The 134,310-nt window shown below is 41.1% G+C and overlaps 1 protein-coding gene across 2 annotated transcripts; it reads left to right on the top strand.

Annotated features, from left to right (window-relative positions):
* Nucleotides 1-35,922: 35,922 nt before the first annotated feature.
* Nucleotides 35,923-94,954, top strand: TAB3 (TGF-beta activated kinase 1/MAP3K7 binding protein 3). Of its 2 annotated transcripts, none has more exons than XM_004689931.2 (9): nt 35,923-36,012; nt 52,153-52,257; nt 66,876-67,066; nt 71,769-73,224; nt 74,296-74,456; nt 79,771-79,864; nt 82,735-82,818; nt 87,858-87,959; nt 91,001-94,954. In XM_004689931.2, exons 3-9 carry the CDS (start codon nt 66,965-66,967, stop codon nt 91,147-91,149), a joined length of 2,148 nt encoding a protein of 715 aa, XP_004689988.1. In that variant the 5' UTR covers nt 35,923-36,012; nt 52,153-52,257; nt 66,876-66,964; the 3' UTR covers nt 91,150-94,954. The 2 variants fall into 2 exon arrangements, with proteins under 2 accessions (XP_004689988.1, XP_012585821.1); XM_012730367.1 differs by lacking the exon at nt 35,923-36,012 and adding an exon at nt 36,231-36,287.
* Nucleotides 94,955-134,310: the final 39,356 nt, after the last annotated feature.

The raw sequence follows: 134,310 nt of genomic DNA, 5'->3' as shown, positions 1-134,310 counted from the left end.
TCTGGCTTGTACCCAGTTTTGTATGCATAAAAAGAATAAAAATATATCTTTAAAAAATAAATAAATAATAAAAATGCCTCATTGATTGGGAGGCAGTTTCCCTCTGCAGCACCTATTGCCAGGACAGCTCAAAACCCAGTCTCCAATCTCTCAGTATTAAGAGGAAAACTTTGAGATCATCAGCAGCTTCACTGACCTGATTTTAACAGGTCTTAAAGTCACTTTCAGTTGTCAAAACTTTTTTAATTACAAAAAGCTACATTTTTCCAATAAATGAAATGTCAAACGTTGTGAGATTGCCTGAGGCAGACTTTTTAAAGTGTTGTGGGTTTTTTTAACTTTCCATTCGTGACTGATTCAGGGACATTAAAGTCCTTGTGTATATTGTCATCACCCCTCATCTTTTTCAACAATTTTGTCCTAGATTCAGCCCATAGAAGACAAGTTGTACTGTCACTCTTTAAGAATGTCACTAAGAAGTCATTCTACTTTTCTGAGATAGCTAAACTCCATGATTAATAGATCTTATAAAAAACTCTCCAGTGCAGGCTTTTGACTGAATGTCACGCATTTCTAAGGATGTTAAGAGAACAAGAGCAAATTAAGAATGTATTCAGATTTCCCAGCATTCTTTTCTATTTCAAAAATATATTCCAGTGGATCAGGACTCAACAGCCATTAGGGGTTTGCGCTGTTTGTTGGATTTTTTTTTCCTTCTCTTTTCTTTTTTCCCATCCCCAGTAGTTATTACTGCAAGGTTGTACCTCTTATACTGACCTAATATTGGGGTGAGGCCAGAGGTGCAGAGAGGAAAGATTCACCAAGAAAAAAGTGGAGAGCAGAAAAGGTTGGTTTATTGAAGTACCCTGTAAGGGAGAAGGGGGCAGGCCTTCACCACAGAAACATGTGCTGTCTCTGTTGCTACATCCCAGGATCTAGGCTGCTTTTTCTGCTCATGGTGGTCGGTCTGATAGCCTGGTTCCCATGACTATAAGCAACTTGTTTCATCAAAGCAGGTAAAATCACTTTTTATCCAGTCCTCTGAGACAGAGCTATATGGCATAATCATCAAGGGACTGACTATCTCTTCACATTTGTATTTATTTTTAAAGATTTATTTATTTGTGCATACAGAACTGGGGTAAGGGCCATATGTACAGGGGTAGTGAGAGGGTTCACCAGAGACAGAGTGGGGAGCAGAACAGGCAGATGGAGGAAGAGCTGCTGAGGGGAGCAGGGGGCAGGTTAGGAGAGGTCTGCCGCGCCATGTGGGTCACCTCCGGGGCTGGGGGTTGAACTCATGCTGAAGTGGCTTTAGCTTCTTAGTGCTGTGCTTTAACCTGCTGCACCACCAGGAAGGGCCCTCACATTTGTATTTTTCTGTTGACTAAGAGCAAGTCACAGTCTCTACCCACACTCAGAGAGTAGGGATTATTCAAGGGTGTGACTCATTGGAGGGTCACCGTAGGGTGTGTCTGCCATAGTTAGGATGTAGATGCTGGCTCCAGCATCACCCACCACTGGTACTGGACTTAGAACCACTGTGCCTACTAATAGTTTCTAAATTTCCCTGAATATTGCCATCACCCCTTCAAGATTCAGAGTGTAGCAGCCATTGCCTGGACCCTTGTCACATGATCCCTCATTCCCTTCCTAATAGAAGGGAGCATTTCCTTCTTTTATATTCCTGAGTGTTTCCACCAATGCTACATGAAATAGAGAGTCTCTCCCATTTGGTGATGGGAAACCCATGGGGAATACAATTGAGATGGCAAAAAAAAAAATGTACAAAATGATGTAAAAATAAACTGTTATAAAATAAAAAAAGTGTCCTCTTAGTTGCCCAATTGTTCTATATCTCTCCATTTATTTTTATCTTTTTTAACCTTAGAACATAAGGTTAAGTGTTGCCATTTATTCATATATGACTTGCATGTTTTGATTTTTTCATTAATCAAAAACCTCACTAGCAAATGATAGAAACCAGAACAGATGAGCTAAAAGAAAAAATAAAGTATATTGTTTCAGATACCAAGAATACCAGGAATGGAGCTCATTTAGGGACCCCAGAAACTCTTAGAAAAAAAAGAAGGGAAGGGGAAACAAAAGGTAAAAATAGATATAGAAATAGAAATGGAGATGGAAATAAGTAGCTGTTTCCTGCCTATCATCCCACCTGTAGCAGAACGTTTTCCATGAAATAAGGCAATTTGAGACCTATCTGCACAAAGGTACAATCCCAAACTCTGAGTGCATAAAAATGTAATTTTAAACCTGCTATGCAAATATTTACCTGGAAATTAGATAACTCGTTAATTATGAGACTATTTTACACTGTAGAATAATCACCATAGAAACCCTTTAAATGATTAATGTGTTTAAATATATCTTATTTAAAATAATTGAACTTTCAAAGAACCTAAAAAAAATCTAACATCTTCTTGATTCTATTTAATTCCTTTGAATAACTTAGTATTCACTCCCTCCCTCTTTTCTCCCCCAAAATAAGCTAAGGGTTTTTCTGGATGACTTATTACCAGTCAGGCTTCATTATGAAGAGGGTTTCTACTTACAGAGGTCCTGTCTTCTACTAGAAACAATAAGAATTTAAATCTGCTCATCTGGTCTTTGTCACTGAATTCTGGCCTTCGTCGCTGGAGTCCCTAACCCCATCATGGCTTTTGGCCACCAGGACACAATTGTGACTCTTCCCCATGGGACTGCAGGTAATCTCAGGCCTCTCAAAGGTGTGAGAACACTCTATTGCTTTTCCCATACCAGGCACATGCACATAGACCTCACCTAATGTGAAACTGACATCTGGTTCAGCTGCTCAGGGACCTATAGCAATGCTAATATACTCTGTTCCGGCGACTTGCTAAGGAAGAGGTTTCTTTAACCTTGGCGCATCCCAGATGCGTGACTCTTCCTTCCACCCTCTGATCCCTCAAAAGTCATCTGAGGCTTGTAGGAGCTCCTCCCACTTCAGACCATCCTGGAGAGAGGAAACCAGCAGCACTCCCTGATGGCTAACTCTCATTTTCCTCTCCAGATTCCACCGCTTCCTCCCCCTAATGGAAGCTTTATCTGATCTAGCATGGTATTACTCTCATATCATCAAGCGTTCTTACTCATTTTGGTGTTTACGGATAATCTTCATGTTCTATCAGTACTTTATTAGGAGATCATAAAGGAAGCTAAATGGGGAAATGCTTTTAGAAAACATGAAAGCTCTTTAAATAATATAGCTATATTGTTATAAACCAATGTTATTTCCATGAGAAAATTTAAATCCGTCCTATAAACAGTGAAAACAAGATATATATGGCGACATTTCAACTAATGTGTTTATAACGTATATTATCTTCTTAGTTTGCATTCAGTATTTCCTCAAACTTTTGAGAGGAAAAAGAAAAAACAAAGCTAACAATTGATGATCCTGAAATCTGAATTTATAAGTTGTTTGGACATGATATTCTTCAACCAAACACCTTATTTCTCTAAGGCATGATTCCCTTTTGCAGCAATTTGCATTAGCTATAACAAAAGCTGATTTTTCTTCTAGGCATCAAAACTAGTTTTAGGCATCGTTTTTCTTCTTTTGTCACATGAAATTAATTACAAGACAACTTCCTCAAACAGCATTGACCACATGATTAACATATTCAGGTCACAATCTGCCCAAACAGTCCATGATCAGGAATTAAAATGAAGAGGAAAATATATGGCATTCAACTTCAAATCAGAACTGAGGTGCTGAAGAAGCATCAGAGGAGTTCTCTAAGTTGAGAGATGTTTTTTTTTTTTTTTTCATTTTTCTTCACACTGGATCTGGTAGCAAAGTATCCAAGGGCAGTTGGACCTACAATACTTGATAGTTTATCTTAATTTCTTCTACTTTGAACAATTTTACCCTAATAGAATCTGATTTCTAAAAATCAGATGCGGTCTTCTTTTTTTAAGATTTATTTTATTTATGCATACAGAACTGGGGTACAGGCCAGAGAAGCAGCAGTAGTGAGAGGCTTCACCAGAGACAGAGAGGGGAGCAGAACCGGCAGATTGATGAAGTACACTGCTGAGGGGAGCAGCGGGCGGGTCAGGAGAGGTCTGCTGTGCCATGTGGGTCAGCTCCCAGGCTGGGGATAGAACTTGCACTGAAGCGGCTTCAGCTAGCTTTCAGTGCTGTACTCCAACCTGCTGCGCCACCAGGGAGGGCCTCAGATACAGTCTTAAAGAAAAAATATTGCCTTAAAAAGTAAATAGGGGCCCTCCCTGGTGGTGCAGCGGGTTAAAGCACTGCACTGAGAAGCTTAAGCCACTTCCGCATGAGTTCAATTCCTGCCTGCCCTGAGGAGATCCACATGGCACAGCAGACCTCTCCTGACCCGCCCGCTGCCCCCCTCAGCAGTGTACTTCGTCGACTTACCTGTTCTGCTCCCCGCTCTGTCTCTGGTGAATCCTCTCACACTCTGCATCTCTGGCCTGTACCCCAGTTCTGTATAAATAAATAAATAAATCTTTAAAAAAAAAAAGTAAATAGGTAATAGGGTCCTCCCTGGTGGCACAATGGCTTAGAGCACAGCACTATGACGCTCGACACAGCCACTTCACAAGTTCAATACCCAGCCAGGGGAGTGACCCACATGGCATGGCAGACCTCTCCTGACCCGCCCGTTGCTCCCCTCAGCAGTATATTTCATTGATCTGCCTGTTCTGCACCCCACTCTGTCTCTGTACCTCTGGCCTGTACACCAGTTCTGTATGCATAAATAAATCTTAAAAAAAAAAACTAAATAGGATATAGAAGGGTTAATTGCATCTTCCTGATTTACTGCCTACTATTGCTCCAGTAATAATAGTAACTAATAATTATTAAGGACTTACTTTGGTCAGGGCACCGTGCCAAATCTTGTACCTATATTATCTGATTTCACCATTACAGTAGCTCCATGAGTTAGATATTTTCATTATGTCCATTTTATAAAAGAGAAAAATAAGGCCCATGATCAGTCACATAGATGAAATATTGAGATCATGAGAACATTTAACTCCGAAGTTCGCTGAAGAAAACAATGAAATATTCCACAGCGCTGTATGTCAACTATAGGTCAATAAAACTGGGGGAAAACTAAAACATGTACACATAGGCTTTAATGAAAATGTGAAAAAATAATTCAATAAGGAATTTTTAAAACTTCCAGGACATGACTCTAATAGGATATTTGTACAAACTTTTGTTTTCATCAACTCAATTATAATAAAAGAAAAAAAGCATTTCAGATAAATAATGTAACCAGAACATAGTATAAGTTTAATAAACATTAACTAGCCTTTAGGATGTGAAAGAGAAAAAGAAGAAACTTGATTGTAATAAGAAAAAACACATTTTAAAAAAGGAAAATATCTAGTAAAGGCACTAAAAGAAGCATATACAAGACTGAGAGAGAACAAAAAGAAATATTGGCAATCACACCCAAATATTCCTGAGGGCCAGGCTCTTTGTGTCAATGAATGCTCCTTTCTGATTAATTCACTGCTATGATCTGAATGTGTTCCTCCAAATTCATATGTTGAAGCCCAACCCTCAAAGGTGATGGCATTAGAAGGTGGGAGGCGACTGGAGCCCACTTAAATGGAATTAATGCTCCAGAGAGATCCTTTGCCCTTTCCAGCATGTGAGGACACAGAAAACAGTGCCTTCACCAGTCACCATAACAATTCAGCTGACACCGGATGTTAGACTTCCTAGCCTCCAGAATGGTGAGAAATACATATTTCAGTTTCTGATAAGCCATATGCAGTCTGTGGCGTTTTGTTACAGCAGCCTCAACTCAGACAGCTGCTTTGAGTAGGATTCTGAAATTTGTAACCAAAGAATGGCCTACCTTCCTCTTCTTGCTCGTCTACCTGAATGTAACTCCAGTTCTATCGACCACAGTGATGATTGCTCATTTCCAATTTTAGACAGAAGAGACTTCTGAAAGAAAAACATGGCTCTGAACTCACAAGTTTAATTTTGGCATTGATTTTGGGAGTTATAGACAAGAACATAGTCTTTGGAGGGGGGCCCACCTTGGTAAGAGTCTATACCATCATAGGAGAGTTACATGTCTTAACTTAAGTAGGTTTTCCTAAAGGCAGATCCTACAGAAGGAGTTTGATGACAGTGTATTTGGAAGATGGTTCCAGAGGGCACCTGAGAGGAACTAGGGAAGGGAAAAGAGCCCACAAAGGCTCCATTCTGCTGAGGGCCCTCTAAAGTAGGGTACAGACCCTCAAAACGGGCCTATTGGAGGCTGAGGGCTTGGGAATTTACCCAGCAGTGCTTATCCCTCCTGCCTTGGTATTGAGTTGTTCCCAGAACCACAGCACCGTTTGTATCTCTATGAAACTGAGCATGTTTGGTAGTGTCAAAGAAAGCCTTGGCCAAAGTACAGTTACTGGGATTATTTGCACTGGGATGCTACCAGCTCACTGGGAATGTACGTGGTTTCATGTGACTCAGGCAGACCAAGAGGATCTGGGCAGAATATCAATGGCATGTATTAAATTTGATGCCCTCTCTCCCCTAATGACTCCTGGAACCGCTGAAGCCTCCAAGCAAATCTCTCATCTTTTTCAAATTCAATTTCCCCAAACTTATCTTTCTCAATAACTCCAAAAAGCCACAGTTAACGTCTGCTTCCATGATTTTCTCCAGGTAGACCTTATACCTGAATTACCAGAGAAGGGTTTTTTCTTTACATCCAGGCTCTTTAGGAGAAACATGGTTTTTTAAAACTCAGGCTGAGATTTCCACTTTCAGCCATAAGTATAAGTAGAATAAGTGGAACTCAACATACCCAGCTGCCACCATTTACAGCTATAAAGCAGGTCAACATATATTTTATATTTTTGGTCAATGGACAAATAGAATATAGAATAACATGGACTAAGGAAAACAAACAAATGAGGTGAGTCACGAAGTCACCTCAGTTTCCAGCCTAAGGCATTTTCCAGACTGCAGCACAGAATCCCAAGCTGAGCTGGGACATGTTGCTGAGTTGAAGAGACAGCATTCAGAAAGCTGTAGATGGCTGGAATTTATGTGACAGAGTATCAGGGAAGAGAGAGGTGCAGAGAAATAGTTCTAAAAATAGGCATGGGGTTCTGTTAAATCTGTCACTGTATACTAAGCCACACAGGTATAGGACGAAAATATTGATGTTAGGCAAAAGGGAAATTAGATCTGTCGTCTAAACAATACCCAGAGACCACACAGAACTGTGAGATGTCTGAGTTCTAACTAGCTAGAGAAAGTTTGTATTGAACATTTAGGTTTTCAGTGGCGAGCTTAAAAGATCACATAGAGAGGTTAACAAAGTCCGTGAGTAAAGCCTATTCTAAATCCACCAGAGTGAAGCTAAAAACAAGACTTAAAAGGATCAAGTTGATGTGTAAGCAATTTAAAGGCTTTCCAGTACAATGTCCAATGCTTTTTAAAGAAAGACAAAGACTTCGCACTCCACAATGTAAAATCACAAAGTTCAACATCCAATCAAACATGATTAGACATTCAAAGAAACAGGAACATGTGATCCATACCCGGGGGGACAATTCAGTCACCTAAAACAGAATCAGAAATGACAGAGATGACAGATTTAGTGCAGAAGGACACTAAAAGAATTGGAACTACGTTCAATAGATGAGAGCGATGCCATTTGGATGTTCTACCCAGATCTGTGTCTCTGAATTGAAATTCAGTCAAATCCTAAAAACATTTTGCTAAGTGAAGTAAGTCAGACACAAAATGACAAACATTGTATGATTCCAATTGCATGAGGTGTCTACTGTAGGCTGAGGCACAGAAACAGGAAGTGGAATAGAGGTTAGTAGGGCCCCTGGCAGGGAGTCATGGGGAGTAATGACTTACTGGGTACAGAGTTTCCCTTTGGGACAATGAAAAAATTTTGGAAATGAGTCCTCCCACTGTACCTGGCCTCCAAAGAAGAAAGAAGTTTCCAGTAACCAACATCCAGAGAAAAGCTAAGAGCTTTGCAGTGACCAGACAGTTCTTAAATGTCTGCTGCACCTTGCCTCCAGGGCATCTGCTGCCACACCCTGAGAGCAACACCTGAGGAGGCTCCGGGCCTGGGTCTTAAAGGCTGTTTTTTGTTTTTGTTTTAAAGATTTGTTTATTTATGCATACAGAACTGGGGTACAGGCCAGAGGCTCAGGGGCGGTGAGAGGCCTCACCAGAGACAGAGTGGGGAGCAGAACAGGCAATGGACGAAGTACACTGCTGAGGGGAGCAGCGGGCAGGTCAGGAGAGGTCTGCCACGCCCTGTGGGTCACCTCCAGGGCAGGCGGGGATCCAACTCCTGCGAAAGTGGCTTTAGCTCCTTAGTGCTGTGCTTTAACCCGCTGCACCACCAGGGAGGGCCCTCAAAGAGCTGTTTAACTGATTGCCCAGCACCACCCCCTATGCTGCTGGCTCTCTTGCTGTCTGCTCCAGCATCTGGTGTGGTCCATCCCGACTTTCAGACTGTTGCTGCGTGTTGCATGTGGTGTCTCTCAGTGCCCCTGCCCGCGAGGCACTGTCCTTGGGTGGCTGTAACACCCCTATTCCCTGTCTCACTTTGAAAACACTCCATTTCCTTCACTTGGTGGAATACACCTTGGGACTGCCCCTTGCTTGGGGACCCAGACTGTGATCTCGGTTCTAGAATGAGCACTTCCCTCAATTAAATGACAAAGAGATTGTTTCTCAGTCCATTCTTCTCACATCAATTTGGCTAAAGCAAGTCATAGACCAAATCTCCCCTCAAATGGACAAGGACCTCTAAGACTCTTCCAGAAAGAGGGAGTAAATATTTTGAATAGCTACATAACCTGCCACAGATATGATAACTCATTATTACAAAGACAGCAATTCCTCCAAAATGAAATGATTACTTGGATGGCATTCCTCAAAATTCCCGGCATGCTTTTTGTTATTGTGGGCTTGAGGTGAATAGAAATTGACTGATTGATCCAGCTTTTGTTTTCTCACATCTGTTTTATTGTTTTGCAGAACTTGCAATGCTGATTTTAAGATTCTTATGAGAGCATATAGTACCAAGGCTTGCTGAAGCCATTTTAAGCAGATAATCAAGAAGGGGAGATCTCATTTATGAAATATCACTTTTTATCATAAAGCTATATAAACAACAAGACTGTGACATTGGGACAGTATAAACTCAGCAACTCCACTTCTAGGAATATAGTGTAAAGTTATTATTACACGGATGGTTACAGAGATGCTGAAATATTTCTATCTGTGAGTTGAATTGCCCTGTTTGTAATAGCATAAAATTGGAATAACCCTATGTGCATCACTAGCTGAATGAATAATCTGTAATACATCAAAAAGCTGGATACTGTGCTAACTGTTTAAATGACCCAAAGCTTCATCTATCACCACATATAAATCTTAAAAATACAATATTAATAGAAAAAGGGAGTTGTAAGACCTGTGTTTTATAATAATATGTATAAAGTTTGAACAATGTGAATGAAAAAAGGATATATTCCATACATATATAATACTTACATTATATATTAATATGTTTTGTAAATTATATATTATTTTAAATATTATATATATTAATATATATTATTTATATTTACATATAGAGAATTATAATTCTATTTATTAAAGACTTAAGTCTGGCAAATATAACATTTGACAGATCCACGATGGGGTGAGCTGAAGGGGGAAGACAAGGTTGGAGAGACCAATGCAGAAGGCTTCATCTAGCTCTGTAAAGTTTCATTATTTACAATATAACTGAAATATGTCGAGCTTGTGTTTGTCTCTGATTTAGTCTTCACCAGTCTTAATATTTATCTATGAATCTTTGGTTCCCTAAAAGCAGGAGTGTTTCTTCATAAGCCTGCAGTCCTAAGAGAACTGTATTTGCTTACATGGAAAATTTCTCAACAAAATACCTACACGTATAAATCACATTTTGCAAAGTCCTAGGAAATATGGTGAATCCTGAGAAAATATTGCCTAGACCACCGAGGCCAGTGTGTAATTTATCATCTGTTTTTTAAGCTCTGGTGACTTCACTTTTCTCCATGGATGGACAGATTGAAAGATTGAGAAAAGTGCTCCAGAGGAAGAGAATTTTAATTTCATTGGCAATTTTCTACTGTTTTTTGAAATCACCCTGAGTGCCAGAAGAGGATGCTTCCTTCCCCTTTCATGTCTGACAATCATGAGCTACAATCATGTCACAGGTTTTGGTGTATATGAGCCTCACCCTTCCCATTTCTGGTTTGACAACTACCGCTGGGATGCAAGAAACCAAACAAAATCTTCATCAGGTGCAGGTGGTGTCACACGGAATGAGATACAGAGGAGGTGGCCACGGAGGATCTTATTAAAGTTGACCTCTATTCATAGGACTTTGTCCTGGGAAGCTTGGGGGAGGATGAGTGAAACATGGGCACCTATGAAGGAGTAAAAAATGAAACCCTAAAGTTATATGGACATGTAAATGACTAACGAATTAATTTTAAAATGTTTACCCTTATTACAAGCTGCTTATGATCTAAGAAGCCATTTAAGTCAAGGAATACATTTTAAAATGTTTTAAGGGGCCTTCCTCGTGGTGCAGGGGTTAAAGACAGTGCTATCAAACTATCACAAGCTACTGCAGCATGATTTTGACCCCCAGCCCGGCCAGGGAGCTGATCCACATGGCACAGCAGACCTCTCCTGTCTCACCCGCTGCTTCCCTCAGCAGTGTATTTCAGTAGGTCCACCTGTTCTGCTCCCCACTCTGTCTTTGGAGACTCCTGTCATTCCCCACACCTCTGACCTGCACCCCAATTCTTGTATGCATAAATAAATAAAAATCTTTTAAAAATAAAAAAAATGTTTTACATGAAGTAAATCTGTATTAATAAAAAAATAATAGAAGCAAAATGTATCCTTGTTATGTGACTGCTCTAGGTTAGGCCTCTGTAATGAACAAAGTGTAGAGAATGTAACGAATCCATATTTTCAGTCTGATGAAAAGAAGATTGAAGAAGCATGCTAGATTTCAGTTGACACCCAGAGAGTCTCCTTAACTCAGCTTTTATAAACCTAGGATAACTGCCTATAATTTTTTAAAGCCCTCTTAAAATTGTGTTCCTGGTAAGACTTCCTCATAGAAAGGCAAATTATTTTTATGGACAAGCCTCTAATTCACCCTAAACTATAGACCTATTGACTGTTCACTCCATTTAAATTCAAAATCTATTCCTACTTGACAAACTTTATATATGAGCTTGTTCAGACAATATTTTATGTGGGCATGTATGGTTACTAATATACTGATTAAACTTTTCTAGTGATATCTGTTAAGAATATCAAGTCATTTGAAAATTTAATTTAATTGACTGTGATCTCGATGTGGAACCCTGATGGCACATACTTGTGTGGAGTGCCTCAGCACTCAGTGAAGGTTAAGATCTGTCCAGATGGCATGATAGACAAGTCAATAATTTTAAGTGGTATATAGAGCTACCTTTGACAGTGCCTTCTCTCAATTTGTGTCTTCACTATTTGCAAATGTCTTCCAGCTAACCCCCCTGTTTAAAAGAGGAATCATACCCTCTTTTTAACTCCCATTGTAGAATAGATAGATAGATCACTATGCTTTATTGACATGTGCTTACAGCAATATTGATAAATTAGTTTTTATCTGTTATAACAGAGATACTTTTTAAAATCAGTTACCCTAAAACACAATTATTTGGGACAAATGATCCTGCATCACAATAAAGATTTTTTTGTGACAGCAACTCAAAAAATATTAGCTTAAACCAGATTGAAGATTATTTTTCTCTCAGATAAGTGAAATCCTAAGCAACCTTGAGCTAGTGGGGAGGCTCCACAATGATCAGGAACCTAGGTTCTGCCTAACCTTGTTGACCGTCCTGAAAACATGGCTGCCAATTCTTGATCCAAGATTGCTGTTTGAGCTTCAGTCTTCACGTCCACATTGCAGCCACCAGAAATAAAGATATTTACTCTGCCTTGAGTAATGATCCTTACACTTGTAGCCATTAACCAGAACATTTCTCCTAACTACAAGAGACTCAGATGTGCATGTACCCTACTAATATTTGTAGCTTCTTTTGGTAAAGAAGAAGGGGAGGTAGAATGGATAGAAACTTACAATCTACACACACACACACACACACACACACACACACCTTCCTAAGAAAAATAAACCCAAAATCCTACTGAGTTGGTGTATCCATACTATAGGCATCCCCCAGGGGTAGCCAGCCCTGCCCTGAGGCAGCCACAGTACAGAAGACCAAGCCTAGAGATGTTGGTCTTACTGCCTCAGGCAATTAAAACTAAAAGAACAAGTCACCCACATCCATGTACTTAAAACATCATGACTACTTCTAGGAAAGCATTGGAAAAATGTTTTCTTGAGGGAGGGAGTTGCCAGGTTCTCAAAACTCCTTCCTTCTGATGAAAAGACATAGACTCATTGACTGTATCAAGCTTTAAACAATCACACGGTTTTCTAGTCCAAGCTAGAGGTTTCTTTGCAATTCAATTACCTTAAAAAATGTACTAATGTTTTGATTTTGTTTGGTTGTGGTCTGGTCCAATCTAATCCAAGCCAAATCACAACCAGGACACTGGACTTACTTGGATTTACTCTGACACTAAGATGTTTGACTTGAGTGTAGCAAGCCTTTCCTATTTAGATGACCTTTCAGGATGTCCATGCCATTATACACAGGAGCAAGGAAAGAGCTGCAATGCCCTGAAGTCGATCTTCTTCAACAGGAGGGTAAGTAGCTTTTGCTTTTTATCTCTCCCAGCAACAAGAGTAAGCCCCCTCTTGGACCATGTGTTTGAGAAGAACTTTCCTTTCATGGAGTTTTCTGAGGAAAGAAAGAGCTCAGGTATATTGGCCTTGAGATCTGCATAAAAAATTCTTTCTGAGACTTTTGAACCCTGAAACAGAGCCTAAATGCTTGAAGTGGAGGCTTGAATTCCTCTTGGAGAGCTCTTTTGCTTTGGGAAGCTTTGTGGCTACATTAAATTTTAGCCAAGATCCTTACCTAGGATGGATTGTGAAGAACTAATCCACTCTGTAGAATGCAAAGGAAAAAAAGTCTTCATTGTGGACAGGATGACGTGTGAGAGTTTATGCAGCTGTGCAGCTGGGTAACTACTGTTATCTGGCAAGAGGCCGGAGCCCTTTACACCCAACACAGAAATGCTAGACAAGTTGTGAAAATACATTTCTGTAACATAGTTGAGCTCAAAAGCAAATCCCCAGGCATCGAACAAAGGATGTAAGATTCAAGTAGTAGGAAGAATTGAAGTCAGGCAGCTTTGGGAGTAGTTGGCCTGGAGACACAATGCAGGGAGCTAGGCTATTGTCACAAGAAGAGAGCTGGAATCCAAGCTAAAGGATCAAGTCAAATTAGAAAATCACTCCTAGGCCTCTAAATACAGGTGAGCTCAGGAATGAGGTCCCCTTGTTCTCAGAGAAAGCAGTGAAATGGACATAAACACAGCACCCATCTTGGGCCACAGGGGAAAAAAAAAACTTACCTGCAAGATACTGAACCCCACAAGTGGTCACTGACAGGGGTGGGTACAAGTTTGCACTACCTTAGAAAATGAGTGTCCTCTGCTGAGAAACTTACATGGAAGTGATCTTTAATCTGTGAATTTTGCAAAACCCAGAGCAGAGGCAAATGTTAAGCCATCCAACGGAGAGACAGTCCTCGACTCAAAGCACATAGCGAACTCTCAGGAAAAACAATTTCCCCTGAAAATGAGCTCACAGCAAAAAAAAAAAAGAGAGAGAGAAGAAAAAAGAATTCCAAAGCACATGAGGAAGAGCACTCTCTGGTCCATGTGTTTGCCTGAAGTGATGTTATTAACCTGAGAATCTACTGCAAGGAACCACAGAGAAGTATGCATATAGAACTGGGGTACAGGCCAGAGGTGCAGGGGCAGTGAGAGGATTCACCAGACACAGAGTGGGGAGCAGAACAAGCTGACTGACGAAGTACACTGCTGAGGGGAGCAGCGGGTGGGTCAGGAGAGGTCTGCTGTGCCATGTGGGTCACCTCCGGGGTGGGGGTCGAACTCATGGTGAAGTGGCTTTAGCTTCTTAGTGCTGTGCTTTAACCTGCTGTGACCAGGGAGGGCCTTTTCCCTTATTCTTAATAAGCCCATGTTTTAAAAGGAACATTTGCCTCTTAGCTATGGAAAGACTTGTACCTTGGTTTGGGCACCTCTAGACGCTAACTCTGAGACAGATTCAAAGGCACGTTGTTTACTGTGGTTCAACACAAGTCACTTGGTAGGGAAGGTGTAGAGGAATGCGAAGGCCAGAAGGTCAGTAAAACTGTTGTTAAAACTGTTGCCCAAAGATAAGTTTCGACCCCCCCCTGGAGTAAATGTTCCAGGAACTAACTGTTATCTGCACTAGGCATCTGGCAAACCCCTCCCACAATGCCTTTATAAACCCATGACTTTAAGAAGTTGGGGTCCTTCCCTCTCACTGAATCAGATTGCTCTGGGTCGGACCCTAGCTCGAGCTAGCTAATAAAGGTTCACTTTGCTTTTACATCAGACTTGGGTCTCAATTGTTACTGGACTCGGCACTTTCATACTTAAGGCGGAGAAGATGAGCTGCATTATTAAAGCAAATGCTTTGCTGGGCAACTGGAACAGATACACAGACCTCAGAATTACCCCACCCAAGGGGGAAAGAGCTCGAGTATTACTAATGAGATATAAATTATGAAGAGGGATATAATTATAACGAAAGTTGTGGTTGAGGGTTGTTCTCAGTTGATGCCCTGGTACTGCTGCACAGAGAAGTTCTGGGGTTAAAAGAAAAAGGAACTTAACCTCCCTGGTGGAGCAAGAGGTTAAGACTCAGCACTATGAAGCTATCGGCAGCCACTGTAGCACAAGTCTGATCCCCAGCCAGGGAGCTGACCCACACGGTGCAGCAGATCTCTCTTGTCCTGCCTGCTGCCCGCCTCAACAGTGTATTTCAGTCCATCTGCCTGTTTTGCTCTCCACTCTGTTTCTACTGGATTCTCTCACCCCACCCCCATCCCCACACACACTTCTGGCCTGTACCTCAGTTCTTGTATGCATAAATAAATCAAATAAATCTTAAAAAGAGAACAAAACCTTAAAACACAAAGCTAACACATTGCTTTGTTTTCTATAAATCATCTTAAATTCTGTTTTGAGTAGCCATTGACAGAAGATAGAGAGTGCAATCCTTTTTGGGACAATCCCCTTCTCATTGTTCCACCTGAATCCAGGGGTCTTACAGCATAAAGGGGAAAAGACCTTGTGTAGTAAGGAATTGGCCTGCCAGGATTAAGCTGGCCTTTGTCCTGGCGATTGGTGGTGCCTTTAAACCCCTGGAAATTCTTCTGCCACAGGAGTGTCTTTGTTTTTCATCACGAGCTCTTTGAACCATACCTGAGAGTTTGCACTGAAATGATGTAAGTTGGGACCCGTTTGTCAAACAACGTTTCTGGTGTAGACTAACCATGTGATGGGGCCGGAGTGGGGGTGTCGGGAAGGTGGAGGCTGAAGGTTGAATCCCATCACAATTTAATCAATCATACCTGCATAATGAAGCTTCAATAAAGACTGAACACCAAAATTTGCTTGAGCTTCCCAGATTGCCAACATGCATGGAATGTTGTTGACAATACTCTCTGTGCATTGTTACACATTGTTATCAGGAGAATAATGTGCCCCAAGAACAATGCAAGCTTTGAGTTTGGAACCCTCCAGACTGCCCTATGCATCTTTGGCTTTTAATGTAGCCTTTTCCCAGAATAAATGTAACTGTGGAGGTTTCGGTTGAGTTCTGCAAATCTTTGCAGGGAATTATCTAAACCAAAGGCAGAGCCCTATTTCATCTTCACAAATTGTTCTATTGTCAAACATTGAGTTTATCTGGAGGTACAACAATCCTCTACCTTTGTATCTTATATGGACCACAGAATTTGCACAGGGGAGGACCCCCATGACTAGGGGCTATGTTCACCTTGCATCATTGTTCAGTATTGCTGCCAACGATCTGAAGTCCTGCAAAATCCTTGGCTCCCCTCTCTCCTTACGATTAAAATAGTCACAGCTCTCTGTTCATGATAGTACCAAAGTGGGAACCATCCAAGAGTCCATCAAAAGTAGAATGGATCATGGCGTGGCCTACCATGGATATGACACAGCAATATGACACAGCTAAACTAAGAACTAAAGAACTAAATGATACCCAACATGGATGAATCTCACAAGCTTAATGTTTAATGAAGAAAACTAGAAATGATAGTAGACTTTACAATTGCATTTATTCATTTTAAAGCCCTGTAAACCTCCTCTAAAGTGTTTTATATAAAGATAATGGAGGAAGAGGATAAGAACAGGCCACCTCAAAATATGCCTCTTTCGCATGAGGATGATTTCAAAGTGGCATATTTCTAAGAAAACCAGATCTGATAGAAGCGCTAAAACACTTTGTGAAGGAAATATACATTTATAAGATTAATCTCCATTTAGAAGGGCGTCTTCCTCTTGGCACTAAGAAGAGGAGGATCACTTTAAATCACAAGAAAGTCTTAACAGTGAAGCAGGTGCCAGCTTAAATCTGCATAACAAACTTACTGTGTTTTGTTTGATCATAACACATAACCAGCCTCCCCATGCCAAACATGTTTCTTTTGTCTTTAACTGAAGATGGCAATTAAGGTGGTCCCTAGGGCCATTTCAAAAAGTTTTACTCCATTTTCCTGGGTTTCTCCTATCTACACATGAGGTTGTCAACCTCAAACAATAATAATCAGTTATTCCCACAGCAAAACAGATTTATTCCAAAACAAACAGAAAAGGGCAGATTGAAATGTGTGCTCTCATGGTAAGAGGCACACATGCATGTCTCTGAACCACAGGGCCCACACACCCTGGTAGAACTTCTCTAAGACCTTTTCCTTCCTTCCATGGGTGGAGAAACAATATCACTTCCCCTCAGAGATGCAAGGCATGGTGGGCATTGTAGTTTGCTGATTGAGCAGGTGTGAGCCCTCTTCTTTCCAGTCTTCTGACCTCATTCAAATCAGGATTTTGTTTATCTTATTTCATAAGGCATACATGTTAATAAATTTGGTTTTTATTCTTCCCGTTAATCTGTTGTTTATTACAGTAAGTCTCAGCCAAGAACTTGGAAGGATCGAGGGAATTTTATTTTTCTTCCCTTAAATGGTTATTCAAGGGGGAAGTGACTAACAGGCTGGAGAAGGGAAGTTCTGAGATTCTGGAAATATTCTCTCTCTTGACCTGGATATCAGTTACGTGTACGTGTTCATTAGGTGACAGACAGATAGATAGATAGACAGACAGACAGACAGATAGTTGGTGAGAGAATGAAATTTGTATTTTAATTGAAAGTTTACATAAATATGATATCCCTCTCTCCTTTTGCTCTTAGAGACCTTTCTCTTCAGTGAATTCAGGGTTTAGGAAAAATTCCAGATTTTTAAAATTGTCTTTTATGTGGATTCTGCCTGGATGACCAACTTGTCCCAGTGTGCCTGGGACATGTTTTAGTACTGAACATTCCACATTCCATGAACTATCTCTCTCCAAGTCCTGAGTAAAGTGGGACAATTGGTCACCTGATTTCTGCCTACAGATATAAAAATTTGGGGAGGAACACAAAAAGAATTGGCTGAATTTCTGGAATGGGGAGGAAGAACATTCATTAAAGTCTCAATAAATTATCCTGTCACAATAATTAGTGTTTACTCATCACCACAATCAACTAAAGTTCTCACTGGGAAGCCAAAGGCACACTGTATCACTTTGAAAAGTCAAACTCTACATTAACCTAAAAGCTCAAGCCAGGTACACATTCTCATGTGGGCACACACACGCGCGCGCACACACACATACACACACAGAGTCATCTGAACCTAGATCCAGAGGGAGATGTTCTGCTGGAAAGTTTACTTTTAAAAAGGTCAAGTTATTCTCCCTGAAGTTCCTGTAGACAAGTGATTTTAGAGATAGAGGCCCCTTGAGATCTAAAGGAAATGCTATTATAATACAAATAAACCTTCATGCAACCCAGCTGTGACATTTGATACCAGGGAGAATATGACTGAAAATACACAGCACCACTCTGGCTTTTCTCAAATGAAAAAGAAATTGTCAGCGGCAACGATAGCTTACAAGGACACAAATCAAAACATGTGGATTTCCATTTATAGTTCAAAGGATAAAGATTCTGGGAGCTGGTGGTTAAGGGTGGGCGGCAGATTAGCTACCAGATAGTCATATTGAGTTTGATCTTGCAAAAAAAAAAAAAAAACTGAAAATGGAAAGCCGGAGACAAGGAGGAGAGAGAAGACCCAGTTTCAATGAACTTACCAATTTGCTTTAACAATATACTTGTCTACTCAAGTAAAGTATTTGAATAGCATGTTTTGTAAGCATTAACGTTTATAAATGAACATCTCCGTCAATGAGTGCCTTAAACAAGTGTCATTCCTTTCACACCTTCTATTGCACAGTGATTAAATGTATTCCCACACAGTTCTGATTAAAAACACTTTGTGGCACCCATTCCTCCAATTATAGTTCTATAGCATGTAATGTTTCCTCCAAAATTGCTTTGGGGAGAGCAATCTCATGTCAGGGAAATGAATTCAAAAGTGTTTCCCTACAAGGGCTGAGGGAAATTCACACCTTCAATCCACAACTTGGAAAATATCAGGCTTCAGATTGCTTTTAGAAGCTCACAAACTAACGTGAAGACTCTTGATGCTTCGAGATAATGTTTAGACAGTCTAGACACACATTTTGTCTTTAACATTATCATTTGAAAAGTAGGTGCTTACCTATTTGCTTTAACAATATACTTGTCTACTCAAGTAAAGTATTTGAATAGCATGTTTTGTAAGCATTAACGTTTATAAAATATCTCCTTTTCAGGAAAAAATGGTTTCACTCATAGAAGGAGTATAAAGAACTGTATACCAGAGACATTTTACAGGCGTGGAGTGGGGAATAGGATCAAAAAATGGGGGTGGGGCGGGAAGTGCATTGGAATATGGTGATGGCACAGAGGTGATATGGTGATAGGAAGCCCACGGGAATGACAACCGAGATGGAAAAAGGCACAAAATGATGTAAAAAGAAACTATTATATTATTAAAAAATATGTATCTCCTTTTCAGAGGGAATACCACAAACTTTTGTCTTCAATGCCTTCAGACACACCCTGTATTTAAGCCCTGCCTGTGCACAACTTAGTCTTCAGCCATAGCCATAGACACAACAGACCCTTATGCAGGTTTCCAGATCTTTCCTGTCTAGTCTCCTCCCATCGAACCCTTCTCCCTGTATACACATCTCCCTCCACAGGAAAATCTTTCTGAATTCTTGAGCAGTGGTGTGTATCAGAAGAGTTTGTTTAACCCCTCAGCACTGTTTTCACATGTGACTCTGTAATTACTTTCTCCAACTGGATCCTCGAGCAAATTGTAATCAATCAAAGCTGATTACAATTCCAGGGAGCATCATTCACATAAATTATTCCTGGGTGCCACTCAGTTGAGTTATGTGTCCAGTACCTTTCTCACCCTCCATTTCTACTTTTGTTCAGCTGAAGTAAGGATTGGTTGCTTGTTTACATTATCCCTAAAGTCATGATCTTCATGCTTACCCCTTCAGGAAAAAGATTTTTGATTACACTGTCCAGCTGTCCAATATAAATATATGTGTATGCACATAACTTTGTCTATAATATCTATATATACATATGTTGTCACACACACACAACAATAAAGAACTTTTACAAGTTTGAGATACCAACTAAATATGGAACTAACAGTCTTTGAGTTCAGATTCGATGAAATAGTGAAATCCAAATGTGTTCCATATCAGAAATCCACTTTGAATTTAAAGATGCAAATAGGTTAAATGTAAAAGCATGGGAAATATATAATACCATGATAACACCAGTCAAAATGTGTTTATATTAGTATTATATATGTATACATGGTTATGCTAATGTCAAAGTAAATTTCAGAGCAAAAAATACCAAGGATAAAGAGGGTCATTTTATAATAATAAAGGAATCAATTCATCCAGAGTATATAACACTCATAAATGTGTATTAGCTTAGTACAGAGTTTCAAAATACTTGAAAAAAGCTGACAGAACTGAAAGGTGAAGTAGGCAATGACAGTCAGAGATTTAAATGTTTCTCTCAATAGTTAACACATTAGGTAAACAGAAAATCAGGGCATATATACAACATTCATCTAACACTATGAACAAAAGTGGCCATAAATGTTAACATTTACAAAATAGTCTCTCCACTAAAAGGAGAATACATGTCTGTTTCAAATACACAATTCATATTTACCAAGATATCAATAGATTATACTATGGGCCATAAGGCTTGTCTTGATATATTTAAAAACATTCAAATTTTATGCAAAGTGTGTTACATAACAACAGTGAGGTGAAATTAGAAATAAGTAACAGAAAGATCTTTGGAAAATGCCCCCAAAATACAACTCTAAATAATGTATGGGAGGGAAAAAGTTAAAAAAGAAACCAAAATAAAAATTAGAAAAATATTTTGAACTTTATCATTGTGATATATGACTTTGTGGGCTGCACCAAAGCAGTGTTCTAAGGCAAAGTTATAGCATTAACCACTTATATTACAAAGGAAGAAAGGTCTGAGGTCAGTAACCTCAGCTTCCATGATTACCTACAAGTTAAATGACTGTACAAGCTGTTGGGATTCTACTTCTGTGGATTCTCTTTCGAGATTCTTACTCTTATCCTCTTTTGGTGACTGGTATTGACAAATGGGCTATGTTTCCTTCTCTCACTGCCTCTCACCCCATCTATGAATAAGTTCTCCGCCCCCACTTGACTCCCCTTAGATGCTTCAACAGAATCCAGGTTCAGGCTTGGGAGAAAGGATATATGTAGAGGTCATTGCAGTCAGTTTACACTGACCGCCATAACAAAATCCACAGACTGGGAGACAACAGAATTTTATTTCTTACAGTTCTTGTGTCTGGGATGTCCAAGATCAAGGTACCAGCCAATTCAGTTCCTGTTGAGAACCCTCTACTTGAATGGGAGACCATAGACACTAATGGCCTCGCACAACCTTTCTTCAGTCATATGAGCAAATAAGAGATTGCTCTCTCTCTTCCTCATTTTATAAGACCACTAATCTCATCACGAGGTCCCACCCTCATGACCTCATCTAACCCTAACCACCTTCTAAAGGCCCCATCACGAAAGAAATTGGAGTTTAAGGCTCCAACATATGAATTTGGAGGAGTACAAACAGTCCGTAACACAAAGCTTCAACAAAATAGCTCTTTCAGGAATCTGTAAGCATAGAACTCTGGCTCATCATCACTATTTCCTTTTCGAAGTCCCAGCAATATTTTACATCATTTTGGACAACAGAAGAGAAAAGAAGCACTTTGTTTATATTTTAAAAGATTTTATTTATTTATGCATACAGAACTGGTGTGCAGGCCAGAGGTGCAGGGGCTGTGAGAGGACTCACCAGAGACAGAGTGGGGAGCAGAACAAACAGATCTACTGAGATACACTGCTGAGGGGAGCAGCAGGCAGGTCAGGAGAAGTCTACCATGTCAGGTGGGTCACCTCCGAGGCCGGGGATTGAACACGCACTGAAGTGGCTGAGGCTCTTGTGCAGTGCTGTGATTTAACCCATTGTGCCACCAGGGAGGGCCAAGAACCACTTTACTAACTCCGGGCATATAAGTACATTATACCACTAGTAGAATATCCTTAACAAGAAAAGGAGACTGGGCCCTCCCTGGTGGTGCAGCGGGTTAAAGCACAGCACTAAGAAGCTAAAGCCACTGCAGCATGAGTTTGATCCCCGCCCCAGAGGTGACCCACATGGCACGGCAGACCTGTCCTGTCTGCCTGCTGCTCCCCTCAGCAGTGTAGCTCGTCAGTCGGCCTGTTCTGCTCCCCGCTCTGTCTCTGGTGAATCCTCTCACCGCCCCTGCACCTCTGCCTGTACCCCAGTTCTGTATGCATAAATAAATACATCTTTAAAGAAAAAAGAAAAGCAGACGGGCTCCAGAAGGGGATGAGAGGCAGCAAGAACCTCAGAGTAGATGAAGGCCAATGGCACAGAGGCAAGACTCCTTAAAAAACAAACAAGCAGATAAAGAACAAAAGAAACAGCTTGACTTCTTAACCAAACTGACCTTTGTCCCAAACCTTCAGCTCTTGGCTCTATGAATAATCAGCTGTGGGACTTAGAAAGTCACCCAGCCCTCCACAGCTCAATTTTTACATTTGCAAAATGAAAAGAGTAATAGAAACCACTTCTCAAATTTGTTGCAAGAGTTAAGAGATTATATGAAGAACACTTGAAAATGTTTGTTTCAATATTAATGTTACCGATCATTTAAATCAGCGCCTTCTCAACCTTTATCTCCCACCAGAGACACGCTTCTGAGACACCGTATCATACAACTGTGCTCCCACACTTTCTGTCCCTCCCCCTCTCTCCTGCTATGAATATTCAGAGATGTTAAACTCAGGTTAACTGCTATTCCCCCTGTCTGAAGAGTTTCATGAATTTTAATAGTCTGAATTATATAACTCCACCTTGCCTTCTCCTCGTTAGAATTGAAAAGACTCAACTCTTGGCTAAATATTTCCTAGTGTATTTTAGGATTACTTCAAAGAAAAACCCATTAATTCACTAACCCAATAAATACTTCTCGAGTGTCCACCAACTACTATTCTACTTACTAAGTATATGGCAGTGAACAAAACAAAATAGGCCAAAGTCCCTCATATTTCAGCTCAGTAAAAACAACTATAATAATATAAATTTTTACGTTTGTTGACTTTCAAGAACTTCTGTTTAGAACAGTCTCCATATGGAAATAAAATTGCTATTTCATTTCTATTTTGACAGTGTAAACAAATGAAGGTATTTTACTGCTAGAGATGATGGAATCTGGAGATTTCTCAGATAAAATGAACATCAAGAGAGTGACATCTAAGAAAGAAAATGAACATGTTGAGAAGAGCAAGAAAAATCTCTGTGACAATCATTAGTGTCTCATGCTTCAGAGGTTTATTTTATAATATAAACCTAAGGTGTTTGAAATATGTTATAAACTCCAAATCTACATTACATATAACCAAAAGAGAATAAAAAATTTTGAAGTAACTTCAGAAAACTGACAACTACATTGAACAGGTAAAACAGCTCATGGTTTGGGGCCTCCCTGGTGGCCTAGGGATTCATCCCAGCACTATCACAATGGCCTGAGTTCCATCCGGGGCAGGGAGCTGACCCACATGGCCCAGCTGCTGCTGTCTCACCCACCGCTCCCTCAGCAGTGTATTTCAGTCCATCTGCCTATTCTACTCGTCTGTCTGTCTCTGGTGAATCCTCTCAATGACCTCACACCCCTGGCCTATACTCCAGCTCTTCCACACAAAAAATAAATTAAAAAAAAAAACACAGCACAGGCGTTTTCTTTAGAGTTTTTAAAGTTAACTGTGTACGTGCTTTACTGAACTTTCACAATCAAGTATTTGCAGAAAGTCAGTTTCATTGGCAATTATGAAATAATTTGTAAGCATTTATACCAATCATATCAAAACTAGCAAAAAAATTAGCTGTACTATTTTTTTGATGGTGGGAGGGAAGTTGTCTGTGTTTCTTCTTTCACAGCGAGTCCTTTGATACTGCATGATATGGCAATCAGAGGGTGCCAGTTTTTTTATTTAAAGATGTATTTATTTGTGCATACAGAACTGGGGTACAGGCCAGAGGTGCAGGAGCAGTGAGAGGCTTCACCAGACACAGAGTGGGGAGCAGAACAGGCAGACTGACGAAGTACACTGTTGAGGGGAGCAGCGGGCGGTTCAGGAGAGGTCTGCTGCGCCATGTGGGTCACCTCCGGGGTGGAGGATCAAACTCATGGTGAAGGGGCTTTAGCTTCTTCTGTGCTTCACCTTGCTGCGCCATCAGGGCGGGCCGGGTGTCAGTGTTTTTATTTTGCTGGCCCTGTGCCTTCTACAAATTGCTGACTCATTATAAGGAGTAGAATTAAGAACCTGTCCAAATCAATAGGCATTTGTGGCAGACAGAGCTAGAGCTCCCCCCAGCATCCTTTTCTCTTTCTTCTAAGAAAATAGAGATCTTAGCTAGGCACAGCATCACAGAGGCCAGCAAGATGTTGCAAAGCAGCTCACAGGCATCCCAAGCAATAGCAATGGGGTAAATGAAAAAGATTTATAACACTAAGCAGTGTCTGCTGCTTTGTGCTACTTTTAGCAACATCCTGCAGAGGGACGGACCCCAGTTAGAGCTAGCCAGACAGCAACCAAAAATGGAAGAGAACATAGCTCCACAAAAGTCACGCTTTGCCGTGGCCTGAGATTTCAGAGTCCCGCACTACTCAAAAGTGCCAACTGCTTTGTGTAACTTCATAGTGGGGCGATTTAAAGGAGCGGCAAAAACGAAGACGTGGTAAGAGATCAAACTGTGGCTCCTCTCACTCCTTCCTTCTTGGCCAGTAAAAGAGAACCAGATCAGCGGTGAAGAGCACAGAAAGGATGTCAGCTTTCCACCCAAACCTATTAAGAAAACTTGAAGGAAGCGGCCATCAATTTGAATGAGAGGAAGATGAGTCAGAGTAAGAGCATGAATGAGCAGAAGAAATCTTGGGTGGTGGATACTTTGGTATGTCCCTGACACACAGCAAATAGAACAGAAACCTGTTAAGTGTTAGAAGGGATCCAAAAGCTTGAAGAAACCGAAAGCCCTTGCAAATGACCATGACCCTTAGAACCTTCAAGTTGTGTTAAACCCCCCTCTCCCAAACAGCTCAGCAAGGAACAGGCTATGAACACTTAACAAACCCAGGACCTCCCTGGTGGCGCAATAGGTTAAAGTGCAGGACTGCAAGTTAGCTGCAGCCATTGCAGTTTGAGTTTGATCCCCCAGCCCTGGAGATGATTCACATGGCGCAGCAGACCTCTCCTCAGAAGTATACTTCCTCAATCTGCCTGTTCTGCTCCCCACTCTGTCTCTGATGAATCCTCGCACCACCCCTGCACCTCTGGCCTGTACCCCAGTTCTGTATGCATAAATAAATCTTAAAAAAAAAAAACTGAACAAGCCCTTAGAAAGATCCACTCCAGATGTGGTCACACTAATTAATGGACATGAACTTTCCAGAAGGCAGAGACTAGAGCCAGAGAGAATAATGAATAAGAGATTCCTTTAAGAGAGGAGAGCTAAGCAGTCGAGGTATTTAAATCCAGAGCTAGCTGGACAAGGAGCTTTGGCATTCCCAAACCAGAGGGCTAAATAAATTGCTCCAAAGTGATGACTGCTGAGTGTTGTCCACTTGTCCCTTTTCAGCACCAGTGTGTCTGTTCTGGTCACTTTGCTCCTACTCCACCACGGTTTTTACAGATTGCAGGATCATGAGGAGACATGTTTGAACCTGACATAGGGGATCACACATCTCTCAGAGATCCTGGACTTTGAGCTGCAGGCAGTTAAGGGTATTCGACTTGAGAGTTTTCTCCTTTGGGGATAGGTATGGCCCAGGTGTGGGAAGAAGGGCAAATTTGGAGGTTTTTGTGGTTTTCTCTTGGAAGAGAAAAAGAAAAAGCATAAAAAGAAACGGTGAGTTCATAATCCAAATTCTTTATGGATGTAAAATGTCCCATTTGCTATAAGATCACAGAAGTTTTCAGCCACACTCACACAGTGGTTTTTTGTGCAGGCAGTTCAATGTTGTGCCAGCTGAAAAGCCAGGGGAAAAGCCAGACTCACAGAAGGTGTTCCTTCAGAAGAAAGCAGCACTAGAGATCTACACAGTTTTCTGAATTTGTATTACAGCATGGAAAGCTTTATCCACTCAGGGATTCTAGTTAATCTACCAACATATGTGATTATGTTGAATTATATAAGGAACACAACAGTTATCTCCTACTTTACTGTCAGTTTTTCAATAAAGCTTTGATTATGGGCAAAGCCAAAAAAAAAAAAATAATAATAGCAGAATGGCAGAAGCCTGCAGTCTCCCCCACGTGTTTGCCTCTTCTTCAGTCACAATGGACTTTGAACTGAGTATATGGTTACCTAAGATAAAACTTCATTTCCCAGTGTCCCTTATAATTAGATGTGGTCATGGGACTCAGACCTGGCCAAGAGTATTAAGAGGCTGAGCAGTAGGTGACTTCCAGTTTGCACTGTTAATGGGAAGGCACACATCTCTCCCTGTTCCCCTTCTTGGCAGCTGCAGTGTGGAGGCGGCAGAGAACATTCTGGGATCAGGTAAGTCATTCTACATCGTAATCTTATTCTAGAAACCTAGAAGAAAATGGAGGGTTTTTCCAGTTTGGTGTAAGAATGACAATTTCATTAGCTTCAAGCAATATGAAACGTGATAAAGGATTAATAGCTAGACCATATTAACGAGTCATTCAAATGTGTATGAAAGACACACACACAAAAAAAATTAAAGGAAGGAACAGACAATTGACTCTTGAGGAAATACATGAGGTGATGTATTGGAAGATGTTTATCTTATATGGACACTGAAGGAGTGATAATGAAACTAATCTAGAGATTTCATGTTATGCCTGATAATTATATTAAAACTGTGACCTATTTCATGCGAGGCGTTATGCTAAGTGTTTCATAGTTTTTACTCTTCACGTTTTATATATGAAAAAAATGAGACTTGTAGAGGTTCAGAGACTTGCTCAACATGACATAACTGGGAAGTGCTCAGAGGAGGATTCCAAACCTAGAAGCTTCTGACTTCAGCATCACAGGGAGCCCTCTGAACTACTAAATTATGTCAGCTCCCATGCCAAAGAACACTTGTGACAAGAAGATCCTTTGCTAGAAAAACTAGTAAAGTGACACCCTCATTCACTACTGTCTAGTTTGCACTCAGACACCTCGCTGCCTCTCTCTCTTGCCTGTTCCTATCATAGGTAACTAGCACCCAGGCTCTTTGTTCTACAGCTTCTGAGTGGGTTGCCCAATAGATAGCACTTGCAGAAGATCAGAGAGCAGCAAGACACAAAAGTCCAAAGTTCTATTCTCGCACTCTCTGCTGCTTATAGCGTCCCTTCCGTAGATCCAGTTTTTACCAAACCAAATATCACTTAGTAGTCACAGCTACTACTAAACAGCACTGATGGACAGACCCTTTCGTGTCTCTAGTTTTCTTCAGATGCCCCCGGTTTCAGGGCTCTGGCAATTCTATGGGATCCAAGTGTCCCTTCACCCATAGGGGTTAACGCATCTCCCCGTTGTCGTCATTCTCTGGTTTATTTTACCGTTGATTTCTCTAGTACTTGTGAAGTTAGTATTCCATGTCATTTCCCCTCTGTTGAAAGTTCCAATGAGAGATGATCCCTAACTCTCAGTGACTGTCACAGGTTTAGTTCTCACTCAGGTACCTATTCTTTGTAGTTTAGCTGAAGTTCTGTTCCTTCCCAGGATCCAGTAGGAAAGACTGATATACCATAAAAGAGCAAGGATAAAATAATACAATAGCTTTGAAACGAAGATATGAGATGTCCATTCTGGCCAAGTGTCACTGACCAATACAAGTCACGCGGCCAAATGTCATATCAAAGGGAGGCCCACCAGCACTGGCTCTGTAGCTACAGGTCCAGAGGAAGAGGCAGAAAATCTTTTCAATAATAATAAAATCTATTATAATGATGAAGACTATGAACAAACGTGTAAAATAGTTTGTACAATGATAAAGAATTCACAAAAAATTTTTATAGACACTGTTGTGGCATCTGCTAGCTGTCCACTCTCTACCTGCTTCCTGGGCATGTAAAGTTAGATGTAGTATACGACTAATAAAAGCTAACAATCGGGAAGCTTTCGGAATCCTGTCTTTGAGATTTTGCACACAGTTCATCAAGTAGGCACACATAATTAAATCGCCATTGATATTAATCCAACCACCATCATTTTCCCCTCTCCAGGTATTTGGGGAGGGTTGAAAATGCCAGAATTCTAATCACAGGGTTGGTTTCCTTGGTGACCAGATCCCAACTTTAAGGTTTTCCAAAAGTCACCTTATTAACACAAACAGGTATCCTTGTAAGGGGGTTGTAGTGAATAACAGGGTAGTTTTATAGCTCTTATCCCTGGAAATTCCAGAGGTTTTAGGGGCTCCATAGCAAGAAATGGGCAAAGATGAAATACGTTTTTTCTTACGATAAATCAAACTATCCCATGGACCCACATCTCATATACCTGCCTTACGATCTCCCAGTTATGTCTTGTACATTCTAGGCTCATGAAAATGGATCAGAAGATTATAAAATTAGAAGTAGAAAGAGTTCTTGTGATGTCAGCAGTCCGGGAACATGAAATTGAGAGGAGTAAAAAAAATGATCTTTTTTTGGTACCTGAAGGAGGAGTTTTTCCATCCTGTACACAATTTCTTCTTGGTAAAATTGCAATGATGACACTAAACTTTAATTTTGAATATTTATGATTTCATTTATAACAGCTAAACATAGATTTACTCCTTTTCATTATGAGTTTACACATGACCCTTGGGACTAACTCCTCAGACAATTGTCTCCTTCCCAACCCCGTTCTCCCAAACGCTCCCTCCAGACCCATTATGGATATAACTTAACAGTGTGACTTCATTTACTATATCCCATTATGCATATTTGTTTATGTGACAGTTCTCTACAATAGACTGGAAATATCTTGAAGCCAGGAACTTTGTCTCCTTCATCTTCATATCCTCAGAACCTGGTTCAATAAATGTATGTCGAACAATGAAAGAATTTCGAAGGTACCGGCCAGATTCCCATCTTGGCTGGACCAGTTAACTATTACCTTGGGCAATTATCTTAACTTTATGCCCTGTTCTGCTCATCTAGTGAATGTCTCTGTACTATCCCACATTTGCAATGAAAAGGAAGCTCTAGGCTTGAAAAGAACTCAAGATGATATGGGAGAGAAGGTGGCTGAAACAGAAGTCATTTATTCTTTTAGGGTTGGCTATGGTCTTTTCAAGAGCAAAGACTCTTAGTTACAATAATTCATAAGTAATAATTCATATATCAATAAATTGTGAAGAGGGCTTTAAATCCTTCCTTTGTTGAAACTCATACCTCACGTTTTCCAGGTCTGTTTCCTTTTAAAATTACAATTGATGGCCCTCCCTGGTGGTGCAGTGGATTAAAGCACATCTTAGGTAGAGCTCTGAAGCTACAATGGGCCTTCAAAGTTTTCCCAAATTAATACAAGTCCCCAGATACTTTGTATTGCCACATCAGTCAGCTATGGGCTGTGGGTCACTGGCTAAGAGAGTCTATATCTTTGTGAGGCAGACTCCTGAAGCAAAGACAATTACCAGTGAAGGCCATAGATGCAGGCTGTCTGGAACCTACAGACCCAGTGACTCTGGGATAGGTTCATTGCCATAACAGGGGGATCTCTGTGAAACAGCAGGGTATCTGTCTCAAATGCTCTCTCCCAGTGTAATAATTTTTGTGATCACACTCCATATGAATTCTTTGTAATATACCTACCCACTCATTCTCTTCTACCTACCTACCCAAAAATGGTGTTTTCCTCTCTTATCTTCTCCTACCACCATTATCCACCCACTGATTCTGTAGCAAACTCATCTTGTGGGCTCGTTAGTGATTGTTTAAAAAAAAAAAAGAAATCTATTTGTGATTCTTTCAACTTGAGAGTTGAGGAAATAGGCAACTGTCAGCTTGTATATAAGAGTTCTATCAGAGCATCCTTGAGCTCATCTAGCACTAAGGAAAGGTAAATTAAGAGTCCTGGTGAATTTATTTAGAAATAGAGGTTGAGCATGCTATCTGAAATGTACATTTTGGAAAAAGTAATTCGAGATTACTTTGTTCTGGTGAAGATAACTGTTCCCTTAAATGCTTTTACTCCTTCTTTTTTTTTCAGATTTATTTATTTATGCATACAAGAACTGGGGTACAGGCCAGAGATGCAGGGGCAGTGAGAGGATTCACCAGAGACAGAGTAGGGAGCAGAGCAGGCACATCTACTTTAATACACTGTTGAGGGGAGCAGCAGGCGAGATGGAGAGGTTTGCTGTGCCTTGTGGGTCACTCCCCTGGCTGAGGATAGAACTCATGCTGCAGTGGCTGTGGACAGCTTCATAGTGCTGAGGCTTAACCCCTTGAACCACTAAAAAAGCTCTTTTATTCTTAGTTTTAATTAAATTTTGACTTGAAGCAAGATAAACTTTTTGGACCAGTTTTAATTAAATTCTCTCTTCTGAGAGATAGGTTACTCCTATCTCACTCCTAAGATGACAGCCTTGGTAGAGATGAGCAAGTGCAGAGCTGACCACTGGTTAGGGGTACAGGTGTTTAGGACTGGGGACTAGCATGGAAGAGAAAGTAGATGAGAGTGTTGATCCTTTTCACCAGCTGGACTTGTTGAGATGGGTGGACTATATCTAGCAAGTTCAGGTGATGCCACAATTTTATTGGGGTGACTTGTTCCAAATGAGCCCTGGGGAGTGTAGGTGGGTCATGTTGCAGGCAGAACGTTAGCCCATTATCCATCACAGGTGCACAATTCCCAAGTTGGACAACACTGAGCTAGGAGGTCCTAAGCATGTCTTCATATGGGATCCAGAGGAAAAAGTGGGGTTCCTGGGTCACTGGTGTCTCTTCCTTTCTCTTGCACTTAATTAATTACTTTATTTTCCCTCTTTAGTGCCACGGTATAAGAGAACTCAGTTCAGTTCTTCCTTGTGGTTACATAAGGAAAATTAGAATAAGCTGCCTTTAATTCTTCCAGCAAGCTCAGAAAGCATTCTGACATATTCATTATTTAGGGTACAGACCAGTCCACAGGCAAGACCTAAATGAATTTTAGCTGGGGAACAAAGTAAGGGGTAGAATATAGGGGAACATGTAGATTATGAGGCACCTCTTTCGCATTGAGAATCACCAAATCATAAGGTAAAAGTCAAGGGGTCTGCATAAAAAGGGAAAATTAGTGCAATTTAGAGTATTTAACACAAAGCTCAAGTGTTTGGAAGTGATCCATCCTGAGAACTCATGTGGAGTTGTAAGCAAAAAGCAAATGGGGGGGGGGGGTTCCTGGTGGCCCAGGGATTAAGTCTCAGTGCGACCACCATGAAGCCATGAAAGCCTTATGGTGGCATAGCGGCCTGGGTTTGCTCCCTGGCCAGAGGGCAGACCCACATGTCCCGGCAGACCTCTCCTTTCTTGCCCACTGCTCCCCTCAGCTGTGTATTTCAGTAGATCTGTCTGTTCTGCTCCCCACTCTGTCTGATGGATCCTCACACTACCCCTGTACTTCTGACCTATACCCCAGTTCTTCAGCACAAAAAAATAAATTAAAATTAAAACCTTGCAATAAACTTATAATTCTTAAAAAAAAAAAAAAAAGCAAACAGGAAATAGGGCTGTGCTCTTCTCCTGAGGGAGGTCACACCAAATTCAACTCCTCACTGGACCTCCTCCCACCAGCCTTGTTGGCAGGTAATGCCCATAAATAGCTGGCATGCCAAATACAAATTTCCTGGCAACAATCAACAATGTTCCTGGGGAGAGTGAGGGATCCTGTCTGTGGGAACCAACTTCTCCTTAGGGCTCACATGGGCGCCCTCTCACCAAGGCTTAACTAACTACCACCTGCCCAGCAACTGCACAGATCCACATTGAGCTACAGTGTGGCACCTTTTCTCGAGGAGACCAGGTCTGCCACTTGGGCAAATTGATTACTTTCAATTCCCTCCACATGGGGTGTGTGACTGTTTTAGCAATTCTTTCCAGAACTGATTCATACTCTTGTTAAGAATTTGCCTTTCCTGTCCTCAGCTTCCCTGCCAGCACCACTATTCAAGAGCTCAAAAATGCTATTTATTGATTGGTATCCCATAGAGTTTTGCCTCTAGCCAACAGACCCATCTTACTGGATGTGACCGTGCAAAACTCCTGGTCTCATCATATACTTCATCTCTCAGAAGCAGACAGCTAGCTTACAGATCATGAAATGACCAATGGCCCTCTCCAGCTAGCGTTTAGATCATACCTTCTGGAACTGGGGTGACATGGTAAGAGGGAGCCCTATCAACAGCTTCTATCCATGTCACCATGAGTAATCAAGGGTGATACCAGAAGAAGAGCTGCTCAGCTGAGCCAGACCCAAATTGCTGACCTATTGCATAATGGTCAATAAAAGGGTTATTATTTTAGACTCTTGTGTTTTGTAGTGGTTTGCTATATGGCAATGGTTACTGACACAACAGATGAGATATCTGGGGGCTCCCAGGTGGCGCAGGGGTTAAAGTCTTAGTGCTATCAAGCTATCACCAGCCACTGCGGCCTGAGTTTGATCCCTGGCCAGGGAGCTGACCCACATGGCACAGCAGACCTCTCCTATCTCTTGCCGGCTGCTCCCTTCAGCAGTGTATTACAGTCGAGCTGCCCATTCTGCTCCCCACTCTGTCTCTGGTGAATCCTCTCACCCTTCCCCTCTGGCCTACACCCCAGTTCTTATATGCATAAATAAAAATAAATAAATCTTTACAAAAAACAGGTGAGATATGCGAAGTGGTACATAAGATATGTCTGATACAACTGAAGCGAACACATGCTACGTTTTACCACTTTCTAAAGAGAGCTACCAGGCCCATCCCTACAGCCTCACCAGAGGCAGTAAAACAGGTTCTACGACTATCATTCCAACACTTCCTGCAGCTGAAATAAGACAAGATTAGAAGGGAGATTTTTATTAGTTTCTACCTTCCTGGGAGTGCTACAGGAAGGCAAAGTCAAGGGACGGCACCCGGGAGACCTGAGTGAGGAGTGTCTGTCTTCAAGCTGTGTGGCTGCCAGCCACTGGGCGAGTGACCTGCAGCTCTCCATAGTGCCAACTAGAGAGAGAATTTTAGGGACGGCTGGCCATGGAGCCTTCGAGTTTGGAGAGTGAGACCAGTGTACAAACATTGCTGCCTCCCTCTTGCCAGAAGAACTCTGAAGGCAGGAAGCTCACTGGAGCAGCAACAGGGCAGTATGTCTGTTGTTTGACAGGGTAAGGATACACGAGTTTCTCACAGAGCAAGTGACTAACACAGAAAGCTTGTGCCTGACCCTAAGCAGTTGTGGTATTCCACAAGAGGCAGGGGCTGAAAAGTTAGAACAAGTTGGATCAGTATCAAAGAACTGTGGAGTGAGGAGTGTACTAAAGCGTACACATTCCCCATGAATGAGCCAGCATTTGGATGCCAGTCGCTCAGAGAAGGCATGGACAATCAAGGGAGGACTTACAGTAGCAAAGAAAAGAGGAGGCCAGGGGCTGAGTAGAGGCCAGACAGCGAAAAGGACAAACCTTCCCAGTGGGTGCCTAAGAAGGACCCCCAACAGATACCAAGAGAGAAACAGCTGATTTTTGCCATCTGCATCTGTCATGTCCACAGAGGACGTGGCCTTGTATGACGGTACTTGTAAAGCAATAATTTGCCTATCTCCATTTCCACCCTCTGCATCCCTGGAGAGAAATGGTGGTTAGCCAAACGGGTGCCTAGGGAACAGAAAGCTCGTCTCCAGTGGCAAGACCCAACTAGAAGAGAGGAAAAGATAGACATTTTAATTCAGTTCTGAGTTTTGATTATTTTATAGGACTGCTGATTGACCTCTACCCACACTGCCTACCCACCACAGCCCTTTTTTCCTAGAGTCATAGATGTTTTAGCTAAGTACAAGACTCCTTTGAATAAGACACTTCCCAGTCTAACAGGTGCAGTAATGTGATTAAATTATGACCAATGACTTGTGAACACAAGTGATCCTGACAATTTGTATGTTAAGATCATCTCCTTCCTGAAGAGTGAGGTAGAAAGTGAAGTGGTACTGAGCCATTCTGGATCATTCTAGGACAGCGCGCTAGTGATGATGGAGCAAGAAGATAGAAGGAGACTAACTCCTGCTCACTTTATGGGACAGAGCTGCTGTTATTAGTCCTCTTGAGCCATGTAATAAACCAAAGTCTCAGTGCCCTACTACTAAACACATTAATTTCTCACTCATGAATTTGAGTTGCTTCCAGGCAGCTGTATTTCCTATAAAACCCTGAACTTGAAGTAGGTTTTCGAGGAATGTGGAAAACCTAACATGGTGGTTCCCACTACATGGGGTGTGGAACAGGAGTGAACAACAATCCCCTTTCTGATTACATCCAGCTGTGAAATGAGCAGTTCTCTGCCTTTGGAGCTGTTCTGCTTCAGGCTGCGGGTTAAGTTCAGCTCTACTATGTCTCATTTTCACCCCTAGGCTGGAGGGTGATGGGAAGTTCTCAAGACAGTGGCAGCTCCTTCTGCAACAGCGGGGTCCAGTGTGGTCTCTCCACACTTGCAGACAATATTGAGTCCCTCTCAGAGACACCAGAACCAGCAGATGGTACTGGCTTCTCCAGGTCCGAGTTTCAGCTCAACAAACCTCTCCTCTAAGGTCTAAATTGTAGACCTTACTTCTCCTGACCCCCCCCCCCATGCATAGTAGCTGCTTCCCCCTTACTACTTAGTGATGTATTAAGAATTTGCTTCATGCTTTTCCAAGTATCTAAATTACCAATTCTTATGTGAAAATCTCTGTTAAAATAATCGGGGAGGTTTCCTCACACCACTCTGACTGATTCAATGAACTAAATTCGATGCTTCTGAGTCTGCTCAAAAATTTTCTCTTGATATGTTTAATGACATTCTACCCCCAATATCTGTCGCTCCTCTCTACTCATTTCTATCATAGGATTTACTGTGCTGAACTGTCGTCATTGTTTTTCACTCATCTGTCTCCATCCCTGGCCAACAGTTCCCTCAGGTCAGAACACACTGGTGGTTTGTCAGTCCCTGGCACATAGGAAACGCAGCACGCATTTGAATGAATGACTAAATGAATGAGCGAGGAAAAAAGAAAACAATTGGAAAGGCTCTCGTAGCGTCAAAATGAAAGAGAAAGTTAGATAGTGACGTGAGAAAGCTGGCTGTGGCTGCCAGCTGAGAGACCAGCTCAGAGCTCACGGCCATTCTCATTAAAAAGCGCGAATCCACAACAGGATGAAGAGGCAGCCGAGGCTTTGCAAATACTCAGTGACAGGGAGGGCGGGGAAAAGAAAAGGGTTGGTGGACTCCCGGGGACGCCCAAGCCGGTCGGCCATTCGGGATCTTGAGGGATGATCCAGCTACAGGAGGCACCTCCCACCTCGCCGCTCTGCCCAGCCCAGCCTTTTTCCCGAGGTTCATTCCCGCCCCTCCTCCCCGTTCTTTCCCAGCTCCGCGCCCTTAGTGGAAACAGGTAAAACACGAAGTGGATACCCCTGCAAGGGTTGTTCTGGGCATGCGTCAGCGCTGCCCGCGCGCAGCCGCAGTAACTTGATCTGGAACACGGCTGCCCAGTTCCGGTATAAAGGGCGCGTTAGTTCCGAAGTTACCGCTCAGGCTACCCTCATTGACCACCTTTCTCGGCCCCCCCGATCCCGTCGCTCTAGGGAAGCATCGCGAGATCGCTGTCGCCAGTGCCCAGCCACGCCATCTTTGTGCCTGGCGAGCGACGGCGCCCGACGGGAGCCCTGAAGCGGGCGCTTCGCTTGCCAAGCTCTAGCCCAGACCGGATCCAGGAAATACAAGGCGGGCCAGGGTGGGAGGGACGCCCTGAGGGAGGAGGGAGGAAAGGGGGCGGCGGCGGCTCACACCGGATCCCGGCCCTGCAAGGCGCACACCCGAGGGGGGGTCGGGCGGGGAAGCGGCACCGGCCCGGACCCCCCGCGGGCGCAGGTTGCGGGCGCGAGGGCGAGACGGCGACTGCGGAGGACCGCGAGCAGCCGCTGCCGGGTGAGTGTCCGAGCCGAGGCCCGGCACCTGCCCTGGGTGTGAGGGGCGGCCCCGGGGTCGTCCGGGTGACTTGGTGCCGGGGGCGGTGGGCGTGTGCGCGACCGCGGGTGTTCTGACGGCTCTCTCCTCACGGAGCTGTGGCGGACCCCGGGAACTGTGGCGCTACGGGAGGCTTGCGCAGGGCCTGGCGCGTCTGCACCCTGGCGCCCCGGGAGGCCGAGCAGAGAGGGAGTGGCCGGGGGCCTGGATTGCTCTTCGCCCCCCCTGACGGAGAGGTGGCTGTCCTTGCCGGACCCTGGACAGTGCCGGGAGGGATCGGTGGGCGGGCTTCACGCCTCAGCAAGGCACGGGGGGGTTGGGGGGGAGACGGGTCGCACCAAGGTTGGGGCTTGTTGAGGGTGTTGAGTGACGTGGAGATCAGTAGTAATAGTAAGACTTGCTCCTGAGGAGGTTTGTTCGTAAACGATTATTGGCAGGTGTGCAGTAGGGTGAACACCTCGTTGACGTTCGTTACGGATCACGCAGGAATCCTCTGAGGTCCAACAGCAGATTATAGTTATTTCCAGCTGGAGTTCTACAGTTAAGTGCTGTGTGCCAGCTCATTAAAGTGCATAAAAGCAGGATTTGGGGGGATGGGATGGGGAACAAGGTGTAAAGGAAGCCGCATATAAAGTCAAAAGTTCATATTGTTGATGTGTTAAAATAGAAAGCATTTCTGTCCTTACTGAAATGTCATTTATTTAAATTGCTTCAGAAAACTTGTCACCTTTGGTCCAGACGGGGCTTGTTAACTCCATGTGTTCTTCGTTGACGTTTGTTAATCAGACGATCGTTTTGGCGTGTGATGTATTTACTGCTGGTTTGTAAAAGAACAGGAATGAATAGGAAAGAGCAACTTGACAAACTTAGCTTCCTTTGCACACTTTTTCGTTTTGCAAGATAAGGGGGGTTACTTTTTTCCTTTGCTTGGCAAATGTTTTTGCAGTGATATACAAGAACATGTGTAAGAAGGAAACGTTACCAGCAAGGAAAGACTTTGGAGAGGAGAGTTTAATTTCTCATAGCTTTACATTATAAAGGATGTAGCCCATGGCAAGTTTTATGATGGTGTCTTTTGGGGCAAATACAAGCCTATACACATAAGTAATTTTAATCAGTGTGTGATACGAAGTTTTTCAGCGTTAGGCACTACCTGCTTTTTGCCTCCAAGTGGCTCAAAAAAGAGAAAGTTAGACTTAAATGAAGGTGAATATTAAATGTGTAATTTTCATCTTTACAGTTGATAGACCATACTAACCAGCGTTCTGTCACCCTGAATTTTCTAACACATGTTTACTTGGCATAGTTTTCTTAGTAATAGATATTAAACCACGCGCTTTGCGTTCGCTGGAAGGGAACTAACAGTTGGTGTATTTTCAGGCGCTGGCTTTGGTGGGTTGTGTACGCCTGTATTTAATCTTTCTTGCTATCCTTTGCTGAAGATAATATTATCCCTGTTGTGAAGATAATGACACTAAACCTCCAGTATTCTTCAGTGTGACTTTACTGAGGAGGTCACCACAGCTGGCAAATTGGGGAGCAAGAACTCAAAAGTCACGTGTGTCTGATTCTGGAATATGTGCTGTTATACTCTGCTTAAGTGTATGTGTGGACTGATAAATTTTATGAAAATGGAAATTTTCATGCCAGAAAACTTAATTCTGCTGGTAATCTTGAAAGTTGGGAATTTTTCTTTTGTTTTCATTTCAGATATGTCCATAAACTGGCTAGAGGTAATATTTTAGCAGAAGTCTCTGCTGATATTAAGGTTTCTGGTAGTGACCTATCAGCTTTTTTCAGTAACTTTGCTTCCAATATCAGCATGTCCAGAATACTTCAAAGATCAAATACTTAGGTTATTTGGGTCTTGGATAGTTTTTCAAATTATATTAACTAAAATAAAGCCAACTATTTATAGGGGGGTTTGATTTTGCTTTATCATAGCTTGGAGGTATACACACACCCACCTACCAACTCCTCTGGAGTACTTGATGACTGATGCTATTTTTCTTCTCTTTAATTTAGTACAGAGGTTTTAGATCCAGTTCGTGGTTTGCAGAAAATAAGGCAGCTATTAGGGGCTAGGAACTGAAAGAGTTTGAGTTCTCAGACATTTTCTGAGCAGTAAAATGGCAGGAACATCTTGCCCCAGTGCATGGTCCTTGTCACTTTTGTTGTTCTTCAGTCTCTGCTCTTGTGTCTTTGATGTGCTTCTCGCTTGCCACCCTCGCTTGCCAGCAGCATTATCTCCACTGAAGAGAGTCCCACTGGAAGAGTAGTAGCTGCTAAGATTTTTTAGAAAGGGCCAGACGTCTGGCATTCGTCCTTCAGTGTATCATTTGGTTAGGTTTACCTGTTGAACTAATTATCTCTGGCAGGAAGTCTTAGAAATCTTATAGGATAAGGGATTTGCTACTCTTTTAAGAAGTAAATTGTTGGAGGCCTTCAGTTAAGTAGCATGCCTCATGGAAGCATGGGCATTAGAGCCCAGGACAGAAAAGCCCTTGCTTCTTAGGATGCAACAGGTATACATTTGTTGCATGGAGTTTGGCACTTTGCTTTAATGATACTTTGGGTTCTTCATGGGCAATCCTTGATTCAAATGAGAGAAAAAAAATTCATTTTTGGTATACTCCCAAGAAAGAGTTAAATATACACACACACACACACACACACACACTCACATATTTATGAAGGTTATTATTCATATTGGGCTGTTAGGACTAAAAAAAAATGACAAATCATAATGTAAATGAGTGCTCACCAAGTAAAAATCTTTCTGAGATGAGTTATGTTGCCACTCTGTAAAGACACCAGAAAATTGTCTTGTGTATGTGGAAGTTCATTTTCATGCCTTCTGCATAATAAACCTCAAGTTATTGCCCTGGCCACAAATATTCATTTGTCTAGGGTGAAATTAACTTAATGAAATCTTAGAACTGTCAAAGTGAATTAATCCTAAATATTTTAGCACATTTATTATAGCTCAGTTTATTGGCAGTTCTGTTACTTGGTTGACTCTCCAACATCCCACTTCTCTCCTGCTTCAAATTTATCTTCTTAATTTCCTTCCTTTCTGACGTTCTGGCCATTATCTGGAACTTTCCCTGGCTTCTAAGTTGACTGAAATCTTTGGGTGGAGGCTGGCTAGGAGAGTAAGGAAACTCCTTTAAGTTGGAATTCCTGTGCTCTAGGAGGTCTAGAGGGACCCCCTAAGCCCCTTAACTGGCCCCAACATTCTTTCTTAAAAAGGAGAGTGAGAATAGTCAGAATGAGAGGCAGTGTCAAGACCTTGCCATAGTTTCTTTTTCTTTTCCTTCCCTCAGAAGTGTTTGTAAAAGCTCATCTGCTGCAGGAGCGGTCCCTCGTGGTTTTCAGCTGCCCACCTCCGGCCCCACACACTTGTTCTTCTCTCCTTTGAGCTGCCACCTCACTCTTCATTCTTCTCTTCTGAGTAGGTCTTGTCTTATCTTGGAATCACCTCCCAACCCAGCTCTGCCTTTCTGTCCTTCTACCTCAAGCCTAATGCATGGCTTTCTGTCCTTGTTCCTGCCTATCCTGCTGTGCTTAATGATGGAAACCTAAGCCTGTGGCTCTAGGGAAGCTCAGACTCCCAACTAGAGGCCAGGAGAATTCCTTTTCCTACTTCCAGGTCAGAAAGGGAAGGGGTAATGCTAGACAGGTTTTCACATAGAAACACTGCCTGTGCAGGTTTGGTGTTTTATCATACTTATGCAGCCTCGTGGGTGCCGCTCTGTGGACTGCTTTGGAAACTTGGCGGAGACCTTTGTTTCCTGAGAAGGCAAGTTTTGATGTTCAAATAGACATCTTAAAAAATCAGCTAGTGCTCCTGAAGTTGTTGGGAGTTGTGTACTTTTGCTACTCAGTGAGATAGTAGGGCCATCCAAAATTAGATTTGATATATGGATCAGATAGCGCTTCTGAGAGTGAAACTTAGAGCTTTTTTATATTGTCATTATAGGCACATGTTTTGAAATTGAATTGAAGTTAAGTCCATCCATTCCCAGCTTAATGTTCATTGTTAAAACAGCTATTACAGTGTTATGGAAAGAACAGAGTTTTGCTTTGACTTAAAGGGAATATATGGTTTCTACTACTTGCAGTTTTAGAACTTTTCAAGGATATTGGCACTCCTGGAGTTAGTTTACCTTAGCTTATTTATGATAAACACTGTTTGAAATGTGTGTTGAAGATTTTGAAAAAGTTTTATTAGTTTGTTATGAAAGGTACATACTGTTACCACTATTATTCAGTTAGTGGGGGATTACAAAATGATAAAACCAAAGCAGCATAAAATTTAAATTTGTTCATCATGGGTTCAGTCTTAGCTTGGTTGAAGGACATATACCTAACTAAAGGTAAGGTGAGTAGGTTTTTTTTGCAAATCACCAAAATGCTTTTGCTTTATAAACAAATTTGAATAAGCATCCTTTGTTCATTTTAAGAGTTTTCCAAATTATTTAATTACACAGTACAGTGGTTAAAAACGTAATTTCTAGGGGAAAGATGTTCAAGTGTTTAAATCTTTAGACACTAACTAACTCTGTAATCTTGAACAAGTTGCTTAATTTCTGACCTGTTTCCTCATTTTTGAAATTAGGACATCATGATACTATTTCACAGGGGTTTTTTGGTGAGGATTAGATGAACCAGAGGCTGTATAGTAGTTAGAATGTGCCTACCAGTGGTAAATGCTCAAAGAGAGTTTTTGTTATTATTACATTGTCATTGTCATTTTTACTGGTATTACTATTTTAGTAACCTGAGATGACATTTCATCTGTTTTGGAATATGTGTGTAAGGAAGATATATTTATTCAGTAGTAATTTTTTAATACAAAACATGGGGGAGCCAATCAAAAGCAGTGTGTTAACTGCTAGATGTATCCAGAATTGGCCATAATGCAGGAAATTTGTAAAAGTATTGAGCTGATTTATTTTCAGTAACACCCTTCCTTTTATGTTAAGTATAAGGAACTGTTCCACTTTGATGTGTGAACAAAAGTGGATTATTTGAGTAACTACAATGTCTTTACTAAGACTTGTTTAGTTATTTTGGCATTTATAAATAAAGCTAGCATTTGTTTGGAGGGAGCCTCAATTTCTAAAAAGCCATTTATAAAATGTTCTGTTTAGAAATCACCATTTTCCCTCAGAAATAATGCCACACAATCCCGATTCCCTGGGCAACCCACCATACCTGAATTTACAGACTGGTGGTGCTGTAAGGACTATGCTGACAACACTGGCTCGAAGCACATGCCCTGAGTGGATCTCCGACTGAGAGATTGTGTTCCTGATATTGAAGATGGGGTGGCTGGAGTCAGGCTCCTTCAAGATCTTTGCCAGGGGGCTTTCCTCCAGGATGGAGGCCGAGGACCGCCGGAGAGTGGGGCCTAGTCTCGAAGGCACATCTCCTCACAGGGCTATGTAACGTGGTGGTGGTTTTCAAATCTTTTCACTTACAGAACTTACTATCTGTAAAACGTAGATATAAATGCAGCCTGTCTTCTGGGGCTCTTCGGTTAGATGTATTACAGGTATAAAAGCACTTAACACAGCACCTGGCCAGTAGGCGATGGCATACTTTTTTTTGTCCTTTTATTAAGTTTTACCTTGTTTAGGATCTCTAAAACATCCCTATTTGGCTGCACATAGTTATTATACTCCTCCTTTTCCACAGGAATAAATTCATAACTTTTATTTTCATGTCTGTCTAAAGTAAGTTTTTTTTTTTTGAGACTTGTCTGGTGCTTATTTTAATTAGGAATGTTGGAGGAGTAGATAGCATTTAAAGAGCTCTTTCTGCGAACCCATGCCCATCCTATCCAGGTTTTGTGAGGAGAGATACTTCACTTGAACGTACTGACTGGACTGTTGATTGGGTCAGAATTGAGGTGCAGACTTCTCTATTTTGGGTATTTCTAACTAAATCATTGCTTCTTAGACAAACTTTTTATTTTAAAATAAGTTTAGGTTTACAAACTGTTGAAAAAATAGTTTAGCTTTGCTCTATACCCTTCATTCAAGTATAGATAGCCACAGTTATTTTGTTCAAACGAAGACATTAACATTAGGAAAAAAGAAAAGAAAGTTTGGAAAATACCAAAAAAGAAAAGAAGACATTGACAGTATTACACTGTTAGCTAAACTTCAGATTTTAATCATTTTACCAGTTTTTCCACTAATGTCTCTTTTTTGTTCAGGATCCAATCTGGGTTATTAAGTCATTTCTAATTGTTTATATCATTGCGACCTTTAGTTCTTTGGTGCCTAATTTTCTGTGGGCATAGTGTCATTTTTCTTTTAAGTTTTCTTCAGGTCCTCATAGAGGCTAGGTGTCTCCCCTGGGGATGACAGGTGCAGGGATTCATCTGGGCACTGCACTTCTATAGTTTGACATAAAAGGCGAGAGTCCTACAATAGAGGAAAGAACACTGTGGGGTTGGGGTGGAGACTAAAGCATGTTTATAACCTAAAAACATGTTTTTGTAGAACTAAATGGGTTGTTTTAGCTATTCACTTTTGATAGATTTGTTTCAAAGTGACACATCATTCTAACTTAAAAAGGTTACGGTTAAAAACACTTCATGTTGGATGTAGAAGGTAACAGGAATGAATTGGAGAAAAAATTGGTACTTGAAATAACAATTGATTTAGTAAAACATTAATATTAAGTTAGTGTAATAATCAGTGGTTGAGCACATTTGCTCAAATGTACTGGTTTTGCCTTGGAATCGTGATTGATTTTCAGGGATACTGTTTACTGTTGTTGCCATTGTTACTGTGAACTAGCACACATAACCTTAATTTTGATGTGTAAGTTGTAAACAAATTTATCTGTTAGGTTGCACATCATGAACTTTACTCTTAGAAAGTCTTATCTTTTCTGCCCCAGTAATAGCTTTTGGCTATTAGTTATGGGTGGCAAAGAAATTAATTTTGAGCTCATAACATTTGGATGAAAATCTTCAATTAAATATATTAGGTATTAAGGAAAATTGCCAGTAAACTAACTTTCTTGGTTGGTGGAAATCCCCTGGAACTTAAAAAAAAAAATTGGGAGGGGCTGAACTTTAATGAAATAACTTCTGTTGTTTATTTGAGAGTTGATTATGACGTTGGATAAATCACCCAACTTCAAAGTACCTTTATGTCTCCGTTGGTAAAATTAGGGGATTTGTATAGATATGTAAAATTGTTAGCTCATTTCTGAGATTTGAAAAACTCTTATTTAATAAAAACCTGTAAGAGCAAGTTGTTCGTCTTAGATCCTTATAAATCAACACTAGTCACTCAGTGTATATATAAATTAGTTAATCATTTTGTGTTCTAATATTTTCAAGCCAGTGTTACTTTAAGTTTGAGAGTCACTGGTTGGTTGGTTTGACAACTCGTAATTTTTGGTGATTAGCATATTGTCTAATAATACCTGCTTTAAAAGTTGCTGCTTGATTTCTGTGTTTTAAGCTGAAGCAACACACATCAAACTTGTCTACTGTCATATTCCCTAACCAGTTTTGAAAAATAGGTACTCCTTTACATTAAAAAATTATCAAAGTTTAAATGCAGCATGTATACATCAATAGTGAACAATCCTAAATTTTCACCGTCCAAGCACATATGTACCAGCATACCAGCACCCGCGTGAAGAAAGTGACTGTCACACTTAGAAGCACCTATGTGTGCTTTTCTTGTTGCTTACTGCCCTATCTCTTAGCCACATTCTGTTAATTTTAACAACATAGGTAAGTTTTGCCTATTTTGTACTTTACATAAGTGGAATCGCTCTGTATTCTTTTGTGCAGCCTTATAAATGTGAGATTTAGCTTTAGTATGTTTGTAGACTTTTTTCACTTTATTGTATGCTCCATCATCTAAATAATATCACTATATATCATTCTGTTCATGGATATGTAGACTTCTAAAGGTTGTCTTTGTGCATATGCCAAGATTTCTTGAACAGGATTTTTTTCAATGCAAGTATTGTTTTCTTTCTCTCTCTCTCTTTCTTTCTTCTTCTTTTTTTTTTGGCTATAATTGACATTCCATTAGTCTTGGAAGTATAACATAATGATACGATATTTGCATAGCACCACCATACATAATTTAAAAACACATTTTTTCTTGTGATAAAAACTTCTGATTTAATCTGTTAGCAGCTTTCATATACAGTATTTTTTGAAAGATTTGTTCATGCATATAAGAGCTGGGGTACAGGCCAGAGGTGTGGGGGGGGCGCTGAGAGGATTCATGAGAGGCAGAATGGGGAGCAGAACAGACAGCTTAACTGAAATACACTGTTGAGGGGAGCAGCAGGCAGGACAGGAGAGGTCTGTTGGCCCATGTGTGTCAGACCCCTGGCAGGGGATTGAACTCAGGCTTCAGTGGCTTCAAATAGCTTCATAGTGCTGCGCTTTAACCCCTGCATCAACAGAGAGGTCCCCCACATATACAATAGTATTACCTCTAGTCTCCATGCTGTACGTTCTAAACCCATGATTTATTTGTTATAACTGGGAGTTTGTATGTTTTAACACCATTCATGCATCTGCCAAGCCTCTTTTAGTAATCACCAGTCTGTCTCCTGTATTCCCAGTTGTTTTTGGATTCTACATATAAGGAAGATCATGTTTGCTTTTCTCTCATTTCACCTAGTATAATACCTTCAAGGTCCATCAGTGTGGCTGGAAATGGCAAGATTTCATTCTTTTTTATGGCTGAATAATACTGGTGTGTGTGTGTGTACATACCACATTTTCTTGACCCATTCATTCTTCATTGTAGACTTAGGCTGCTTCCATATCTTAGCTATTGTAAATAATGCTATAGTGAACATAGAGGTGCATATATTTTTGAGATAGTGATTTCATTTTCCTTGGATAAATATCCAGAAGAGGAATCTTTGGATCATATGGTAGCTGTACTTTCAACTTTTTTTTTTATGCACACAGAACTGGGGTACAGGCCAGAGGTGCAGGGGCAGTGAGAGGAATCACTGGAGACAGTGGGGAGCAGAACAGGCAGACTGATGAAGTGCACTGCTGAGGGGAGCAGTGGGCAAGACAGGGGAGGTCTGCTGTGTCATTGGGATCTCCTCTGGAGCAGGGATTGAACTCATGCTGAAGTGGCTTTAGTTTCTTAATGCTGTGCCTTTAACCAGCTGTGCCACCAGGGAGGGCCCACTCTCAACTTTTGAGGAACTTCCATACTGTTTTTCTCAGTGGCTGTGCCAGTTTACTTTCCCACCTATATTAAAAAAGGTTCCCTTTTCCCCACATGTTCACCAATACTTGTTATTTCCTGTCTTTTCTGATAATAGCCATTATGAAAGTTGTGAAATGATAGCTCATTGTGGTTTAGATTTGCATTTCCTGATGAGATGACCTCCTTTTCACATACCTTTTGATGTTCTGTATGTCATCTTTTGTTAAATCTCTATTCATACTCTCTGTCCACTTTAAAATTGGGTTGTATGATACTTTGCTATTGTATGAGTTCTTTATATATTTTGAATATTAACCTCTTTACATTGATATGATTTACGGATATTTCTCCCACTCCATAGGTTGTATTTTCATTTTGTTCATACCACATTGTCTTATCATACATCTTGATGTTCAATAGAATAAGTTCTTCCACCTTGTCCTTTGAGAGCATCTTGGCTATTCTTGGTACTCTGGACATTTGTGTGAATTTATTGCACTTTCCATATATCCCATACACCATGCACGCACACATATACACCCCTCTGTTGGGATTTTGATTGGGTTGGCATGGAGTCTATAGAGCAATTTAGGAAGAATTCATATCTTCTTGTTTTCTAATTCATGCCCATGGTATACCACTCCATTTGTTTAGTTCTTTCATTTCTCTCAATACTCTATTATTTCCTTCAGAAAGCTGTTTGCAGCTTTTGAGAGTTTTAGTCCTACATTTTGATATTTCGTGGTGCTGTAAATTTGTGTAGACTTTGTTGTTTATTAGAATGCATTTGACCTCATATCTAACAATTCTGCTAAATGTTTATTACTTTCAGTAACTTATCTTGAAACTCTTACTAAATATTCGATCTTCTTATCTGCAAATAGAGAACCTTTTGTTTCTTGCTTTGAATTATTACTTTACTGTGCTGACTAGTACTACGATTATGTTTAATAGAAGTGTTCATAGAGGGCACAATTGTAATGTTCTCTTTCTCAAAGGGAAAACTGAGCATTTCTGTACTAAATGAGTTCACTAATTTTCCCCAGTACTCTGATAGATTAATGAAGTTTCATTTTCTTTTTGTTTGCTAAGAACCTATCATGAATGGATATATATATATCAAATGATTTTCCTACTGCTAATATAATCATATGGCTTTGCTCCTCAAATGAAATCATATTAATTTATTTTTTTAAAACTTTTTTAATGGGTGATTTTTAAATAAAGATTTAGTTATTTATGCATATAAGAACTGGGGCATTGGTCAGAGGTACAGGGGGTGAGAGGAGTCACCAGATACAGAGTGGGGAGCGGGACAGGCAGATCTACTGAAATGTACTGCTGAGGGGAGCAGTGGGAAGGTCATGTGGGTCTCCTCCCTGGCCCAGAATCAAATGTGTACTGCAGTGGCTGAGGATAGCTTCATAGTGCTGTGCTTTGGCCTATTGCACCACCAGAGAGGGCCCTGTATTAATTTTTTAATGTTAAATAAACTTTGCATTCCAGAAATAAACCCAGCTTGGTCATATCTTATTTTAGGAATTTTGGGGCTTTATTCTTGAATGTGATAAATCTTTAATTTTGTTTTCTTGTACTGTCCTTATCAGGTTTTGGTTGCTTTGTTAAATGACTTAGGAATATGCCTGCTCTATTTTCTGGAAAATTTTGTTAGGAATTGTTTTATTTCTTCTTTAGCTGCATGTGATATTAGCCCTTTTCACTCTTCCCTGCATGTTTCTTACCCTCTGCTCATTCTGAGTTTTCCCCCACCCACATCTTGACTTCTGGTTCATTGTCTCAATTGTGTTCATTGATTATTAAACCTATTCATTGAATTGTGAATTTTAGTTTTCACGTTTTTCAGTAACCATTACATCTTTCTTCTTTCAAAAATCTACTTTTTTACTTTTTATGGTTTCCAGTTCATTGCTGAGATTTTTTGAGTTTGATGTTATCTCTGTATAAAGTAAGAATAAATTCTGTGTTTGATAACTCCAGTGTTTGGAATCCCTATCTTATTTTGTTGTTTCTATTTGTTTGGTCTTAGTCTGTCATCTCTTTGTGTTCCTGGTTGTTTAATTGTAGGCTGGACATTGAGTTTGAAAAAATTATTTGAGAAAACATTTGAGATTCAGCATGATATTTTCCAGAAAAGATTTTTTTTTTGGCATGGTGGGGACATCTGTTTGAAGGAATTCAGCATCGCTTAGTTGGTCTACTCTTAGCTTTCAAGGTTTTTCTAGGCCAACAAGATTTCCAGGCCAAGTTGCATTCAGTGTTTAAACTGAATAATTTCTGGTTCATCCTTATTTCGAAGATGCAGCCCTCAGGTTCCTAACCTGAAGCAAGGGAAGGTAACTTTCCTTTATTCTCTCTTAGCCTATCAGGTTGTCAGACAGTTTAACCTCTAGCATCTTCTGGATTACTGGGTTCACCTCTTTGAATTACAGTCCTTTAATAGAACTGAAAGCAGTATCCTATTGTTCTTTGATCCTGTAAGAAATTAGTTCATTATATTTTGTCCAGCTGTATTACTTGTCTTCAGTGGGAAATTTGGTTCAAATTACCTGATGTTCCACAACCAAGAGAGGAAATCCTCCATTTGCTCTTTATGGCCAACTTTACTTGCTTGATAATGATTTTGTCAAGTTTCTCTTGGACTTGAGACTTAGCTCCTTTTTGTGTTTTGTTTCTTATAACTATCCCTGTAATTTTGTACATTTTTAATTCAAGGTAACACTTTGTAACTGTAATTTCATAACCAAATACTCAGCAGCATTTGAAGTTTTGTTAACCTTGGACAGCTTCTACATCTTAACAATGAACAGGTTTATTATATTTAAGTTTCAACTAAAAAATAGTGTCTGGAATGACTCTCAGAACATACAATCCCTCTTAATTGCTATTGAAATTGGCATGGACAGGGCCCTCCCTGGTGGTGCAGCAGGTTAAAGCACTGCACTAAGAAGTTAAAGCCACTTCAGCATGAGTTCCATCCCTGCCCCGGAGGTGACCCACATGGCGCAGCAGACCTCTCCTGACCTGCCCGCTGCCGCTGCTCCCCTCAGCAGTGTACTTCGTCAGTTGGCCTGTTCTGCTCCCGCTCTGTCTCTGGTGAATCCTCTCACCGCCCCTGCACCTCTGGCCTGTATCCCAGTTCTGTATGCACAAATAAATAAATCTTAAAAAAAAAAAAAAGAAATTGGCATGCGCAGTATCAACTACACCCCCCCTCCCATGTCAAAGATTGTTTTCCTAGTCATAAATTTTACCATCTTAATTTGTTTTCAGGTACCAATATGTAGATATAATACCTGTCTGTCCTGGTGGAATAGGGACTATAAGAGGTAGTTCTGTTGAGAGTCCTAGGTATGCTGCCATATAAGTGCTCTCAAGCAACCTGATGATTAATATGGTGTTTTACAAATTACAAACATTTCCCTTCTATGTGAATTAATTCCCACAGTAGCCTTATGAGATGTGACTGATGTTTTGTTAGTGAAGGATTTAGAAACAGCCTATGAGAGGTAAAGCAACTTGTCTATGAACCTCATACCTGGTGAATGGCATTTATTCTTTGCCTTTGACTGTTAAAAAACATTTAAAAAAAAAACAAAACATTTTTTCAAGCAATTGTGTCCAGTTGATGCTGGTGTAGATGCTCACTGATTTTTTAGTTTTGTCATATTATGCTTACTTCTTTCCACAAATCATGTAATAAAATGATCTCATGACGTGCCCTCAAGGTTGAGACAGTTGGGGGATTACTCTTTCATACCTTATCCTCACTGGCCCCCACCCCATTTCTAGAACTGACTCTTCAATTTGTTAGCCCCTCTACCCTGTTAACAGCTTATTTTGTCACTAGTTCTTCTTCATCCTCACATATGCAGTTAGTGCATGTATGTGGGGATGGCATGCTTCAGTTTTCTTTTTCTAAAAGGTGCCCCTTTGCTTTCTGATGCATTAGCCACCTTTCTTGTTACTGTTACTGTGACTGTTCAACACATCCCCTCTCAACTCTTACTGGGTATTTTCTGTACGGTTTCCCTTCCTGCTTCTCCAATCAGGCTTGATAAGATCCTAGCCAAATCTTGTTTCCTCTGAGATCAACCTGTAACTTTCTTTTGACTCTGAATGCCAAGAAGAGCAAAAAGTATTTCTGTCTTGGCCCCAGCATTTGAGTAAGTGCACGGTTGTGCTTCTCCCTCTGAAAGGTGCTCACATCTCATTTTCAACCTCCTTGCCGTGGTAACCTTGAGTGGTTGTCTTACACTAGACCTGTGAATGTCAAATGCTGCTATTTACTTGGAGCATACACAGCCACATGGTATTCATTTACCACATGTTTTAGGGAACAAGGATGACACCTCTTCAAATTTACAATGACTATTTTTTAATCTATATCAAAGGAGTCTTTTCTTGAAAGTTCATTTACTAGGTTTCTCTCCTGTCTTACTCACACATCTGTCATGCTTTAAAATGTTGCTAGAACTGTAACTAGTACTAATATCTTTTGAATTTCCTCAGTCAGAACGTTTGTAGTTTTTCCTATTTAATTCTGCATCTTTTCCTTTTGTCTGCTTTTGCCACTCTAAACTTGTTTTCCCTGAATCCATCTCCCTTCTCTGAACTTTCTTGCCAAGGTACAGAGTATATTCTTTTTCACCAGCTCAAGAGCAAGCTTCAAGAAGTGGCTTAGGTTTACCACTTTTGCTTTATTGCTTATTGCAACATTTTGCATGTGTTTTCAATTAGTATTTAAATTTATATTATAATTAATATACTCAAGTATTGATTATAATGTTGATATAATAGCTAACATATTTCTTTTTTAAAAAAAGATTATGCATACGGAACTGGGGTACAGGCCAGAGGTGCAGGGATGGTAAGAGGCTTCACCAGAGACAGAGTAGGGAGCAAACAGGCACATCAGCGAAGTACACTGCTGAGGGGTGCAGCAGGCAAGACAGGTGACCATGTGGATCACCTCCGGGGCTGGGGATCGAACTCGCACTGAGGCAGCTGCAGCTGGCTTGCAGTGCTGCATCCTGACCCATTGCACCACCAGGGAAGGCCCCACTAACATGTTTTCAATCGTAATATTACTGTTACATTTTATTTGATTTAATGGGTTTGCTTGTTTGAGGATTTTGTCCTTGGACTGCCTTCAGAACCTGCTCAGTAATTTTATCTCTCTAGCTTCTTCTCCTACAGTCTCTACAAAATAATGAAAGTCATCAGCTTCAAGGATTAATTTGAATATAGTGCTGCTTTTCTTCTTAAAGGACTATATAGTGACTCCTAATTGTTTGTCTTTTTAATTTTTTTAGTTTTTTAAATGTAGAGTCAACAACATTCCACTATTATCTTTACCTCTTTTTGCTGAGCATTTATGGCATATCTAAGACATTGTTTCATCCCTAAATAATACTTCTTTAAGCTAATACATTTTTCTATATAGTTGCAATGCATTGTTAGATACAATACACCTGATGATTTCCTAATAGCATACATGTACTACACAGTACTTAGACCATGGTGAAGTTTTCCCAGTTGTCTAAAATATTTTTTTATAGTCTGTTTGATTCATTGGAGAGTTCAGGTGCTAACAACGTGATCCCTTCATAAAACACCACTTTTCACCTTATGCTTTCATGTCCATTGGTTACCACTTTATGGAATAGTTATTTAATTAAAAGTTGTAAAATTATGATTGTTCTCATTTGGTCACTACTGCATTATTAGCTGAAATTTTTCTATGTGGAAGAGCTTTTTCCTTACTCACTAGGACCAATCTGATGAAATACCTAGTCACTTCGTGAGTTAAGATTCCCAATTGGAGCAGTGAAGACTCTGCTTTCTTCTTTAGCTGAGACTATTAGTTCCCTAAGGTATAGAACAGAGTACTTTTCTTCTTTCTTGAGGAAGTTAAGTTTTTTTTTTCTCCCAGTTTTATTGAGAAATAATTGAAATACATCACTGTATAAATTCAAGGAATCTGTGTGATGGTTTCATTTCAACAGATTGTGATGATTATCACCATAGGTTCACATCCATCTTATATAGATACATTAAAAAGCAGAAAATAAGTAAAATACTTTTCCTCTTGTGATGCACATTCTTAGAATTTACTCTCTAACAACTTTCTTGTGTATCTTACAGTGGTATTAACGGTATTAACTGTAGTCCTTATGTTACACATTACACCCCTAATATAAAGTTAATCTTGAGTGATGGATTGGTGATTTTGTGGTTGGAGTTTTAGGGTGGCTATCCCAGGCCTGATTGAGTAGCTCTAATTGCATTAAGAAAGTGTGTGTGTTGAGGGGGAATGACAAAATAACAACTGTATATCCCCTTCGCTGTTGGGCCTTGTAATGAAGATGTGGTACTCATTTGGGGTATGAAAATTAAAAAATAATTTACTGGAGAATACATCCTACTCAGAACAGTCATTTAAACTTACAGATTTATGGCCCTTAAAGGGCTCAGCACAGTTTTGTGAATGACCCATTAAAAGTTAATGGTGGGGAGCAGAGGAACCGCTGATGGTCTTACAAGGCTCCACTGAACGTTCCTCTTTGAAGGTTTCTCTAAAGCCAAACCCTCAGAAAAGCATTGGCATCCCCTCTGCTGTTGCCAACTCTGCCTGGAGCACTAAAGGTGACTGACTACAGAAAGAGGGGAGGGTAGTCGGGCAACCAGGTGTACTTCCTGTTAGGATCCATGGAACTCGAACTTCATCCACTGCAATTTCAGGTAGTAAAGGTCTAGAAATGGCTGCTTGCTTTTTCATGACCTTTTGTTCATACCCTATCACTTGCACAAATTGTCTTCTTTATACCCTTACTTTGGTCTTTCATTGTTTTAGGACAGTATCTTCACTCTCCAACCTTTGCTTCAAACATTTCACTGAGTTGTATGTCAAACTGGACAAGATATATTAATTGAAGTTTTACCAATTGAAAAATTGGAGGTAAGAAGTATATATCTCTGTGATTATGTATTTCTAGAAGTATATGTATCTCTGTGTCTGTTTTCTTGGACATGAGAAGAAAAAACTTCTTTGAAAATGACATGTCTTGTGTACCTTACCTCGTTGCCGTTACCACTCTTGTGCACTTCAGAGCAAGAATACAAAATAAAAGATGTACTGGAACTGTTAGGCCCTTTCCTAGTTCTAATATTTTATGATTCTCAGTGCTATTGAATTGTAAAATGTTAATGATTAAAAATGTTAATGACGGGCCCTCCCTGGTGGCCCAGTGGGTTAAAGCACAGCACTAAGAAACTAAAAAGCCACTTCCGCATGAGTTTGATTCTCGCCTGCCTGCCGGGGAGGAGATCCACATGGCGCAGCAGACCTCTCCTGACCTACCTGCTGCTCCCCTCAGCATTGTACTTCATTGATCTGTCTGTTCTGCTCCCCACTCTGTCTCTGGTGAATCCTCTCACCCTCCGCGTCTCTGGCCTGTACCCCAGTTCCATATAAATAAATAAATAAATCTTTTAAAAAAATGTTAATGACTTCATGTGCTTAGATTTAGGCTCTAAATCAGGACTGTAAGCAAAGTCTTTGTATTATTCATTTATTATTAGAAACCTCACCAGCTTAAGGGAGGGTAATTTAGCACCTGGGTCGGAGACTCAATGGTTGGAGCTGCTGTAGCTTGAAAGGCGTGCCCTCAGCTAGTAACTAGGTGAGTGCCTATGCTGATAGTCTAGCTTTCTAGACTCCAGGTAATTTTTCTTACTCTCAAATCCATGTCCTCTAACTGAGTTATGATGGATTTAGATTTATGGATCTAGATGGATCTAGATTTATGAACAGATAAATATATACTTTTAAAACTGGTATTATGGCATAATTCTTCGAGCTGTTGGCAGGTAAGTATCAAGAAAAACTATATAACATACCAGCTTTGGTTTCTAGTTTGTTTTCCACCTTCTAAAAAAAAAATGTCCCCAGTCTTTTAAACATCATTTCTTAGTATAATAACATACATGGGTATGTGTTGTAAATAAACACCAGATAGCATTTCGAGGCCCATATAATAGAACATGCACACACACACAATCTTGGCTTTTAACAAGTTTTTAATCCCATTCAACTTTAATAATTTGTGTAAAATGAGGGATTGTAATGAGTTGGGTTCAGGGTTTCTCAGCCTTGGCCCTGTTGATATTTTGGACTTGATTATTGTTGATAGAGGCTCTCTTGTACATGCTGTGGTGTTTAACAGCATCCCTGGCTTCTGCCCACCAAATGCTAATAGCACCGGTCCTCTAAGACAACCAAAAGTGTCTTCAGACATGCCAAATGTGCCTCCCAGAGCAAAATTGCTCCCAGTTAAGAACTACTGGCTTGATGATGTGTGTGTCCCTTCTAGTTCTATAATTCTATTGAATTTATGAAAAAGTTCCTATTATTCTTTCCAACCCAACTTAAATGCTATTTCTCCCATGAAGCTTTTCTTGGTGCTCCTTTTCCTGCCATAATTGTTTCTTTTTCTCATAATTTCTTAAAAGACTTAAACCTACCCCCACCCTTATTACTACTGGTGTGTTTCTTCCACCTTGAGGGCCATGGACTCTGTATCTACAAGCTCAGCACTGAGTGTTCAGATCTTATTAAATGAATAAACAATACATTCAGGAGTCAGGTTAGAAATTATTAAATGATTATAAATGTTTTGATTATTATGGCTTTATAATAGAGTTTGAGAATCTATTTCTGTTCTGTCAGGATTGGGATCTTTTGTAATTCCATATGAATTTCAGTAGTATTTGTTTCAGTTCTTTGAAAATGCCATTGATGTTTTTGTTAGGATTGCATTGAATCCATATATTGCTTTGGGTAGGATGGCCATTTTGACAGTGTTGGTTCTTCTAATTCATGAGTAGGGAATCTTTTCATTTCTTTGTATTTTCCTTTTTTGGAAAGAGTTTCAGCAAGATAGGTATTAGTTTATCCTTGAAGGTTTGGTAGAATTCACCTGTAGCCATCTGGTCCTGGACTTTTTTTTTATTGGGAGAGTTTTGATTACTGTTTCAAATTCCTTGCTTATGATTGATTTGTTTAGGATTTCTCTTTTTTCCCTATTCAGCCTCAGATGATTGTGTAATTTTAAGAATTTGTCCATTTCTTCTAGGTTATAAAATTTTAGTACATATATGTTTATAGTAGTCTCTGTCCTCTGCAGCATGGGTTGTAATTTCTCTTGCATTTTTTATTCTATTTATTTGGGATTTCTCAGTGAGTTTTGCTAGAGGTTTAACTACTTAATTTTTTGAATAAATGAAGCCAATTTTTGGTTCTATTGTTTGGACTGCCTTTATTTCTGTTTCATTTATTTCCCTTTTGATTTTTATTTCTGTCTATTAACTTTGGATTTGTCTGTAATTTTTCTAATTTCTCAAGATGAGAGAGAAGGTTGGTTATTCGAGGTCCTCTTGTTCCTTTATATGGCTTGTATTGCTATGTGCTTCCTGTCAGTACTGCTTTTGTTGCATCCCATGGTTTTGGAAAGTTGTGTCCTCATTATCATTTTCTTGAGGTATTTTTTTATTTCTTTAACCCAGTAGTTTTTGTTCAGTCTCCATGTATAAAAGGATTTTCCTGCTTTCTTTTGATAGTTGATTTCTAGCTTGATGCCTTTAGGAGCTGAGAAGGTGCTAGTTATATCAGTCTTTATGACTGTTGATAAATAATTTGTATTGTGAACCAGAATGTGGTCTATTCTGGAGAATGCCTATGTGAGCGTGAGAAATAAATATGTATTCTGGGTCCCCTGGAGAAGTAGGGGTTAAGTTCTCAGCTTTGGCCAGGGAGCTAAGCCACATATGGCACAGCAAACCTCTCTGGCCTCACCTGTTGTTCCCCTTAGCAGTATAGTTCAGTAGATTCACATGTTCTGCTCCCCAGTCTGTCTCTGGTGAATCCTCTCACCTCCCGTGCCTCTGGCCTAGACCCCAGTTATTCTATGCATAAAATACATAAGTAAAATCATTAAAAATAAATAAATACATATATTCTATTTTGGGTGGAAGAGGGGCACAGTACCCTATAAATATCGATGAGGTCCATATTTCTAATTTTATGTTTAAGCTATTGTCTCCCTGTTTATTTTCTGTCTAGTTGATCTGTACATTGGTGACAGTGGAGCGTTGAAGTCTTCTGCCACAAATGTGTTTTTCCCAGTGTCTGTTTTCAGAATTGGTAGTAGTTGCCCAGTGTATTTTGGTGCTGCTTCATTTGGTGAGCGCTGGTTGACAAGTGTTATGTTTTCTTCATGTATTATTCCCTTAACCATTACATAGTGTCCCTCCCTGCCTTTTGTTCTCTTTTTTAACTTGAAATCTATTTTGTCTGCTGTAAGTATGATTATCCTGCTTTCTTGTGGGTCCCACGACGTTGTTTTCCAGTCCTTTTCTTTGAGCCTGTATTTGTCTTTGGAGTGTAGGTGTGTTCCCTAGAGACACCAGAAGGTTGGGTTTTATTTCTTGATCAGCTAGACACCCTGTGTCTTGTAATTGGTGAGGTCAGTCATTTACCTTTAGAGTGGTTGTTGATGTTACAGCCATATTAATTTTTGGGACTCAGTCTGTTTCCTTATTCAGATCTTTGTGAATGTTCCGCTCTTCAGTTTAAATGCATGAACTCCTTTCAGTATTTCTTGGATGGGTGGTCTCGTGTTTGTAAACTTGAGTTTCTCTAGGTCTGAAAAGGCCTTTATTTCAAGTATTTGTAATACATTATTCCATTCTCTGTTTGTCCAATGTATTTCTTCAGAGAAGTCCAATGTTAGCCTGAATAGGTTATCTTTATAGGTTTTCTGCTTCTCCACCCCCCCGCCCCCCGCCCCTGCCAGCTTCAGTAGTCTTTATCCTGAACTCTTGGGAGTGTAAATACTATATGTCTTATTGTAGATCCTGTTTTGTTTAGGTTCCTCGGGTTCTTTTAGCTTCCTGGATTTGTGCCTTTGTTTCCTTCAAGTTTTAGGAAGTTTTCTTCCCTTATTTTTTTTTTAAGATTTATTTTTTATTTATGCATATAAGAACTGGGATATAGGCCAGAGGTTCAAAAGGTGAGAGGATTCACCAGGAACACTGGGGAGCAAAAAAGGCAGATTGTCTGAAATACATTGCTGAGGGTAGTAGCAGGCGGGACAGGAGAGTTCTGCTGCACCATGTGGGTCACCTCCCTGGCTGGGATTGAACTCATGCTGCAGTGGTTATAGTGCTGTGCTTTAACCCTTTGGGCCACCAGAGAGGGCCCAGGGGAGAAAGTTAATATCAGTGTGGGCTGGAATTTGCGTTGCCATATCAGAGACTGGAAAAAAGCACATGGTAGAAAACAGCATTTATGGTTGTGCTCAGTACTAGGTCATACTTGAAGTTTATATTTTCACTAATATTCAAAATGAAGTAACTGATAAGTTAAAGAAGTATGATAAAGCACTGAAAATACAGTGTAAACAATATCTTATTTTAATCTACTGTGGTTATGAATTAAGTCAAGAAATTAAATGAAAACTTTTATGTATGGTGACTCTAAGTTAATATTTGCCATAAAAGGACAATGTTGATGTTAAATTAACATATGTTAATATGTTACCATATGTTCAGAAGTTTAAGAACATAAATTAAGAAGTTTACCAAGAATAAAGTTAATATCCAAATACTGGGGAGAATGAATGTTCACCTGTTAAAATAAACCAGTAAGGTTACTGTTCTGTATAGTAGTTGCTCATCTTGAAATGAGAATGGGTTACATAAAATGTTTTACACGAAGACAGTGCTTTGAAATGTTATTAAACATTTTTTGGCTGTGTATTTAAAATTTTTATACGTGCTTGGCAGACCTGGACTTCATCTTTTTTTTTTTTTTTCCTAAATAGAATGGTAGAGTCAGAATAATAAGTCACATCCTTTTATAGCACGAAAGCCTTATGACAAACAGTGGACTCTTTGAAGTGCTGCTCTCTTCTGTGGTGTTATGTAGAATTGAATTACTGTAGAAGATAGCTGTGGCCTGAAAGAGAAGAATGATTGTGTGATGATACTTGGGAAAGAAGCACCTGCTCCAAAAGTGTGGTCTGACATCCTGTCTGCTGTACTTAACGGCACCAGAACAGTCTGTGTTTGGGACATTTTGCCCTATTATGTTGGAAAGTTAACAAAAAGATAACTATGTCCCTCATTCCTCTGATTTCCAGACTCTTGAGACAAAGGTGCATTCAAAGCTGGAGATAGGAATAAAACTCTGGGCCAGGGCCCATGCTAGACATTTTCAATTTTAAATAGGCTTAATTTTTTAGAATACTTTTTTAAAAAATTTATAATAGTTTATTTTTATTTTTTACATATTTTTGTGCAGAATACTTTTTTTTTTTTAAAGATTTATTTATTTGTGCATATGGAACTGGGATACAGGCCAGAGGCTTAGGGGCGGTGAGAGGCTTCACCAGAGACAGAGCAGGGAACAGAACAGGCAGATCGACGAAGTACACTGCTGAGGGGAGCAGCGGGCGGGTCAGGAGAGGTCTGCCACGCCATGTGGTCACCTCCGGGGCAGGCAGGAATCGAACTCATGCGGAAGCAGCTTTAGATTCTCAGTGCTGTGCTTTAACCCGCTGCGCCACCAGGGAGGGCCAGAATACTTTTAATTTTACAGAAAATTAGAGATGATAGTATAGTTCCCAAATACTTCAGGCCCAGTTTCTTCTGTTATTAACAGTTTATATTGGCATGGTATGTTTTTTTACCATCAACCAATGCCAAGACGCTTAACTACCTATCCTTTATTCAGATTTCCTTAGTTTTTACCAAATATATTTTTTCTGTTTCAGGACCCCACCAGGATACCACATTTTATTTAGTCATCATGTCTGCTTAGTCTCCTCTTGGCTGTGATAGTTTCTCAGATTTGCCTTGTTTTGATCACCTTGTCAGTTTTGAGGAAAACTGATCAGGTATTTGGGAATTTGTCTAGGGTTATGGGTTTTGGGAGAAAGATCACAGAGAGAAAGTACCACACTCACTTTCACATCACATTATTTCAAGAGTTCACATTATCAAGATGATTTATCATTATTAGCGTTTACTTTGATCACCTGGTAGAGACGGTGTTGTCAGATTTTTCCTCTGAAGTTAGTATCACTCATTCATTTATGCATACAAGAACTGGGGTGTAGGCCAGAAGTGGGGGTGGTGGTGAGAGGATTCACCAGACAGTGGGGAGCAGAACAGGCAGATTCACTGAAACACACTGCTGAGAGCAGGGTGAGACTGGTGAGGTCTGCTACAAGGTCTGGATCAAACTGATGCCATAGTGGTTGGCTTTGTCACAGCGCTGGCTATAGCTCACAGTGCTAAGACTTTAAGTCCTGCACCATTAGGGAGGGCCCTTAAACCCCTTTCCGTACTATGCTGTTTGGAAAGAAATCCCTATATGTAGTCCATATTTAGTATTAAAAATTAAGCTTCATCTCCTTGATGGTGAATGATCTACACAGGTTACTGGGAATTCTGCATAAGAGATTTGTCTTTTCTCCCCATTTATTTATTCAGCTACTTCACTATATTAGTATTGGCTCATGGATATTTACACTTTGAGTCATAATCCAAACCTACCTATTCCTTGCATAGATTTTTCCCGCATTGGCCATTGGGAACTCTTGGCTGGCATCTGTGTCCCTTTGACATGTCCCCATTCTCATGAAGTGGTCTTTTGTTTTCTTTCTTTTCCTTTTTTTTTTTTTTTAGCAGTATTTTACTCTTCTGGCACCTACAGGATACTTCAGGTTTCCCCTTAGTTCTAGAATCAAGCATTAAGCTCTGTTTCTTTTTACTAGAGAATGCTATTGTCTGTTTGCCTAGGTGTGTGCCTATTGTCTAGGTGTGCTTGTTGCTGCTGAGACAGGCTTGTATGATGAAGCATTATTACACCCAAAATTACTACGTCAGTAGCCATACTATTGAGACATTGAGACACAGGATTAATAATTATAGTCCTGTATTTAAACTTCTCTGTTGAACACATTCCAGGTGTCACAGACCTAGCAAGTATGTCAAAGAGTGAAACAAGTCCAGCTCTCAGTGTCAGGGACACCCTAGGGTGTCAAAGCTAGGCAACCTGGAAAGTATGTGTTCTTCCAAAAGGAGCCACAGTGCTTCAGCTGCAGTCAGTTATTGCCTGCTGTCGCTAGATTTTCTGACTTTTTTTTTTTTTCAGAGAAAAGCTAGATATACACATTTTAATGGAAAAGTTCCCTATTTAAAAGTTTGGTTTGACTTTTTTTTTTTTTAACCCCCAAACACTGTCTGGACCAAACCATCAACTTCCTAGGTTGACACTCTGCAGTCAGTTATTGCCTGCTCAGGATTTTCTGACTTTTTTTTTTTTTTTTTCAGAGAAAAGCTAGATATACACATTTTAATGGAAAAGTTCCCTATTTAAAAGTTTGGTTTGACTTTTTTTTTTTTAACCCCCAAACACTGTCTGGACCAAACCATCAACTTCCTAGGTTGGATTTGGCCCACCAGAGCATTGATCTATAACCTCTGATATAATTATTTTAGGAAGTAAGCTAAAATTGTGGAAGAGGTAAAAAAAAAAAACACTCTAGATCATAACGGCACTACTGAGTGCATTTGCTGAGCTTGTACAAAGGCTGTAGAGACAACACTCTAGGTGTCAAGGATGTGGAGAATTGCAGCAGCATCAGAGCATAGCTCTTTGGGAGTTTCTCTGACTGGGAAAAAGAAAGAATTCTGTTGGGAAAGTCCTAGCAATTGCTTGTTAAGGAACAGACCCACTGTGCCTTGAGGTGCCAGCTCTTTTGAATTATGGGGGTAGTAAGCTGCCCCACTGGAGGAAGCCCAAGTAATGCTACTGCTAAACATACCATCCCAGTCCCCTAGTCTCCATCCTCCTTCCAAAATTAGGAGTTCTCCCAAAGCTGACAGGCAGTTACAGCTGTACCCTACAGAATCTCTTGGCTTGTGTGACTTCTGTGACGATCTTAGGGTTTATGCCTTCAATATTTCTTCCTTCTTGATGTAAGGTTACCACCTACACAGCTCCATAACCTACAGCTGTGACCATCTGTGATTTAGTAGGGCTATTTCATGGGTGTCCTAGGATTTTGGTTATGTCCTAGCCTTGCTGGTACAGATCAGATCCTGTATGACTCCCCTGCCTGGGTTTATGGTGTCAGTCATCCTTGGTCACTTTAATCCTATGTGAAAAACAGCCCATTTTAATGTTAACAATGAGAAAGTCTGTAGGTATTGTACATAGTTTTTACATACTTTCATATATATAGGCAAGAATAGATTGTATGTTTTGATCCACATCATATCTGTGTCTGTAAGGTACAGTATAATGATGTTTTAGTTGCAGTCTAGGGATTAAATTTAAAAAATTACAGTGTAGTACTTTGCTGTTCAAACTAAGTGCTTTTTTAAGGAAACAGGCACTTCTTTTTGGCTGGAATATTTTCTGTTTGTAAACTATCTGTTGGCTTAATCTCTCAGTGAATGGAAAAGAAGTAACTTTTTTAAAGTAGTACTTTACACTTTATGATTATCAAGAAGTTTGAAAGTGTTACATATTTTGAAATACTTAATGCTTAGTGCTTGTCCATGCAGCTAGTACCCATGTGAGTGAATATTTGCACTGGGCAGGGTAACTGCTATTAAGATTACATGAATATTCTTGTAAGGAGACTACATTTTTATCAATTGAGAGTCCTACTTTAAAAAGGTAGGTATATTATTAATCATCTTTTCAGATGTTAACCATCTTTTGGGTTGTGCAAGTTGTTGTGTTTAATCTTAAAGATGGCTTTTATTCAGTTTCTCAAGGGCAAGCATTTGTAACACTTTTTTAAAAGACAAGTTCTTCAACACAGTTTCTTGTAAATCCTTGTTTTTCTTTAATATTTATTTATTCACACAGAACTGGGGTACAGGCCAGTTGTGCAGGAGGTGAGAGAATTCACCAGAGACACAGTGGGGAGCAGAACAGGCAGATGTACTGAAATACATTTGAGGGGAGCAGTGGACTAGTCAGGAGAGGTCTGCTGTGTCATGTGGGTCACCTCCAGGGCTGGGCATTGAACTTGTGCTTCAGTGGCTGCAGATTTAATCCATTGTGCCATTAGGGAGGGCCCAGCTTCTTGTAAATCCTAAGACAGCTTACTTATATTAGAATTCTTTACTCCCCTTTCAGCCCTCTAGCTCACAAATAAGTGTAACACCCCCCCCCATTTGGATGATAAACCGATGGGGGTTTCCTGCCTATTTTCCTAATTTTTCTTCATATATACCAGACCTGGTGGAAAGAACACAGGCAGGCTTGGATTTGAGTCAGGATTCTGCCATATGTCCATTCTCAGAGTTTGCTTTTTTTTTTTCCTCTTTAATAATATGGAGATAGTTATAACTGCTTTTCAGGGCATGGTTGCTCAGCAGAAGGCAACTAATTACATCAGTGATCAAATTAATGAGTACTTTGGCTTGAGATTCTGAAGAGTTAATAGCTCCCAAGAACTGTGAAGTATACAGAGACCAAACTCTTGACTTCTGAAACCTGTTTGTCTTGTTAATCTTTGTCACCTTTTCTTCTTTCTCATAAAAAGTCAACTCTATTGTCTTTATATTTTGAAGACTTGTAATTAAGATTGAGAAAAAACTGTTCGTTGGAACCGCTAGGAGAGCTCTAATTAAGCATTTTGAGTGCTTCAGAGACTTTATTGATGGTGATTAAATAGTCATCAAGTGTTCCAAATGTGATTTTCCCCTCAAACATGAGGAATCATTTCTTGGTAGGAAAGCTATAAATAGAAGCCATCTGATTATCTAAGGTCCTTCCTATCATTAAATGAATTTTTACTCTTTCCCCTCCCATTTTCACCTAACATTCATAGTCTGTGCCAGGTTATATGCTTAGGATACCCTCACAAAGGATACTGAATAAAGAAATCTAAGAACTATAGATCTGAGCCTGTCATTTGAATGAAAATACTAGAGCCTTAGAGCTGTGCTGTGCAGAAAGGTAGCACTGCTAACTACAGGTGAGCGTTATAGTGAAATATGGCCAGCCTGAATTGAGACGTATGCAAGTATAAAATACACACTGGATTTTTTTTCATACAATGTTTTTATTCTCCATATAGTTATAGATTACAAATAATTTATGTCATCTAGATTTTTAAAGATTTCACCAGTATCTCTGTTAATGATTTTCCAGTTGTTCAATTGATACACTAGATTTTAAGGAATTAGGTTGGATAAATATGTAAAATATCAATGATTTTAATTGTTTACATGTTAAATGTATTTTTGATATTTTGGGTTAAATAATATATTGCAAGTAGATAACAAATACATAAAAGATACAGAAGTAAAAGAAATTAAATACATAAAGTATCTTCACATTTTTATGTTTGTTGGACCATGCTACCTTAGAATGCCAGTGACTTAGCACACTTATCTATCTAATTGGGATTCCTTGTGTCTCATGCAAATTATAGATTGCCTTACTATGTAAATGGCAGGTAACAGATTTTGAGCAAAAGGTAGATGATTCAACCTCTGTTTTAGGAAAAAGTAGAATTAGCACTAGGGACTTCAAAATAATTTGAATTTTTAAATTAAATCTGGTAGATTATTTTAGCACTTCAGAGTTGAGGTTTTTTTTAAGATTTACTTATTTATACATACAGAACTGGGGTACAGATCAGAGTTGCTGGGGTGAGAGGATTCGCCAGAGACAGAGTGGGGAGCAGAGCAGGCAGATCTACTGAAATACACTGCTGAGGGGAGCGGCAATCAGGTCAGGAGAGGTCTGCCATGCCATGTGAGTCACCTCCCTGGCTGGAAATGGAACTCGTGCTGCAGTGGCTGCAATAGCTTCATAATGTTGTGCTTTAACATGTTGCGCCACCAGGGAGGGCCCCAGTATCGAGGTATTTTTAAATGGTCAGACAAACAAAATTGATTCAGATGACGGGGGTGGAGTTATCAGTAGACGCCTTAGATAAGGACCCATCAATACCTACAAGTACAAGATCAGTATAACCTGGAGAAGCAGGTGGGATATGGAAGGTAGAAAAATGTCTCAGGGTGATGGATGGTCCTGGGCTGATGCCCCCAAGAGGAGGCAGCACAAAACATCTGCACAACATAATATTTGGTTGGGATCGAGCGGAGGATGCATGATCAGATCTGTGTTTTAGAAAACAAATAACTCTGCCTGTGGTGTGGAGGAAGGCAAGACCAGAGACAGGAACAACAGGAAGCTGCTTGATAATCTTGTCAAGAACAATGTTTAGATGTGCCCTAAGTAATAATAGTAACTAAATGTTCCCTGATTTATTAGTTTGCATTTACATTTTACTATAACCCTACTATTATTTCCATTTCACAGATGAAGCTTCAAAAGTATAAGGATTAAGCATATAGAGAGTAAGAAATGGAAGAGTCAGGGTTGCAAACCATGACCCACTTGATTTCAACCACTGTTTAGTTGTGCAAGAATGAAAGGCAAGGATCACACCCTGGTTTCTGGTTTTGTTAACTGAGTGGTTAGTGGTAACATACATGGATAGAACACAGAACACTTGGGAAGGATTGTGGGAGGGGTTCCTTTTTGAACATATCGACTGATATCTTTGGACATATGCAGATAGTGCTGTTTAATAGGCAGCACACAGCCTATGTTCACTGTATGTCTGGAGTATTGGACAGAACATTACGCTTACCATACCAGTTAGGAAATCATCAATCTTTAAATATTATTGAAACCTTTGTAGTAGATTGGTCACTGGGCTAAAGGATGTAAAATGAGAAAATGAAGCAGGTTAGGGCAAAAACCAAGGAAATCTTAACATCATAGGAGAGGAGGGAGGAGACCAGGCTAGAGTGATGTCAGATAGGTGGACTAAAGAAGCAGCATTATGAAAAGGAAGGAAGTGATTGGTAGTGCCAGTGGCTGCAGAGGTCAATAAGCGTACAGACCAGAAGACAGTATCTTCATCATTTAGAAGCAGAGAGATGATGGAGAGATTATTTCAGTGGAACAGTGATATGAACCAGATTAGAAAAGACTCAGGAATGAATTGCAGGGAGCAGAATAGTAAAGGATCGATAGAAAGTCCATATATGTACTCATGGGAAGTTATTTGTCAACTCCCTCACGTTCTTTAGACATTTTTTCTGTTGATGGATGGAAGTCACTAAAGTGGCCCTTAATAGCTTTTTACCTTTGGATAGGTGAGTCTTATACATAGAACCTTGTAGAAACTGTACTTTACTGACAGACTTGGCATGGAAAAAAGAGAGCTAGATGAGCAGAAAAGTCAACACACTTGCACATAAAACAAAATTCTTTGCCTATAGTGAAAGTCTAATTTGAGTGAGAATACATAGTATATATGATCTATTCATTTATAAGCCAGCAAAAGCAATTTGGTATTGTCTTTAAACAAATTTTTTAAAGTTTTTTTTTTATACATAAAAAAACTGGGGTGTAGGCCAGAGGTGCGGTGGGGTGGGTGGGTGAGAGGATTCACCAGAGACAGTAGGGAGTAGAATGGGCAGATCAACTGAAAAACTGCTGAGGGGAGCAGCAGGCAAAACAGGGACGTCTGCTGAACCATATTGAACCATATTTGGGTTATCTGACAATATCTTGATAGCCCTAAGACTTACCCTGCACCACCAGGGAGGCCCCCAATTTTTATTTTTAAAATATTCTCTATACAGAAGCAAACCAAAACCAATCCCTGGAAATCTTGGCACCAGAAGTGAAGCTGCCAGAAAGGACAAGTGGCAGTCGGGGCGGAGGGCATGAAAGTTAAAGAGGAGGCTCAGTGGATGATCGTAGAGGATAATTAGTGCTTTGGTAGTAGTTGTGGGGGCCTCCTTGGTGACTAAGGCATTAAGGTAGGGCTCTAGGTCTGCCATGGTACAGCAGACCTCCCTGTGTCACCCACTGTGTATTTCAGTAGACCTGCCTAATCTGCTTCCCATGTTGCCTCTGGTGAATCCTTTCACCCCGCGCCCCCACATCTCTGGCCTGTACTCCAGCTCTTATACATAAAAATAAATAAAATCTTTTTAGATGTATTTATTTATTCATATAGAACTGGGGTACAGGCCAGAGATAAGGACAGTGAGAGGATTCACCAGAGACAGAGAGGGGAGCAGAACTGGCAGATCTACGAAGTACATCACTGAGGGGAGCGAAGTACATCACTGAGGGGAGCGGCGGGCGGGTCAGGAGAGGTCTGTGGGCCATGTGGATCTCCTCTGGGGCAGGCGGGGATCGAAATCATGCGGAAGTGGCTTAAGCTTCTTAGTGCCATGCTTTAACCCGCTGCACCACCAGGGAGGGCCAAAATAAATAAAATCTTTAGAAAAAAATAAATGGGTGAACCCATACCCCTAAAACATAAACAGTGTTGTATTGGGCTGTCCAGAAAATACAGCCTGACTTTTCTGACAACCCAATAAATCGTTACCTCTATAAACATGTAAAAATTACTAAAACAACTTCAAAAAAACACTTCATTGAAGTATTTTGTATTAAAATATATTCTCTGTAGTTATCAACATTGCCATAAGTAATGGTGTGATTTAAAATTTCAAGGCCTCTGCAAGAAATATACTTGGTATGTGGTACTGACATATCTCATGATCATGGTTTCTAGCATCATATCAAGATGCCTATGTGTGCTTCTCGTTCTTACAAATATTTGACCATCTAATAATTGACAGCAGAAATAATGGGATTGTGTGGTATATTTTCCCCTTTAAAATAAGAAATGTGGATTCAGTGTTGCCAATTGGTTTATGATTTCATCATCACTTTAGCAAGATGTCTTATTTAAGTGACATTTACCTTGACTAGTGTCAGTGAGATTGATGTCAGTCAGTCTCCTCACTCAAACTTGACCACCAAAACCTGCCATTTCGTCCCCTGTGCCAGGGGCACTACCTCTATGGGGCTTCTTGGTATGCAGGGCTGACTCAGGATGGGTCAGCAACCAGTTTTGAAAACAAAGGATTCTACTTTTCCATCTTTTGTTTGCCCAGTTTCATTTAGATGTGCATTTAATTGGACTTCAAATTCCAACTTTTGGCTTCATATTAAAGGCATACAGGACAGGGAGGCTCTGTGGTTTATGGTCAAGTACTTGTTTCTCTATTTTGTTATTTCAGCCATCAAAATGATTGCTTTCGAGGAATGATATGATGTCCTTTGTGAAAACATGAGTGGTTACATATATGTAGGTTTTCTTAAAGCTATAGATATGTTTGCCAAATAATAATACAACAGATTTTTTAATTTAGTTGTGCCTTTATTTTTTTAAGCATTAAAAGTGGAACTAAAGTGTTGAATTTGTTGTGTTTTAAACCCAGTTATTGTCTGTTTTATATCAGAAAAGTCTTTAGGTTGAATTTGTCAATTTCCTAACTTTGGAATAAGGTACATTTTAGATCTCTCCATCTTAATATATTGATGATTTTTGAATAATGTGAAAATGTAATTAAATTTAACTGTGTTTCAATTTCTTTTAATAGAAAATGACTTTGGTGTTTGGACATCATTACTATTGGAAAGCTGGTTAGCATCTATTCCCTAAAGAAATTTGACCACCATTTGTTCTGGCATGGCGCAAAGCAGTCCACAGCTTGATATTCAGGTTCTCCATGACCTCCGACAACGTTTCCCTGAGATCCCAGAGGGAGTCGTATCTCACTGCATGCTACAGGTAGATTACCTTTCCAATGATGGTGATCCGAAGTTAGTTTTCTTATTTAGAGCTGGCTTTGTGTTGTTGTCATTTAAGTTTGTCACAGGTGGGGGGCATTAAAGCAGGATATTTCAGCCTAGGTGCTGTTGACATTTTGGACTGGATATTTGTTTGTGGGAGGGGGGCTGGGGACCTGCTTATTTCATTGTATAATGTTTAGTAATGTCCTTGGTCACCACTAACTAGATGTTAGTAATATTTCCTCAGTTGTGACAACCCAAAATATTTCCAGACACTACTAAATGTACCATAGAAGGCAAAGCCAACCCCCGTTGAGAACCACTGATTTAGAGAAACAAGTAGACATATAACAGAGAGTAAAGAAGATTCTCCTCATATTTCACTTCTTGAGTTTTTTCAGGGAGTGTCCTCAGTCCCTAAATCCTTGGAATTGAATTTCAAATCTCAAATTTATCATTTTAACTTTAAACTGTATACATTGAGCCTGTGTTTGTTTATTTACTTATTTTAAAGATTCATCTATCCATGCATACAATTGGGATACAGGTCAGAGGTAGGGGGTAGGGGGGTGAGAGACTTCACCAGAGACAGATTGGGAGTAGAAGAGGGGAGCAGTGGGCTGGTCAGGAGGGGTCTGCCACACCATGTGGGTCATCTCCCTGGCCGGGGATCATACCTGTGCTGCAGTGGCTTTGGATAGCTTCTTAGTGCTGTGCTTTTACCCGTTGTGCCACCAGGGAGAGCCCAAACCTATATTTATAAGTCTATACAGCCCATTCTTATGGTATGTCTAGTTGGTAAATGTTTATTAATATCTAATTTTAAGTACATGGCCACTTAAGTTAAATCACATACATTTTGTCTACTGAAATAAGTCATCTGTGGAATAAAGCATGCCTTCCCACTCAAAGAGGCAACAGAGAACCAGGCCCAATGCTCTCCCTGTGAATTTTGCATTATTCTTTACAGGACCTCAGTGTACTTTGGGTGATAGCATTTCCCTATCTGGTTGACTTTTGGAAGTCCTGCCCTCTGGACTTCCTCACAATCAGCTCAAACTCTGACTTACTCTGTAATATGCAGTCTACCTGATTGCAGTGTTAGTGACTCAGGAGATTCCTAAGCCTGTGTACAGTTGAGGTTATTTGCAAATAGAGAAGAAACAATGGTGGTAACAAAGGTCTTTCCATTGTTTGCAAGCCTTTGTCTAGGTGTAGAGTTAAAACTTACTTGCCTTTGTTTTTTCTGACACCCATTCCTACCTGAATCTAGGCTCTCTTGCCTTTAGTTCCATTTTTGTCTCAGGCAGATCAGATATTTCTCACTGGAATGAAACCAGTGAGATTTCTACCACTTCTTGCAGAAACATTTCTCACATATCCTGGGGCCTTTGTTTTTTCGGCTGTTATTTAGCCTTTTATTACTACCTCTGATTTTATTTTGCTTGATTTAGTGTCTTCATCACACTTAAGTTAAAGGAATACACTTGGAATTCATCACAGTGAACATGCATCAATAACTTTTGTTGTCCTAAGTGGTTTACACATTTGTTCCCTTGGGATTCAGAGTATATTGGTATGGAGATTTACCACCTACTCATTCTTAAAATTTCTTCATTTGCATAATTAAAATATGTGAGATTCAGTAGTTTACATTTAATATACAAGACTTAAAGCCTCTCTAAGTTATCCCTTGATTTAGGGTTATTTTTAGGAGCCTGATGCTTTTTTAACCTAAGATCTTTCAAGAGTGGTCATATGTCATCTTAAAAATTCTAAGTTCTGGCCCTCCCTGGTGGCGCAGCGGGTTAAAGCACAGCACTGAGAATCTAAAGCCACTTCTGTTCAATTCCCGCCTGCCCCGGAGGTGACCACATGGTGTGGCACACCTCTCCTGACCCGCCCGCCCGCTGCTCCCCTCAGCAGTGAACTTCCTCGATCTGCCTGTTCTGTTCCCCACTCTGTCTCTGGTGAAGCCTCTCACCGCCCCTGAGCCTCTGGCCTGTACCCCAGTTCTGTATGCACAAATAAATAAATCTTTAAAAAAAAATTCTAAGTTCTTCCCCCAAATTAATTATACCTGGTTTCAGAATCAAGATCCAGTCAAGTTGCATTTTGTAACTTTTAAAAAATCTTTTTGGATGCTGAAAAGTCCTCTGCTCACTTTGATTTTCTAAAAAATAAGTCAATTTTGCTATTTATATTGAATAAATAAAAGTTTATACCAGAATTGAAACTTCTTTATTGCAGTTCTGTTTTATTTAAACCAGTTCTGTTTTATTGGGTGATAGTGGATTACAGCATTGTTTGTATTTTGGAAGTGTATAGGATTTCCCCTTTTGGGTGTTAACACACTGCATCTACCACCAATGCTTGATAAATTTTTCCTACTTTGTTTAAGATACTTAGCTGGTCAAATAATGACATTTGAATGTAAACTTTATAAAATGCTGCCTTAAAGATAATATGTAAAATCTTGAATTTGTTAGAAAATTTTCTTCGCAGGCAAATTTACTTGTCACTATACACATGCATTTGAATGGGCTGAGAAATCCAACCTTTTCCCATTTTGAATTTGTATCTTTTTTGTGAGGATACTCATTAAGTTACTCAATGTGGGAAACATTAAATTTTAGATAATTGATAAAATGTCAAAGTGTTCATGACCGCTTTTGGTTTCAAGTGAAACTCTAGGTTTTTTTTTCTTCCCCTTAATCCCTGTGTTTATCATAAACTGAAAGGAGATACTTTTTTTTTACTTGATTTTTTTTCTTGTGGCTGTCAGTGACATTTTCTAGTTGGCAAGCAGTTTGAATCCTTTGGCTGCAGATTTGCTTACTATCTAGCTTCTCTGCCTCAGTCCGCATGGTTTTCAAGTTGGCTAAGAAAAATCCCAAACTTTGAATTTCAATTACTCATAAACTTCAATGAAGGTTTTTCTCAGTGGTTCTGGAAGTATTTTTAAAAGTACTTCAATTTTAGTCTCCAAGCTTTGTATTAGAAAAAGGATAAAAGTCATCTACAGAGTTTTGATAAAACCAACTCTTAAATTCATTTTGTGAAGACTTGCTCGACTATCTTCTTTTCTATTTTTTTTTAATAATAAAATGATTTATTTATGCATACAGAACTGAGTTACAGGCCAGGGACGCAGGGGTGGTGAGAGGCTTCACCACAGACAGAGCAGGGAGCAGAACAGGCTGATCAATAAAGTACACTGCTGAGGGGAGCAGCGGGTGAGACAGGAGAGGTCTGCTGCCTCTGGGGTCGGGAATCGAACTCGCACTGAAGCTGCTGCAGCTAACCCGTTGCACCACCAGGGAGGGCTCTACTTCTTAAGGCTTTAATGTAGTAATATGTACCTTTGACTTAACATCTCCCTTTAAATAGCTGTGTAATAGCAGAGAGAGCAGAGCAACTCAGGAAACCAAGAATCTAGAACTAGCTCTCCAATTAGTGAAGTGCCTGTTGTTAAGCCATGTAGTTCACCAGGCATTTCTTTACTCATCTGTGAGTGAGTTGAGTTCGGAATAGATGAACCCAGAGCATTCTAGCATTACACTTGTAGCACTGTATGCCCAGTTGTAGGCTTCACCTTATTTGGGTCTCAAAAAAAGTGAAATCCTTCTTTTTCATTTTTATTTAAAAATGGGCTTTTCCCTAAAATAAACTTATGATAACATGTATGTATGTATTCTTTTGTATGTATGTATGTATAGAAGCTACAGAGAATGTTATGGTAATTGAAGAACTTTTATAGAATATTTCAAAGACAATGGATAATGATGTTGTGGGCTAATAAAAAAGGTTCCACATTCTGTATCTCAACGAAAAACTGTTTTAACTTAAAACTTAAAATAGAAGAAACTTTTATTAGAACATCTGAAGTGTCAATTTGCTATTACTATCTTTGTGTGAGTATAGCTCACAAAATTAAAATTCTTAAATAATTTTGAGAACAGCTTTTTAGAGCATACAAACTTTTGAAACCAGGAGTGTGAATGCATTTCATTACAACGGTCATGACCTTTCTTTTTGTTAAATTACCATAATTTTGGCAATGTCATGAAACTATAGTTCAAAATGTAGACTTCCTTTTTTACTGATAGTTTTCATTAGCTAAAATCTTTTGTAATGATATAGATGATTGAAGTTATATAGTGACAAAATTGGTTAAAAATAAAGGCAGCTTTAGAATTTTCTTTTGACTCAGAAATTTTATAATTTTCCCCTCCTTTTTGGTTTTAGTGTCTTCTGAAAGCGAAAGCACTGTTATTTTCATGTTTGTTTATCAGTTTTAATATTAGTGAAGGATATTAGTTATTCTTGTATATTTCAGCAGTTTGGTAAATTGAATATTAATTCAACATTTTAATTTGTTAAGATGCAACAAGTAAAAAATGAGTCCTGAATTTGGAGTTAGAAATGTGAGGTTGAGTCACAGTGTTTGTTAGTAGGTATTTTGCATTTTGTAGTGCTAGCAATAGTGCCAATACTAGCCGTGTGAACTGATTTTTGTAGAACAACTGTCTAGGATTTCATTTTTAGTGTAGATAACCATGATACTTTTGTGCTTTAAATACTGTCGTCAACTTACTCTATGACCGCTGTATTTGTATGACTTGCAGTAAAGCTTGACTTGCATTATCTAAAATTTGTTAATTTTTGCCAATGTTTGTTTTACTATTTTTCTGTTGTAGAATAACAATAATCTTGAAGCCTGCTGCCGAGCCCTTTCCCAGGAAAGTAGCAAATACTTGTATATGGAATACCATAGTCCAGATGACAACAGGATGAATAGAAATCGCCTTTTACATATTAATCTGGGTATCCATTCTCCTAGTAGCTTCCACCCAGGAGATGCAGCACAACTCAATGGTGGTCGAACACTGGTACATAGTTCAAGTGATGGACATATTGATCCACAGCATGCAGCAGGTAAACAGCTGATATGCTTAGTTCAGGAACCACACTCAGCCCCAGCTGTCGTGGCTGCTACTCCCAACTATAATCCATTTTTTGTGAATGAACAGACTAGAAGTGCGGCCACCCCTCCTTCACAGCCACCTCAGCCATCTTCCATGCAAACAGGAATGAATCCAACTGCTATGCAAGGGCCTTCACCGCCGCCGCCACCACCTCCTTCATACATGCACATACCTCGGTATAGTACAAATCCAATTACTGTTACAGTATCCCAAAACCTTCCTTCTGGACAGACTGTACCAAGAGCTTTACAAATTCTTCCACAAATTCCAAGCAATCTGTATGGGTCTCCTGGTTCTATGTATATTAGACAGACATCTCGGAGTTCATCAGGAAGACAATCTCCTCAGACTACGCCATGGCAGTCCTCACCACAGGGGCCAGTGCCTCATTATAGCCAGCGTCCTTTACCTGTTTATCCACATCAACAGAACTATCAACCTTCTCAGTATTCTCCTAAACAACAGCAGATCCCTCAGCCTGCTTACCATTCACCACCTCCTTCTCAATGTCCTTCACCATTTAGCTCTCCACAGCATCAAGTACAGCCTTCCCAGTTGGGCCACCCAAGTTCCCATGTCTTTATGCCACCAAGTCCATCAACTACTCCACCCCATCCATATCAACAAGGACCTCCGAGCTATCAGAAGCAGGGAAGCCACTCAGTAGCCTATCTCCCATATACATCAAGCTTGCCCAAAGGATCCATGAAGAAGATAGAAATTACAGTTGAACCCTCTCAACGACCTGGGTCAACAATTAATAGAAGTCCTTCACCTATTAGTAATCAGCCGTCTCCACGGAATCAGCACTCATTGTACACAGCCACCACACCACCTTCAAGTTCTCCTTCAAGAGGGATATCCGGTCAGCCGAAACCTCCGTTTAGTGTTAATCCTGTGTACATTACATATACACAGCCTACTGGACCTTCATGTGTTCCATCACCATCTCCTCGGGTGATACCAAACCCAACTACAGTTTTTAAAATTACTGTAGGCCGAGCAGCGACTGAAAATCTTTTAAATTTAGTGGACCAAGAAGAGCGTTCCGCAGCCCCAGAACCTATTCAGCCCATTTCAGTAATACCAGGTTCTGGGGGAGAAAAGGGAAGCCATAAATATCAGAGGAGTTCTAGTTCTGGATCAGACGACTATGCATATACACAAGGTAATTTTAGACCTTTTATGAAATTTAATCTTTGTAGTGAGACAGCTGTTGCCTATTCTAAATAAAATAACATTAACAGCTTAGTTTTAATCATATTTTTGACCTAACAATGTTACTAGGAATAGCGTTAGTGCTTCAGACATCTATAAGCTTTGTTTTAAAATATGAAAATGTAGTCATAATAGTGAGCTAATCAGACATTTTTTTCAGGAAGAACATTCATTGAGAGAAAATATACACAAGTCAATATTGTCAAAAATACAGAATTGGAAAGTAGATGGACTAAAAGTTCATCAGGGTGAAAGAATTTGAATTTTTAAAAAGATTTTACAGGACTGGAGTACAGGCCAGGGGTGCAGGGGCAGTGAGAGGATTCACCAGAGATAGAGTGGGGAGCAGAACAGGCCGACTGATGAAGTACACTGCTGAGGGGAGCAGTGGGCGGGTCAGGAGAGGTCTGCCACGCCATGTGGATCAGCTCTGGGGCGGGGATCGAACTTGCACTGAAGTGGCTGCAGCTCACTTGCAGTGCTGCGCTGTAACCTGTTGTGATACCAGGGAGGGCCAGAATTTGAATTTTTTTTTTTAAAAAGGATGGCCTAAAAGTGTGATGATTTTTATAAGTAATACATATTCATAAGAAGTGGGATTAGTAATGAGTATTGTTGGCGTAGTTAATGGCATAGCTAACTAAAGGAGCATAGAGCTTTTAAAGTCTATTCAGAGTGTTTCAAGCCACTTGAAAATTTAGCATTTTTTTAGTGTATAAGGGAATAATAGTAACTCAGTGTTTGATATTGAGCCTGCTTAAAACCAAGGATAAAGACAATCTAGGGAGCTAAGGACAACAGAACAAGAGGAATGTATAGACAATGTCATTTTGGTAGCAGCTCCAAGAACTAAATTAAAGCAGACATGGAGGCAGGAAAGTATGAGAAACAGTAAATCCTAACTGAAATTGGATGACAGTGTCTTTATTTACAAGTATTGTATACATTAACAACGTATTTGGAAATGTCCCTCAGTTGTTTGATGCTATTCTCTACAATAACTTTATCTATACTGCCATAGCCTTGCTGTTACATCAGCGCGCAAGGATGGAGAGGTTAGCTAAGCAACTGAAACTTGAGAAAGAGGAGCTAGAACGACTGAAGGCAGAAGTGAACGGGATGGAGCATGACTTGATGCAGAGAAGGCTCCGGAGGGTTAGCTGCACCACCGCGATCCCCACGGTAAGTGGCTGCTGCAATGTTGGGTAAGAAGGTGGGGGAGCCGCTGTCAGTTCATTGGTTTTCCTTTCAGTTCTGTTCCTAACAGTTTGTTTTTTAAAGCCATGGACGATAGTCTTTTGCTTTCAGTATTAAGATAATTTGACGCTTTGTTGTTCTCACATCTGTGCATTCCATAAGCTCATCAGTGTCTTAAATATGGACAGTGGTAATCAAGGTATTTCATCTTTCTTATAAATTGTCAGAATAGACGTGAAAAGTGCACATTGACCAAATAATTGTTCTCCTGTATTCATTTATTCTTAGAAAATAATTTTTTGAAGAATATATACTTGCAAGTATATTAAAATGAGTTAGAATGAGCTCAATACGAATTTTGGAAAAGTACTGACTAGACTATTTTAGGGAAGAGCCATTTTGTCCAGTATAAATAATTGTAGAAACCAAGATAACATGGATGGCAGTCCTCAAGGAGTTGAGCTAATGAAAAGATGGCAGATAAATGTTCTCAACATGTTTTTCATAATTTGAGTGTTCAAGATCTCAAACAATTCTGAAAATTTTCAAACATGCCTAATATCTTGACACATCGCAAGCTTTCTGTGATCCAGTATGCCACTTCACTTTTCTACATTCATTCATTCATCATTCCTACAGTAAGCATTTTTTTGGGGGGTAGTCTATGAGGGTTGTTCTATGCTAGGTGTTTAATCCATTCTTGCTGGTAGGAGAAATAGGTCCATCAATAGGTAACTATAAAGCGTATGGTGTGTGCTGTGTTGGCTTATGGGTAACAAGAAAACTTATACCCCATCTGGTTTCTAAACAGTTCAGTGGCCTTCTCTGCCCTTCTCACTTTATGCTTCTGCTGTAATACCCTTCTGAAACTGTGTGTATAGATCCTGTTTGTGCTTCAGGGCTCACTTAACCTTTACTTATTCCACAGAGCAAGTCCTCATTATCCTATCCTTTCTGAATAACATGCATTTTCTGAATTTATAGCTTTAGAGAAGTGGGCAGGCATTAGGTCTTTTATAATCAGCATGTCTGCAGCTGTGCTTTCAGGGAATTTTTTAACTGAGGTTCATCATCTCAGAGGAGATCTGTGAAACTGAAGTTAATATGTAGAATTTCACAGGTGTTTGTTTGGGAAGTGGGCCTCTAGCTTTCATCTGGTTTTCTTAAGATTCAGTTGAAGGATAAAACAGTGCACACCACTATCCTAATTGGTAGAGTACTATTATTTAAGCAGAGGAGAGTAGAAGGCACTTCAGAAAAGAACACATGAGAACAAAAGCTTGGAGTCAAATGGAGATTGACTACCAGGAGGCAGCAATTAGTTTTCTCACTTCAACTGAGATCTGGTGTATTAACAGGTTAATATGTGAGGTAGAGTGGGACAAAGCTTTGAATGCTAGATGAATCGTTTACACTTTATCCTGCTGATAATGGGGAACCAGTGGACATTTTTTGAGAAGATTGAAAAACAAGCAAATTTAATAATAATGATGGTTTTTCTAATACTAGAAGGGATGGTTTTAATTAAAATGCGTGGAAACTACAGAGTTATATTTTAAAAAAGCAATAATATTAATGTAAATCTAATTCCAACTTACTTTCCCCCCTCAACTTAAAATCTTAATTGAATCCTGATTGGGGATTGCATTGAGGAAGCTATTAAAAGAACATAGCCCTTAAGGAAACCATCCATCTATGGCTGGACTTTGGAGTTCTTTCAATACTTGTAGAACAAATTTTCTTCGCATCAAAGTCACTTTATCTAACACAACCATATAAGCTTTGCTTAGCAACCTCTTGCTGTGATAGTTCCTATTGATTTTTTTTTTTGTAATAGAGATCTGATAGGTTAGTGTCTCCAAAAAAAAACAAAACACTAGATTTTAGATGAGTGCCTTTATTGATGAGACTTCTTTAGAAAAAGATTTATAAAGCTCTTGCCTTAGGCTGTAATTTATTTTTAACTTTTAGATAATTTCAAAGATATATAAAAATGGGGAAAAAATATAGTGAACCCCCAGGTAGCCATCACCCATAATGAACTTCATGTTTATGAAAATGTGAGATGAGAAATCTGAAGGTGTGAATCCCATTTGTTTCTACTGCCAGATCTAGAGTAAAATGGATAACAGTTAGGGGCATACAACCAAGGGACAACTTGTACATCACAGCTAAGACAGTCGCCTTTCAATTTAAGTGTAAATTTGAATCCTAGTTCTGCTACACATATGCCACTCCTAGTTCCTTGGATAAGTAGCTTTCTCTGTTTTCTTTACAGTGTGTGACTATCCACTTAGTGGGTATTTATTAGGGTTAAATAAGATGTACACGTTAAAATTTATACAATGCTCAAAGAGTAGCTGTTATAAATATCGGTCACAACATAATGGATAACAGATATACACAAATCTGAAAGCATTTTTTCAGAGTTTTGATTTCATTGTAAGGACATGCGTAAGGGTAAGGGCATATTGTTTAGGAAACTAATCAAGAATTAAAGCATTCAGGCAGAGTTCCCTTTTTGTTCAAGAGGCTCATTTGATGCACCATGACAAGGGAAAAGTGTCCACATAGACTCTGGAGGTGGGATGGCAGCCCCAGCACTTTCTGGCTATGTAACTTCTCTGCTTAAATTTTCCCTGTCTATAAGAGGAAAGTATTGCAATTATATTCTAGTGCTATCAAGACAAGAGCCGGCATTGTATGTAAAGTGCCTGATGTGGAGTAGGTGGTGAGTACTGCTCCACTCATGCAGCACTATGCAGTGGAGAACTGACCTTTTTCCTATCAAGCACATAATTCTGCCTTCAAGTTTTCAAATAAGTTCTTATGAAAGTGTATCAAAAATTGTTTAGAAATGCATGTGCCTAATGAGGCTAGAATGCACATTTGTGAGCAGCTCTATGTGCACTTGTAGAAAGATAAAGGGGCAGTGACAAAAGTGTCCTAGGGAGAGCCCAGAGATGCAAATGCACGACAGATCATTTTTCTTAATGTACTATTTGCAAAGCATTGTACTCAATGCTGTGGAAGATGTCACCTCAGACTGGTTTGTGAAACGATGGCATGTCTGTCTACAAACTTCTGTATAATTGCATGAGAGAAAGAATGCAAGGTAGTAAAATAGGCACTAGTCAGCTAAATGGTAATATTAAATGCCTCTAGCGTTCTGAGATGGAAATGTCCACTTTTTATTCTTGGGCTTCAAAGATAGTATCATGGAGGAACAGAAATCTGAGTTACATTATAAAGGATAAATAAGATTTTAATAAGCAAAAAGCTGCAAGTATTCCCTCCCCCCCCCACACACACACACTTATTTTCCCCATTCATCTTCTGGATTTTTGGATTAACCCACAGCTTTGAATCCCAGAAGCCTAATTGGGACCAGGCCCCCAAAGAACATCAGTGGTCTTTGATGGTGGTCTCTCTGAGACAGCTTCTTAAAGTGCTGAACAGTTTACCTAAGGCTTTCAAAAGGTAGAAAAACACCTTAGTAATTTTTCACTTTGAAATGTCAGATATAAGCATTCTAATATAGAAACAACTCTAAATTCCAGGCAGCCAATTTTTAAACCCCTCTATCATGAAAATACGGTATACTCTTTTTGACATATAGTTACTTTTCAGAAACAGCTAAAAAGCTATGAAAAAGGACACTGAAAACAAACAATTTAGTGAGTTGAGATAGTTCTATGGTCTTTGGAAGTGAGCATTTCCATACTTATTTACAGAGCTTTATTATTTAGGACCACCATGGCTGAAACATGAACCCCTCCACACTTCCCCACCCCCATAGGAAGGATCAGCTCCTTCAGTTTATTTGACTTTCGTGATATGAATCTACAAAGAAAAGAACAGGTCCTTCAACATACTCACAGGAAGATAGCCAATTATTTTACTGTAGATATTCAGGGGTGATACTGTGATAATGTGATACTGTTGCATATTAATGTCACATGGTTTGCCCTTAGGGTATAAGAAAAGAAAAGCAAAACTTAAGTGACCTGTGTGTGCTGCTAGCATTCTAAGGATTGTAGCTTTTAATGAATTCTGCCTGGTCTATCACTTACTTTAAGCTTTTGATACCTGATTATTTAAGTTGGCACTCCCAGTTATTCTGACAATGCGTCCTAACAGCATAAGATCTTGCATCATTATAAATCCAGATCAGCCATTTTGCTCATTTTTCTTCTCTAATGTTAACATATTTAGTTCTTAACAAAATACATGTTTTTAATAGGATTTTATTCTGTCTCACCACTGCAGAGATTTATCATTTACTTTATATAGTTGAAGTCACCATAGTAACTGAGTGAATACTTGTGCTATTCTGAAAGCTTCAAAAGCCATGCTTCTAGAGTCTAAACCCTGATTTTTTTCTTTTTCTTTCTTTCTTTCTTTCTTTTTTTTTTTTTTACTGTTTGAGATATAGATAGATGTAAAGAAATCTAGAACATGAGAAGTAAAGGCTTCCAAAAAGCTGTATTTAACTGATGGGTAGGGTGTTTTTCATATGTGTCTTGTTCATGGTCCTGAAAGGCCTAAGAGTAGACTGTGCAGGAAAGGCTGATATGGAAGAAAAAAGGTTGGGAAAAAGAATGGAGTCTATTGGTGCCTGAAATTCTTCATGACTAGATTGCTTACTTTGGTCTAAAAGAAAACGGTTTCTATATAAATCCTGGCTCTGACAATTACTAGTTCTTATAACATGGGGGAATTATAAAACCTGTTTATGTGCCCCAGCTTCCTCTGTAAATAGGAGGTGATAGTGGTACTTACCTTGAAAGACGGTTTTCAGGGAAGAATGAGAGTTTTGGTGAACACAGTGCCTCATACTTAATGGGCTAAATTAGTCATTTTTATCAGTCTTGACAAAACCAAAATCATGGACATTGCTTGTTAAAAGGTTGTTTCGTAGTTTCCCTTATCGTAAAAACAGATAAAATCTTTTCAATACTCTATTGTAAAAATGGTTGTACATTATATGACAGACCATAGTTTAATATTGTAGCCTGCCATGTTATGTGCAGACTTTGTTTAGGGGCATCAGTAATGGCCACATATGTTTATCTGGCTGTTCCTTTTAAAGCTTATATATAGGACTTATTAAACATGCCCTCTTATGCACTAAGGCCATATTCTTGGTAAAATCCAGTCAGAACAATTAATATGAGATGAAATGTTGGGCTTGATAATGACTTTAATGTTGAGCTTGATAATGACTTTTTTTCCCCCTTAAATGTTGGGCTTGATAATGACTTTTCCACATTTGTTATTTTGGGTGCTTTTTTACTAGCCTGAGGAAATGACAAGATTGAGAAGCATGAACAGACAACTCCAGATAAATGTTGACTGTACACTGAAAGAAGTTGACCTCCTTCAATCTAGAGGTATAGACTTGATTATTTGGTAAGCCATAAATAATAGTGTGATGTTTGTGAGATGCTTAAATAGCAATCATTTTGGCTGTAAGGATTTAAGAGAAGCTTTTATCCACTATAAGGTTATAATCCTGGTAAAGCCATCTTCCTATCCCATGGTCATAGATTTAATTTGGGGGCTCAAAAGTAGTTATACTGTGGCAGTTTTGTCATTAACTTATTATTTAGAATGCTGTTATCATACATTTTTCCTTTTTAAATCATTTGTGACTATTTTGTAACTTGATGGGTTTTCATTCTAAAACTTAGTACATGCATATGGGATAGTCCTCAAAAGTATGTATAAAAAGTGATCCCCAAATACCAGATTTCTCGGTTTTTAAAACAAATTTAATATGCCCTTTTTTTTTTTAACACAAAAGCAACCATATTAGACTTTGGTGGGAGGGAGGGCTTGGATTTCTTATAGAATTGTACTACAGTAGAAGCTCTCTTAACTGACTTTCATGTACCTAGTTCACCAGGTTAGAGATGTCCTCTGTGAAATACACTGGTCAGCCCACTGCCCACCCGACTCGGAGGCTTGCATTCCCCACGTCTGTCTGTTCTATTGCTCCTAGCGGTTCTGTTGTCTGCTTGCCAAGAGTTAAGTTGTGCCTGTTCCCAAACCTCCTTATGCCAGTTACTATACTGTTGTAATTTAATGTTTCTTAAACTGACGTGAAAGGTACAAGCTACTCTCTCTGTAAAAACCAAAGGCAAATGCTTCTTAAAAGACTCAAAGGCAAGTCACAAACCAGGGACTATGAATTAGATATGGGGCAAACCATAAAAACTGAGAGTAATCTGTCTTCATATTGTTTTGTAAATATTCTAAAAGTATCTTTCTTGATTCATCCTAAAGAAACCAAAACAGGAAACTGTAGATCAGGGTTCAGCCTACTCCCCTGCTCCCAGTGTGTGTAGAACCTAGCCACGCCCATCTGTTTACATTTTGGCTGGGGCTGCTTCTGTGCTTCAGCAGCACCATTGACGGCTTGCAACAGAGCCTGTATTGCAGCTCCATATAACTTAAAATGTTTATTGTCGGTCTCAGAGCAAGTAGTCATTGTGTGAGAAAGAATATAGGACTTTTAGTCAACAGACATGTAAAGGAAAGGTGTTGGTCCAACACTAAGATATTGCTTTTTATAGGATTTGTTACACTAAAGTAGACTTGTTTTTTTTCTTAGCAGTTCTGTGGCTTAATCAGCTGCTCCCACCCCCAGCCTTCCACTTTTTACCTATTCTTAATTGTAGCAGCTAAGAGAGCTTCTACCGTATTTTAAACGTGTATATTAAGTACACACTGCCATTTTTAGGCAAGATCAAAGGGGTGGGGAGTCATAAAACTATCTGAACAATAGAAGCAAATTTGAATGTGGAAACTGAAGACTCTAATAAGGTACCCTTAAAGGTTTTTTTTTTTCCCCCAGAAGACTCAGGCTACAGCCTTACTAGCTTTAAGCAGTGAAAGAATCATTACATGTAACGTGGGTTTTATATAAACTGTTGCTACTATATTGGAATAGTGTAGCATTTTTTTGTTTGTATGTTCTTTGAAGTAAAACACATTGAAGCATTTGGTTAGGATATTTATAGTAAACCTTATGGGATATAGAAATTGGAACATCAGCTGTGACTTAGGAATTGAAGAAATACATAGTATTTCTTAAAGCAGAAAAAAATCCAATTTATCAAAATAGCATTGCAGCTTTCATGAGCCATCATAGGACTTTTCAGAAAAATACTTTAAAATACTACATCCAAATGGATAAAAAGCATTTGTAATAGGATCTTAAGCCATGATTAAGGTTTATAAGCAAAGACCTGGCTTTTGGTCTCTACTGGCCAGCAAAGTTTTCTTTTTGGTGCTAATTTAAGCATTTCTGAACCTTTTTGCACAAGGAATCCAAATATATTTAAAGATGTATTTATTTATGCTTACAGAACTGGAGTACAGGCCAGAGGTGTGGTGGGTGAGAGGTTTCCCTAGAGACAGAGTGGGGAGCAGAAAAGGCAGATCTACTGAAATACACTGCTGAGGGGAGCAGCCGGCATGTCAGGAGAGGTCTGCTGTGGTATGTGGTTCAGCTCCCTGGTGGGGGGTCGAACTCATGCTGCAGTGGCTTCTGAGAGCTTCATAATGCAGTGCTTTAACCCGTTGTGCCACCAGGGAGAGCCCCTGGAATCCAAATATATTTTATATGGAATTGTACCTTTTCACGGTTTGGAAAAACTATAGTAACAGGCCAGAGAACAGAAGCTAGATGTTTTGGGGAACACTGAGATAGGATGCAAGTCACTACATAGTTTAATTTAAAAATAGCTTTATTGTTTTGGGCTAGGAAAGTTGTTTTGAGGAGGGAAAAAATCAAATGAGGAAGTAGATGTTCACTCAGTCTGTGTCAACTGTCAGTACGAGGTAGCATCCTCTGTAAATAAGCATGAAAACAGTTACAAAGCTTGCTTGCAATTGTGCAGAACGAGCTGATTGCCACTTCTACAAACTAAACACATAATTAAGAGCTCACACCAGGGAGTAAACAGCTGGAGAGGTGAAAATTTTGTGAAAGGGACAAAACTTTTCAGGAACTCTGAAATTGGCACCATCTCCTCTATACTTTCTCATAGTTGGTTCATTAAAATCAAAACGCGAAAAACTGCAGCCATCCTTTCATTTCTCCATTTACCTCCCTAAATGTACCACATCCTTAATGTAAAGCTAGTCCTACTAGGCATTGTTAATAAACTATTCCTAGACAAATGCTGTGTAGGTTGCTATCTTTTCTTGTTAACAGAACAAGAGCTCTAAATGTCTGGTGATTTTATTTTTATAGGAAACTTTGATCCAAAAGCAATGAATAATTTTTATGACAACATAGAACCTGGCCCAGTTGTACCACCCAAGCCATCTAAAAAAGGTGAGTAGGAAAATGCCAAACATCAGTATTCTTTGGATGTTTTACATATTTATCACAGAAGAAATTCCCCTTGGTCAATTAACTTACTCAGTACAAAGAAAATAACCTATTGATGTCACTGCTGTGATAAGGACAGGTTCCCTAGACTCGTACAATTATTGCCAAAGATAGTTGAAGTAACATTGCCTTGCAACAAATTTGTGCTGTGCATCCCTGAAAATCAACATGTGTATATACTACCTCAAGTTCACCACTCCAAGTCCAATTCTGGCCCTCACCCTATATTAACTCTTACCCCTTTTTCTTGTGGTAAGTAGTAATTGGAGGTGAAGAAAAGGTTTAAAATTTTTAGTTTTAGTTCATCTGTGTGTTTCCTTTCTGAGTGAATTCTTCGGGGTTTGTTTTTCTCTAATATCATATGCTCTAGCTCCAGCCAAGTCATTTTTTTTCTTTTTTTTTTGGTAACAGCTGAGTCGTGATCCATTGTATATATAGCCGACATCTCCTTTATCCAGTCACCTAGGCAGTTCCTAGCTCTTGGCCATTGTGTATCCTGCTTCAGGAAAAATGGTGGTGCTTACATGTTTTGGAAGTTGTGTTTTTTGGGGTAAATTGCCTGTAGTGGGATGACTGGGTTGTGGGGCATTTTTTTTTAAAGATTAATTTATGGGTACAGGCCAGAGTTGTAGGCAGTGAGAGGATTCATCAGAAACAGTGGGGAACAGAACAGAACACTCTCTTGTAGTTTTGATGACGGCCATCTATATGTCGTTGGAAGAAGTGTCTGTTCGGATCCTGTGGCCATTTTTTGAATCAGATCATTTGTCTATTGCAGAGTTTTGTTGGACTTAGGATGTGCATGGGTCTTCTCCCGTGCAGTATGATGTCTTCATTTTGACAAGTTTCCTTGACTGCAAATGCTTTTTTATTGTGATGGAGCTCCATGTATTTTTTCGCTTTGATCTCCTAGCCATTAGAGATGAGTCCCCACACTCATCTTTACAATGAGTTTGAAGACAAACTCTGTAGGTTGCTGTCTTTTCGGATAAAGGCACTGTCGGTCTTTCTGAGGTCCCAGACCTGGGTCCAGCATGAACGAGTATATCACTATGGTTTCAACACGTATGTCCAAATCCTTAATCTACTTTATATTCAGTTTCATGTATGGTGGTCCAGTGGCTTAGTGTCATTCTTTTCAGGTGGCTATCCAGTTTTCTCAGTACTGTTTACTGAAGACGTTCCTTGGCTCCTTTGTTGTGTGAATTGTCAATATATGTATATATGGCTTTATATTTGAATTCTCAGATCTGTTGCACTGATCTTGTGTCTCCTGCTGTTTTAGTTACTATATAGCTTTATAGTAGCTTGATGTTGGGAAGGGAGATCTCTCCACTTTTTGTTTTATCTGTAGTTGGAAATTCCATGTTTGTTTTTATTTCTAAAGCATGCCCTTGGGATTTTGATAGGGGTTGTACTTGATGTGTACATAACTTTAGGTAATAGCCATTTTGTGGATGTATTATTCTAATCTTTGACAGAGTCTCTCCATCGTTCCATCTCTGTGCGTCTTCTATTCCAACAAAGTTACAGTTATCTATGTCAAAGGTCTTTCATCTTGTTAATTTTTTCTAAGGTATTTAATTTTTTCTGATCCGATACTGTAAGTGGGATTGTTTCTTTGTTCACCAATCTCTTATTTGCATGTAAGAAGGCAACATAATTTTGAAGATAGGGTAGCCCTCTACTCTTACTTTTCTAGTGGAGTCTCTGGGATTTTGTCGCCTTGTACAGATGACATACATAGTTTTATTCTTCCTATCCAGTTTGGATGTTCCCACATACTCTTCTCTTGCTAGCAGTTTCTACACTGTCGTGAATAGTGCAGAGTGGACATCCTTGTTTTGTTCTTGATCTTCCAGGCGAGGCTTTCACTTGTTCATCAATGAGTAGTAGGCTATTGGCTATAGGCCTCCTTGCATTTAGGTAACTGGGGATCTGTTAGCTTATGGACTTGCATGTTCAGTTTTTCCCATTCCTTCTCCAGGTTTCACCTATTTCTCTGTTCCCTGCTCTTTCTCCTTTGCCATCCTGCTAGGAGAGGCCATGTTTAGGGACTGCTGGCCTGCCTTCTCTGAGGTCCCAGACCTGAGGCTCAGCAGTCTACCTCGGTTACTATACTGCACAGTGGTAATAGAGGTGGAGTACTGGGGAGTGTTCATCTGGAGCCCTTTCTCTGTAGGCCTGTCCTTGTGGGGGTCCTAGCCCGTGATGGAGCACCTCCATACCATCTGCCCTTCCTTCCCCTGCATCCTGGGGCCGGCAGGCAGCCTCATTGCATGTGTCCCTACCCAGACTGCTGTGTTTCTTTCCACTCACCTTACATCTACTTGCCGATCGCCTTGGAGTCTCTACAGTGCTTCACCCTCACCCTCCTGCTGTGTGGTGGGACCCCTCCACAGTGTGGTGTTCTTGGAGCAAAGCAAGGAATATCCCCTTACTGCCTTCTTGGTGATGTTCAACCAAAAGAAATTGAAGTGAAATAGTCTCAGCACTGTGAAAACAAAATAGTTGTCAAAGATAGAATTCTTGTCTTAGTGGAACATTTGATCTCTAACAGATCTAAGCTTCAACTGACAGACCACAAAGAAATCCTTTCGTTCTCAAAGGTGAGCATAACAATTAGATAAGGATCAGGTGTTTTTTAATCAAGGACAAAATAAATCCTATTCCACCAACATTTGGGAGGGATCCTTTTGGGACATTTGATACATAGCAATAACATTAAACATAGCATACCTACTCTTATGTACCAAATGTTTTAATTAGCATTTCAATATTTAACAGTTCTTGAAAAAAAATAAACTTCTTTCTCTTACAAAAAAGAAAACTAAATTCAAGAAGTCAAGATTTAAGTACTTTCAAGACTGAACTAAAAAAAAAAAGAAGTATTCCTGTCACATCGTAGTCTTTCTTGCCGTGGTCAACTAAGATACAGTAAGGGAAAATGCCTCAATTAGGTATGGCATTTAAAAATTTCATCAGTGTTTGAAGTATTTTCATTTATAGGTGGCAACACAGTAAATCATTTGTTCTTTTAACACTGGCATGGATATTTGTATTTAAAATAGCCTAGTGGTGTCCAAAAATGGGAATCTTAATGAGTGATTGTCCAGTACCAGATTTGATGACTTCAGGAGCTATCACAGAGGAGTTGCTCTACTTAAGGAAGAGCACTGAAAATTTGTTCACCTGGGATCAAAGGACCACGTTGATGAAAAATGGTGTTCAGTATGTTTACCATGAGCCACCTCATTAGCATAGACTCTCGTAAGGTGATACTGACATCATATAGACAGGCAAACTATTTAGAATATCTGTAACCACCTAAAGCTGGTAATCATAATGTGGTACTAGGACAGGAATAAAATAGGATCATTGGAATAGAAAAAGCATAGAATGTAGACCCTCATGCTGCCAACTGATTGCTCGTGAAATCAAGGTAGAAAGTTTTTTCAACCATCGGACATAACACAAAAGTATCCAGACTATATTCAACAAAACTAACATTTGACAAGATTTCACAAAGGAGTAAGTAACTAGTAAGCACATAAACACACTCAGTTTGAATTAGGAAAAGCAGTGCAAATTAAAACCTTGAGATGCAGCCTTACACCCACCAAAATGGCTAAAATTCCACTAAAATGAAATGAAATGTGAGTGAAAATACAGAGCAATCAGAATTCTTATACATTGATGACCGCTCTGGAAAACAGTCCAGCCATTCTTTTTTCCAGCCAACCTATGGCCCATTCTACTTCCAAAGATTCATGCAACATAATCTAAGGCATTGCATTCATAGCATTTTGTTCATAATCACCAGGGTGTTTTTAATATGTGACTGTATAGTCTGTGTTATATACTCACACCACGGAATACTATTCAGCAACAATATGCCGAATGAAAAAATACCAAAAAATAAATAAACCAGTGCCATTTATTTTCTAGAACAGAAGCATGGGGGTAAAATCAGAATAGTGGTTGTCTCTGGGAATTGATGTTGGGGATGAACTGGGACTGATGGTAATGTTTTAACTCTGTCAGGATTTAGATGACCCAGGGTAAGTATTTGTCAGAACTACCAACTGGTATACTTAGGCTTTTTGTATTATGTAAATTTTACCCTGAAAACATACAAAGAAATTCTTGCAGTAACGTGATGGATCAGCTGCCAGGAGCGCACATACCCAGTGTCGTAGCAGTGGTGAGGTCTGTTTCACAGGCGTGTGGTTCTTCCTTTGAGAGCAGCACCCTGGAGCGGAGATCAGAGGTTGCTGTTTGGTAGACTGCACATATGGGGAGAGAGCAGGGCTTGCACCCAGGGCTGATAACAACTAAAGGACGACCTGGCGTTTTCTAAAAGGCAAACAAATAACAGGAAAAGGATGTGACTTCTGATAACACAGTCTCGCAAGAAAGTGGGATGCCTACTCCACTTTGGCACTTGTCGGTAACTGATATTGATGAAATGATTGGGGAGCAGGTGTTGTCAGTACAAAGTATTACTTACAGTTGGGTTTGAATTTTGAAAGTACTACTCTCCTTGCCTTTTAGTGCTAAAATACGGTCGTTTAATCATTCTTGTCATAGTAGGTTTTCTTTGGCTAACCTTAGATGGACAGTGTACTGTCAGCCCATGATTTTCTACTATTGCTTAATTGGGGGGCTTGCTAAAAGTACATTCTCCCAGATTTTGCTGTCACTTTGTACCCCTAAGCCACTGTAGCAAACTGATGAAATAAAAAGCATTTGTTCCAAATCACTGAAGGTGGAACGAAACACTTGCATAAACCACTGCTCTGTACAGCTTGTAGAAGCAGAATTAAGTACAGCACCTGCCCTCACAGGGGAACTGAGATGACATGAAGTGATAGAAAAGAAACATTCAACTGTGCACATACCGTGAGAAATGCTCCTGAGCCTGTCCATGCTTGCTAATGAAGGGCTTGAATCCTTAACTCCTGCCTTCACTTCTCATGCAGATTCGTCAGACCCCTGTACGGTTGAACGGAAAGCCCGAAGAATTAGCGTGACCTCCAAAGTACAGGCAGACGTCCATGACACTCAGGCAGCAGCTGCGGATGGTTTGTACTTGCGCTTCTGGGGTTTGTGCAAAATGTCCAAAGACTTGCATTAACCATGTAGAATGAGAAAGCCCAACTTACTGAGTTTCTAAAGCTTTCCTGTCTACGACAGGAAAATTTCCTAGTAGCCATACTTAAGTGAAATTAATGTACAAGGTATTTCAACTTTAGATCAATATAAAGGTGTCAGTAATATCTTTTGCACTTTTAGCAGCTCAGTTCAAAGCACTGGCCATGTATCCAGTGCTCAGGGACCACCGCACTACACAGATCACCTCTAAGGTAATGGTGTCTAGAAAGCAAGGCCAGAGAGCTCATTCTTAAAACTTCTCACTGAAGTTCTCTAATACTTCTTGAACTGTATCCTGGGCTTCAGTTTGAGTTCCTGTAAGTATTCTATAGAATCCTTAAACTCTCCTTAATGTGGAATTGAATATCATGTAACTTGGTTTTTTGTTAGTTTGGGATCTTTCCACCATGTTTTATTGGGGCCTCCCTGGTGGTGCACGGATTCAGGTCTCAATGCTGTCACGCTGCAGCACGAGTTCAATTGCCGACCAGGGACCTCACCCACATGGCACAGCAGACCTCTCCTGTCTCGCCTGTTCTGCCCCCCACTCTGTATGGTGAATCCTCTCACCCTCCGTACCTCTGGCCTACCCCCTGTTCTTGGATGCACAAATAAATCGTTTTTAAATTTATTTATGCATACAGAACTAGGGTACAAGCTAGAGGTGTGGGGGTGAGAGGATTCATCCAGAGACAGTGGGGAGCAGAGCAGGCAGACTGACAAAGTACACTGCTGAGGGGAGCAGCGGGTGAGTCAGGAGAGGTCTGCTGTGCCATGTGGGTCAGCTCCAGGGATCAACCCTCACTGAAGCAGCTGCGGCTAGCTTGCAGAGCTGTACCACCAGCAAGGGCCCATAAACAAATCTTGAGGAAAAAAAAGATACATTCTCAGTCAGTTTTAAAACAACTTTTCTCCCGTGAACATATTTCCCCTTATTGGAAAAATCTATAAGACTGTTTGAAACAAAGTGGTTAGAACTTTTGGAACCCTTGAAAATTTTAGTTGTATCCTTTATTTTTGATCCTGAAAGAAGATTAATTATTCAAATTAAGTTGCTATCATACTGATCGGTGGCAGAAAATTAGCACTCCAATATATGCCTCTGAAGGATTACTCAGACACAGGAGGTGCTCTGAAAACCCCAAAGTTGGCCTGTCTTTAGAGCAGCAGGGGCCCGGTTGGCTGTGCTCAGCCTGATGACTCCTAACACCTTTGGCTTTAGTTGAGGGTTACATTTAATCAAATGGCCCAGGATACCACCTTTAAGTTTTACTGAGTTTTTCAGTCTCTCCCATCTACACAGTAAGAAATATACATTGCCATTGAATTTCTGCTGCATTACTGAGGTGATCTCAGCTCAAAACTCAAGCATGTGGAAAGAGTTTTTAAACAGTGACGTCCCCAGGTGTCCTGAATTAGTTGGTTCAAAGAGGACTTGCAGTTTTTCATTTAGAAAGAGGAATTTAAAAAACTTTATATGGTAAGTGTTTGTACTCCCACAATTTAAATGGAAGGTTTTGTTTGAAACTGGTGTAGAAAGACTGTAGTAAGCAGCAAACCCTTAGGTTAACAACTTGACTTTTCTTACTCTCTGGAAAAGGGAGTTTTTAATAGCCCATTAAAACCCATCCAAATAAGGCAAAGTTTTTTTTTTTTTTAAGGTGCCATATAGGAGAGGTGAAAGGCTTTTTTCTTCTAATACACTGCTTCAACAACATGCTTTTAATTTATACCTCCACATGAGAAAAAAACCAAAACTGTGCTCATGCATTTGTTTTAAAGTCTTGAATCAGAAGCTGTAAGTTGTCAGAAAAATGTCAGAAAAGTCACAGGTGAGGCCAGTGAAACAAAAACAAAATGAGCCTTTTTTCTAATCCTAGGAACAGCTTCAAGAAGCTGTGGCAGTCAAAGACAAATTGATAAAGCCTAGTCAGTTCACTAATTTCCCGTGGAGATAAACAGCCCCAAATAGTAACTGATTAAAACTCAGATCTCCCTTTCTGGTGTTACCTGCTTTCTTACCTTAGATCTCAATCTTGTTTTCAGTTCACTGTGAGGATTCCCAGTATTTACAGGTAGATTTCCCCAGCCTTTAGCTCTTGCTTCAGATTCCAGGGCAAATTCCATCTCAGATCTTTAGACTTCTGTTGTCACTGATCCCACTTTTCAATAGGGACTGCTCTTAAAAGGCAGTGTTTACAAATCAACCCTTAATGCAAAGAATCCTTTTGAGCACAAGGTCAAATAGAATGAGGACCTCAGAAAAAAAGATTCAAGATTTTCTTAATCCCATAGACCAAGGTGAGGTAGCCAGCATTTTCTATTTCCAAGTATAGGCATATGTTAAAACCAATTCCTACTGGATGTTTTCATGCCAATAAGGTAGGAAAGAATCAGAGTAAGTTTTAGCGTGATGGAAGGCTAATTTATCTTTTATCATTCAGAGGAAAACTTGGCTGTGAACTGTCACTGCCATTATGAAGCATTATTTCACTCCTGCGTAGATTGGAAACCTCACAGAAGGCACATTTTTAATCAGATGTGTAGTGAACCATGGGAAGCAGCACACGTGGAGACAGAATGGGGTTGGGTGTATGGCTAAACTCGTCAGAGCAAAATTAGGCTCTATAGCATGTGAATTTATGCTTCCTCCCTATCAGCATTTGCTTTTGGCTGGAAAAATCTAGCTCTCCACTATTGCGAACAAGCAAGGTAATCTATGCTGGAAGAATTATAGTTAAAAAAAAAAACAACTGTATATTATCTACTGAAAAGTAGAATATACAGCATAACCTACAAGTTCAGTTTTGCATTTCCAGTAGCTGTTAAATAATTGACTTGCATTGGGGTGAAGTAGGGATAAGCTTCCCCCCTGTTGTTTTTTGGGCAGGGGAGAGAGTTGGGAAGAAGGTGCCAGTTGAAAAATATTGAGTCTTTTTCCTGTTTTCTCTTTCATCTTAACTTCCATCAGAGCATCTAACTGGCTGCAAACAGAGTCCTCGGACACAACCCCGAGACGAGGACTACGAAGGGGCTCCATGGAACTGTGACAGTTGCACCTTCCTGAACCACCCAGCACTAAATCGCTGTGAGCAGTGTGAAATGCCACGGTACACTTGAACTCACAAGAGCCTGAACCAGGTTGAGAGTGAACGTTTGAACACCCACTAGAAGAAAAGGAAACTTCGGGAGCCTGTGCATCTGCCCAGCCTTTTCATTTCAGATGCCTGGGGGGAGAAGTGACACTGTAGTGCTTGTGTCCACTCAAGGGAAAATGAAGAGGGGTTTTTTTTCCCCCTTTCTTTACTCATTGCCAAGTGAGTGATAGAAAGGGATACTTGAAACTGGGAAAGGATTCATTCCTGAAAGAATGTACCCAGAGAAGTTAAGAGCTCTTCTGTGGGACCCCAATTGTTAAAGTTACTGCTGAGTAGCCCTTATTTTATAAACTAGAACTTTTACTCAAGGTGTGACATGTTACAGTTTCGGCAGACAAACTGTGAATTTCCAGAGCGCACTTACTTGGGCGCAGCCCTCTGGAAAACCCAGGCTCCCCGTGCTTCCTCCTGTGTTTCCTGTTGAAGAGAAGGACAGGAAGAAGCACCGGAATATGATTTTCCTTCAGCAGAATAATAAGGGTATTTGTAACTGCTGCTTCTTTCAGGGGTAATTTCAAACACATAAACAAAATCTTATAAAATGTGATTTCTAGCAGTCAGGAATTAGGCATTATGCCCTTTGTTTGAAAGTACAATCAAAGGTGATAAGATTCCTTTTGCTTGTACAATGGTTCATCAGGCTGTATCAACACTGGTAACTAAGACCTAATTATGCCACCTAGTAGTTTTCTTTAAGTTACTGCATGCTTTTATTCGGCCATTGGTTTTAAAAATAAAAAAGTCCTGACCGAGTATTATTTTATAAATGACCTTCTCATGAAACTGCTTTGCCCATAGCACAATGAATGTATGCCAAGTTCAAGTCCAGCCCCAAAGTCACTTGAAGTCTTGAGCTCAGCTGTAGTTCTGTAGGACATGTTTGCAGTCACTTGGGTCTTTCCCCCCCTCCTTTCAATTTTGTGACAAATTAATGTTTACAGCACAGATAATACTTTGTGCCATAATCCCATTTCAGCTAGAAGAAAAATCAACATTAGCTGTTCAACGTAGACTTATTTGCACATGTTAATAAAGCAGTGTGAGGGACATTATAGCTGGCCCTGGCATGCAGTCACACACTGCGTTATGTCAGAAGAGGCGTCTAGTCAACAACTATGATTCAGAGGAAGATGAATACAGAGGGCTTTGATGTTAAGAAGTTTTTGAAGGTAACATACTGTGTTCAGAGAGAACATTGAGTTCATTCAGGTAGCTTAGGTGATGTAGTAAAGCACTCCTTATTTAGGAAACCAGAACTTCAGGGTGTGAAAAACCGACTATGCGTAAAATGATCTGACTCACTAGGGTGCGCCACTGAAAAACAGCACATTTCCGCCCCGGCTCTGAATTGGACTGGGGAATCTTCCCCTCCTTTGGGCAGATGCAGACAGCAGTGAAAGTGGTAGGTTTTCCAATGCTAAAGGGTTTCACCTGAGGTTCTACTTTAGGAAGAACTCCTCTCCAGCACCAGGTGACCCCTGCCCTCAAAAACATACACACCTTCACACCCACGGCGAGCCGCGCTGTATGCTGACGTATTCTACATAGCCGTGGTCTCTGGCAGACCTGGGAAACGAGCTGCACATTTCGTAGCATAAGGAAACCAAAGGCATAACACTCACCATAGTTGTCCATCAAAGCCATCATTTCACCCACTACCTACAGCTTTGAAAACTTTTTCCCTATGTGGAAAATTCCCTCAACTATATCCACTAGTCTCACAAAGCGTGGCTCTGTAATTACACTGATAAAACATCTCTCATACAACAACTGTGGCAAAACTGTGAAAACAATGGCCAGAAAGCAGACAGGCTTCACAGCGTTGACCTGAAAACAATTCTTTACAGGCTTTTGTAGCACTGGTATCTGTCATTCTCCAGTAACAGTCTGTCAGCCTTGCTGTTCTGTAATATGCCCTTGCCTTTGTGTGGTTTCATATCTCTTTAGTGATGGTCAACCCCACTTGGTATTAAGTAACAATTAGGGGGAAATATATATACTGCTTGGTGTTCTAGCTAAAGGTTTACCAGTATTCTTAGTGATATGCTGAAGTGGCAGCAATTAACTTGGCAGTTCTCAGTAAGGAATGAAAGTAGCATGTATGAAAACAGTATGATGCTTTAATCAAACCATATAGAAGACTTTCAAACTATTGCATGAACATACATCCAGGTTACTAAGCTGTTATCATACAGTAGATGCATGGTTCCAGTCCTTTGGTGATATATATAAATCATTGTTTTCACCTGCCGGGAAAAATGAGAAACCAGTCTGTTGGGTAGATGTAGAGGGCAGGGTATGAGACACCAGAGATTGATTTTAGGCAAGTTTTGTATGTTCATTTCTGGTTATACACAAGTTTCAGATGTCAACATAGGCTGTGCTCAGTTTTTTTTTTTAATAAGCACCATTATTTGACACGTGGTTTATTGAACTAGGCCCCATATATAGACTATTTCTTGCCTCTGGCCAGTTTGAACAAGAAGTCAGTCAGCTTTCAAAGTTACCTTTTCAAAAGGATCTCCCAAGTAGGATTGGTATGCACAGGCGCTGGACTTGGAAGTAACAGGATGCCAACTGGATGATGCCTGTTTGGTGAGGCGCCTCTGCTCTTGAGGACCAGGGTGTGCATCTCTGTTTCTAGCTAAAAACAATTTTAGTATGACCGGTTTCTGGTATTTCGTAATGCATACACCTGACTACATTCATTTTACATTACATTACTTCACTGTCTTGTCAACTGGGTTTTCAGAAAGCACATTTGATTTGCCGTTTTATTAAAATACATTGCCTCTTAAATTTTGAAGTAGGTCTTACAAGTTTCATGTGGTAATAGAGGAGCCAGGAACTTTCTAGGCATTGTAAAATGTTTCCAGTGAGTAACATTGTTTGGAAGAGCTTAGAGACAAGAGGTTTTAAAGAAAAACGCATTGTAAAAAGTAGTTGTTTTAGAGCAGATTAACGATGGTGGGGAAAGTGTTGCTAATTTGTTTATTTCCCTGAAAGAAATGGGAAGTGTGATAAGCAGTTTAATAATTTTTAAGGAGCTGGTCTCAATTTCAGTACTTTTTACTTATTAAAAGAAGTCAATGTTTCCTTAAATTCTGTCATTGCTTTGTCACAGTTCTCTAGGGCTCATATCCAGCTTGCTGTGGCAACTCAATTTTATATAGTATTTTCCAAGGTAATTGTAATGTCTGACAGTATAAACAAAAAGCAAGAATATACGGCATAGAAATTTTGTTCTTTAAAAATATCAAAGATGTATCCTGGAATGTGAAGATGTCCCTTTATAGTTAAAGTTGATTTATTTTAATATTGTAATCGTTCAGACTTTTGAGTCCATGTTACAATATGTGTCTGTATATCTGTAGAGAAAGAAAAATGACAATTGAAATGTGACTTTAAACAAATCAATAAATTGGGCACTGTCTGTGTTTTCACCACTATTCTCTTTGGGAACGAATTAACAGTAGTTTCTTGCTGTACAAGTTCTGATGACGTTTTCACATTCACCAGACATCTGTTTTATTTCCTCTGTATTATTTGCATCCCAGATATTTAATACAAATAGATTTTGCATGGCTTGGGGGTTCAGAGATTAATAGAATGGTGACTCAACTTTCATTTCTAAAGCCATGAAAAGTTGCTTTGAGACCGAACAATTCTGAATTCTTATTTATATTGACACCCGCTGTCCATGTTTCCGCACTGTGAAAGAGTTGATCAGTTTCTTCATTAAAACAGCAAGAACTTATTAAACCGTATGTCATGTCTCTTACATCTCTGTGTGTTGGGAATCAGATTCTCCTGAAACTGTATAAAGGCATATATATATATATACACACATATATATACACACATATATATACACACATATATACATGTATGTGTGTGTACACACACACACGGCCATGCATACAACGCACCTCAAGACAGTCCATATTCAGAAAGTCACAGATGCCTGCAAAATGAATTAATAATTAAAAGCAAACACTACATTCTGCATCTTTTTTTTCTGTATAGCTAAAGTGACCTGTAGTATCAAACTAGTCCTACTTCCAAACACTGGTTCCTCCACTGAAATGCACAGCTAGTATTTTTAAAGACAATCAGCCAGAGGCCCTAAGGATTCACCTCTCCCAACTTGGGACCAAAATCAGCACAGATGAATCATAATAGCCCTTTCAGTGACTAAGCACATTCGAAGTCAAAATCATTTCCTCTATATTTTTCAGGAGTATTTCAAAATTGGCAAACAGCTGCAGGTACAGAACCATAGAGTGATCCCCACAGTAAACAGCTTACAAAACTGTCAGTAGGTAAGCAACCCTATTTCATCTCTATTCCTATCCATTACTTGGACACAAACCCCAGCTATTACAGCAATTCTTTACATAAACTTTTTTTTTGGCAAATGTTTGTTTATGCATACAAGAACTGGGGTATAGGGTGTGGGTGATGAGAGGATTCACCAGAGAATGGGGAACATAATGGGCAGATCAACTAAAATATACTCCTGGGGGGAGGGGGAGACAGGAGAGGTCTGCCAAGCCTTTTTAAAACATAAGTACTGCAGGGCCTTCCTGGTGGCATAAGGGGTTAAGTCCCAGCACTGTGAAGCTGAATGGCAGCCACCACAGCAAGCAGCACCAATTAGATGGCTGGCCAGGGAGCTGACCCACAGGGCACACAGCAGATCTCATCTGTCTCCCCTGCTGGTCCCCTCAGCAGTGTACTTCATCAATCTGCCTGTTCTGTTCCCCAATCTGTCTCTGTTGAATCTTACCCTTCTCCCCCACCACACACACACACACACCCCTTTGGCCTGCACCCAAGTTCTTATATGCATAAATAAATGAATCAAAAAAAAAAAAACAAGCACTGCATACTCATAGCCTACAAAATACTTTTATCTATCTAGATAAGAACTGGGGTGCAGGCCAGAGATGGAGGGTAGAGATGAGAGGATTCACCAGAGACAATGGGGAGCAGAATAGAGACACAGTGGGGAGGAGACAGGAAGATGTACTGAAATACACTGCGGAGGGGAGCAGCAGGCTAGACAGGAAAGGTCTGCTGTGCTATGTGGGTCACCTCCCTGGGCAGAAATTGAAGTTCTGTAGTGGCTTCAACAACTTCATAGTACTTACTGTGCTTTAATCCATTGTGCCGCCGGGGAGGGCCCTACAGAATATCTTTTAACATCAAATACCCAGGGTTAAATTTCCCAGGTAGTCTTACTTTTGTTTTTTTACAAGCAGGATTAACTCAGCTTACAAGGAATACCTGAAATTCATTGTTAAAATACCCAAAGTTCAAAACCCCCTCAGCAATGTATTTCAGTAGATCAGCCTGTTTTGCTCCTGTCTCTGGTGAATCCTCTTACACCCTCCTCATACCTCTGGACTACGTGTGATTTCTGCACAAAAATAAAATTGACCTTCAAACATCTTTGTTGTATCAGAAATCCTAAGGAAACTTTCCTTCAACTATTTCATTCCCCCCCTTCTACCATCTTACCCCATGGTAATACACAACGTCAAAGACAACGGAGAACTAAATAGTATGTGAAGTATTTCTTATTTCCCCTCCTCCTCATCGCTTCCCACATCCCTAGGTTCTTCCTTTTGAACACATGGTTTATTTTCAAATAGGATCACTGCAAAGCTGGTTACCACTCTCAGGGTTCATTTTAGCGGCATGTGTGAGACCTGTCATCCCACTCTCCCTGTATGGGCAATTAATTAGCTGTTTTCCACACATGAGTATAAGGGGGACATGTCTCCCACCTGCATCCCTCCAAACATTTCCTGATACGACCTTGACCTTGGCATACTGGCCAATTTTTTAAGACATCACCTGGGCGATGTTTGTGATGGAGCTTCCACGTTATTCATAGGCTATATACAGTACATGGGTGAGATTTGGGTTCAAGGTTCTCAACAGTCAATTCACCTCCCTTTTCTGGCCTCTCAAACCATGCTGGGTATGCTTTGCCCACCTGTTTATGATTTGAGGGCTTGCAGGAAAGGGCAGGTGGTGGAGCCGAGTTACTTAGTGTTTTGCCTTTGGGGATGAAACATTTAATTACTACATTCTAGGACTTGGCGCATGCGTGCGCGCGCGCGCACACACACACACACACACACACACACACAGGTTATCTGTGCATTTGCTTTTGGGGGCTGAGGCTGTTTTCAGGTGGTTTTATCCCCTGGATCAAGAACCACTGATGATCACATCAGAAACCCATCCCCCAACTCTGCTTTCCTTGAAATCACTCAGAATTGTGTGCTTTGGGTGTGCATGATTGAAAACAAAGATCTTTATTTGAAAGGCGCATGGGTTGGGAGGGGAGAAAATTGGGTTAGCATGGTGAAATAGCTTGCATTCCTTCTCCACTATGTGACAATAATCAGATGTTCATCTGTAGCAGAGGGACTCATTTCAAGATAAGAGAGGTTCCCCCAAATCCCCAAATTCCACTGAAATAAAAACATTTCTAAGGGTTGGCGAACAGGGGAGGATGTTGGGACACATGAGAGGGGACACTGAGGAAAGGAGAGACCGGCCAGCCCACACTTCCACAGTCCATGAAGGTCAACCCGCAATGCAGGTCAGGGGTACTCTGCACCAGTGCCCACAAAGATGGCCTCCAAACCGGACAGCAGGCAGGAAAGGCAGGCTCTGGCAGAGATGACAGCCTCTGCGTAGCCTCACTCGCACCCAGGGTCACCAAGTAAGCGAGGCAATAGCGGTGGTTTCTCACTTAGATAAGGGACAGCATGGTCCACCCAGCAACTTCCAACTGTCACAGCGACCGTGGAAGAACAATTTGCTTGGCCCAGCTGGGGATTCCAGGGAGCAATTTACAACCCCACAATAAATACCTAAAACACCCACTGGTGCTTGCTTACTGGGTGGCTAACAACAAATGCTTAGCAAGGCACTGAACTTCCCCGGGGCTCACACAAAAAGTGGAAACTTGCCACTTTCTTCTTCATTTGGAATTAAAAGATTTGAGCAGTGTGATCCTGCTGATCTTTAAAGAAAAAAAAAATCCTTTAACATCAGTGAATAAGTGGGAAGATTTTGTATTCTGAAAGGACTTCATTCTATGGAATCAGAGCAGAAAACAAAACTTGAGTGTCTAGTTTTAATTCCAAATAAAATGAACAGCAATGCCAACTCAAGAAGACCAATAGGATCAGGATTTTTTTTTTCCAAATTTGTATGAAATTCTAAAGTACAAAGACAGGCAGTAAAATTTGAGAGAACCAAGTCAGAGGAATTATTCTAGACTCTTGAGGAAAGGGGTAAGGAGAAGAGGAGCTCACACTTAAGAGATGTGAGTTCCACATCCAAGAGATGCACTAAGGAATTACAGAAGAAATGGACACAAGCAGGGAGGGGAGAAACACAAGCAGAAGAAACATCAAGTAGGTTTTAAAATGCCTACAAAGATCATCTTTTGATAAAGGGCACTTCAGAATACTCTGAAACCTCCGTGTAACACTTGGACATAATTCTGATAGTGATATGCTGACAAACTCTGCAGAAAAGCTACATCTGAGAAATGCCCAGGACAACCCAGTGTACAAGATAAATAAAAAAATGCTTTGAGAAGCCAGCAGCTTGAGAAGATACTTAGTTCCTCTAACATGGGTGTATGGAAAGGTATTAAGCCAGGGCCTTCCTGGTTGTGCAAGGGGTTAGGTCTCAGCTCTGTGAAGCTTTCCGCAGCTACTGGGGCCTGAGTTCCATCCCTGGCCAGGGAGGTGACACACAATGCGCTGCAAATCTCTCCTGTCTCTCCCACTGCTCCCCTCAGCAGTGTATCTCAGTCAATCCACGTATTCTGTTCCTTCCTCTGTCCTCTGTTCTTCCCACCTCCTTCTCCCCCATCCCTGGGCTATATCCCAGTTCTTCTATGCGTAAATAAATCTTAACAAAAAAAAAAAAAAAAGATATTCACCCAGTATTACCAGCTGAAAACTCATTAAAACTACAGGTACAAAGTCCAACAAATAATTACATATAGAGACTTTTCTTTAAAAAGCCAGCAAATCAGTACTATTTACTATAGCCTAATTATGGAAACAACCAAAGTGCCCCCAAACAGATGAGTGGATCAAGATGTGGTACATATACACAGTGGAACACTACCCAGCAATCAAAAGACATTCATGCCACTTGCAGCAACATGAAGGAAGCTGGAAGGGATTGTACACGGTAAAATAAGTCAGAACTAAAAAAAGTTAGCGGACAGCTTCACTTATGGGATCAACACAGGGAAAATAAACGAAGTCAGGGAAAAAAAGACCCAACTAGCAGGCAAACTAAATCATAGACATTGAGCTGGGGAGGAAAAGTAAGCAGGGTCAAAATGGGAGGGAAAGCATAAGAGACTACGGTGACAGTTCACTGGTATATTGGTGGTGGGAATTTTATGGGGACTGCACCTAGGGAAGCTGAACAACGATGTAAAAAGTATAAAAAATAAAAACAAAAACAAAAAAAAAAAGAACCCTTGAATGTTGACTACAGAACCAACCCAAACAGAAGAGGAAGAGTAAGAACAAAGAAGGGGCCTCCCTCGTGGTACAAGGGGTTAAGTCGCAGCTCTAAGCAGCTGTCCACAGACGCAGCAGCATGAGTTCAAATCCCCGGCCAGGGAGCTGACCCACATGGCTCAGCAGACCTCTCCTGTTTCACCAGCTGCTCCCCTCAGCAGTTTGTTTCAGTACATCAGCCTATTCTGCTCCCCACTCTGAATCTGGTGAATCCTCTCACCCCCTACCTCTGGCCACACCCCAACTCTTGTATCCATGAATGTTAAATTTATGGAAGGAGGCACCAAGGACCATGGTGGTGGACTCTGGGTGATAGGTACATCACAGTGTTGATACACCTGATGGGGGTAGCCTAATGTTACCTCAAAATTAAAAAAGTCACATATGCTGAGGAAAATTATCATAGAAATATGGGAATGTCATTAATAATTTACAATTTCCAGTGTGTCAGGTTTCATGCAGTGACACGTAATGCATAAGGGCTGTCAGTCTACGATAAGAGGGGCCCAGGCGTGCTGGGGAGCCACGTATCATGCCCTCGAGAAGGTGGCTGTTGCCTGGTACCTTATCACACACGCTTCAGACACACGGGGAAACCATATAGCAGCAGTTATCTGTAGGAAACCTTTAGCTCAGCAAAACCTTTCTACTTCATCATAAGGGCATTTTTTAATGAAAGCCTCTTAATGAGTGTTAAATGTACAGATGCACAAAGCCATTACAAATGCACAGAAGTACAAAACTAAAGTCCACACTGAAACAGTCAAGTCTCTAAGATCCCATATGGGAAAGCTACTGTCAGAAACTGCATATTGAAACTTTCTGAAGTGACTTTACCACTAACTCACAGTTCTAATTAAGACCCAGGACTTGTTGCCGATACCAGTGTCTGACGATACCAGTGTCTGACATCAGAAACTTGTCATGCTCAAGGCCCTCCCTGGTGGCACAATGGGTTAAGCACAGCACTATGAAGCTATCCACAGCCACTGCAGCACGAGTTGGATCCCCAACCCCGGAGCTGACCCACATGGCACAGCAGACCTCTCCTGCTCCACCTGCTGCTCCCCTCAGCTGTATATTTCAGTAGATTCACCTGTTCTGCTCCCCACTCCCACTCTGTCTCTGGTGAAGCCTCTCACCTCCTGCACCTCTGGCCTGTACCCCAGTTCTAGTATGCATAAATAATCTTAAAAAAAAGAAACTCACACTCAACTGGAAAGTAAGTTCATTGTATTTTCCTTTGTGAGATAAAAAATGCCTTAATTACTCAAATGTCTGTTAGTGAACATAAATACCTTTGACCAAACTTTCATTCACAGCAGTAAAAGCACCTCATGTTTCATTTTTAACTGTGCAATACCTGTTTTGATTTCTGGTTCTCAAGTTTAGACAGACACCACTGTTTTAACAAATGAATTACTAGGGTGGTACTCTCAAATAGAGCACTATTTTCATTTTTAATTTATTTTCAAGCTGTTCCAATTCCTTTTTTACTGTGCATTTTACAAGTGCCTTTCATTTATAGCAGAGACTCTTCTAATGTATTCAACATATAATCTGTTACTATGATTCATTTTCGACCTGTGAGATTTCTGTTTTTCTCTCCTCAAATTTAGGTAAAATTCAGAATAACGTCCATCAAAGAATGTTGCTGTTTGTAAGCTCCATACACCAATACATAAATTATATGGGTGAAGATGAAGGGAGAACAAAATTTTACATTTGGGATCAAGATTTTATGCTATTTTTCCTCTTCATGTTCAACTGGAGGTAGCTTTTCTTATGAAGTATGTAAGTGAAGCTTTCCAGCCAGAAAGCTGTTGGACAGCAGGCAGGCCTCCCCCACCCAAGATGTTCAGACAGGCCTCCCCAAGACATGTATGTCATTTTGGCAGGAGAATTTTTTCCAGCTGAGATCAATCAAGAATTTCATTACCTAGAAAACTGAAATCAAGGACATTACCCAGAATTTGGATTTTTACCAGACACTATTATTTTCTGGGAAAAAGTTCTTGGTATGGAAGGGCAAACAGCATCCTATCATGGCTCTCGCTGAGTCGCGTGCCCCCCCCCCCTTCTGGAAGTTCTCTGCCCCAGTTGCATTTCTTAGCTCAGGATGTTTACCTTCCTTTTGCTCCACTGGCTTTAGAATACACATCCATGAAGATTCTCCACAACAGTGCAATTAAACGTGTCTGTTCTTAATTTGATTTGTTTGACCAGCCTGAGAGAAGCCATGAGAGGGCCCTCCCTGGTGGCACAAATGGTTAAAGGGCAGAAGCACTATGAATCTATCTGCAGCCACCACAGAAGTTCAATCCCTGGCCAGGGAGGTGACCCACATGGTGCGGCAGATCTCTCCTGACCCACCGCTGCCCCCCTCAGCAGTGTGTTTCAGCAGATCCTCCTGTCCTGCTTCCCTCTTTCTATGGTTGAATCCTCTCACCCCCTGCACCTCTAGCCTATACCCGAGTTCTGTATGCATATTTTTTAAATAAATCTTTTTTAAAAATGGGCAAAGAACTGGAATAGACATTTGTGCAAATATAAAATGACCACTAAGTACATGAAAAGATAATCAACATCATTAGTCATTAGGGGAAAATGAATGAAAACCAGTTAGCTACCACTTCAAACCTATTATCTATTATCAAACATCTACTATCGATGGGTGACTACAAAAAGGAGCAATGGTGGCCACAGATATGGAGAAATGAGAGCAACTGTGCTTGCAGATAGGATATAAAGTGCTGTAGATACTGCAGAAAACACCTTTCTGATTCCACAAAAAGCTCAACCTCCAGTTACCACATAAGCCAGCAGTCCTGCGCCTGGGTACACACCCAGAAGAACTGACAATGAAGAACTGACCGTGGACTCCAGTAGGTACTTGTACTGCACGGTCCATGGCAGCAAGACTCACTGCTGAGAACGGTGAGAGAAGCGTCCAGAAGCAGAGGGATGAAAAATAAAATGTGGACTCTGCAGACACTGCAATGCCACTCAGCTACTCTCTACAAAAAGGAATGAAGTTCCAGGATGGCTGAGAGGAACCCTAAGAACATTATGCTGAATGAAACAGGCAAACACCAAGGACGCTCATGGTGTGATTGCACTTACATGCGAGAGCTAGAATAGGCAAATCCATAGCCACAGAAAGTTGACTAGAGGTTACGAGGGGGATGGGAGCAGCTATTGCTTCATGATGACAGTTTCTGTTCCGAGTGATGCAAGTTAGGAAAGAGCACGGCCATGGTTGCACAACGCTGTGAATGTTATGTCGCTGAATTGTGCGCATAGAAACGGCTAACATGCCACGTTTTGTTTTGGCTATTTTACCACACTTAAAAAAAAAAAAAACAGAAAAAGTGAAAATGATAGAACTTCTAGTTTAGCAATGTAAATAATCACATTCCACCTTCAAGAATTCTCATTCAGTAAATCTCAAGACAGACTCAGACTTTTCACTTAACAGGATACTCCTCCCACAAGGGATTCTCACAGGGAGTCCAAAGATCTCACTTTTACAAACACTGGTTACTGTAAATGTCACATGGGCTCCTTCCTCCATGTGGCTCACAGTTCCCACCTTCAGCTCGTTCCTCCTGAAATTCTCCCATTGGAACATTAGACAGGGGGAAAATACACCTTTTATTTTTATAAAAAATGACAGTTTCTCCTCACTATATCAAATTCTCTTAATCCAGAGATTTGTTCTTTTTGTCGGGCATGTGACACATATGGATCCCCTGACGCCCAAAGCCCACTTCCCACAGAGCAGCACTGTTGGAGGGAACCACAGTGCTCTCCAGAAAGGCAAGGCCAGCTTCTCGCCAGGGACTTTTTGTCTGGGAGGCCAACATGCACAGGGCCTCTCAGAGGATGGGGACACAGGGGTCTCCAACAAAGGTACTTTGATCCGGAGTCTTCGTTGTCCCGGATTGGTGACTGCAAAATGCAAGTTCCATGAATTACCCTTGGGGACAGGCTGAAGCACAAATCTTCCCTATGGAATTTGCCAGTGCATTTATTGTCCTCTGTCCCAGACACTTCACTGAACACTCAGACTTGTCCCATCCCTTCTCCATTCCTCCCTCCTCTTACTCCAAAGGTTTAGAGGGGTCAACACTATTTCCCAGTTAGCCTTCCACTAGAGACTGAGTGAAATTGAAATTCTCAAGTGAGATTTGGAGTTCTGAAGAGACAGATCTCACAGCAAGGGGGGGGGGGCAGATGGGAAATGTGTGACTTTTTAACTGATGTAACATCGCATTACAACGCTATGCGAGTTTTAGGCGTACCTCATAAATCCTTGTCTGTACTAGATTGAGTCAAAAAATTAACCCAGTATACCCTATTTTTTCCTACCCCCTTTTTGGTCTTATAGTACAAGTTTATTTTTGTTCCATTTAGTTTGTTTGTTTCAGATATGAATGTTCAAATTAGCTAGCTAGGCTCCACACATTCTTACACTCCAGCCTGGTAGTCAAACTAGACACTTCTGTGCAATCTCCTGGCCTTTGCCTTTCCTCATTTCTGGATCTCAGTCCTATCAGTGTGATGTAAGAGACCACAACGGACTCCCATCCCCCTAGACATCTACCTCTCTGATCCTTCCAATGATTGGGCAACATCGGATTCCCTAAATTCAATGCATTAAATAACTTTATTGTGTGCTAAATAGCTTCTGCTTAGTGCAATCAGAGGGCTCTTCACATCCAACAAACAAGTACTAGTTCTGAAATGGCCCCTTCAGATCACTTAGATTTTCTCTGGTACTTCTTCCTTTCTTATTAATTTCAAATTATTAACTCAAGTAATAAATGTTTCAGTTGGTACTTTTCAAAATGCAAAATTTCCATATAAGCAAGAAATTTAACATGGGTCCAAACATCAACATCATGACTTCTTTACAACACAAATAGATTTCCTCCACCCCTTAAAATCCTCTTGACCCAGACTGCGTCATGAAACCCAGCCAAATTGGTTGGCAATACCACAGTCAACAAGAATCAGAGGTCAGTTCAGTGCAAATCCCCACGTAAGGGATATTTCTTTAAAATGTGGTTGGAATTGGTCCTCCTTGGTGGCACAATGGGTGAGGATGCAGCACTGCAAGCTAGCCATGGCCACTTGTGTGAGTTCAATCCCTGGCCATGGAGCTGACCCACATGGTGCGGCAGACTTCTCCTGTCTCGCCCATTGCTCCCCTCAGCAGTGTATTCTGTCAGTCTGCCTGTTCTGCTCCCCACTGTCTCTGGTGAATCCCCTCACTCCCCTGCACTTCTGGCCTGTACCCCAGTTCTGTGTGCATAAATAAAAATCTTTTAAATTTTTTTTAAATAGTTGGAATTAGGCCCTCCCTGGTGGCGCAGCGGGTTAAAGCACAGCACTGAGAAGCTAAAGCTGCTTCCACATGAGTTCGATTCCCACCTGCCCCGGAGGTGACCACATGGCGTGGCAGACCTCTCCTGACCCGCCCGCTGCTCCCCTCAGCAGTGTGCTTCCTCGATCTGCCTGTTCTGTTCCCCACTCTGATTCTGGTGAAGCCTCTCACCGCCCCTGAGCCTCTGGCCTGCACCCCAGTTCTGTATGCACAAATAAATCTTTAAAAAAAATAGTTGGAATTATTTATCTGGGTTTTAGACATAGTAAGGTAAATGATGTGTTCTGAATTAAGGATGTTCTTATCTGTAGAGTATGTTTTTCCTTTCTCCCCTTGAAAAACAAATGCAAAGGGCCCTCCCTAATAGCACAACAGGTTAAAGCACAGCACTACGAAGCTAGCCTCTGCCACTGAAGCATGAGTTCAATTTCCAGCCAGTGAGGTGATCCACATGGTGCTGCAGACCTCTCTAGACCCGCCCACTACTCCCCTCAGCAGTGTACTTAATTTTATCTGCCTGTTCTGCTCCCCACTCTGTCTCTGGTGAATCCTCTCACCACTCCTGCAGCTCTCTGGCCTGTACCCCAGTTCTGCATGCATAATAAAATCTAAAAAAATAAGAAAAAGAAAAACAGATACACAGACGAAACCAACATGCTTAAGGGTTCAGTTGTGGAAATTGTTTAAAAATGCTAAACATGCTTCCCTACAACCAGGTGTGTCAGTAAACTAGCTCTCTTGACCTTGATGGTTCTCTTCTTCACTTTGTGAATTCTTATCACTGAGGTCTCAGTGTGCCTTGGGAGGCAAATTTAAGATGCCTACGAGAACAGATTATAAATCTAAAGCAAGATACTAGAAATCTTGTTCTGTTCACCCATCCATGTGAATTGGCCACTTTGCCAAAATATTTATATATACTTCAATTAAGCCCATCTCAGATAGTGAATATAATGATTATTTATATTGCAATATTAATATGTAGGAGTATCATTAGATTTTAAACTGCCACATCATCTCTTTGAATAGCACAATTTATTCCACAAAATTGGATGTCTTATGGTATGACTTAAGGATTGTCACATTAATTACAGGCACACTGAATCAAGAAGACTCAAATTGTGTGGATATACCAATTCAGAGAGAATCAAAGGTTGATCAGCTAACCACTATGTACTCTGTTACATTTAAAGCAGATGAAGTTTAAACAGAACACATTCTAACTAATGAAGGGTTTTCTGGCATATACAAATTACCATCTCTTTTATAATTTGATTTAAGGTCATTTATATTAGAAGAACATGTCACCCTTCATTTTGTATGCAACTTCTTCAATGGAACCAGATGAAATTACATCTGAGATGACATTATTTGGTCAATCAGCTTGTTTCCTCTGCAAATAAACTTAAAGCCATTACTGACAAAATGGTATCAGTTTTACACCAGACAGAGAATACCATTGGGGGAAAGCTAGAGAGGGACAAGTGAGACTCTGTGCTATTTTGTTACTTCTTGTAAGTCTACTACTACTTCAAAATGATAAAAGTTTTAGGGCCTTCCCTTGTGGCACAATGGGTTAAAGCACAGCACAGTGAAACTCAGTGCAGCCACTTCAGCGCTAAGTTCGATCCCCAGCCAGGGAGCTGACCCACATGGCGCAGCAGACCTCTCCAGTCTCGCCCACTGCTCCCCTCGGCAGTGTACTTCGTCAACCTGCCTGTCTCGCTCCTGCTCTTCCTCTGGTGAATCCTCTCACCCCCTCCACCTCTGGCCTGTGCACCAGTACTGTATGTATAATTCAAAATTTTATGAAGACATCAAATTATCTTAGGTACACCAACCATGTGAATTATTTTGAGAAGGCAAGATTTTATCATTTTCAATATTGTTTATTAACCCTCATTTGGAAGAGCGCTAATAATTTTCAAAATCTAGTCACTTGAATCTCATATTAATAAAATGGAATTGTAATCTAGTCTCCACCCTGATTTTTAAACCTAATTATAGAGATCCTCAACAGCATACAAAAGGAACTATCTTGTTACTCCTTGCTCAGCCATGATTTTTTTAAAATATGGCATTAATCCAACCACTAAAAAGAATAATTCTACATGACAGAATTGCTAGTTATTGCCAGCATGGCAAATCTATAGCATATATTATGTATCAAATTAACATGCCGTGCATCTTAAATGTATATACTGTTATGTTAAATATATTTCAATGAAAGTATAAAAAAAACATGTAAAACACACACACACCCAAGAACGATGGCCCCCAAATTTGTGGGAATCTATGCCGTTGGAGATGTGAACCTTCTCCCGTCAGAGAAATATAGGACTAGAGAGATGGACTTGTTTAATTTCCGCTTTGCCCCCAAAATCAGTGCGTCGTGATAACAATTCTTACAAACCATGACTTATCCCCCAGTTAGAAGTTAATCGCTCTCCGTGCTCTCCCCTTGGGGAGCTTTTCAACAGAAAGCAGTGAAGCAAAGGGTCTTACAGGTGTAAACATGTGTGCTGTGTCTGGTTGGGGGTGGGGCGGGGAGGGTCTTTCGAATTTTCCCATAACAACAAAAAAAAACAGGGTTAGAATTCTAATATGGGGCCCAGAATTGCTGGTTTCAAAACCAAGCTAAAAATGGAAGAGGATTTCTGGAAGAGGATTGGGTAAGCTTTGGCAGATAAATTCACAACTGCATTTTTCTTCCTGAGTTCTGTGTCACTCTTTCAAGTATTTTGACAAAGGCATCTGCTGATCTGATTTCCAGTCTGTAGGTCTCCTGAGGGAGCCCCACGCCTCATCTGCCATCGGAATGTGCTAACTTCTATGCTCCAGCGTGGAGAAGATGACCTTTGTCCTTGCTCTCCTATTTAAGGATGTCTGGAGCATGACACCAACGACGGGGTCCCCTAAGATGCCAGAGTTAGAAAACTGCAGTTGATGGATCGACTGCAACTTTATTCCTTTTATTATTTCTTTCAACCAATGTGGACAACACATTTGTTCCCCAACATTCCAAGATCAGTGCTATTCTACAGGATCTCACCCTCCTCTGCAAGAAACACCACTGACAGGCGGGGGGGGGGGGTGCTGGAGAGGGCAAGAATACAGGACTCGGTATTTTGCCCTCCTCACACACCAGCTACCTCAGGGTGACCCGCGATCCTGCCTGCACAAAGGAACCATGTGAACAGTCTGACTTCGCCATCTCCATGAAGAGTCGGACTCCTTCCCTTTCAGGTTTTTAAGTGCATCTCATTAGAAGTGGGTCACATTTGATAGAGTCACAGGCGCATCAAAATATATTTGGACTGAAGTACCATGACGTGCAATGTTTATTTTTCAACACTGATAAATTTTGTGCGAATTTTAGCACACACAAAAAGTGCACCGGAATACTCACGTGTTCACTCACACTCACACGTGTGCGTGTGCACACACAACACTTCAACGGTAACATCAGAGCTCTTTTGCTTTCCCATCATCGCTATTGAACTGCTACAAACATTACCTATGGTTAATGAAGAGGTTTTCTACACAGAACATTCTAAGTTTCCTCCCTTATGAGAAAAAATAGCTGAGCATTTTGGCTGACCTGAGACAGTCGTCTTTAGGGCAGGAGATTTAAACAACATCTTTAACAGCAAATTGCATCGCCTGGTTTCTGCACGGCTGAGAAGCAACTTCAGAGCAAGAGAAACCTCAATCCCTGTCCCCAGTGATCTTTTACACGTGTATACACACAGTGCAAACATTGACTGGGAAAGAGATGCTTAATAAAGGCTTGAATGAATGAATGAATGAATGAATGAATGAATGAATGAATGAGTGGTGGGGGCTGGGGAAACAGGGGCTAATTAGTCATATTTTATGACTGAACAGCAGAACCACTGAGAAATAACATGTCGAAGGGAAGGAGAAGCTTGACGCAGCAAACCAGCCTAGCTGGGGGTTGAAAGGAAGGAGTGGTTTTTGTCTCCTTGTGAGAATAACAAGTTGTAGGCTGGAGAAGCCCTGGCTTAAGTAACAGTGGGACATTATCTGGGAAGAACGTGAAGGCGTGGCCCAGAGCATCAGCTCCAGGGGTCTCACCACACCAGCCTCCACCCTCCAGAAGGGTGGACATGTGGGCAGGGTCTTGAGGGGTCCCAGAAATACCTGGTGTGGTACAGCCCACTAACCACCCCCACAGAATTCATTTGCCACACCTTCCTCTTAGTTCTGGAATCTCCTGAGCCTAGTTTATAGCATATTAAGTATATGGCTTCTCTATGTGGTTTTTGTGAGTTTCTGTTCTTTAATAGAGATTTTTATTCTCCACACTCTCCTAACCTGCTTCAGATTCCCCATTTAATCATGCCAGGGATTTGAACCCTAATACAAAGCTAAAGATTAATGTAGAGACACATTTGAAAAGACAAAAACAAACAAACAAACATGTAAACAAGCAAGCGAAGATTAAGTGGAAAACTTCCATAGCACTAGAACAAAGTACTTTTCGTTCCACAACACCAACCTAGGTCTCAGTGGAAACTGCAGAGTGTCTTATAATTCAACACAATTCTCACACAACAAGGAGGTAGCATGAAATCCCAAAGGCTAAGGGTTCAGGCCTCCCATCCCCAGAGCCAAGTTCAGGGTTAATACCTGAACTAGTGACCAACAGGCTGCACAGCCAAGGAGCTCGGGCCTCCCTCAGGTTCAATTTGCTACATTGGCCCACAGAATTGAAGAGTTTACTTACTAGACCACCGGTTTATTCTAAAAAGGACAACACAGGAACAGCCAGGCAGAAAGATGCACAGGTAGGGAAGTGGCAGGGAGTTCCTCTCTCCCCCAAATCTTCATCTGTTTGCCAGTGGAAGCTCACTGAACCTTGTTCTTTTGGGTTTCCATGGAAGGTCACTATACAAACACGAGTGATTAAAGCAGTGGCCACTGGTGGGCAAATGAGTGCAATTTCCAGGCCTTCTCCCCTCCACAGAGGAGTTTGGGGAGAGGGGGTGGGATTGAGAGTTCCAACCCTTTCTTCAAAAGGTTGGTTTCCCTGGCAATCAGGCTCACTCCAACCCCACCCTACCATCACCTAGGGGCTTTCCCTCCCACCCAGGAAGAAGTCATTTCATGAGCATAACTAAGATACCCTTATTGTTCTATTTCACACAGGAAATTCCAGATTTGGGGAACTCAAAGGCCTTACAGCTATTTCTCATGAATGACAATATCACAGACTGCAGAAGAATTATTTCAACCAGAGAGGATCTAGTCAGCTTCCTATTTAAGTTGCTGATGACATATAGTACAAAAATCTTAATCATACAGCATAAAAAATTCACAAATATAGATGTCTATGTAGCCATCAACCACAACAAAATATGGACTATTTTCAGTACCTAGAGGGGCTCTTTATTCTTTTCAAAAGATTCTTTTTTACATATAAGAACCCCATGGGTACAGGTGGTAGGGTGTGTGTGTGAGCGAGCGCGTGAGAGCGTGCGTGTGTGAGAGAGAGACAGACACTGCTGAGGGGAGCAGCGGGCAGATCAGAAGCCATGTGGGTCACTTCCCTGGCTGGGGATGGAACTCGTGCTGCAGTGGCTATGGATAGCTTCAAGGTGCTGAGACTTAACCCCTGTGCCACCAGGGAGGCCCCCCAAGAAGTGTCTCTGTGGGCCCCTCCAAATTAGTTCCCCCCAAAGGGTAACCATCACTTAATCATCATAAATCCACTTTACCCATTTTGAACTTTATACAAAGCAATCACAAAGTTGTATGTGCAGAAGTTTTTAAATAAAGATTGCCACAGCCCAAAGGATGTTTGATAGTGGGCCCAGGGGGAAATAAAATGCCTTTTCAAATGTTTCAAACATCCTCTACAAATGTTCTCCTACCAACAAAGTTAGGGCTTTTCTCATAGCAGCTAAAGATAACACTGCTTATTTGAAAAGAGATTTAGTCATAAGCATATGCTCACCGGAAGAGTGAATGTTTACTATTTCGGTGTGACATGAATAAATGAGATCAATAAAAGCTAGAACAAGTTAAGACAGTGGCTGTGATTCTGTGACAGGGTGGTCCCCAGGAAAAGGGGAAGTCCTAGTTTCCCTGACTCACCCAGGAGGGTGGAACTGAGCAGAGAAGAGGAGACTGAGGAAGGAAACAGGATGGAGGCCAGGAGATCTGAAGGAGCCATGTGGAGCAGAGAGGTGTGAAGAAACCGTGCTTGGTTCTTGGCCCTGGACTGGTTGAAACAGATGTGGGTGAGACCCATGGGGAGGTTCACTATGGCAGCTTTTATCTTGATTTTGATTTTGCTCTTTTCCTCCCAGACTGGTCTGGCCATTTCTGCCCCTTTTCTGTGGGTCCCCACCAGCAGGTGCTTTAGACTTGGGGTGGGCTTTCAGGCCTTGCTGTGGGCCAATCCCTTTTGGGTGGACTTTTTCGCATAAGGAGATGAGTAACTTTGGGTGTTTGATTTAGAAACTAGTCTTTGTCTTTTCTGTATTGCACACGAATTGTATTCAATGTCCTTTCCATTAAAGCACTTGTTTTGATGCAGTGGATGGCAGAACCTATTTAGAGCATGCGGGTTTGGGGGTTCAGTGGTGCCCCTCTCTCGGTCCTGTAACAATTCATCAGCAGAGACTGGAGCCCTGTATAACCTGGGATCTAGTCTGCACAGCAGGCCCCAGCGTTAACATGGGGCCTCGCCTATTACTGGCATTCAACAAATATATGATCAAAGAATGTTGAATTCAGTCAAAAGCAAGGAAGTGAGAAGGAAGATGCCTAACATGGAGGAAGTGGTAGTAGGAGGATCCCAAGACTGACTGATACAAGGAGTTGGGGGTAGAAGAGATGAGCATACCATTGGCCCAGCTACAGAAACCAAGATTCTTGCCAAGCATAAGATCCAAGCAGGTAGCCAACTGCTGTAGGATGTGTCTATCACAGACCCAAAAGGTGAAAGATAAAGATATGGAGGTTGAGCCCACTGGGGGATCTCCTGTGCCTTTCAGAGTCTATTCATAAATCAACAAACCTAGACTGACAAGGAGTGGGCCCCTCCCAAAGAGAAGCTGTCTATGTCAGGGCAGTCTCCGCACCACAGAGGACTGCTGCCCACCTGTGACTTTGCAGGCGCTTCTTTCCACCCCCTCTCTCCCTCTGCAGGGCAGCAGCCTCCTGCCTTCCTGTTGATGTCATTTTTGGAGTTCAGGGCCCTTCAGCTCACTCTGGGAAGTTTCACCAGAGCTTCCCTTTCAGCAGCAGGCTGTGAGCTCCCCTGGCAGGTTTCTCCATGAAACGGAGACTCAGTTATACTAGAAGAGCAGGTTGATTAGGGAAAAGGACAGACAGAAGGACACTTGCATAGTGCTGAAGAGCTGCCTCAAAGGGGCAGGCTTGCTGAGAGAGGCCTGCATGGTCGCAGGCACGTGGCCTTAGGAGAGCGGCCTCCACTGAGGGAGGCCAGTGCAGAGAAATCCTGGCACAGCACACGTCACGGGCAGGCAGGAGGCTGCTGCCCACAGAGGGAGAGAGGGGCTGGAAAGAAGCATCTGCATAGGCTCACGTGGGCCAGGGCAGAGACTGCCCAGATGGAGTCCTTTTCTCTTTAGGAAGGGCTCTCTCCTTTGTGGAGGGGCCGGCTTGCGAATAACTATGTGGAATCTCACAATGGAGCTATCTCTGTAGCTTTAGCCTCAGGTCTGCGCTTCCAGTATTCCTACAGCAGTCTGAGGTAGGAGTCTCTGACTGAGATATTGTCATTAGTTCCTTCTACTGTCACCTCCCTGCAGGAGTCAGGTTCCAATCTCGTGATGCCTTCCTCAGGTTTTCTACTCTTTTACTCCATCACTGTGACCTGTACCTGCCAGAGCTTCTCTTCACTGACCTCCCTCAGGGGAGGCTGCTCTTCTAAGGCTGCCCGGCTGCGACCACGCAGGCCTCTCAGCAAACATGTCCCTCTCGGGGCAGCTCTCCCTGCCCATTTGAGTCTATGCAAGTGTCTTTTACTCCTCTGTCCTTTCCCCTAATAAACCTGTTATTTAAAAATATAACTAACGTCTCTGTCTTGTGGAGAAACTCACCCGGGAGCTCGCTGCATGCCATTGAAAGGGGAGCTCTGGTGAAACCTTTCCCAGAGTGAGCCCAAGGCCCCTGCATGAACTCCAAAAACGACCTCAATATAACGATCATAATGTATTTCCACCACCCAGAAAGTGGGAATAATCCAGAGGAAAATATTTGTTTTTGATAACCTTCAACTTTTATTTTTTAAAAAGTATCCTAGTTCCAATTCTCTCACAAGCAACGAGCCACACAACAGTATGAACACAATTCCCCAGACAGTTTTGAAATACCTAATAGCTCATCAGTTTCATGGTTCAACTTTTTCTCTGGGTAGGAGGGCAGATTTTCCTGGCAAAAACCCAATATTATTTACTAAGTAGCTGAATCTGGATATCATTTCAACATGCAAATATTTCAGGGTCAGAAACTGTACTGGTAGACAAAGTTTTCTATGTGATGTGCACTGGATAAATTCCTATAATCAAAACAGTGTGATAATGTTCAAATAATAATATATTCTAGATTGGATTCTGCAACCAAAAGGGACTTCGGTGATATAATTGGAGAAATCCAAAGTCTGAAATTTAGTAAAGGGTAATGTACCAATATTCACCTCTGATTTTGACAACTGTTTCATGGTTTTGTAAGATGTTAACATTTGGGGAACTAGGTGAGGGGTGGGTGAAGTCTGTACTATTTTATAACTTTCTGTAAATCGAATAAGTTCATTAAAAAAAAAAAAAGCAGTGAGCTCTACAAGATCATGGATGTTGCTATTTACATGACCTTATCGGACAGAATGAGACTGCCCAGCCAATTTACTAACAAATATTAAGGGAGGGAAAAGAAAAGAACTAATGATTCGACTTTTCTTGTATCACAGGAGTACACATCCGAAAAGATCCTTGTTTCATTAAATATTTACATGTTTAATATATTTTAAACAGTTGGGCTCTGGCCCTCCCTGGTGGCCCAAAGGGTTAGGGTGCAGCATTGCAAACTGGCCACAGCCACTTTAGTGCAGATTAGACCCCTACCCCGGGGGTGACCCACATGGTGCGGCAGAGCTCTCCTGACTGGCCCGCTGCTCCCCTCAGCAGTGTACTTCCTCAGTCAGCCTGTTCTGCTCCCCACTCTGTCTCTGGTGAATGCTCTCACCACCCCTGCACCTCTGGCCTGTACCCTAATTCTGTATACATAAATAAAAGTGTTTAAAATAAAAGAATTTAAAAGCATAAAAGTTTGTTAAAAACTTTTCAATAGTCAAGGTAGACAGGGAATGTACCTCAGCATAACAAAGGCCACCGACATATGATAAGCCCACAGCTACCATCATACTCAATGGTGAAGAAATGGAGAGCTTTCCTGAGAACCAAGTCAAGGACGTCCATTTTTACCATCTTAATCAATGTAGCACTGGAAGTCTTTCAGCAGTAATGTGAGGAAAGTAAATAGACATCAGTCAAAAGGAACGAAATAAAACTGGGCCTCCCTGGTGGTATAGGGTTAAAGTCAAGCTATCAGCAGCCTTACACCACTGGGGCATGGCATGAGTTCGATCCCTGGCCAAGGACTTGACTTACGCGACACAGCAGACCTCTCCTGACCCACCCGCTGCTCCCCTCAGCAGTGTATCTCAGTCAATCTGCCTGCTCTGCTCCCCGCTCTGTCACTTGTGAATCTTCTCTCCCTCCCATACCTCTGTCCCATACCCTAGCTCTTATACACATAAACAAATCTTTAACAATCAAAGTTCTTCTGAATTAAAGGCAACTGAATCGGGGCCCTCCCTGGTGGCGCAGCGGGTTAAAGCACAGCACTGAGAATCTGAAGCCACTTCAGCATGAGTTCGATTCCCGCCTGCCCCGGAGGAGACCACATGGCGAGGCAGACCTCTCCTGGCCCGCCCGCTGCTCCCCTCAGCAGTGTGCTTCGTCGATCTGCCTGTTCTGCTCCCCACTCTGTCTCTGGTGAAGCCTCTCACCGTCCCTGAGCCTCTGGCCTATACCCCAGTTCTGTATGAATAAATAAATAAAATAAAAAATAAATAAAAAAAAATAAATAAATAAAAAAAAATAAAGGCAACTGAATCAACTTTGAATAGCATATAGCTGTTAAACATTTCTGATGTGATCTGAGATTATTTGTTTTTGAGGTTGTCACAGCAACTTGGTATTTTCCAGCCAAATTAGAAGTATTCTGTTTGGCCTAATTAGAACTGAGCTTTTTGGTTATCATCAGACAGCACTGGCTCAGTGTTTTCCAAACTTTCTAAAAATTATTTATAATTCATTATTGGACCATATTAGCTGAGTGGGAAAAAAAAACTTAAACCTTTATTCAGGCATATCTCACCTGATTGCATGTCTTTTTTCTTTTTTAAACATTTATTTATGCATACAAGAGCTGTTGTGTAGGCCAGAGGTGCAGGACGGGGAGAAGATTCACCAGGGACAGAGAGGAGAGCAGAACAGGAGGCAGATCCACTGAAATACACTGCTGAGGCGAGCAGCGGGCAAGACAGGAGAGGTCTGCTGCGCCATGTGGGTCACCTCCGGGGCAGGGGATCAAACTTGTGCTGCAGTGGCTGCAGATGGCTTCATAGTGCTGTGCTGTAACCCCCTGCACCACCGGGGAGGCCCTGATTGCATGTCTTTTTGTATCATCCTTGCAAAATACCATTGATGGACTATGGGTGTTAGTGTCTGCTTACAAAAATGACTACACGGCCTCTCTGGTGACATAGGGGTTAAAGCCAAGCTCTGTGAGCCTATCCACAGCCTCTGCAGTACAAGTTTGATCCCCAGCCAGGGAACTGACCCACATGGAGCAGCAGACCTCTCCCATCTCGCCCGCTGCTCCCCTCAGAAGTGTATTTCAGTGGATCTGCCTGTTCTGCTCCCCACTTTGTCTCTGGTAAATCCTCTTACCCCCTGCACCTCTGGCCTGTACCCCAGGTTTTATATGCATAATCTTTAAGAAAGAAAATGACTACATTATAGATAGCCCTAGTAAATGCAGTTAATGAATAAATAGAAAATCGAAAATGGAACATTAAATAAAACATTTTCTTACACCAATAAAAACATGTGAATTTGGATAACTGAGATCAAGGCTTAGTTCTTTTATTAAATGTGTGTGACTCATTGTAGATCTAAAAGGTACCGTGAAGTCATCATATTGGGTACAATCAATTTGACTGCAAAATAATAGCACAGATCTAGAGCTGTCTGTGGCTTCCAAAAGATTTAGGGCCCTAAGGTTGATATGACTCCCAAGGCTCAGAAGTCATGGGATCCTACACCAGGGTCCCCAGAGTGAGAAAGAAAAGGAGTTGTTTTCACATGCCCTGATCTTCCAGGCAGGAAGGAGAAATCTTTCCCGGCAGTCCACCTTAAGTTCCCTTCTATCTTATTAGCCAGAACTGGGTCATAAGCCAACACTGACCCAAACGAGGCTGTGCAGGTGAGAATTTGGCATTTCCAGCCTTTATAGACGATACACAAGAGGGGGTTGAGAATAGCAGTCAGCTAGGCAGCAAACAGAGTGTGCCGGAACCCAAATCCCTGGGACTACAGGTGATGAAGAAGAGTCCAGAGAAAAATGATTTGTAGTTATTGTTAAGGCCAGAATCAGAACCTGAAACTTCTCAATGTGTAGTTCTGAGCATCCACTAACCACAGTGCTTCTTCAAAGACACCACACCCTTACCTCTGAGATTAAGGGGGAGGGGGGCGATGACCAGATGCATTTAATTCAGTGGTTGATAAATGGGCATTAACATAGTTCTTTATATTCCATGCACAATCACAAAGGTGAATTAGAATACTTTTCCCCTCAAAATCTGAGTCATCACCACTATTCCAGTTTCAGATACTTGTAAAATAATGTTTAAAACAATAAAATGAATTAGTACCCATTCCAAGAAAACATTTGGAAAGTAGGTGTATATCAGAAAATTTCACTACTGCTTTCATAATTATGTAAACCAAAGTAGGCTGCAGGCTATGGGGCAAACACAGACCACTGCCTGGATGCAATATTACTGGAACACAGCAACAGCTATGTTTTAAGTCTAATAGATTTTGTTGTTGTTTCTCTATGTATGCCATATGAATGAAATCATATGGTAACTTTGACTTACTTTACCAAGTATAATCCCCTTTAGGTTCATCCATGTTGTTGCAAAGGGCAGGATTTTATCTTTTTCAGAGCTGAGTAATATTCCATTGTAGGCATATATCACCTCTTTATTCAATAATCTCTCACTGGGCCCACAGATAGTTACCAGTTCTTTGCTTTTGTGAATAGGCCTTCAATGAGTATGAAAGGGAGGAGGAGGGAGAAAAGGGAGGGAGAGAGAAGGGGGTGTAGGCCAGAAAGGGGGGGGGGGCGAGAGGATTCACAACAAAAAGAGTGGGGAAGAGCGCAGGCCATTTGTTTACCTATTTTTTTGTGATACTTTGCTGCTACATTGGCCAACTTGAGTTGTTACAGAACTGAATGGTTGTGATGGAAACTGTGTATTCTGCAAAGTCTGAAACATTTACTATTTGGGTCCATGATGGGGAGGGGGAAAAGTATGCCAACCTCTTATCTAAAATGGAAAAATAGGGGCCTCCCTGGTGGCACAAGGGAGCACTATAAAGCTATCTACAGCCACTGCAGCACATGGTGTGAATTCTTTTATTTTTGAGCAATAAAGATTTAACAGGCTGTCTTAGATGGATTTTTTGGCTAACTTCCTTAGAATGCAAATTGATATGCATGGTTTTATGTTGAACTAAATTTTAATGTGTTTTAGAAGAATATATGAGTGTATGTATTAGTATCCCGTATAAGCCAATCAAATGTGGCTCAACCCAGGGCCTCCAGGAGTCCCTGATCCTCCGGTGAATAAACACAGACTCTGAATTCTTGCTGGTCCAGCAGACACAATAGGTTTTAAGTGCAACTCAGCTCATCCCTCCAGACTTCCCTGTGTTTATGTGACTACTACTTCCCCAACCCAATCAGATGTTACAAAGTTGGGTTCAACTTCTGACTTCAAGGGCTTCTTCCCTGGTGGCCCGAGGGGTTGAGTCTCAGTACTGTGAAGCTGTCTGCAGCCACTAAAGCACCAAGTTCAACCCCAAGCCAGGGAGGTGACCCCCATGGCGCAGCAGACCTCTTCTGTCTGGCCCACTGCTCCCCTCAGCAGTGTATTTCAGTCCATCTGCCTGGTCTGTTCTCCACTGTCTCTGGGGAATCCTCTCACTGTACCCTGTGAACCTCTCGCCTGTACCCCAGCTCTTGTAAGCATAAGTAAAATAAGTCTTTAAAAAAGTGTCATTTGAACAAAAATATTCTAACCAGTGTAGTTCTGCCTGCTCTGCTGGGAATACATGACCCCCCGTCTCATTATTCCATTTCCTCCCCAAATTCTACACCAGCACCAAGTATTGTCTTAGCACCAACCAGTGATAAGTCTTCCTGCGGATTCTGACCAAAAAACATTTTCCTTTTAGATAGATCACTTTGTGCTGTTTGTAGCCAATATGTTTAGTTGAATATAAATTACACAAATGTGCCATGGCCTGATGTGATTCACAATTTGGCTCATGTCTACCTCTTACACCTACTTGAAGGCTGGTAGACACTGGTAGGCAGTGGTTTTTAATAGGGAAGATCAGTTTCAGAGGGAGGAAGATCTAATTCAGGTTTGTTTGCTGTGTCAGTTCGATTTTTTTTTTAGTTTTATTTATTTATGAATAGAAGAACTGGAGTGTAGGCCAAAGGTGAGGGGGTAAAAGGATTCACCAGAGAGAGTGGGGAGCAGAACAAGAGGTTGACTGAAATACAGTGGCAAGACAGGAGAGGTCTGCCTCACCTTGTGGTCAGCTACCTGGTTGGGGATGGACGGAAAGCCGTGCCAGGGGCATGGTGGGCCTTTGTGGTAATAGGCTGAGACTTAAGTCCTAGGTCACCAGCGAGGCCCTTAAACTTTTTTTCTTTTTTTTTAAGATTTATCTATGCATACAGAACTGGGGTACAAGCCTGAGGTGCAGGGGTGGTGAGCAGATTCACCAGAGACAGAGGGGGGAGCAGAACAGATTGGTCGATGAAGTACACCGCTGAGGGGAGCAGCGGGCGGGTCAGGAGAGGTCTGCTGTGCCATGTGGGTCAGCTCCGGGGCTGGGGATCGAGCTTGCACTAAAGCGGCTGCGGCCAGCTTGCAGAGCTGCGTCCTTACCTGCTGAGCCACTAGGAAGGGCTCTTAAGCCTTTTTTTATGTTATCTTAGTAGGAACTATGGAAGGTAAAAGGATGCCTGTTATCATCCTCTTACATAAATAAAATGATGGCTCTAAAAGGGACTGCTTTTCACATGCCCTTTGTCATAAATGTTTTCTAGTTTAATGCCATCTTCTTCCCTTATTTGAAATCTTTCTCTGCAATGCAGAAATATAGCCAAGTACAAAGAAAAGGTCGAAATCCCATTCCTAAGACAGAAGCATTCTTACCATATCAGATCCCTCTTCAACCCGCTTTTCTATGGATCCCCCCAACCCCAGGGATTGCAATCTAAATTGCTTCCAAACAAAATTAAAACATCTTCTGAAAAACCAAGTGGATTTAACTCTTCCCCACTTTGAAAACTTATTAAAAACATTTGTGTGTTGCAAGAAGAACCAACTTTCTGGCCTACCACTACATTCCTGTCAAGAGTACCAGGAATGGTGTGAGTGAGATCGCCAGAAGAGAGAAAAACTCACTTGCTCGCTTGGCAGCAAACACGAAGTTACAGCCATAAAATTCACAATTACTGACAAGTTATAAATAAATATGCCCTATTTTCTTTCTTAAAAAAATTCTTCATGTAATCAAAAACATTTCCTTTCCTTGACTCATTGTGAGGGCCTTTTGCCAAGAGTACCTCCCCCTGCCACAGTGAAAATCAGCTCCACCTTGTTAAAGCAAACTCTTTTTCAGAAACAGACTATATTCTCTCCTTTCAGCAGTTTCTGGTTTGCCCAGTGCTTACTCAGGCGTGCCTGCCCCATTTCCAATTGACTTTGTAGCTGACATTTTGCAAATGTATTGGTAGGTCCTGGGGGTTCTTTCCCACTCAAAATAGTTAAGAAATATGCAGGAGCCACACCAATAATGATTTTCTTTTTTTAGTTGGGGGTCCTTGGGTTCACTCTGGGGAAGGTCTCCCCTGAGCTCCCTGTTCAGTGGCACCTGGCGGGTTCCCAGGCAACTTTCTCCATGAGACACTCAGTTATATTTGAAGAGCAAGTTTATTAGAGTAAAGGATGCTTGCACAGTCACAAAAGCAGGCAGAAGAGCTGCCCAAAAGGCGCAGGTTTGCTGAGAGAGGCCTGCAGCCTTAGGAGAGCGGCCTCCCCTGAGGGAGGCCAGTGCAGATACAAATCTCAGGCAGACAGGAGGCTGCTGCCCCGCAGAGGGAGAGAGTGGGAATGGAAAGAAGCATCTGCAGAGGCCTGCTGCCCCGTGCCCGGTTGAGTCCTTTTCTCTTTGGGAGGGGCTCACTCCTTTGTGGAGGGGTCTGTTTGCTGCTCATTTTGGAGAACTCTGGAATCCTAAAGGGATGGCAGCATCTTCGCAATGAGCCCAGTCTCTATCTTTACCCTCAGGTCTGTGCTTCAGATATTCCCTACAGCAGTCTGATACCTGCTTGGGCCTTATTCCTTGTGATAAGGCACCAAGGGTCTTGATTTCTATGACCGGGTAAATGAATGGTCATGTTAGTTCCTTCTGCCCTCACCTCCCTGCATGAGTCAGGTTTTAACCTTGTGATGTCTCCTTCAGGTTTTCTATTCTTTTCCTCCATCAATACCATTTAAATTGTCTCAATTTACCAAACTGCCAAATTTCTCATTACCAAGAGACTTTAAACATGGTTAAAATAGTTATATGGGCAAGTAGGAAAGAATTTTACCTTGATTACACACCCATCGTTGACTTAGTGGACTACTACTTATCTAACAGAATGATTCCAAACACAAAAAAAAATCTTAAAGATTTTATTTATTTGGCCCTCCCTGGTGGCGCAGCGGGTGAAAGCACAGCACTGAGAATCTAAAGCCACTTCCGCATGAGTTAGATTCCTGCCTGCCCCGGAGGTGACCACATGGCGCGGCAAACCACTCGTGACCCGCCCGCTGCTCCCCTCAGCAGTGTACTTCGTCGATCTGCCTGTTCTGCTCCCCACTCTGTCTCTGGTGAAGCCTCTCACCGCCCCTGAGCCTCTGGTCTGTACCCCAGTTCTGTATGCATGAATAAATAAATATTTTTTTAAAAAGATTTTATTTATTCATGCATGCGAGAACTGGGGTAGAGGCCAGAAGTTTGTGTCAGTTGCAGGGGGGGGGGTGGTGTCAGAGGACCACCAGAGACAGTACAGAGCAAATCAGTGGATCCACTGAAACACACTGCTGAGGGAGCAGCGGGCGAAGACAGGAGAGGTCTGTCTACTCTGTGGGGGCAGCTCCCTGGTCGGGGTCAAATCCATGCCGCAGTGACTGGCAACAGCTTGACAGCACTGTGACTCCAACCCCTGCACCACCAGAGAGAAATCTTATTGGAAGGAAAGAAGGGTAAGAGGAGAAAAAGGGGACGGACTACAAATAAGTTCTAGGTCCCTGATCAAAGTTTAGCGTCAACTTTCTATAATATAATTTTTGGCCATGAATTTTCCAAGCCAACCTAATGACCTAGGGCTACAGAATTTCGATATCACAATCACAATGAAATGAGTTCAGAACATTTAGATTGTGACTCTACATCTTAGGCAGATAGAGTAGGTTTGGGAAAGGATGGGGAAAAATGTTGACTGTCATATGGATTATTTAGCTGAGTGAGGTTAGACCTAAAATTTCACCATAAAAAGATATCTACAGTCTAGTTAGCCAAATCTCTACTTCAAGTTAATTAATTTCCCCCAATCAAGCAATTTATAAGAAAGTGAGGCACATAGTTTAAAATTTAAATTGAAAACCCATAAAAACGGAGAAGTTTTAACAGGGGGGTCCCCAGGAAAAGGGGAGGTTCCAGGTTCCCTGCCCTACTAAGAAGGGCGGAGCTGAGCAGAGAAAAGAGAAGGAATCTGAAGAAGGAAGCAGGATGGAGAGCCAGAAGGAGCCTGAGGAGCCACATGGAGCAGAGGGAGCCATGTGAAGAAACCGTGTTGTTTCTTGGCCCTGGGCTGGTTGAATGCGATGTGGGTGAGAGACCCGTGGGGAGGTGACTTTGGCAGTGTTTATCTTGATTTTGATTTTGCTCTTTTCCTCCCAGACTTGACTGGCCGTTTCTGACCCTTTTCCATGGGTCCCGGCCAGAAGGTGCTTTAGGCTTGTGGCGGGCTTCAGGCCTTGCTTTGGGCCAATCCCTTTTGGGTGGACTTTTGCCCACGAGGGGATGGGTCACTTCAGGTGTTTGATTTAGAAATTATATTCTTTGTCTTTTCCATGTTGCATACTCATTGTATTAAAGCTCCTTTCCATTAAAGCTCTTATATCTTGTCTTGATGCAGCAGATGGGAGAACCTTTTTAGATCAGGCAGGTTTGGGGTTCGCTGGTAGCCCTGCATTCAAATATGACTACTTTGGTTCACTCTCTGCAGTCTTTACATATCTGCTCTTGGTATTTTGTCCAGAGATCTTAGTTATCTATTACAGGGTCATTTCCTTAGTAGAATTTCTGCTGAGTTACATTTGCTCAGAGATCATGATCTTGTGACACTGATTCTTTGGACTATATAGACATGGTTTATAAATCAACTTTTGCAGGTTGTATGCTTGAAAAGAGTCTGTACTTTGTCATTACAGGGTACAGTATTCCTTCATAAGTCAAATGTGATTAATTACATTGTTTAAATGTCTGTTCTCAGTTTTTATCTTAATATATTAAACAAAGACTATGTTAAAATTTCCCACCATGGCTATAACTTTGCTTATATATCCTTGTATTTATGACATTTTCTTCAATACTAGAGAGACTGTATTAAGTGCATAAAACTTATTGTTATTACTGCCTGGCATATTGAAACTTAATAATCAGTAGTTTAACTCTTTGTAAGATCATTGCCTTGTATGGGTTGTAGATCTCATGGCTCACAAGTGGACTACAGATTGAATTTGGAGAACATTTGTCATCTATCTCACTGGAGTCATGATCTTCCAGGAGCTGCTCACCATACTTCACCCAGTCTGTTTCTAGAACTGCTAAGCACAGTTTCTTCTATCCCTTGTCTACCACAAGTAGTCAGAGGGGTGGAAAGAAGTGGTCCCAACTGAACCAAAGTTCCTCCCCAGACTTTTCTGGATTATAGCTGGAGAGAAGTCTTACATCCTTGGTCAGAACATTGTAGGGTTCCCATATCAAGAATTCTCTTAGACTCTCCCCAGTGGCACATGGTGTCAAAGCACAGCACTATGAAGCTCTCCTCCATCACTGCTGAATGAGTTCGATCCCCAGCCAGGGAGCTAACTCACACAGGAGACAGCAGATTGCGCCTGCCCCGCCCGCTGCTCCCCTCAGCAGTGTATTTCAGTCTTCTGCCTGTTCTGCTCCCCACTCCATCTGTGGTGAATCCTCTCCCCCACCCCGCACCTCTGGCCTTGACCTCAGTTCCTTTATGCATAAGTAAATAAAAATAAAATTTTAAAAATAATGCTCTTGTGATAAGTGAATGAGACCAGCAGGTAGAGAGAATCTCAGGTAATGGTGAATGTGTGTTGGGGGTGAAGGCACACATCAGAAATGCTTTCGTATCTATGAATCCAACCCTACTTCTGGGTGATTACATCAGGTAATAAATGCCTGATCCACCCCTTCGCTCTCCCCCCACCCCTTAAGTGTTTTGATCAGTCTATTGCAAGAAACATCCCCAATGGACACATTCATGGACTGCTTTAAATAGTGCTCTGAAATTCTGGCCACAGAAGATAGTATACCAGCCAATAGCGATGCTCACCATGATTTTTTTTCTAAAACATCACTTGGAAAGAGTGCTTTTCTATTCAACAACAAAAATATTCATGTATTTAATATCCTTGACTGTATAAGTATACATAATTTTGTACTTCTGGAATGCACTTGGCAATGATGAAAAAATATTGATTTAACTAAGATGACAGTTATAAGCTAATTTTTAAAAATAGTATTTTTATGATTTTATGTAGGTGGCAAAGCAATGTTGTCATTTATAAACAAAATTCACCAAAATAGAAAGCCACAGTCTAGAAGCCATAAAGTCTAGATGATATGCGTAGCACGCTGCTAGCTGAGAGCCAGACTGGGGTATAGCTTTGAACTGATCCAATATATGACCTAGAAGTTCTAATAAACCTGGTCAATTCTATCCATCATCTGCTACATTAGTAGTATGAGGTGAACTGAAATATGAATCTATAATTTGCTACTTCTAACCTATTTAAGACAATACCTATATTGTTACCCAATTTTGACTGTATGAAGTGAATGAAACTGACTTGTGTTGTGTACCAGTAGACAAGAATATGTCCTAGACTATTCTACAACCAATGAGCAAACTCATACTAAGAATGATCATTTTAGCATTGTCTAGCTCATCTACTTCTGGACTTGCTGTTCATAGGATGAAGACCACCGTGAAAGCAACCTTTGGTATTGAGGATGCCAATTATTTCTCAGTTTAAGTTCTCTTTTGCAAAATTATTCATGTATTTCTGACTTAAAGCAGGTGGGGGGGGGGACACAGAATCTATCAAGCCCCTGGACAACAATGGTTTTCCTTTAGCCAGAATATGTTAGCTTATGTGATGATAACTCTTAAATCTCAGTGCCTAAAAAACAAAAGTGTTATGTCTACTTTCTGCTCCAAATAATCACTTCAGGGACTCAAGACTGAAGGAAGCTTTATAGATACTTGATTCCACAGCAGGGAGAACAAGAGTGATACAGTGTCTCTCACTGGACATTAAATGTAACATAAAACATGAGCACTTGTGGGCTTCACCATTTGTCGGCTGTGAATTAGAAATAGATCATGCTTACCTACAGTGATATAGTAAGAATGAATGCTCTTACATGTCAGAACAAGAAGGATTAATATGGATTTGATGGTGACCTAGTTCTTGGCTAAAATATAAACTGAAGCTGAGCTATCTTCCCACCCCTGGGGTCCAAGATTACTTTAGGCCCATCCAATAAATGCATTTTTTAAATGCATTTTTCCCCTTCAGCTAAAGCTAGTTTTTGTTGCTTACAACCAAAGTTTTGTTTATTCCAAATGTCTCTTCACTAAGTAGACTGAGCCCTAATCAAACTCAGGCCTGTCCATTAGTGAGGTACATATGGTCATTTCACCCCAAAGGAAATAAATCACATAGCAACAGAGGGGATTCCTGCTGGTGCGGGGATTAAGGACACAGTGCTGCAAGCTATCACCAGCCACTGGGACCCCAGTCACGGAGCTGAGCCACAGGGCACAGCAGACACCTGACCCGCCCGCTGCTCCCCTCAGCAGTGGATTTCGTGGATCTGCCTGTTCAGCTCCCCACTCTGTCTCTGACCAATCCTCTCAACTCCCACACCTCTGGCCTGTTCCCCAGTTCTTATAAGCATAAATAAATAAATCTTTTTACTTGTAGCAATGGAGACACCTTCTCTTCCAAATCACCTTATGTATACTCTTAAGAGATTTATTAGCCAGCCAGCCATGATCAAGAGCCCTTTTGGGAAAGTTGTGGGATCCAGTACCAAATGCCAAGAGATCTACAAGAACTCTTAGCCAACTGTGCACCTGGCAACACACAGGTAGACTGATACAGGATGCGAAACCAGTGAACCCCGTCGGTGCAGTCAGGAAAAAACCCAGAGGGTGCCGACTTGGGCAGGAACCCAGGGAGGAAGGAGATTGCACAAGCATGGCCTTCCCAACGTGAGATTGCAACACACCACGGGAACTAAATAGGTCTCAAAAATTATATATATGCTACATATATACACACACACACACACATTTGGAGGCAGTAAGGAGAGCTTTAACAGTTTCTCCCACCCCCAAAATAACGCTTTTGGCACTCAGCCATCACATGGTAACAATGGCTCCCACTGGGGTAAAGGAGAATGATGTTGGGTGCCAGGCCACTACAGCCTGGCAGGACACAGCTGGAAAACAACAACAAAACAACAGGGTAAAACAGTTTCTCTCCAACAGGTGCCCACAGTAAGACTTGGGCCTTCATGGGGGGGTGGGGGGGGGCAGAAGGAGGCAGGTAAGAATAGGAGAGGGCTTTAAAGAGATGCGTCTCCTGGAAAAACTCCACATTGAAGGGAGTACTACAAAGGGAATCCTCCTGCTGGGTAGGCCTCCTCCCGCGCCTATTCTGGTGCATTCCTCAGCACTGCAGGGCGAGAGCTCTAATGTGAAAACAGGCACGGTAGAAACCAGAAACTTGAGCTACATTGCCACCTTCTGGAAAATAAAAGAGGCTCCCCCAGTATCCAGCTAGTGAATTGTTAGAATCAGAAGACATACAAGCGTTCTGCCACAAGAGGGCGCAAGAACAGTGCAGGTGTACCCTCAAAAAAGTTGGGGAAACCGCAGGTAATCACAGCAGATAAGAGACCAAGATCCCTTATGAACATAGAGGCATAAATTCTCAGCCAAGTATCAGCAAACTGAATTCAAAGACATATTACAGGTTTATGCAGCACACCAAACAACCATCCCTGGGATGTAAGGGTAGTTCAACAGACACATGTCATCAATGTAATGAAGCACATTAATAAAGTGGAAGATAAAAATCCTATGACCACATCAACCGATGCCTTTTAAAGCACTTAACATAATACAATATCCTTTTATCATAAAAAAAACTTTCTAAAGATTGGCTATAGGAGGAATATACAGTAACATAATAAAGGCCACCAATGACAAATCACAGCTAACATTGTACTGAATGGTAGAAAAGAGAAAAGCTTTTCTCCTAAGATCAGGAATAACACAATGGAGCACATTCTCTCCATTCTTACTCAACGTTGTATTGGAAGTCCTAACTATAAACAATTAGGCAAGACAAGAAATACGAGGTATTCAGACAGGATGATTAAAACTGCCATGATTGGAGCCTCCCTGATGGCACAGGTGTTAAGAGTCTCAGCAGCTCAAGCTACTGCCAGGTCAGTCACTGCAGCACGAGTTCGATCCCCTGCCAGAGGTAGCTCACATGGCACAGCAGACCTCTCCTATCTGGCCTGCTGCTCCCCTCAGCAATGTATTTTAGTACATCTGCCTGTTCTGCTCCCCTCTCTGTCTCTGGTGAATCCTCTCACCCCTTCTACCTCTGGCCTACACCCCAGTTCTTCTAGGTATATAAAATAATCTTAAAATTATACTACAAAGCTAGTGATCAAAACATGATTATGTAAAAATAGACTAATGTAACAGAATAGAGCCCAGAATTAAACCCCCCAAAACATAGATTAACAATACCATATTGTAAACTTACTATAAATTCAGCATTTCTTAAAAAAAAAAAAAGGCTTGATCTTGATTGTTCCTACTATGAAAAAGTAATTGTGTGACATGACAGTGGTATTAGCACACTACCATATTGCAATGTACAAGTGAATAAATCAACAAGTCAGACATCTTAAACTTATCAATGGAAATGAAATTATAGTGATATACTAAAAATGATCACATTCAGTAAGTGATTTCAGTACTGTGCATTATTAAATGGAAGTTCTATTTTTGGGCATTCTGAAGCAACCCTGGAAAACATTCTGATTGGATCCTTTGATTAACATGCACTTACTTTTCATGAAAAAACGAACAAGAATCATGATCTCTGGTGCGGGTTATCTGGCATTCTCAGGCCGGCCCTGCTATTGTGAATGTGGGCAGGTGCTCACCCAAGCCAACCCACTCAGAGAGGCAATATTTTTAAAGAGGTGGGTTTGGAGTTCTCCTTGGATCAACACTTAAGTGTTTAATTGCTTACCAGGTATAGGAGCTTTTAAAAGTATCTTCCAGGGCCCCCCTGGTGGCACAGCGGGTTAAAGCACAGCACTAAGAAGCTAAAGCCACTTCCGCATGAGTTCGATCCCTGCCCCAGAGGTGACCACATGGCGAGGCAGACCTCTTCTGACCCGCCCACTGCTCCCCTCAGCAGTGGACTTCCATCAATCTGCCTGTTCTGCACCCCACTCTGTTTCTGGTGAGTCCTCTCACCACCTCTGGCCTGTACCCCCATTCTACATGCATAAATAAATAAATCTTAAAAAAAAAAAAGTATCTTCCAGAGTGTTGTTTCATGCTGGTGCTCAAGTTTTTGGTACAAATTGTTCCCAAGGCCCAAGTGTATCCATTTTCTGCCATTAGGTTCAACCTCAGAATACAGAGGCATCTCTCTGGGAAAAGCTGTGCAGCAGTTAACTTTTACTACCCAACAAACTAACAACCCAGGCTAAAAGTCACTCTTTATTTAGCTCGAGGTACTGTGGGTCAGCTAGAGGTTCTAGACCGAGCTGCCTTAACTAATTTCACCTGAATTTATCCTTGCTACTTGTGGTAGCTGAAACCCCTGCCAGGTGACGCTTGTTGTCGACTGGCATGCTTACAAGTGACGGGGGCACATCTGTCTTGGCCTCAGCAGGCCTGCTCAGGTTTCTCCAGAAGGCAGTTACAGGGTTCCATAGGTTGAGCCCCCCAGCGCAAGCCCTTTTCAAACCTGATTGCTGCACCTTTTTTGAGTGTCTTGTTGACTAGACTTTTTCTGGTGTCTCGTTGACCAAAATAAGTTACATGGTCAACCCAGCTCACCTTGCAAAGGGAGAAGAAACTGGCTGTTTGTCTTCTACCACAGGCAGTTCAAATTGGGCTTATATCACTCAAATTCAGTTCCCAACACTTCTGCTCAACTACTGAGGGAAGCTTTTGATATTCAAAAATAGTTCACAAGGCCTGTCTCAATGGCACAACCACCACCTGATTCATCAGGCAAAATTTACAGGAAATACATTTGACGTTTATAAACCAGCAGAAACTTCAAAGCAGTCTCTTTCCTGGCACTTTAACAGGATAACCCCACTTTCGAGGACTTTGGATAAGGCATAGCATTGATGAACTTGGACACATATTGTCTACAGTGTTGTTTTTTCCTTTGTCTACTACTCCTTTTGAGCATTTAATTGGTAATTCTGGGAAAGGCAAAGAGCTACAGTTCTAGAAATTGTGGCAAAGACTGCTCACTTACCCAGTTGAAACAGCAGTTTTGATTACTTTGTCACACTTGATGTGAGTTTTACCAGAAATGCCAAAGGCTGAAACTTAAAACCTCTCCCAAAGTGGTACAAGTGACTCAGCACATATTATTTAATCCTCCAGCTCAATAGAACATTCCTATTTCCTCAAGCATGAGGCCATCTGGAGGCCAGAATGACCAGACAAATGGTTGCTATTGCTTCTCCTCAAGGAACATTAACTAAAATGGCCTTTTAAAGGAGAGCATCTGGGGCTATCTGTCACTATTTAACAAGGTGAAGGGGCTGCCTTGGAACCGTGGATTGCACCAGGATGCCAAGGACGCACTGCACAGAAATCCATAAGGAGAAAAGCCTGTGACATTTCTTCCCCTAACATGTCCAGCTCAGTCACTGTCACGTGAAGCAAGAAGAGCCTCAATTTCTGCTTCCAGATTTTAATCTCTGCTTCCACATTTTAGGATGTCTTTGACTGAAGCTGAGAAGCTGCCCCTGGATTAGTCTTCAGAGCAACTTAGAATTTCACAGACACTGGGCCTTTTTCTGGTAAACACACAAATCAGGCGAAGCTCCTGAATGAATTCTCACCTTTTCTGAGAGGCCTTATTCAGCCCGGACTCCATGGGAGTTCACAGTTCCTGCCTCAGGGCCACTAGTGAGATCTAGCAGACACTACAATAGTGGCCTTGCACATCAGCTTCAGGTTTAGAGAACGGGTAGAAGGGCCAGAGTAGGTTTGTTCTGGGTTCTGGTTGTCTAAAAAAATAAAGACCAACTAAATGCCAAGAAGTATACTTTGGGAGCAGTAGCAGATGTGGGTATTTGGGGCGGTGTGGGCAAATGGAGAACATTACTGCAGAGGACCCTTATCTCCTCCCCACCTGTCCTCAGAAGCAGGGTGTGGACCTTCTAAGGCCACAATGATTCTTCTAAACATCTCTCAAATGTACACACATGAGGCTTTAAACACTGTTAACGAGGAGAAGGATCAAGGTACAGGCTATCGTGTAATTCCTCTTCTCACTTTGCCTCATTTAGGCTGACTTCCGTTTAGTGTTACATAAGCCATGGGAATTCGCCCCAGAAATTTGATAGAAACCTTAGGTAGTTAGATCATAAGGTGGTATCTCTTAGAACCTCATCCCTGTTCACAGATTCACAGATCCACACTGGGAGACATATTCTCATTTATTTTTGTTTATAAGATAGCTCCATAGCTACACAAAGGTGACCTGTGAACGATTTCAAGTTAACACATTCGTAATCCTTTTTGTTCATATACTTTATCCCTTTAAGAACCTCTAATTATATTATTCATTCTCCAAATAGTTTATCATATGCAAGGAACACAATGCCATCTAAGATGGATTTCCCATTTGCTTTCCCCTCCCTATACCGGGCTTACTCATTTATTCCTTATTCATTCAGCAAATATCTCTCATACATCTTAGATGTCAAGTAGAGTTTAACTCTGCATATCAAACTCATTCATTCAATCAACAAACACCTACTTATCAAGATGAGTCAGACACTGTGCTAGACATTAGGGCTCTCAGCATGAGCAGAGCTTGGCATTTTTGGCTTTCTGGTATTTAGTGTCATTGGTTTTGGGGACATCATTTAATAAAGTTAAAAATCTAAACCCACACCCCCAGCCCAACAGGAAGGTGTAGGAGGTTTGAATCGATTAAAAAAAAAAAAAAAGGTACTGAAAGTTGCTATGGGAACCGGGCCCGAAGATCCATGACTTTGACCCTGAGTGAGGAAGCAAGAGCCAAGACACAATCTGTCCAAGGTTGACAAACAAGACCACACATCCCAGCACTAACTGGCCAGTCACAAAAAGCCCAGCAAAACAGGTAATAAAAGGGAGTCCCAAACACTTCTTCCAGTGCAGACCAATAAACCCCACTTTCCTGTTCTCAACACTCTGAATCAGGTCAATTCTTTCACTTCTGTGCCTAGGGCCTACAGTCAGATTCTTCCCCCACAACAGTCCCGACTAGACATTAATCTTAAGACCACACAAGATTGAATATATTCAATCACAAAATGAAGGACTCCAATAAAGGAAATGATAACTTAGGGGAGGGGAATGGGTAAAGATGAGTGAAGCCTGAGAGGAGATGAGTGTGCAAGAATCATGGCCTACGTGGCAAAAGTGACTGCAAGACAAAGGCTCTGGAGCAGGAGTAGTATTAGCAGAACCTTAGGCTCTGTATAAGGTAGATACCCGGATGTAGGAAGCAGGGGTATGGAAGGGGAGCCGGTTTAGGGTGGGAAAATCTGTGAAGTCATGGTAAGCATCCTAAGACAATGTAGAGTGAAGGGATTTAGTGGCAGGGAACGTTGTCATATTTAACTTGTGTCCTAGGTGTTGGTGAAGGACAGATGAAAGGGGTGATGGCAGATAAGAGTGAAGAGGAATGCCTGATTAGGAGCCCAGGTGGGCCTGATTAGGAGCCCAGGTGGGCCTGGAGTATGGTGGTGGAGGGGGGGGGGGATGAAAAGATGGCGGTAGAAACAGCAGACTCTGGTGATGGGGATAAGCAGGCTAAGGGAGAGGGAAGCCTCGAGGTTGGCTCGTGGGGCCCCCAAGTGGCTCAATAGTACGTTTACTAAGTTTTCCACCTTGGATTCTGCACCCAATTCCAACATGTGGTTCCCCCAACCACCAACGCCCGCTGGGCGTCCAACAAATCAACTCAGCGCTGACACCTGGCGACAGCTTCACCCCACAGTTTAGAGAATCAATTCACCAAGCTCCCCGCTTCCCAAGCCGCCGACCACAAGTCCCAGGTGTCGCTCGCGCCGCAACGACCGACCGGCTTAAAACAGCTTCCACCGCCCCTCCTCGGGCTCAGGTTTGCTCTCAAAAGTTAAGAAAAGTTTACTTACTTGATTAGCGGCGCATCTTGACAACACTCTGGAGCAGCTAAAGGAAGTCTCACGGGGCCAAGGGCGGAGAAGGGGCGCCCGGCTGCACGCGTCTCCAGGGCGTCTTGCTCGCCGAGCTGCAAGCCTTCGCCACACCGGAAGCTCTCAGCTCCTGGGCCTTGGGCGTTTTATGGAGGCTTCAATGCACAGCCAAGACTGATTAAGTCATTAGTCACTGGTGATTGAACCCAATCTCCAGCGCCTCTGCGGCCCCGAGGTGGGGGTGGGCACCAAGCCGTCTACCCGACACGGCACTTACTAGGCTTCCCTGGCAAACACCCCCTACTCCGTCAGGTATTTTCCAACCTCATTAACATGACAAACACCTCTCCACTGGCCTCACAGGGAACTGGAAAGGTTTCAGGAGCTCCGTGCTGGAAATGGGAGAAAAAGCAAACACAATTTCTTATTCTACAATAAATCACAATCATGGAAACATTTTCTTCAGGGTAACTGCAATGGCTCTCCAGGAGGTCACCCTCACAGTGTAACCATTAGTTATACTGTGTCCGAAAAACCCGCCCCAAATGTGCTGACTTAAACCACTGCCATCCTGTATGACCCAGGCTGAAGCCTGGCCACTTGCTCCGCACCAGCCTGGGGAAGATGGGGGGGGGGGGCTCTCATTTGGGAAAGCAGCCCCCCAGCTGAGAAACCTTGCTGGCCTTGTGATCAAGTAGGCCAACCCGGCTTTTTCAGCTGGTGGATTCAGGGTTTCAAAGAATAACAAACTAGCCCCCAAAGGCTGTTACTTTTATTTTGTATTCAACTTTTAAAAACTGTATTTTCCATTAACCTTCTCCAGCCGCTGCAATATCAGTTTGTGGGTTTTATGCCCCTAATGAGGAAGCTAATTTTTTGGTCTCCAATAGCTTGTATTTGACTGAAAGCACTTCATGGATCACTATGTTTGCTTATAGAGTCTTTCCACTAAAATAATCCTTTAGGGTCGTCCCTGGTGGTGCAAGGGGTTAAAGCACCATGAAACTATGTGAAGTGACCCACGTGGCACAGCAGACCTCTCCTGTCTGGTCTGCTGCTCCCCTCAGCAGTGTATTTCAGTCCATCTGCCTGTTCTGTTCCCCACTCTGTCTCTAGTGATTCTTCTCACCACCTGCATATGTGACCTGTACCCCAGTTTTTGTATGCATAAATACATGTCTTAAAAAAAGTCCTTTAGGGGCCTCCGTGGTGGCACAAGGGATTAAAGTGCAGCACTATGAAGCTGTCTACAGCCACTGCAGCATGAGTTCGATGCCCGACCAGGGAGGTGACCCACACGGTATAGCAGACCTCTTCTGTCTGGTCCGCTGCTCCCCTCAGTAGTGCATTTCAGTAATTTGCCTGTTCTGTTCCCCACTCTGTCTCTGGTGAATCTGCTCACCCAGTTCTCGTACGCATAAATATTTTTAAAGTACTTTATGAAAGACAATTTTATCTGTTATTGGTATGTAATAATGACAAACACAATTTCTACAGCATATAACAAAAAGCACTGATTTTATTTACATGTCTCTGTGTACCTGGGGAGTTTGCTAAGCTAAGCTGGATCAAGGTCGCTCCCTGTGTCTAGCTGTCCTGGAACCATGGGGTTACCTAAAACAGGGTTTTTACTAATGAACTGACTTATTTTTTTATTTATAATTAAAGATTTATTTATTTATGGCTACAAGAGCTGGGGTGTAGGCCAGAGGTGCCGTTGGTGGGGTGAGGTGAGAGGATTCACCAGAGACAGAGCGGGGGAGCAGAGCAGGCAGGCTGACTGAAGGACACCACTGAGGGGAGCAGCAGGTGAGACAGGAGAGGTCTGCTGCACCATGTGGGTCACCTCCCTGCCCAGTGATCAAGCACATGCTATGGATAGCTAGCTTCATGGTGCAGAGAAT

This window comes from Condylura cristata, unplaced genomic scaffold (genome assembly GCF_000260355.1).
Source record: "Condylura cristata isolate star-nosed mole 26May11 unplaced genomic scaffold, ConCri1.0 scaffold00027, whole genome shotgun sequence".
Taxonomy (NCBI): Eukaryota; Metazoa; Chordata; class Mammalia; order Eulipotyphla; family Talpidae; genus Condylura; species Condylura cristata.
This window is presented reverse-complemented; position numbering and strand designations above follow the sequence as displayed.

What these genes read in the sequence shown, in the direction of transcription:
- TAB3 (XM_004689931.2), top strand. Translation starts at nt 66,965, where the DNA reads ATGGCGCAAAGCAGTCCACAGCTTGATATTCAGGTTCTCCATGACCTC. An exon ending in TATCTCACTGCATGCTACAG is followed by an intron (nt 67,067 to 71,768) that starts GTAGATTACCTT and finishes TTTCTGTTGTAG; the next exon opens with AATAACAATAATCTTGAAGC. An exon ending in TGACCTCCTTCAATCTAGAG is followed by an intron (nt 79,865 to 82,734) that starts GTATAGACTTGA and finishes TTATTTTTATAG; the next exon opens with GAAACTTTGATCCAAAAGCA.